The sequence below is a fragment of the Neolamprologus brichardi genome, chromosome 9 (assembly GCF_056152115.1).
Source record: "Neolamprologus brichardi isolate AB-2024 chromosome 9, ASM5615211v1, whole genome shotgun sequence".
NCBI lineage: Eukaryota > Metazoa > Chordata > Actinopteri > Cichliformes > Cichlidae > Neolamprologus > Neolamprologus brichardi.
In genome coordinates this window covers 6,903,788-7,047,966 of record NC_142112.1, presented here as the reverse complement: position 1 = coordinate 7,047,966, position 144,179 = coordinate 6,903,788, and the positions used below count along the sequence as shown (strand labels likewise).

Sequence of the window (144,179 nt, the reverse complement as noted above, 5' to 3'; positions counted from 1 at the left end):
GTGTGCCGTATTTTCCAAAAAACACAGTAATAACGACGGCCCGCTAGCATGCTCTACCAAAAATAGTGCTTTGTTGATGGACGAAAGCTAAACCAGTTCCACACCACTGAAGTCGCAGCCTTTTTACAAACCAATTCTGGTTCATCGTTTCATTCAACAATCCACTTTCGCCCTTCTTGTTCTCCGTCGCCGGCATGCTTTTTCCGCCATGCGCGTATGAAAACAAAGGCACTGCGCATGTGCGTTTTACCCATATTCTATCACGATATTCATTTTCTTATCGTTGCCCAACATTATACCGGTATTACTGTGAACGGTATGATATGGCCCAGCCCTACTTGTCGCCCTTACAGTGTGAAGAGAAATCTGCCAAAATCTGGAGGTTGTGTCTGGTAATGAAAACATTATGGCCCACTCAGTTTTGCAGTAATTTCCTCTGCAGTCAGGAGAATGTATCTCTCTTTCTTTACAGCTTTGTTTAAATTCTTCAAATCCACACAGATGCAAATCATTTTTCCGAGGAACCGGCACCATTAGTGCACACCAGTCTGAAGGATCAATCACAAATTCAATAATATAATTCTCTTCCATTAGCTTTAATTCCTCTTTTACTTTTTGCAAAAGAGGCAAGGGGAACACATGAGCAGTGTGCACTCTGCATGGCTGAGCTTTTTTTTTTTTACTAGATTTTAACAGGTTCTGTTTTAAGTGTTCACCAGCCCTGTCTTCATTGTTGTGTTTCTTCTGAGCACATTGTTTGTACTATGGCCACTTCTGACATATACTAGAAATAATTACTGGTAATAATAATTACTTAACTTTTCTTTATATTTTATGCTGGCCTGAAACTTACCTAAATAGACCAAATGACCACCCGGGCTGCACATTGTAACATTAGGCTTTATTTCCATCTTGGGAATTAATTTATTAAATGTCTCTTGTCCCATTATGTTTGCATCGGCACCTGTGTCTATTTTGAATTTCACTTGTATTGCTCCAATTGTAAACTGTATTGCCCATTGTTCATCAGCCCTGTTTCTTTTTGTGGCTGCACCCAGGAAATAAGGTGTCTGTGCAGCAGTCTCCCTTGTCACTTCTGTAAATATTTTGCTGTGACGTTTCCGTTCTCAATTACCCACCTTTTAACACTTTGCATTTTGAGTTCTTAGTGGGGCACTTTTCTGTGCCTTTGTCCTGTATTTTTTTTCACATCCTCCACATTTTGAATCTCCATACTCTTCTCTTTCTTTCCTTTCGGGTTTCCACTTGGCCTTTCCCCTGTCTGTTCTTTTCCTTGTACCTCTTGCACTGCGGTGGATGTCTCCCCCTGCTGGCACACATTGAGCATAACTTCACAGACTGCTGAACTGTTTGAATCTTCAGAATCAGAATACATTATTAAACCCTAATTATGTGATTACAGTGGCTCCAACACAGTAACAGACTGCACTAAATTTAAAAAAAAAAACCACATAAGAAATATAGCTTATTATAAATTATAAATATCCAGAATATTATGATGAAATATATATATATATATATATATATATATATATATATATATATATATATATATATATATATATATAATTGGCTTTTTACTCTACACTGTAAACTGTAAAGCTTTATTTGTTATTTTCAGTCTAGAAGATGTGAAAAAGGATGTATAAATGTGGCTGAATGTGCTCCTGTGACTGGCCAGCACGTCATGGAGTGGGTGGGAGATATTGTCCAACATTGGCCTTATCTTGGACAACATCTCTCCAACACCACCTCTCCGGCACCACCTTGAGAGAGTGCAGCTCCATCCCCATAACATTACTGGCCTTGCGGATCAGTTAATTGAGTCTGTTGGCATCTGCAACCCTCAACCTACTGCCCCAGGATGCATGGGTAGGTAGATGATGGCGTCCTCAGCTCCAAGGTGGGGCTGGTAACCTAACTGAATGTGAGTGAAGTTGACCCCCCCCCACCCACCTTCTTCAAATCCAACAAAAGTGGTATCAAACGTTTGTGCTGGTTTGTGCTGCTAAAATTGTCGTTTGTGCTGCTATCATTTTAAAGATATTCAAGAAAATTTCTAGAGGTCATCAGAGGTCAACCAGCCCCCCCATGGAATCAAACAAAACTGGTGTCAATCAACTGTGCTACATTTGTGCTGGTAAAATTGTCGTTTGTGCTGCCTCTGTTTTAAAGATATTAATGAAAATGTAAAGGTCAAAAGGTCAACCAGCCCCCCCACATTACCCAAATCAAACAAATTTGATGTCAAACGTTTGTGCTACGTTTGTGCTGGTTTGTGCTGCAAAAATTGTCGTTTGTGCCGCTTTCATTTTAAAGATATTGATAAAAATTTCTAGAGGTCATCAGAGGTCAACCAGCCCCCCCACATTAATGGAATCGAACAAAATTGATGTCAAACGTTTGTGCTGGTTTGTGCTGCTAAAATTGTAATTTGTGCTGTCTCTGTTTTAAAGATATTAATGAAAATGTAAAGGTCAAAAGGTCAACCAGCCCCCCACATCACCCAAATCAAACAAAAGTTGATGTCACAGGTTTGTGCTGTGTTTGTGCTGGTTTGTGCTGCAAAAAATTTTGTTTGTGGCGCTATTATTTTAAAGATATTAATAAATATCTTCCATCCATCCATTTGCTTCCGCTTATCCTTTTAAGGGTCGCAGGGGGTGCTGGAATCTATCCCAGCTGTCACAGGACAAGAGGCGGGGTACATCCTGGACAGGTTGCCAGTCTGTCACAGGGCCAACACACAGGGACAGACAACCATTCGCACTCACATTCACACCTATGGGCAATTCGGATTAACCAGTTAACCTATCACCACAAGCTGCAAGTCTTTGGAGAGAACCCAGAGAGAACCCACGCAAACACGGGGAGAACCTGCAAACTCCACACAGAAAGACCCTGGCGTGATGGTGGAATTGAACTCAGGACCTTCTTGCTGTGCAGCAACAGTGCTAACCACCGTGCTGCCGTAATAATAACATTAAATAACATTTATGAAGAAATTTAAAGGGGCATGCCAGTAGGTGCGTATCAGTTTATAATTAGATAAGGTGTTTTGAGCCAATAAGCTGGTTGTGGATCACTGACTACCATGTTTCTTAACATTACCTTACTCCATCTAGTGTGCTACCAGCAGGGTATATGCTAAAATGCTAATGGTTGTTAAAACATTAACCTAATAATATGTGAACTGTAGCATTTAAGTCAAATGCTAATATTAACAAAAGTGCTGTCATTTGTATGTGGGCTGTCATGAGCAAGTTGTATAAAATTAACATACACAGGAGTGCACTTCAGTGATTCAGCAAATCTGAACTCAAAGGCTCCAAACAGCCTGCAGAACTGTGAATCTTAGGTAACTGTCAATGTTACCTGAAAGGGCCGACTTATATTTTTTGCAAGAGTCAAACTTCTGTAGCCATGGTCACAAAGGGCTATTAAATGAGTGGGCTATTAAACACGTGTGGGATTGACACAGACACAGATTTATCTCAACAGAGCCTGGATTTATCTACGTATTTTGATGATGAGCTATGAACATTGACTACATTCATTTTTATACCGATCAAATGAATTTTGAACTAGATCTTGTTAAGGATAAACTGGTACAACTCTGCCAAAAAGACAAACATAGCGACCTGTGTTTGGTTTGTGATCACCAGGGGGTGCTATCATACACATTCTTCTTCTGAGAGAAAAAAACAAGAGTTGAAGAAAACATGTGCTAGCTATCTTATTTTCATTTTTAAGCTAGATTCCATGAGCAACAGCAATCATCAACACTTCAATTCACTACGTCAAAACAGTGTATCAAAGTAAGTAATTTTATGTCCACTTAAAGATGTAGAATTAAAGTTATAACCAAATTATAGCAGTAATATATCACATTTTAAATTTTTGCTTGACAGATGCCAAAGAAATCAGTGGTGGACAAAATTGCAGTATTTGAAGTCCTCCGTGCTTCTAAAGAAGCAGTCATAAAAAATGGAAAAGTTTCAACTCCAAGTGATGACATATGGCAAAATCTATACAAACAACTTGGTGAAAAGATGACACCAAAAGCTCTTTACACTTTTGTTAAATTAAACAGACACAATGTATGGGCTGCTCTGGATTACAGTGAGGAAGAGAGACTGACTGACACAGACAGCAGTGACAATGATAATGATTTTGAACAAAGCAGCTCTCCTTTTCAAAACAAAGACTGCAAGACTTTCAATGTGGAGCTCCCATTTGAACAGTGGATACATGTGATTCCACATAAAGTCACATACAAAAAAAATACTTTCAAAAAAAGGGAATACACAATTTTGAAGCCAGGTACATGGACTCATGTTGTAAACCAGGGAATCTAGTAAGAGGTTAAAAGTACATGCACCATCACTTTTAAACGAGCCAAGGTGTACCCCAGAACTGTATCTTGTTTTATTAAAATCAGAGGCTTTTGCAAAGAGTGTAGTGGCCAGCTGTACATTACATGTGAAAAGGAACCTGAAAATTACTGCCCAATGGTGCTGAAAGTGTGTAATGGCAAACACGGATGAATCCATGCACACTGGCTTTTCTAAGAGAGCCATGTCCGGAAGTCTGCGGGCACAAGTAACAAAAGAACTTTGTGAAGGCAGACTGCAGCCCCATGTGTGCAGAGCATCAGAGGCAGCAAAGCTGATGGACTTTGGTGATCCAGAGCCAAGCCATCTATCAAATTTGACAACTCTGCGCAAAGCCAAACACGAACAAAATCAACTAGATGTTGCTCATAAAAACCCAATACTGTCTCTCCACTCATTAAAATACAGTTCCCCTCACAGTGGAAGCATTTGGGACATTGGATTAGACAAGTTCTTCTGTCACTACTGGAGTCAAACTCAAATGCTGATGTACAAGACTGAAAAGCAGCCCATAGTCGCCTTTGATGCGACTGGCTCAGTTGTAAAAAAGCTTCTCAGGCCTAATGGTTTGTCTGGAAATATCTTCCTGTATCAAGGTGTGTTAACAGGAAGGGACAACTCTCACGTCCCAGTGGTGCAAATGTTGTCAGAGAGACATGATGTCCAGGCAATCACAAGATGGTTATCGGAATGGATTTGTGCTGGAGCACCAATCCCAAAGGAGGCCATCTGTGATTTCTCCTTAGCTTTACTTGGTGCTTTAGTTAAGGCTTTAACACATCATTCAGATTTGAAGAGCTACATTAATGAATGCTTTGGTGTCTTGCTTCGGAAAAAATCCCTCACCCTCATCGGGTGAGGGATTTCTACGTGCGATCAATGGCACAACTTGTCAAGTCCCAATCCTTGGAGGAAGCAAAGGTCCTAATACGCAGCATTGCTATTGTGGCATTAAGTGAGACAGAAGGCTGTGACAGTTTTGGAAATCCCATTATGTCAGAAGTGTCCAAATCAAATCTGAAAAGAAAAATTGCAGATGAGACTATGTCTGTTTCTGATGACAAGGAAGAAGAAGACATTAGATTGGATCCATGCACAGAAATAAACACTGACTTAAGGCAGTTGGTGGCAGATATTTGTGAGGGGAGCAGGTGCCATGCTGAAGTTCATGGTGATCGAGACAATATGCACTATCTACCTGAGCTCGTCCTACACCTAATTAGATTGGGAGGATACCTACCACTCTGGACTGGAGTAATGGTTCCCCTATTTCAGAGCTCACTGCAACTTCAGCTAATGTTGAAGCAGAGTTCAAGAACATTAAACATGGTCTGTTCAAGCATGAAAATCTCCCTATAAGGATAGATAAATTCATTGCACGTCATCTTGGTTTTTTTGAAGGGAACATGCGGATCTGTTCTGCAAAACAAATACAAAAAGAAGCAGAGGTTGCCAGACAGGATAGTACAGTAAAGCGTCAGGATCCACACAAAGCCTTTGTGGAGCAGGAAGTGGATGATAACCCCTCTCAGGAGCCCAAGGTTGACACAGATATGGACATTGAAGAAACAGCAGCTTTGGAAAACTGGAGAGGCCTTGCAGTTCCACCAAAGAAGAGGAAATTGACCTCATACCTCTCCCCTTGTCCTGAATGGCTCCACTCAGATCCAGCTGTGAAAAAGAAAAAAGTAAAGCTAGGGCTGTTAAAAAATGGGAATAATCAACAACCAGTAAAACTTGGCAAAGGACAATACTGTGTCATGAACACCTGTGCCTTTGATGCCTTCTGTCAAAGTCTGTGCTGCGCTTACTGTGACAGTCTTACTGCTCAAAACATGTTGAATAGTTCAGAGGAGAATAAAGTATTCCAGCTTGTGAAATCCCTTGCTTCAAAGGGTGTCACTCAACATGCCTATTCATTGAGGGCAGAGGTGCTGAGCTCAATATTCTGCCCTGTTCAGTTGAAGACTGGTGTTCATCGTGTTGATGCACAGTACCATGTGTCCACAGTAATTCAAAAAACAATGACGGAAAATCCAAATGTTCACTTCACAAGACAGTGTTCCTCCCAGTACTGCAAACTTTACACACCAAACACAAGGCAAATACCTTTTGTTTCCATTGATCTGTCAGCTTCTGGCATAGCTCACCTTCGACTGAAGGTGAGCTTGTATGGATTGACACAGACCTTGGAAAATGCTCTACAGAAACTCTGGAGTTTTCACAGTCCAAAAAGGTTTTTGCTTACTGAATTCCCATCCACTCTGCTACTTCAAGGAGAGAAATTCATACTGAAAGCAGTCATTACATTTCAGGAGGGCCCAACACCAGAAACACTCGGGCATTATATGACATTCTGTAACAGGACCCCGTACATCTGGGAGATGTATGATGACCTAAGAAAGGATGTAACCATAGCATCTGAAAACACCAGCGTATGTCCGCACGCTGTGCTCTACACAAAGGAATGATGGCAAGATTTCATGAAAGAAAGTCCTTTTCTAGTTTGTGAGTTAGATGATGGAAATAGCTGTTATTTTTCAGCTATTGTATTAGACTTGTGAGGCTCAGACAGTTCCATGTATTTACCTTTTCTAACAGGAAACATATATACTACATTGTTCTCGTAGTTTTGTATTTTGTTACCAGCAAATAAAGTTTTTTCTCCAACAGAATGCATTAATTATTTTAAATGCTATATTTAACCTAGTTTTTAAATAAGTTATAGCAGTTTGATTACTAGGTTTAAGAGTGTGATCATGAGAAAAAATATCCAATTCTGGTTAATATCTCTCAATTTTTTTACAGTAAAGAAAGTGGCTGGTTGATCTTTAGAAACTTTTGGTAATATCTTTAAAATGAAAGCGGCACAAACGACAATTTTAGCAGCACAAACATAGCACAAACCTGTGACATCAACTTTTGTTTGATTTGGGTGATGTGGGGGGCTGGTTGACCTTTTGACGTTTGCATTTTCATTAATATCTTTAAAACAGAAGCAGCACAAATGACAATTTTAGCAGCACAAACGTAGCACAAATGTTTGACATCATTTTTCTTTGATTTGGGTAATGTGGGGGGGCTGGTTGACCTTTTGACCTTTACATTTTCTTGAATATCTTTAAAATGATAGCAGCACAAACGAAAATTTTTGCAGCACAAACCAGCACAAACGTTTGATACCACTTTTGTTGGATTTGAAGAAGGTGGGGGGGCCAACTTCACTCACATCCTAAATGAAGGGGATCCTGATGTGGCCTTGCAATAGCTCGGAGATAGTCAAGCATGACTTTTTAAGCAGACTTGCCTGAGTGGAGTCTTCTAGTTTCTCTCTGAACCTGGTCATGAGTGAGAGTGGTAGGTGGGGGAAGGCCGTTAGGACTTTCATAGGTGCAATGTGGAGACAGAGGGAGAGCAGGCTGACTGCAGGTAAGAGGTGAGAATTAACTGCAGTGCCAAAACTCATTGACTCCTCTGCTGTTGGATGGCCTGTATCCAGTCTGCCGTAAAGTGACAGCAACACAAACTTAATCTCTTAAAGGTATCCTAACCCATGTAAATGTACACATTATACACAGGCACAGGTAACCCTGAGTCCTCATTAAGTCATGCTGCAATAGGTCTAGGCTGACCCTTCACTTCAACTCCATTTTATTTATACAGTGCCAAATCACAAAAACAGTCACCTCAAGGTGCTTTATTTTGTAAGGTAGACTCTACAATAATACGTTCAGAGAAAAACCCAACAATCACATGACCCCCTATGAGCAGCACTTTGGCGACAATGGGAGGGAAAAACTTCCTTTTAACAGGAAGAAACCTCCAGCAGGACCAGGCTCAGGGAGGGGCGGGGCCCACTAGGTTTTGGATAAAGTGTACACTCACAAACCTGTCAAACCTGCATTTGAAGCGTTGGCTACCATAGCAGTATAGTATTGCAACATGGCATTTGGGTCTTCTAACTAAAATAGGAAAATAGGAACATAAATAGTGCATCATTGCCAGACCTGGCCCACATCTGGTTGACATACACCCTGCCATAACACCGGTCAGTCAGAAGTGCCAGCTTGATGCCAGATCCCGGCCAGACCTGTTTTCTATGGGCCTTGGCCACCAAACCAAACCACAAACGAGCCAGATGTGGCATGCCATCACATAGACAGTGCCAGACAGGCCTGGCCCATATCTGGATGACATACATCTTATCATGCCAGAAGTCAGCCAGCAGTGCCGGCTTGATACCAGATCCGGGCCAGACCTGCTTGCTATGTGGGATGTCCATGGATGCCAGCTGCCGTTAAACCCCGAAGAAGAAGAAGCAGTGTCCAGTTTCATAGCTGTGTCCAAATTTAGCGGAGGCTGCATTTGTAGGCCAATTACATTACAGTGACGCGGCGAAACCTGTCCAAATTCGAAGACTCCCTCAAATGTGTCCTTCATTTCCCCAGATTTGAAGGATGGGTCGAGTGTATCCTTCGTGGCCCAGCCAATTGCAGTTTTCAACAATGGCGGCAGCTACTTAGTTTTAATATTACTCTTATTACTCTTTCTGGGTCACAAAATAAACTTTTAACATATTTTCAAGCGATAATGTAGCTGGGTAAACTTCAAATATCTGCTCGGTTTATCAAGACCTCATATATTTGCAAAAGTGCTCCGACGTTTTCGACATTTACCCACTAGCTAGAGGGTTTAAGGCTCACTAGAGCCGGCGAGAACAGCGAACTCCCGGCACATCATTTTCAAACCCCCTGCGGTCTTTCGCTACTCAGGTTAAACATGATATATAAGTCACTTAGATAATTTTAAAATGTTATTGTTTGTTTGTTTTTTCAGTGTTTTATTCGTTCCTCAGTACATTTGTTTGGCTGAGATTAAAGTTATAGTTTTTACACAGCTTAATAAATGTCAAATAGAGAACTGATTAAAAAGAAGTGTGAAATGGTAGAGAATTTACTCCAGTGTGCTGTTATATTTTACATAGAAAGAACAGATGGCCGAGTTTATCCACCGAGACAATCTGCAAATTTTATTAAAAGTTTAATAAACTATCATCTCGTCCTTATTTTTCATTAGGACATACCTTAAACACTTCAAGCTGTAAGCTAATGATAGTTATATAAGAGCAGAAGCATGCTGGTGCAATAAGCTGTACGTTTTATGTCCAATGGACGCATGATCTGATTAGTCGACTAATCGCAAAAATAGTCGGTGACTAGTCGACTATCAAAATAATCGTCTGTGGCAGCCCTAGTCAGTAACCTTGTTCACTCACTCTGCTTATACACCTCTCTGTCAGGTTTTAGTTAATGGACTCAGGCGCAGACCGGAGATCCTTGCAGAGTTAACAGTTGGTTTATTTATACAAACGACACCAGGTGAAACTATTTACAACGTGCTGGGGGGAGGGGAAGGACGGGAAACAGACACACTCCAAAGGCTCTCTCTTCTTTCTCCACAACGGGGTAACACAAATCCACTCACTCGTCCACACGGTAACAGGCAGGCGTCCGGGGTAGATCTGTACACAGAAACTAGTGTTAACGGCGAACAGACGGAAACCACTTTACAGAGTTTAACTCACTAACGGTAGAGTGACTGACGCTGATAGCTCAACAATCCAGCGACGAGTAACACCGTGCCGCCATCTTAAATAGGCCTTGCGATCACCCAGATAGGCAGCAGGTACGTGGGCCAGGGGCGGGAGCCCATAATGAGCACCGCCCCGGCAGGTGAGAGAGAGAGAGAGAGAGAGAGCAAAAAAAACAACAAAACACATGTTGCCTAATACAGGATCAGCTGGTGAGGCACAGGGACCATGACACTCTTTGCATTTATTTATTTATTATTAATCTCTGTATTTCTTCCATAGCATGTCTTTGTCCTGTCTACATCCACTCACGGCAGATGGCCAGCCTTCCATGAGCGTGGTTCTACTGGAGGTTTCTTCCTGTTAAAAAGGAGTTTTTCCTTCCCACTGTTGCCAAAGTGTTTGCTCATAGTGGGTCATATGATTGTTGGGGTTTTCTCTGTTTTCTTTGTATTATTGTAGGGTCTTTACCTTCCAATATAAAGTGCTCTGAGGCAACTGTTGTTTTGATTTGGCATAAATAAAATCGAATTGAATTGAAAAGTGTGATATAGCAGATATGAGACAAACAGAGAAAACACCGGTCTATAGAGAGCCACTGATATTATTTATCAAATGATTTGGAAAACAGTGAGAAACATCTTTTAAAAAATTGGTGGGGATGGGATCAAGAATAGAGATGGAATGTTTTAACTGCTCTTTTTCTTCCAGATATTTAGAATTTACGTCGATACGGTGCTTATGGCAGTAATTTGTTAAGAATGTGTGGCAGATAAATTACTTAGAGACGCAGGGATATTATCTATGTTATTATAAACTTTTTACAAGAAAGAACACATTATTTATAATTATTTTAAAGATATTCAGCTGGAACAGTTTTAGAAGGATTATGTAGTTTATTGATGAATAAAAAATAAAAAAGCAGAATTGGACTGGTCATTGTTAATCAGCTGGGAGATATAGAATTGTCAGGTTGTTGTAACAGTCAAGTACACTTGTATAGATTTCAAAATAGATTTTAAGGTTTTTTTGGGTTTTTTTTTTTGTATTTTCTCTCAGCTCTCTGGCAGATTGTGCCACCTTTACCTTACCATCTCTTACCATGTTTCACTGTTTGTTCAGGGTGATTTTGGTGGACCGTGTTACGTAACTGTATATTTACAGTTCTGACATGGGCACTGTGATCAATAATTTGAGAAACTCGCTTCCTCACATGATCACATTACTGGTAACTAGTATTTTGAAACTTGAATTGTAAATTGTATCAACTGTGAGGGCAGCCATATAAAGCTAATCTATAAATCAGTTGATAATTGTTTTGACAGGTAAACAATAAACTGAAATTATGCAATAATAATCAGAGACACCAACATCTAGAGCACGGGTGACTGTGATATTGAGACCTCTGGAAAAAATCAGATCAAGTGTGGGACCTTTTGTATGGGTGGATCCATCATCATTCTAATAAATCAATAAGCTAAATAGATACAATATATTTGTTTCTGTTGAATGTTTCTTCTGTAACCCATATCTAAGGGTGGCTTGGATAAAATGTACCAAAATGAAAAAAAGATCATTAATCTCAGCAGTTACACTCGGTTTATAGTGAATAAGCCATAGGTGCAGCAGTTAAAGAGTTAACTGCTCTGGAGTAGACGTGAGTTGTTCTAAGCCAATGAGCTGCTGAAACGTGGTGCAGAGCCCCGCCCGCCATCTCCGTCTGAGAGAGCGCAGGCTTTTCCTCCTCTCTCGCGAATCCTCCATGACCACGCTAGCAAGAAAAAAGACACGGAGATTCATTGAAACAAGGTACGGGAAAGAAAAGTTATACAAACGGAAGAGTTAGTATTCACTGATTATGAAAAATCACTTTATTGTATGTGTACTGCTAAGACAAGTAACTAGCTGGTTCCTTTTACATTGTTTGGTCGAGGAAGGTCGGGAATTAGAGACGATGCCATTTCATCATTCCTGCGCCATCTCGCGCTCTAGCACATTCTTTTTTGAGATCGGTGAGTAGTGTTTTAATTGTTCATTGTTTACAGTGGGGCAAAAAAGTATTTAGTCAGCCACCGATTGTGCAAGTTCCCCCACTTAAAATGATGACAGAGGTCAGTAATTTGCACCAGAGGTACACTTCAACTGTGAGAGACAGAATGTGAAAAAAAAATCCATGAATTCACATGGTAGGATTTGTAAAGAATTTATTCGTAAATCAGGGTGGAAAATAAGTATTTGGTCAATAACAAAAATACAACTCAATACTTTGTAACATAACCTTTGTTGGCAATAACAGAGGTCAAACGTTTACTATAGGTCTTTACCAGGTTTGCACACACAGTAGCTGGTATTTTGGCCCATTCCTCCATGCAGATCTTCTCAAGAGCAGTGATGTTTTGGGGCTGTCGCCGAGCAACACGGACTTTCAACTCCCGCCACAGATTTTCTATGGGGTTGAGGTCTGGAGACTGGCTAGGCCACTCCAGGACTTTCAAATGCTTCTTACAGAGCCACTCCTTTGTTGCCCGGGCGGTGTGTTTTGGATCATTGTCATGTTGGAAGACCCAGCCTCGTTTCATCTTCAAAGTTCTCACTGATGGAAGGAGGTTTTGGCTCAAAATCTCACGATACTTGGCCCCATTCATTCTGTCCTTAACACGGATCAGTCGTCCTGTCCCCTTGGCAGAAAAACAGCCCCATAGCATGATGTTTCCACCCCCATGCTTCACAGTAGGTATGGTGTTCTTGGGATGCAACTCAGTATTCTTCTTCCTCCAAACACGACGAGTTGAGTTTATACCAAAAAGTTCTACTTTGGTTTCATCTGACCACATGACATTCTCCCAATCCTCTGCTGTATCATCCATGTGCTCTCTGGCAAACTTCAGACGGGCCTGGACATGCACTGGCTTCAGCAGCGGAACACGTCTGGCACTACGGGATTTGATTCCCTGCCGTTGTAGTGTGTTACTGATGGTGACCTTTGTTACTTTGGTCCCAGCTCTCTGCAGGTCATTCACCAGGTCCCCCCGTGTGGTTCTGGGATCTTTGCTCACCGTTCTCATGATCATTTTGACCCCACGGGATGAGATCTTGCGTGGAGCCCCAGATCGAGGGAGATTATCAGTGGTCTTGTATGTCTTCCATTTTCTGATGATTGCTCCCACAGTTGATTTTTTCACACCAAGCTGCTTGCCTATTGTAGATTCACTCTTCCCAGTCTGGTGCAGGTCTACAATTCTTTTCCTGGTGTCCTTCGAAAGCTCTTTGGTCTTGGCCATGGCGGAGTTTGGAGTCTGACTGGTTGAGGCTGTGGACAGGTGTCTTTTATACAGATGATGAGGTCAAACAGGTGCCATTCATACAGGTAACGAGTGGGGGACAGAAAAGCTTCTTACAGAAGACGTTACAGGTCTGTGAGAGCCAGGGATTTTCCTTGTTTGAGGTGACCAAATACTTATTTTCCACCCGGATTTACGAATAAATTCTTTACAAATCCTACCATGTGAATTCATGGATTTTTTTTTTCACATTCTGTCTCTCACAGTTGAAGTGTACCTCTGGTGCAAATTACTGACATCTGTCATCATTTTAAGTGGGGGAACTTGCACAATCGGTGGCTGACTAAATACTTTTTTGCCCCACTGTATCTGCACTTTTCATGAGTCCATTGTAGGCAAAATGTTCTAGTGTTTATTGGGAAATTGTTTACAAACACTTTATGGAAAACATTATTCAATCTATTGGGGAAAAAAGCATTTGAAGCTGATGCACAGATTATTGTGTGTTTTACTGTTTATTTTCAATTTGTAACATGGGTAACGTTGCAAATAATACATTTTAGGTGATAGTGAACTGTGATTATATGAGAACTTAATATGTCCTATGACACTGTCGTTGACAGGTCAGGTTTTTTTGTTTCCCTTTGTGTCTTCCTTTTGATGCATTGCAAAAAATCCTGTAATCAATAGCGAGCCAACCCCGTTGACGGACCAATTGACTTTGTTCTGTGCTGCACAGCAGAGTGTGGTAGGCCAGCTGCAACAAAAAAAAAAAACATCACGCCACTTTGAACTTGCTGTTCCCCTTCTTCACACACATCCCCCTGGACTTACGGGCGGTTTATTTTAAGGACTTTTTATGGACTCTATACATCCCACGAACAGGAAGGGAAGTGGGATGTTTTAATTGTTGTATCAAATCACTTTCATCAGTGCTATTTGTAGATGACTACTATTACAGCTTTCTAATGGGCAGACAAAGACAGCATATTTCTTTATATTGCCTTATTTGGAAAATGACAAACATCTAGGGAGTTAGCCTTCTTTTTTGTGTTTGCTGTGTCCCTTACACCTTTTCAGACCTTTTATTTAGTCTTTCAGAATATCAGAATAAATAGGTGCACCATGCATCTCTTCATTATGATGTTTAGCATACATTTGGAAATGGCGCTGAAAGCTATATTGCTCTATTACACACACAGTACTTTAATAAAGTGAATCAAGATGTCAGATATTTGATATGGAGACCTCTTTGAACCGAGACATTCTCCTGGGCTCCAATAGACCCATCTGAAAACATTCAATGATGTGAGAGGTGATCTGCCATAAATAAAGACCAGTTTTTATTAAATATTTCATGCTCCATGTGATTGACTGTTTCATTTCCATGTTTGGAAGTCAGATTAAATGACCTTATATAGAATAGTGTGGGGGTTTTTTTTTTTTTGAGGATTTAATATTAGCTGGGCCAAGGATCTGCCAGTGCTGGCGGCTGCTGTGTTTTTATAACCAGAAGATTGGACTAGCAGTGCTGCCTCTTTGTTTTTGTCTCTCTGTCATATACACTCACTATAGCCTGCAGGGCTTCAAATGTGTTACATAATAACCATTTTGGCTGATAGGCATCCCATGTGATAAAAGCATGTTCAGGGTTAGTGGAAGGCCAGGTGGTGCAGAGGTTTCAGCGGTGTAACAGATTTAGATACACTTTATACTGAATTTTTACTGAAACTCCAACTGACCAAGCACATACCATACCTCACCTCTCTTTAACTTTGTACAAAAAAATGACTTGAAATGTTCCTTTTAAATATACTGTGGTTATGACTAGATCAGGGTGGATCTTGTTGAGAGGGTGTTTTTACTCCCCACTGTCACCAAGTGCTTGGTGAAAGGGCAAATCTAGTTGTTGGGGGTTTTCTCTGTGTTATTGTAGGATCTGTTAGGCCACATCAGCTACTTGCAGTTACCGGACTAAACCTCTTCACTTTAGGAACATTACATTTCCTGCATATTTAGTGTAAGTAACGTCATGGCTTGTTGTATGGTGCAGACCATTTAAGAAGTTTCTGCTTCTGTATTTGTGAGTTAAATTCTCAGTTTCACCGATTCTCCGTCAGTAGTTTGTGCTCTACTTTTTGAAGTTCACTAACACTCAGTGGTTAGTTCACAAGTGTTTGTGGACATTTATTCCAACTATGGGCAATTGCAGCAATCTGCTAGCAACCAAAGCAATCATCAGGAGGCAAGCAAAATGTTTAAATATGACAACAATGGTATAGATGGAAACTGCACAACAGTAACTTTATCCTTTTTTTCCAGCTACGTAGGTCCGGATTAGCCTGAAGAAGCTCCATGGAGCTTCGTGAATCATGAACCTATTCAGACTCACCATGGAGCCATGGGATATATATATATATAAAAAAAGAAATTACTCTGCAAGCTCAGGTCCAACCAGTCTTAACATAGGCAACTGGCCAGTCACATCTTCTCCAGGACAACAACAACAAAACAAAATTACTATGATGAGCCTTAAAAAGGTTCTGAGGACAACTCAAGATTTTACATCATATTTTTTGTTTGGTTTGATTGTTGTTCTAATGCTTAATGTTTGATTATTGCTCTGCAAAGTTTCAAATTCCTCTTCTGATTTTATCACTTTAGTGATCCCATTAAACTGATTTTAAGTGTCGTTATTTTCCTCTGAGTTATCCATTATGTCACTAGTTAGCTGACATAAACTAATGTAAGTTTGTTAGCCACAACCAACCAAGCAAATGACACCACATTCTGTACTGACAGAAGATGGCGCTAAACATGTTTTTAAAGCTTTAATTTTAAGCACTCATTTCTTAAATCCGGCCTCACAGTCAGAGTTACATCTCAAATTCAAATTCAAATTTTATTTGTCACACACACAATCATACACAGTACGACATGTAGTAAAATGCTTATTGCTGTGCAATGTCCAAACATTATACTACAGTAAAGAAATTTACAGACTTTACAAATTTTACATTTTAGAAGTTTACAAAAAAAAATAATTTACAGTTTGAAAAATTAAAGAGAAAGAGGTAATAGTGGGTGGCTGTAGCTCAGGTGGCAGAGCAGGTCAGCCACTAATCAGAAGGTTGGTGGTTCGATCCCAGGCTGCCTCCTGGCTGCATGCCAAATATCCTTGGGCAAGATACTAACTACTGGTGGTGGTCAGAGGGCCCGGTGGCGCCACTGTCCGGCAGCCTCGCCTCTGTCAGTGCGCCCCAGGGCAGCTGTGGCTACAATGTAGCTGCCATCACCAGTGTGTGAATGTGTGTGTGAATGGGTGAATGACTGAATGTTGTGTAAAGCGCTTTGGGGTCCTTAGGAACTGAGTAAAGCGCTATACAAATGCAGGCCATTTACCATTAATAAGAGTTGCATAATAGAAAAAAAAAAGTCTAACAGATGTAAAGAATAAATAAAGAATTTAACCTAACAAGTAAAGACTAAACTAAGAGTTACAGGTAAATTATAAGATAAAAAAGTAGAATGTGCAAATAGAAAATTTAAGAAAGAAATCATAAGAAGTGTGCAAACAAACAGTGTGCATGCGGTGACGTGATGTATAAGAGTCCAGACTACCCCTGGTTCAGGGCCCGAATAGCCTGGGGGAAGAAGCTCCTCCTTATTCTCTCTGTTTTGGCCTTAAGGGAGCAGAAGCACTTCCCAGACTTCAACAGTGAGAAGAGTCCATTGCTAGAATGGGAGAGGTCCATCATGATCTTCCTGGCTTCGGTCTTGCACTGTTTAGTGATGATTCAACAGCAGGTCAGGAAGCTCAGAGTGAATGATGCATTCGGTGGAGCGCACCACTCTTTGAAGAGCTCGTCTGTCCTGCTTGGTGTTGTTCCCAAACCAGGTGCAGATGTCTCCCATTAGGATGCTCTTGATGGTGCAGCAGTAGAAGTTCTTAAGCACCCTCAGCGGCAGATGGAAGCCCCTAAGTCTTCTGAGGAAGAAGAGACACTGGCGGGCTTTCTTGACCAGGGTGTTGATGTGACAAGACCATGACAGGTCCTGAGTGATGTGGACACCCAGGTACTGGAAGCTCTCCACTCTCTCCACTGGTGCATCACTGATGATCAGGGGCTTGTAATTCCTCGCCTGCTTTGTACTTAAGTCCACGACCAGCTCCTTAGTCTTGCTGACGTTTAGGAAGAGGTTGTTCTCCTGGCACCAGTTCTCCAGGGAGGCCTTCTCGATGTTGTCAGAGATTGGGCCCAGAACAACAGTGTCGTCGGCAAACTTGACAATGGAGGTGGTGTCTGATGTGGCTACACAGTCATAAGTGTACAGTGAGTACAGCAGGGGGCTTAAGTGAGATGGAGGTACTGAGTGAGATGGAGGGAGAGACACGTTTTCCCACCCTCACTGATTGTAGTCTGTCTGTGAGGAAGTTGAGGATCCACTGGCATAGTGATGAGCTGAGTCCTAGATCCTACAACTTGGTGAAAAGCTTTGAGGGAATTATTGTGTTGAATACTGAACTGTAGTCCATGAACAGCATCCTAACATAATTGCCAGTGTCCAGGTGAACCATCGTCTGTGGAACGATTAGTCCGGTATGCAAACTGAAGTGGGTTAATGGTGGCAGGAAGTGAAGAAGTTATGTGGTCTCTCACCAGTCTCTCAAAATACTTCATCACTGTTGGAGTCAGTGCTACTGGGCAGTAATCACTGTCGCAAGCGGGTTGTTGTTTCTTAGGAACAAGAACAATGATGGACTGTTTGAAGCACGTGGGAACTGCTGCTTGGGCCAGGGAGAGGTTGAAGATCTCCGTGAACACTGGTGCTATCTGGTCTGCGCAGGCTCTCAGGACCCGACCAGGGATTGCATCTGTGTCATTTTTTGAGAGCAGGGCTCAGTGGTTTAAATTAGCCTTTGTATGTGTAGCATTTCATGGCCCCTTTAAGTACATTCTCATGATTACCTACAGCAATCATGATTTAATTAAAGACTTGTGCACTTCACTTGAGTTTGAGAGCTGAGGGGTCTAGGATCTAGACTACTCATGTGATACATAGCTAATAAGGAGAAAATTATCTTTGTTAATTGAATTTGTCACTAAATCACTCAATCACAACAGATGTGATCGTGTCAAAGTTAGCATTAACTGCAAGTGGACAGGGTCTCCTCCTACATCACCTTATTTGAGGAAAACATGATCCCCTCTAAAACTGTCACCATCTTCCCTAATAACAAACCCTGGGTAACAAAGGAGTTAAAGGGGATCATAAATAATAAGAAGAAGCATCTTCTTCTCTGAATCTGAGCTTTAAAAGGAGGTCAACAGAGATTCCAAGAGAGCCATTAAGCTCGCCAAGCTTAACTACAGAAACACCCAGTGGAACCACCAATCAGCTTGACTTAATTACATGCATCACTCCAGCATTTCTTCACCAGGTTTGAGACCAACATATTTACTTAAATAGCCAATCAAGCTTGGCTATTCTCCAATCAGATTCCAAACCAACGTCGTGGTGAGGGCCCTCAAGAGGACCAAAGCTAATAGTGCACCTGGTGCAGACAACAGTAGTGGCCAGGTCCTCAGACACTGCACTGACCCAAGACCCTGAAAAAAAACTTCACCCTGTGGTCCTCACTTCCCATGTGATGAAAGCCATAGAGAGAATCATGAAAGAACACATCTAGTCTTTTGCCAACTCACAGCTCAGCTGGCTCCAATTTGCATGTCGGACAGGTAGAGGTATCAATTATGTCAAAGCCTTCATCATCGACACCTTTACCCTGGATGACCAGCTCATTCTCTGGAGCCTTGACTTTCTTACAGGCATCATAAAGAGAGTCTGGGTCAAAAAATAGACTCTCAAATGTCCTCACAACCTCTACAGGCTCCCCTGAGGGTCGTGTGCTCTCACCCCTGCTCTTCATCTGCAACACCAATGAGATGCAGGTCCAGTCAATCCATTTGTCACCTGGTGAAGTTTGCTGATGACACAGCTCTCCTGTCTGGCCCCACCCAGCACCATTGACTAGGTCTGCAGCAATTTGTTGAGTGGTGCAACTCCTCCCAGCTGGAGCTAAACAGCAAGACCAATGAGATAGTGGTGACCTTCTCCAGGAGACAGCAAGAGCTGGCTATGGCTATCTTCAACCCTATCCATGGGTCATCAGTAGAGATTGTAAAGGAGTTCAAGTACATGGAGACCATCTTCAACACCCACCTGGGGTTCTCCTCCAACGCTGAGGTGATCCTGAGAAAGTGCACCCAGGGGTTGTACCTCCTTAGAAAACTGCTTTCTCTGTCAGTAATAAAATTCTACTGACCTTCCACTACACTTTCATTGACAGTGTCATCACATTTTCTACTGTCTACTGGTGGATAAAAAAAAAAAAAAAAAACTTACACAAGAATGTAAAGCTGTGTTCTAAGATTACTGGACTTCCTCCCCGATTCCTGGCATCTATTTAAGAGCAGCAGGTTTGGGGCCTGGCTGTCCCAATTCTCAAGGACTCCTCCCATGCTCCTTTTCCTTCATTTGAGCAGCTGCCATCTGGTTACAGAATCCACTGTCCAGCCTCCTGGACGAGGAGGAGAGCGACCTTTGTTCCTCTTTCTGAGGACAGAATGAGTTAAAGCTGTTCACAAGGGTCAATAACAATAAATGGGTGGTTTTAGTGTTGTAGCTGGACAAAGTGTGTGACTTTTTTATTACTTGTCACATCTGTCTTTACTTTATGATTTAAAGTTACTTTTGCAGTTTAATTTTGGATTAAATTTCTGTTTAAATGTGTTTGAATCTAGTTGGTATTTTGTATTTTGTAATGTCAAATATGTATTTGTTTCCATGAACTTATAAATCCATTTAAGTGAATGTTGTAAAAGATCAATAATCTTGTGGTTTTATTTTATGTTTGATCTGCTTTTTGAAATGGAAGAACAGCAAAGAGTCCAGGCTCCATTGAAATTTTTGGTATATATGTTATGTAAGCATAAACTATAAGAGGTCATTCCCTTTTAAATGAGCATGTATATCATGGACATACATACTTGAAGTGTTTCATTCTATTGTTTATCTAAGCAACTGACACACCCAGTACCCCCATTTCCCTCTTACATGGTTGCACTCTCTCTCCCTGTCATTAACACACACTGACAAACACACAAATGTCATAAGTCAAAGAGGATTTTCAATGGCAGGAAGGGAGTGGGATTGTTAATACTGGACTTTACAGTAATATATGGTGTGAACAACTTTCTCTTCCACCAAGTACAGAAAGTCTAACTCCCCTCTACACACACACACAATCACAAATGCGCACACGCGCGCGCGCACACACACACAATCACAAATGCGCACACACAGGCGTGCGCGCACACACACACACACACAATCACAAATGCGCACACACAGGCGTGCGCGCACACACACACACACACACACAATCACAAATGCGCACACACAAGCACACACACAGACATACACAGTCACAAATGCTGTGTGCCAACATCTTATCACTTCATCAGCAGACCTGGGTAGTTCCATTAGCTTCCTTCCCTATTATGCTATTATGGAGAGTCATGTTTACGTTTGTGTATGAGTTGTGTGCACTGCGGCTGTTTGCTGGAGCCTCTACAATTGTCCCACCTTTACTTCCTGGAAACTACAACAAAAGCAAATTCATAAAAAAAAAAAAAAAAAACCTGAATCTAATCCCTAAGATATCCAAAAGAAAAACATAACATATAGACCACTTTTCACATTTTAATTTATTATTTAATTTATTCATTGCTCAGAAGGCACTTTGAGACCTGTTCATAGTTTGGTGGGACAATTAGTAGGCACAAGGACTGTTAAGGATGAACCTGCATACTGGGTTTTGCTGGGTAATATGACCAAGATACAGCCAGAGGTTGGCCATAAGATAGACTTCTCCTCTTCAGCTGCCCAAAAACAGGCTCTTGATCAAAACATAAACAGGCCATCTGTAGTGACAGGTAAAAGGAGCCGTCCTCAAAAAAGAAAAATCCCACCTGCTACTGTGGAGGAGTTGTCACTGCTATAATGCCATAATGTTTTATCTAGGGGTCTAGATTTATGCCTGTAGTGCACTGCCGTGTAAATAATTTGCATTTACTGAATATGTACTGAGTGAGTCCCACTGTTCAAAAGTTGAATAAAGAAACAAACAAATGTTTGCCTCTTTTTTTTTTATTAAAACCATTTTATAGAACATCACATCAGTAACAGTGTAGAATCCATGTCATTTATAGTTTACAAATGACAAAATGTTTACACAAAATCATGACAGTGTTTACATGATATCACCCACTACTAACATTACTTTATTTACTGTATCTTTTGGGAAAAAAAATACCGCTATTTATACAGCAAAAGACTTAAGAATATTTAACAGGAGCAGGTTTAATTTTTCCATGGTTTTATTATCACACTATTCACCAAACCTTCACCATCTTATCCTGAAGGGTCACCTCTTCACCCTGACATGGAAGTAGTAATCTGATTGGCATGGTGGTATGTTTGAAGCAGGTCCCTTGTGTAGCGCTGGAACCCAGTCATGATGTTTCATCCATTTCATTGGCTGGTTTGCTGCAATAATGCCAAATAATTAGCAACTCTATAAATAGAAGGTAGTTCTGCAAAATCACTCAGTAGGATGTTTGTTCTAATTTGCTATGAGCTCAGAGTGCATCGAAAATAAAACCAATAGGCTATAAAGAGTGATATGAACATATTTAGAACTTACCGGAATGAAAATGTCTGGAGCACCAACAGATATTTGGAGATGGAAGAGAACCGGATATCAGCTCGTCTCACAGCTGCTATCCAGGCTAGACGCCTTCGTTTGGTAACATCGATACACGAGCTGCCTCATGTTGCTTCCAGGTTGGGAAAGAATGAAAAAGACAAACCCTTTTCAAGCTTATTCTCTTGCTGGTCGCGCGATCGAACATTGCAGCCGACCACACAGGAAATACGAACCATGGCTGTTGTGTGTCTTCGCTCCTTTTTTTGCTTGCGCTTTGTTTAGACCCCCAAAATGGTGGATCGGGCCAAAATCCTTTCCACGCCCACCCCCGTGACATCACACTCCAAAGCCCTATAATGTATGCAAATAGACCCTGTGCACAAGAAAATGCTAACTTCCTGGTTTGAGACCAGATGTGGGGTTGTACATTTCCGGTAGCTTTACTTTGCGGTCAATCGCTACTGCGAAGATATACTCCAAAATCATGTCCAAAACTTGAAAACGGAAAGATCGCGTTAAGTTACAAAGAGGAGAAGGTGGGAACACTCACCACTGTTGTGTCATAAAAAATCGAATGATCAATTTTGACGTTTAAAGAGTTTAGATCAATCAGTTGTTTATATCACTCAACACAAGCAGAACTGCAGCAGAAGACACATCGTCCACATTCAGAAGCACATCTCTGTATAGTGACTGGTCTTATGATTTAAACAGGTAAATGTTCAGCATTCAAATTACAGGTGAAGAATAATCAAACCAGATGTTTCCCCCGTTATGTCGTTATCAGCTAGTCAAGTACACACCTACACAGCATGTTAACAAACCTTGAAAAAAAGCCACACAAAAAATGAATGATTGCTGGTAAGGGTTTCTATACATTAGCATTTACGAAGGGTATGTTGTGACTTACCTTCAAAATTACAGTGGTCCCTCGCTATAACGCGGTTCACCTTTCGCCTCGGTGTTTTGCGGATTTTTTAGTGCAAGTTTGCATGCTTATTTTTTTTTACATCACATTGCGTCCTGCGTCCTGATCGCTGCAGATGATCTCCTCCGTGACGTCTCTCCTGTACAGTACAGAATCACTGCATCGATCGTTAGCAGTGTGACTCTGAAGTGCAGTGCTGTATGTCCACGATGTCCACGAAACGTTTTGCACCGTCAAAAAATAAAATTGGCTACTTGATTTCACCTATCGCTGGTTATTTTTAGAACATAACACCCGTGATAAACGAGCTGAGAAATATAACATTTGAATCCCTTTTCTCTTTTGCTCTGAGGCGCGGGGGAAAAAATATAGACAAGTCGATGAACATCATTTACAGCGTGCCCCCGGACGCCAAAACAGTGCCAGCAGATTGAAACCGAAAAATGGATTGAAACCGGAAAAATGGATTGAAACTGAAAAAAAAAATTGTAAGCGAAAACAAAATAATTACAGTTTCAATTAATTGTTTTTCACTGTCATTTTTTTTTTCAGTTTCAATACAAGATTTTTCAGTACATTTATTTCAGTTACAATATTTTTTTTCGGCTTCAATATTTTTTTCGGTTTCATTTCAAGGTGGCATCTTCGTTCTGATCCCATAGTAGGGTATGGGATCTGAAGGCGGCCCAGTTTGATGGTGAGGATGTGTGGTATTATGATCTTGAAATCTGAGCTGTAGTCCACAAAAAGCATCCTCACATAGTTCTTCCTGCTCTCCAGATAGCTCAGCGCTCTGTGATGAGCCATTACCATCAGATAGCTATCTGAGCTATGTGATGGTAATGGCATCCTCCACCGATTTGCTCTGTAAGCAAACTGTTGTGGGTTAGGGGAGGAGGGTAGACAGTCTCTGAGGTGCTGAGACACTATCTGCTCAAGGTACTTCATGACTAAAGACCTGAGGGCTATAGGCCTGTAGTCATCAAGGCTGTCTATGCCAGTCTTTTTGGGAATGATTGTGAAGGCCTTCAGAGAGGTGGAAACCGTCTTCTTCCCTGCCAGTTGGTCTGCGCAGGCTTTTATCGCAGCCCCTGAGATTCCATCATGACTGGCCACTCTCCAGGGGTTCACTGGTCTCAGTGTCCTCCTGACCTCATGTTCCTGAAGGGTGAAGGGGGGTGAGCTGGGTGAGGGGCCTCAAACCGAGCAAAGAATGTACTGTGCTCCTCTGCGAGTTTGAGGCTGCTGTTGGGGGTTGGGGGGGTTCTATCCTTTGTAGTTAGTGAAAGTTTGGATACCTCTCCACACCTGGCGGGGGGTTGTTGTCAGTGAGGAGTCCCTCTGGCCTCCTTGGCCTGTTTGATACTCAGATTGGCTTTGGCAAAATGTTGTGCAGAGAACTTTTCCTCAGCCTGAAGGCTGAGTTGCGAGTTCTGATCACTGTCTGGACTTCACTCGTCATCCAAGGTTTTCGGTTAGGAAAAACCCAGATGGTTTTTGTCAGTGTTACATTTTCTACACAACACTTAATATAGAAAAGGACAGACTGAGTGAATGTCTGCAGGTCCTGCTGTTCACAGACGGACCATTCTGTCAGATCGAAACAGTCCTGTAGTTGGAGGAGAGCATCATCTGGCCATCTTTTAATGACCCTGGTTCTTGGAGGAGTTTGTTTCCTGAGGGAGATGTAGGCAGGGATGAGGAGCAGAGAGAGGTGGTCAGATTGTCCCAGGTTGGGGAGGAGTGTCTCTCTGTAGCGACCAACATGTCACTTAACATGTTGGTGGAATTTGGGGAGTACAGGTTTTAACCATACCTTAATATATCCCCTGGAAAAATATGGATATCCTCTGGGTGCTCTCTTTGCTGTTTGCTGATGATAAGTTGGAGGTGATTGAGTCAGGTGAGCTTAAGTCAGGTGAGCAGTGACTGTCTATATTTCTTCTATTATGGCACCAGTCCTGAAGCACATAAGCACAGAGCCTACCACCCCTTCCCTTACCGGTTTCTTTGTTGCAGTCCTGGCAGTGTAATGTCCAGCCCAGTAACTCCACTAATGGCCTGCGGATGTTTGGATGGATTTAGAATTTAGTTACAATCAGTAGACTTCGAGACAAAGCACAAAGCGGTTGTACTAAATCTCTAACTGTAGCTCCTCGTTTTGTTTGCGAGGGTTCTGGCGTCGGTGAGGAAGATGGAGGCAGGGATTTGTGCTGTTATTTTCGCAGCTGGATGCAATAGCCAGCTCTGCATCCTCGCTTTTGTTTCCTCTTCCTGCACCATCTGCGCTGCTTGCTGTTCCCGACAATAACCCACAGAGCAGTAGTTAAGAGCGCTGTGCAGCTGCATACGTCCATACAGAACCAAAATATGTGTGCCAAGAGAGCTGAAATCGGGATACTGACAAGATGATGGGACAATATGAAGATTTGCCCTGGTTATTGAAAAGCAGATTGTCCTGGATGATGTCTGTGACTTTCAAACTGCATTTGCCCTTTTGTTTGGACTCATCTATGCACTTAATGTGGACTATCCAGAGGACTTTTGAAGTAATTCAAAGGGTGTTCATTGGTCTTGGTACCCATTGCTCTGCCTGGGTTAAGACGTTAAAGAATCATTTGCTGAAATAGCCTGTCAGCAAAGTGCTCATGATAACAAAGCCTGTTCTCATGCTGGAATTTTTTTCTTTTCTTTTTGTTTTACTGACCAAGTGAGATGATCTGACTGTGACTTGGTCAATAAAGTAATGATGAAATCTTAGTGCATACACTGCAGTTATTTATTCTATGTTCATTCTAGAATGGAAAAAAAGCAATATCTGACTAATATTTCAGAAATGTCCCATTTTGATATTGTAAAGATAAAACATATATGTAATGGCATTTTTATTTGGTATCTTAGCAGTTCTTGTTGAGGTAATATCTTTTTAACTTTGTTGCAGAGCTTTTCATGTGCACTACACTGAAGGGTAAAATATTAAAGTTTTATTCAGGAATGGTCAGTCGCACTACCTGTGGTCTTTGAGCAACTTCTTTTTGTTGTCAGATCGTCCAGGGTTAGGATACAGTTAGATGCGATAATATATACGACATACGATACCATTTCAATGGAATGTAGTTACTAGAGAACGAGTGTGAAATAAATCAGGAAGTCAAAAATAGTTACTGGGTCTGAATTATTATGTAATAAGTTGTTCATAATTGTCTCTTTCTTCTTAAATGTAATTCCAACACAACACAACACAACACAAAATACAGAAAAGTAACTGTTGACTTTGAAGTTATTATTGAAGTACTTATGAAAGATCCAACAACTATGAGGAGGTTCCTAATTCATACCCCTTCTTTAGTAGATGTGTATTTGCTTATTGTAACATGCTAGCCGATAGGTCTGGTTCTGCGTTCAGGATGTATTAGAATTTAATGTTGGGTTTTTTTGTTGTTGTTAGTGCTGTTGTCGCATGTTGTCAATTTCTATCCTATATATTAGTAGATAAATATTAGACATTCAAAGATTTTTAACTTAAGTACATGAGTTGATCTGAATAGAAATCTTAAGTTTAAAAAATGTGGCATAACACTATGACTGAACTTCTTAACTTAAGTCGACACAACATTATAGCCCTTACTGGAGTGAACTCAAAAATCCTTTGTTGCTTTGCTTTTTTATGTTTATTCAAACTTTCTTCTACATTGTTGTACAGTGTTGCCACAAAAGAATGGATCAGTGCTTAGGTTCGAGAGGTAGGCATTAAAGGTGTGAGATTACAAGGAAATAACTGGAGGCTTTGACAGTGTTTGTAACACTCACTATATTTTGCAATGCAGGAGCACAATAAACAACTTAGAAGACTACATTTACTGGGTAAAAATGAATGGTGATTCCAAACCAAATCAAATGTAAAAAATTTTTAAATGCCACTACAAAGTAGGTATCGGTTAGGATTTATACAAATAAAAATGTAATAACACAAGTTCTGTTCTCTCAAGTTCAAATTCGCTTCTTTACACTCAACTCCGGTCCAGTCAATACTTAGTCTGGCAACTCAGAAGAGGCCAGCATTGCATTATTATCTTCTCCAAGATGCAGAGTATTCAGTATACCCAATGGTATTTGTCATCAACGATGTGTGGGCTTCGTTTGCGTGGCCGGGGAGAGGGAGGTCTGGGCTTCTCTGCTTAGGGTGCTCCCGGAACCCAGCCCCGGATAAGGGGAAGAAGATGGATGGATGGATGGATGGATGGATGGATAAATAAAATTGAATTGAACTGAATTGACTTCAACATTTAATATGCTAACTGAGGTCTGTGTTTTTTTAAATGTAACTCTTGGGTTTTTGGAAGTTCTTTTGCTAATAGTAAATAATTTATACTTTATTTTTAATCAAAGATAAAATAAAAGTTAAATGAAAAATGAACTGAGTAATGAAAAGTATTCTTTCTGGATTTCGTGTGCATAGACATGATCCAGCTTTGACCTTGGTAGATTAGTGTATGTGTAATGCTGCAAGAATATGAAAGATAAGACAAGAGAAATGGTATTAAGTGTTGCAATTGTTGAACATAGAACAATACTTCAAATGTGATTTTGCTCATAGTTAACTACTAAGCATATTAATGCTTAGTTGCTTAATCTAGATCAGAGAATAACCAGGTATAGATTTAACAGATATAACAAAAAAGAGAAATACAGTAATGACTCTAGGATAGGCCTCACACTGAGTCTGTGTGAAGACGGCCTTGGAAGGATGGGCGGGGTGATTGAACGACACCAAGGAGCCACTAATCTAAAACAATGTATGACTTTTTAAATGTGTGTATTTTAATAAAAGAAATTGTATTGAGCATATTGTGATCAACAAACTCAGTTTCAAAGACAACTAAAAGAAAGTATTGTTATATAACTAGATTAAAAGGAGATTATGTAGAAATCGATTTTCATGTGAGAATGAACTGAGGATAGATCTAATTGAAGATAAATTGTATGAGCTTAATGAAACATGAAGTAAAATATAATATTATGTGACTGAATGTTCATATGTAACGGAATTGTCTATGTTAAGAAAAACATAGAAAAGAAGAAAATGTGATTAAGTGATTTTAAAATGTAAACTTTGTTTTAAATTATGCATGCGGAAAAGTCAGATAGTCAGATTATAAGGTGTGTCTGGAAATCAGGTGATTAGATGTGATTGGATGTCATCATAGGTGAGGTGTCAACTCAGAGGATGTGACATCCAGTTAGAAAGCAGGGAGAAAAGATGACCAGGTATAAAACTTTGTGCAGAAGAGATAAGTGGTTCTTCCCTTCATTTTCTGTAAAATGAGCATTTCAGACGATTGGACCTAATATGTTGACAGTTTGAAATGAAAGCCGAGCCCCAGAGGCAATCCCTGCCCAAACTGTGAACCTGCAAATTGGCTTTTTCTCTGCTCATTTTTTATAGAATCAAGAGGATTTGGATTTCTAAATAACAGAAAAGGCAGAGATAAGTGTGATCCTCCTCACAAGATCTACTCAGAGTACGTTGATTAGATACGGGCAGAATAAATGCCATTGACAGAGTATACAGTTTACATTTCATTTCTGTGTAAAAGGCTCAAACAACTTCTCTGTAAAATATCTACGTAATATCTATCAAACATGCCTTGCATCCTCAGAGTCACTAGCTGCAGACACTATTGTAATTGGAAAAACATGGTTCTTGATCATAATGTCTGTGTTTAGACATTTAACAATAACACAGCGCTGCCACTATGGTTTGCCAGAGATCTTATTTGTGGAGTTTGAGTGTTCTCACTGGAACAGTGTGGACTTCTTCTGGGTATCCTCCCATAGGACATTCAGGGCTCTCCGTCCTGGTTGTTGTGTCCTTGGGCAAGACACTTCACCCTACCGCTTACTGGTGTTGGCCAGAGGGGCTGATGGCGCATATGGCAGCCTCGCTTCTGTCAGTCTGCCCCAGGGCAGCTGTGGCTACAACCGTAACTTGCTTCCACCAGTGTGTGAGTGCAAGAGTGAATGAATAGTGGCATTGTAAAGCGCTTTGGGTGCCTTGAAAAGCGCTATATAAATCCAATCCATTATTATTATTATTATTATTATTATTATTATTATTCATGCTATGTAATTTAAAATTACCAGTTACTATGAACATTTAAGGCTGTCTGTCTGTTTGTGTTAGCCCAGCAATAAACTGGTGATCTGTTCTGTTGTGAAAGCTGAGATAACAGACTGGATAACAACCTAAATTAACAATATATAACATTCAGTATACTTTATTTCACACATATATTTTATATGATACAAAAATACTGATCGGTGTATTTTTATGAAAAATACAGAAATTGCAAGAAAGTTGAAAAATAACCTTTAATAAATTATATAATCAATATCTGACATAAGAATACTGCGACATAATTGATACAAAAAACCCTCAAATATTTTAAAAGAAATTACTTAGTATCTTAGAAAAAGTGTCTTTCCTTCCAATGTTCATTTCAGATCCGTCTCCCATAAAAATATCTTTATATCAAAATCAGTGCATTTATCACCTTCAACTCATCAGTTTCCCATATCTTCATCCTAATCACTAAGGTTTCCCCACATTTTTAGGGCCCACACACATAGCTGCCCCCACATCTAATAGGGATACTTATGACCAGCAGATCTGAGGAGAATGGGTGATAAATTGTTTTTTTTTTAAGTTTAATATAATCTTGTTAATGTCCCATAGCATGGAGGTTAGTCTATCCTTCTCCAGTGGGATGGAACACAGCGACATACTTCATCGCTGAAGAAGAAACCTGGTTCACACCTTCGCCTTCTTACTTCACAGGGAGGCCTGAGACAACTGCAATGAAAAAAAAAAAGACAGGATTAGCTTCAAAACCACTAACAGTCCAGTGTAGGTCAGGATATGTATTGTACAGTTTTAGTTAGCTGTTTACATACACTCATAGGCATATATCATGCCTATATATACAGATACACACACACACACACACACACACACATATATATATACATATACATATATATATATATATATATATATATATACATATACATATACATATACATATACATATATACAAATATATATATATATATACATACATACATATACATACATACATACATACATACATATACATACATATACATACATACATACATATATATATTTATTTATTTATTTATTTATTATGTGAGTGCGTGTGTAAAAGCAGCAGGATATATATTTTAGTTTTGCTGAGCCAAATAAGACAGGTCAGGGTGAAGAAGTGACAGCCAAAGAAAAGCTTACCACAAAACGGAAAAGTTATGACAAATCAGACTATAAGGCAAAAAGAAAGTGCAGCTTTATGGTTTCATGGACAAAAAAATTTCTGTGGCTGCAATATGACGAGCTAAATAACCAGGGCTGCACATAAGTGGTCCGCAGGTGCGCATTCGCTGTCAAAATAAAAAATGCGCACAAGATAAGAAGTTGCAACGCGTGTTTGCGTACATAAGATTTTCTGGAGGAGGACAGACATTTGTTTAGAACTCTTAACTCCTTTAAGCAATTACTTTGGTGTTCCTCCACTTCCAAAGAAATGTCAGAAGGAGTCCGAACCACAAAAGAAGCGCGTATTCTCGGAAAAGTGGTTGCGGGAGGTGAGCTGGCTTCAAACAAATGATGAACGCACAGAGATGTGGTGCAGAATGTGCCGTGAAAATCCCACTCTAGCGGACAAAAACAGCCTTTTATATGGACGCAAACTCGTGTTGCAACTTCTTATCTGGTGCGCGTCTTTTATTTTGACAGCGAATGCGCACATGTGGACCACTTATGTGCACCCGTGTAAATAACATAATGTTCTGCCGGGTGTGTTGTTGTTTTCCCTCGATTTCTGAGTCAACAAGCGCCTTTGTTACTGGGACCAGTCATTTTAAGAAAGGCCCCCATTAGAACCCATGAGAAATGCAAGAAATGCATTATTGCTCAGTCTGCATTATCTTTCCCGGAAAAAACACCAATTGCAAATAACATACTAAAAATAAACCTGAAAAATCTGTTTAGAACAGCTACTATGTTGCAAAGAGTGAACTACCACTGGCAAAATGTAGCAGTCTTTGCAAACTTCAAAAAGCAAATGGCCTAGATCTTGGTTCCACTTGCCTCTTACCCGTGAATTCAGTGGAAAATTCAAATTCAGGATCTGACACAGACTGATTCATGTTCTACACAGTTCTTACAAGTTCATAGAAATTTCTGTTCAATTAGAACCAAGTATTTGAGTTGATGATTGTAATTTTTATACAATGTTGTAATTTGTGTTTCAACAATTTTTTGATTAATGTTTTGTTTCCGTTACAATATTATACTTTAATGTATAATATTGTAACGGAAACAAAACATCAATCAAAAAATTGCTCTCTTTTTTATTAGGGCTACTTAAATTTATTTTGGGCTACCAAAAACTGAAGAGTCCCTGCCCGAAGGGCTACCAGGGACTTTGAAATTTTGCGAGCCCTGTACACATATAGAGTATAAAGAATTGGACAGCACCAGGCCCTGAGATGATTCTCGTCTACTGGCTGAAGAAGCTGACTGCACTCCATGAGCATCTGGCAGCACAAATGAACCAGCTCCTAGTCGATGAGAGACACCCAGAATGGCTAATTGAATGCCGGCCACAGTCCTAATCCCCAAGGATCCCGAGAAGGTACCAGTCCCATCCACCTACGAGCCAATAAGCTGCCCTCAATACTACATTGAAGCTCCTATCAGGCAGCTAAGTATTGAGCATATGGCTCAATACATGAGCGGGTTCACACCAGCGAAACACCAGCTAGTTTTTGACGGAGCAGTAGCTTGACATTGCAAGGCCAGACTGACCAACCTGTAACTGCCTGTAACTGATTACAAGAGAGCCTGTGACGGAATGCCTCATGGATCCATACACATGCATCCTGGAATGCCTAAACCTCTACAAGATCAACATGACCCTAAGAGCCTTCCTCAGGAACTTAATGAGGATGTGGCAAACAAAACTTAAGGCCACTTAAGTCACCATCAAGTGCAGGATTTACCAAGGAGATGCAATGTCCCCACTGCTGTTCTGCATAGGCCCGAACCCCCTCATTGAGATCACTGAGAAGACTGGCTACTAGAGCAGGGCAATATGACCAAAAATATTTATCACAATATACATTTGAAAATTTGTGATAACGATATAACTGTTATACAACTGATATAACTGACACTAGACAAAATACTCTACAACTCCACAACTTTATTAGTGCAACTCCCCCCCCCCCCCCCCCCAAAAAAAAAACAACAACAAAAAAAACAATAAAACATCAAGGTATTTTCACTTAAACAAGCAGCTGTTTTTTATGTGCATTAAAGTTATATAAAAATGTAACAGTGCAAATGCAAATTCCTTGCTGACAGTTTAACCAAAAGGCATTTCCAGTGGAAATTTGCCGACATATCCTCAGCATAACCATGTATAATATCCACAAAAATTAAAAAGAGGTTATACACACACAATACGGTAATATTATGTTGAAGAACAGTACGTATCACTCCGCGAGGCTCCGCCTACGATAGCCGTAATGCTCCGACAATCCATCAAGCGGTGCGGCTTCGTAGTTTAGCAAAGTAAACTACTACTAAAACATTTGACAGATTTTCGAGCGCCGTGTACCACAGAAAATCGTTTCAAGGTCAGTAAACACAACCAGAGTTCATACATAAGGCACACGGGATTATAAGGGGCACTGTTGATTTTCAGAAAAAACAAAGGATTGATTTTAAGTGTGCTGTATTTTCCAAACAACACGGTAATAACGACGGCCCGCTAGCATGTTCTACCAAAAATAGTGCTTTGTTATGTATCTGACGGACGAAAGCTAAACCAGTTCCACACCACTGAAGTTGCAGCATTTTTACAAACCAGTTCTGGTTCATCTGTTTCATTCAATGATCCGCTTTCGCCCTTCTCATTCTCTGTTGCCGCCATGCTTTTTCCGCCATGTGCGTATGAAAACAAAGGCACTGCGCATGCGTGTTTTACCCGTACTCTATCGCAATAGTATCTATCGCAATAATCTATCGTTGCCCAACATTATACCATTATTACCGTGAACTGTATGATATGGCCCAGCCCTACTGACTACGGATACTGACTACAGAATGGAGCAGTTGTCAGCCAGCTCCTCTACATGAATGACATCGAGCTGTATACCAAGAGTGAACATCGATTCAGTGATATAACCTACTAGGATCTACAGCAATAAAATTGGAATGTCGGACTGAAGAATTGTAGTCAGATGGTAACGAAGAGAGGGAACATAGTCTGAGGGGATTGCACTACCAGACCGCAGGATTGGAAACATCGAGGACAGCTACAAGTACCTGGGAATACCACAGGCAAATGGGAACCACAAAGAGGCTACTAAGAAAGCCACAACCACCAAGTACCTGCAGAGGGTTAGGCAAGTCCTGAGGAGTCAGTTGAACGGGAAGAAAAAGATCTGGGCAATCAACACCTGCGTCCTGCTGGTGATCAGGTACCCTGCTGGGATGATAGCCTGGCCGAAAGAGGGGATAGAAGCCACTGACATCAAGAGAAGGAAGCTCCTTACCACCGATGGAGAGTGTCACCCCATAGGAGATGGACGGACTAGTGAGTCTCAGAACCACTGTTCAGGATGAGACAACAAACATCCATGAAGATCACCACAATCGGCTGTGTTTAGTAAATACCTCAGGCAGCAGAAACCTGAGAAATAAGAGAAGCAAGGCGAATGGAAGGACAGGCTTCTGCACGGTATGTACCACCAGCCGATATAGGAAATGACTGACATCCAGAAATCCTACCAGTGGCTGAACAAAGCTGGACTGAAAGCGCATAGGGACTAATTATGGTAGAACAGGAACAAGCTCTGAGCACAAGATCCATCGACACTGGGATCCACCCAGCAGGCCGCAAGATGCTTGCAGGCAGGGAATACATGGAACGCCATAACCAAGTGGCTGGCATAACATCTGTGCCGAATACGGCCTGGAAGTCCCGAGGTCAAAATGGGAGACGCCCCAACGGGTCTCTTTACCAAGACACAAGAAACAGCTCATGATGGGTAAAATCAAGGCCATCTCTCAAGACCTTTGCAACCTTAGTTTTGCAAAGCATACTGATGGCAATGTTTACACAAGAATTTCCCTTTCTATAAAACTATTAAAAGAGCCATAATTCAGAAGTGGTAAGAACATAATTTTACTATAAACCGGCAACAATCAGGTACTCACTGCAAGATTTCAGACAAAGGGTTTAAAAGGAATTATCAGAAGAGTTGTCCAAGAACTAAGGATCACTTGTGGTGAGCAACATAAAATCCTGGAATCAGCAGGTACAATTGTTTGTATTGTTTGTATTTCAAGGTAATATGCTAGTTGCTATGGCCTGTATGCACGCTCACTATGCAAGGCTCCATTGCTAAAGAAGAAAAGGGATGTGGAAGGGGGTTTAAATTTAGCTGAACAACATTTAGATAGGCCTGTGAAATACTGGGAGAACACAGTCTGGTAGGATGTGACCAAAACTAAACTCTTTGGATGCCATAATACTCACCATGTTTGGAGTTCACAATATACTGCATATCTACAAATATACTTGGGCTCATACAGTCCCAATCAAAAGTTTAAGACCACTTGAAAAATGGCAAAAAAAAAAAAAAATCATATTTTGCATGGTTGCATCTTAACAAGGTTTCAAGTAGAGCTTCTACATGCAACAAGAAGAAATAGGAGTGAGACAAAACATTTTTTTAACAACCCCCCAAAACAGAAATCAAAGTTCCAAACATGACCTCAGTAATGAGTAGCTCCACCGTTATTGTTGATCTCTTCAAAAATGTGTTGCAGCATGCTTGATGCAAGCATTTCCATGAGGTGAGTGGGAACATTTCTCCAAGTGGTGAAGACAGTCGCATGAAGGGCATTTACTGTCTGGAACTGTTGTCTATTTTTGTAAACTTCCATTGCCATCCATCCCCTAAGGTTCTCAATTGGATTTACATCAGGGGAACATGCAGAATGGTCCAAAAGAGTGATTATTCTCCTGGAAGAAGTCCCTTGTCCTGCAGGCATTGTGTACTGTAGCGTTGTCCATCCATCCATCCATCTTCATCCGCTTTATCCGAGGCCGGGTCGCGGGGGCAGCAGCCTAAGCAAAGAGTAGCGTTGTCTTGTTTAAAAACCCAGTTGTTACCACACAGTCATGACGGATGCTCTCTGCAACATCTGGACATAGCCAGCAGCCGTTTGATGCTCCTGCACCTCCTGAAGCTCCATTGTTCCACTGAAAGAAAAAGCACCTCCACTGTGGTAGGTGGAAAACATCTCAGGTGGGATCTGCATGTCATGCCAGTAACACTGGAAACCATCAGTACCACCTAAACTTTTGATCAGCTGTTAGACAGCCTGTTTCAGTTTAAGCATTGTTTTCAATAAATTGCATGCTCAAAAAATGTTTTGTCGCAGTCCCATTTCTTCTTGTTGCAGGTTAAGATCCAACCATATGATTTTTTTTTTGTTGCCTTTTTTCAAGTGGTCTTAAACTTTTGATTGGGACTGTATATATCCCTGTACATATGTGTAATAAATGTTCTGTGTTCTGTATCCCAGAAGCCTGCAAGTTCTCACTTCAGCCAACACGGCTTTAAGACAAACACTTTCCTGTATGTTAAAAAAGTCAAAGGTTACAAATAGTAGCCCAAACTACTCCCTTTAGAGTTACCAAATGATTTATAGCCAGTGCCAGATTTACCAGCGCTTTCAACACAACAGAACAAAGTTTTTTAGCCTAATAAGAAAAAAGTCAAATAACTGACTACTTAGCTATTTTGGATATAAAAAAAAATGTTCATATCTCAGTCATAATTGGCAACAGAAAAAGAGCTTACATATCTTAAAATGATATGTCCTAGCACATGTTTGGTTGACTATAACCTAAAATATAGGCCTCATTGTCCAAACAGACATACAACCCTTGTAGCCAAGGAAGTTTAAGGAACAAACAATGATCTAATCCTTTATTATACATACTTTATCATTATAAATTCTGCAATCGCCCATGCTTTTTCAGCTGCACAGGGTCTCACATGGTGAATGACAGAATATTTAGTTGCTGTTACTTAATACGACCAATAAACCCCCTTTGAAATACACAGATGAGTTCAAATGGACAAGCATAATTTCTTTTAGACGCATGTTCATAGTTACATATGCATAATGATCAGATCCCAGACACTAGATTCCTACTGTTATGTTCTACTCATAAATCACACTCAGACAGGGTCACAGTGGGTTGAAAGTGGACCAGATGGAAGGATGTGTGTGTATGTGCGCACGTTTCCTCCTGTGCCATAGAGGAAATGGTTAACTGACAGCTAGGAGAAGTCATTAGCACACTAGGGTCTTGTGTTACACACCGTTGTACTGCAACAAACTCCTACATACTGGTGTGGGATCAGTGCCTTACACAGTGCCACTAACATCCTGAAGGTTGGAGTGTGTGCATTTATGTGTAGCTGTAGAGATCTTTTCCATGAAAGTGAAAAAAATTAATTGCAAAGTACATCATTAATTAAGAAATACTTGGTACATACAGTAAATTTGCTAAAATGTTTATACCAGCATGCTTCACCTACCAAGTCAGTAAGCTAAGGAGTGAGGAGTCACAAAACACTGTCCAAAAATAGAAAAGAAAGCTTTTATTATTGCATGTAGAGGTCTGGGCATTCCTCGCTACACTGTACAGCATACACTACATTGTTAAGTTTCTAAACACAAACTTAACTTAACAATGTAGACATAGAAGAGCCACCTCCACGGGACAAGACTCAGTCCATCTGCATCTAAAGGACAAAGGACACTCTTTCGAGGATGCCAATATTCACATTTTGGACAGAGAGGACAGATGAGTTCGAAAGAGGAGTGAAAGAAGCCATTTACGTCCACTGTGAGCGACCATCTTTGAACAGAGGCCGTGGTTTACAACACCGGCTGTCTGCCATCTATAATCCAGTTTTGAGATCCTTCCCAGATGCCTTAATGTCCACTCACATCCTGGGCCATCTGACCTCAGGAAATCACATGATAGGGTGGGGCTAGGTTTCACAATGAGCTCACCTGAAACCCTGGCTGACTGTGACCTACACCCGTTTTCACAACTTGGCTCATGTGATTAGGTAGAGGATCATTAGGGGGTCCTTTTGTCCCTCTCAGGGGGATTATCCCACAGGGCTTAAATCTGGGACTCTACACCATTTGACCCTAGAACTGAAGAAGCTTCTCGGATGAGAGGTGAAATGTCTTCAAGCAACTTAAAGAAGTCCAGACGGTTTTCTTTCCAAGCTCCTTAGACAACAGGGTAACACAGCTGGGCCTTACCTGACATAACAAGACAGGGAAGAAGCAATACACTAACACAGGACACAGCTCTATCAAAATAAAACAGGAAACATGAGACACAGACTAAGACGCAAACTTGACACTGTGATCAGTGAAGAACAGACATGAGAACACAACTAATTGACATGACACATGGAACACAGGAGAGGCACAGTAACAAAACTAACAAATATAACCGGGGCATAACTAAGGAACCTCGAAATACAAATGACCATACCAAAAATGACACCAAATCAAAGATTATTCAAAATCAGAAACTGTCATAAACACTGGGTCCCCAGACTCAGGAACATGACACAGCCACTATAAAACTTGTGATTTTATAAAATATGATGCAATGCTGTCGATTAAATCAAGTATTAAGTGCTTAAAATAAACTCAATCTAAACATCTGCAACAGTAATATTAATCCATATAACACTGGTGGTAACACCTTGCTGCAAAATAATACAGATAGGAAATAAGTACTTTTACTTTTGATCATTTATGGAAAATAAATTTATTTATCTTCCATTATCTAACTCTCTGTGAATAGTACTCATGGTCATTGATCAATGGTCATATTAATAATAATGAAAGTGAGCTTGAAACTCATTGTTAGCTAGTGATCCTAGTTGTAGTCATTGTGCATCTGGACCATGTATAAATCCAGGCATTTTTCCTACTGAATGAATCAAAACTAATAACCTGATGTTTTCTTTGAAGTTCTTTTGGTCCCTGTTGGTTTCTTCTTCAGTGTGCATCACCCGTTCCTGAAGCAATAAATCATTCCGACTTATACTGCTACCTCAAGCCTCGACCATAGGTACAATATCCTATTTTTGGACATCTGTGTTTGGTTTATGCCTCATGTAAAAGAGCTTTCTGTCATACTGTTAGGTTATCTGAACATAAATCTTGTCCAAATGTATATAAAGTCTCTGAATGTTGATCTAGGAAAACCTGTAGGCTTATAATAACTTTACAAACCTTTCCAAAATGATCTATTTTCTATCTATTTTTGAATATTTTGCATCTAGTGATCTCTTTTAGTCAAATCTGTCACGATCCTGGGTCTTTTGACCCAGCGTTTTGAGTTTTAGTTTATGTTTAAGCCCTTCAGGTTTTCTAAGTTCATTTTTTATCATGCCTAGGTTGTTATAGTTCTTTGTTATTAGATTCCCCTTGTGTCTTCCACCCATGTTAAGTCTCCCTTGCCCTTCACGTGTTTCATGTCTGTGTCTTATGTTGTCTAGTTCAGGTTGTCATGTCTGCGTCTTATGTTTCCTGTTTTATTTTGAAAGAATTCTGTGCTGTTCCCATGCCAAAACCTGCTTTCAGGTTTTCATATATATACAGTGGGGCAAAAAAGTATTTAGTCAGCCACCGATTGTGCAAGTTCCCCCACTTAAAATGATGACAGAGGTCAGTAATTTGCACCAGAGGTACACTTCAACTGTGAGAGACAGAATGTGAAAAAAAAATCCATGAATTCACATGGTAGGATTTGTAAAGAATTTATTCGTAAATCAGGGTGGAAAATAAGTATTTGGTCAATAACAAAAATACAACTCAATACTTTGTAACATAACCTTTGTTGGCAATAACAGAGGTCAAACGTTTACTATAGGTCTTTACCAGGTTTGCACACACAGTAGCTGGTATTTTGGCCCATTCCTCCATGCAGATCTTCTCAAGAGCAGTGATGTTTTGGGGCTGTCGCCGAGCAACACGGACTTTCAACTCCCGCCACAGATTTTCTATGGGGTTGAGGTCTGGAGACTGGCTAGGCCACTCCAGGACTTTCAAATGCTTCTTACGGAGCCACTCCTTTGTTGCCCGGGCGGTGTGTTTTGGATCATTGTCATGTTGGAAGACCCAGCCTCGTTTCATCTTCAAAGTTCTCACTGATGGAAGGAGGTTTTGGCTCAAAATCTCACGATACTTGGCCCCATTCATTCTGTCCTTAACACGGATCAGTCGTCCTGTCCCCTTGGCAGAAAAACAGCCCCATAGCATGATGTTTCCACCCCCATGCTTCACAGTAGGTATGGTGTTCTTGGGATGCAACTCAGTATTCTTCTTCCTCCAAACACGACGAGTTGAGTTTATACCAAAAAGTTCTACTTTGGTTTCATCTGACCACATGACATTCTCCCAATCCTCTGCTGTATCATCCATGTGCTCTCTGGCAAACTTCAGACGGGCCTGGACATGCACTGGCTTCAGCAGCGGAACACGTCTGGCACTGCGGGATTTGATTCCCTGCCGTTGTAGTGTGTTACTGATGGTGACCTTTGTTACTTTGGTCCCAGCTCTCTGCAGGTCATTCACCAGGTCCCCCCGTGTGGTTCTGGGATCTTTGCTCACCGTTCTCATGATCATTTTGACCCCACGGGATGAGATCTTGCGTGGAGCCCCAGATCGAGGGAGATTATCAGTGGTCTTGTATGTCTTCCATTTTCTGATGATTGCTCCCACAGTTGATTTTTTCACACCAAGCTGCTTGCCTATTGTAGATTCACTCTTCCCAGTCTGGTGCAGGTCTACAATTCTTTTCCTGGTGTCCTTCGAAAGCTCTTTGGTCTTGGCCATGGCGGAGTTTGGAGTCTGACTGGTTGAGGCTGTGGACAGGTGTCTTTTATACAGATGATGAGGTCAAACAGGTGCCATTCATACAGGTAACGAGTGGGGGACAGAAAAGCTTCTTACAGAAGACGTTACAGGTCTGTGAGAGCCAGGGATTTTCCTTGTTTGAGGTGACCAAATACTTATTTTCCACCCTGATTTACGAATAAATTCTTTACAAATCCTACCATGTGAATTCATGGATTTTTTTTTCACATTCTGTCTCTCACAGTTGAAGTGTACCTCTGGTGCAAATTACTGACCTCTGTCATCATTTTAAGTGGGGGAACTTGCACAATCGGTGGCTGACTAAATACTTTTTTGCCCCACTGTATGCTCATCATCATTGCCACGTTTAGAGTTTTGTTTGTTTTTCTGTTTGCCAGGGTTTTTCATAGTCCGTGCTTCCTTTCTAGTTTACCCAGTTTAGGTTATTGCTTAGTTTGCATTGTTTTTTCCCTTTTATTTTGTACTGTTCTGTCTGCCTTAATAAACAGCTCATCATCAGTTAAGTTTGAGTTTTAGAATATCTGCACCTGGGTCCACTCTTCACACTCCACGCAGTTTGCCTCGGCAAACTGTGACAAAACCTATGCGTCTAAAACTTTAAAAGACGTTGATTTAACGTGGCTCATAACAGTCTTTGGTGTATCTAATCAGTTATGTATAAGCTTAGATTTAATATTCACGCTGTTGATTGAAGACAAGGTTCTTTCTATTCCAATCCCATTATTCTTGCCAACAATGTTATTTTAAATGAGTAAACAGCAGATGGAAGGTAGTGAACTTCTCACATCTTTCCTTACCTGCATGTGGCTTGGTGGAACCTCCTTCCTTTCAGGAAGCACTTATTTGGCGACTCATTGCATTCACAGGAGCACTTTGTCTTGTTGAGAGGCTGATGTCTTGGGCATGTCTTGCTGCATGTGCACTGACAGGTCTCCTTGTTGAATACATGGTTCTGTGGGCAGGATAGGCTAGGTGGCAAGTTGCAAACACACTGGCAGGTATTGCGATTCAAGTGATGGTTAGGACCACAGTCTTGAGTTTGGTGGCACACACACTGACAACTTTCCACGTCCAGTTTCTTATTGGGGCCACATAAATCTGCTGAGAATATGTCTGTAGAGTTGGAAGAAAGAGAGACACTGATGAAGTTGGTTACTTAAACTTAGCATGAACTACATAGATCAGCACAAACTGATGGCCAAACATTCTACTTCAGGATTTTCTGGTACAGAGCAGAATTACTTTCTCACACAGATCCAGGTAGAATAGAATAGATTGAATAGAATTTTTTTTTCCATTAATAGATTTCCATTAAATACACTGCAGTCCTGGCCTGACGAGGTAGCTCTTCTGTGTTGTGCCATCCGCTTCGCCAGAGGTTGTTTGGTTTCCCCGCTGTATAAATCCTGGCAATCCTCCTGGCAATTAACAGTGTACACTATATTACTCTGTTTGTGTTGGGGGACCCAATCCTTGGGGTGGACCAGTTTTTGGCGCAGCGTGTTTTGGGGTTTAAAAGCCACAGAGACCCGGTGTTTAGAAAAAATGCGTCTCAACTGTTCCGATACTCCTGACACGTACGGGATCACTACAGGTTTTCTCTTAGGCAATGGTTGTCCATTTACGTGAAAAGGGAAAAAACATCTCTGAATCGAGGAGGGGGCTTAGGGTACATCTTTCTAGTGATGGGATTTCCGGCTCTTTTTAGAGAACCGGCTCTTTCGGCTCAGCTCACTAAAAAGAGCCGGCTCTTTCGGCTCCGAATAGGCTCTTCAGGTTGTTTTGTTTCTTTAATTAATTTATTATTAACAATAATATAATATTATACACAAAAGGAATTACTGATGTAAAAAAAAGTGGTTTTATTTATATATGCTTAAATATAAATATATGCAGTGGCCCGTAGAGACAAAGCACGTACAAACTCCAAAACACATTTCTAGCGTTAACGGAACTTCCAAAACAGAGCTACCTAGATCACTTAAATTATACAATTGAAAGCATATGTGTATTGTTTGTGTATTTATACACAAGCACTCATATATATATATTCAAATGATTTTTAAAAAAAGTTAATTTACCTGTTACTACCACACACCAAATCCGGTCGTTGGTACTTCCTGGCTTGTGTAGCCACTAGGTAACAAATGCTCAACACTGCGCCTAGCATCCTGGAGCACTTCTGTTGTCTTTTGTAAATGTTTTGGAGTTTTTACGTGCTTCGGGGTTTGTACGTGCTTTGACTCTAGGGTACTGTAAATATACTTTTATTTATTCACTCCAAATAACTAACAAGTAACTACCGCCCCTCCCCCCTCTTCCCAGCGGAAAGCACAAGGCTCGCATGCGGAGTGAACCGGAAAAAAAGTGCGAGAGGGAGGGTGAGAGAAAGAAAAAAACAACAACAACAACCCACGGCTCGCAATGAGGAGCCAGCTCGCGTCGTTCACGTCAAAGGTCCGGCTCTAAGAGCCATTTCGTTCGCGACCAACACATCACTACATCTTTCGCCATCTTACGATGCTGTGATTGCAGCCATTCCCCAACTCTCTGTGAATGGTACTCATGGCCATTGATCACTGGTCTTTGATCAATGGTCATGAGAATCTGCATAATGATGAAGGAACTGACTTTCCAGCCCATTGTTCCTTCAGTGGTGCTAGTTTCAGTCATAATGCAAATGTACTGTTTACAAGGTTGGATGAAACCTGCAGTCAGCTGAGACTGAAGAAGTCACTTGGATGAGTGACGAAATGTTTCTCCCACTGAAAACGCTACGTTCAGATGAACAGAATCAACTTTTGGAGATTTACTTACCTGGATGATTGAGAATGCACCAAATAATACATTGTGTTTAATGATGATTTAAATGTGATATATATGCAAAAAAAAGAGAAAGAAGACAAAAACTATCAAATCAGAAATGGGACAAAAGCTTTTACATCACATGGGACAACACAGTGAAGAGCAACTACCCGAACTGTGCTCCCATCGAGGTCGATTATTTTGTTAATAGTATTACATGTCATTGCGTATGACTCTGAATATTGTGACACCTCTTAAAAAATCAAAAGTACTTGACTCTCTAGTATAACTCTCAAACATACACCTTAAAGCAGATGAACTATAAGCTAGAGAGGAAAGGGTGTCTCACTAATTTAGAAAATCTTCATTTAACCTGGAAAATGAGTTTGCTACTCCACAAGAAAAAAAGCTGCAGTAATTAAACCATTGCTTAAAAACCATCTAAGCTAATTATAGGTCAACATATAGACTCTAAAACAGCTAACTCATTATCTGCAGAAAAGTGGTTTACTTGCAGTTTCAGTAAGGTTTCAGAACTCATCACAGTACAGAGACAGCGTTAGTGAAAGTTACAAATGATCTGTTTATGGCCTCTATAAACTCATCTCTGTGCTTCACCTGACCTCAGTGCAGTGTTCTATACTGCTGACCATAATATTTTATTACAAAGATTAGAGCATACACTAGGAATTAAAGGTACTGAGCTGCGGTGGTTTGAATCACATCTATCCTAATAGACTCCATTTTGTTCATGTAAATGGTGAGTCCTCCTCACAGACTGAAGTTAATTATTTAACAAATTTAACATTCTGCTCCTCACATACAAGGTCTTAAAACAATCAGGCCCCTTAACCTTGTACCATACCATCCTATTAGTGCACTTTACTATACAGTATAAAGCACCTTGAGATGACTGTTGTTGTGATTTGGCACTGTATAATTTTTTTTTATTTGAACTGAATTACACTGTGTATGTATCTGACTGAAGATAGATGGTAGGTATTAATAACAAAAAGTGACAAAAAATATTAGCGTCCGCTGTGCGTGGGAAGAAAACTTCTTTTTACAGCGAAAAAAAACCCTAAACAAGCACCGAGTGCGCAACGACGTAATGGGAAATTCACAGAGAAACTTGCAGATTCCCTGCACCAGGGCAAACCTCCGCCTAGCCACTCCTGCTTTACAGGTGAAAATAGAGCAACAGGACCGCTGAGTCTTTGATTTTATTTATTGTGTAAACACAAAACATATTTTATTTTATATGCTGGAATGTGCAGAAAATAGGTTTAAATGTTAAACTAATTTCTTCCAATCAGAGAATGGTGCATATAATTTAATTTTTGCTTATTGCATAAAGTTAAAAGATTAAAACTGATAAAAACAAGTCTTAAAAAAAGAGACTTTTCCATTTGATTACATTTTGTATGATGGATTATGCAGAAAAAGTAGAATTGGGCTGAAAGATCTATCGCTTTATCACCTATTCAGGTTGTAAATCGTGTTTTTAAAAAGTAACTAAGTAATTAATTACTTTTGAAAATAAGTAATCAGAAAAGTAACGGGATTACTTTTTTGGGGAAGTAATCAGTAATTAGTTAATTAGTTACTGATTACTTTTTTCAAGTAACTTGACCAACACTGTTCCTCACAGCAAAAAGGTCATTGGTTCAAATCCACCATCTGGTTGGGGCCTTTCAGTGTGGGCTTTCTCCCTGTGTTTGCATGGGTTGTCCAGCTTCCTCCTGAAGCCATGTGCTTTTAGTGGGGAAGGGTAATTGGTGATTCTAAACTTGCCTCTAGGTGTGAGTATGAATGGTTGTCTATCTATATATATTTCACAATTCTAATCAAGAATAACACGCAAACTCTCGTTATAGACCCTGCAGCTTTTTCAAAATGCCTAAATGTACAGTACAGCCCACTGCTTCATATGTTGTGACTTAGCAAACCAACTTTGTCAAGAAGCAGTTGGAAACTGTTCCAGAACACTGGTTTACAAAGTTAAACCATCAATATATTACAAAAAAGAGCCAAGAGAGGGTGTTTGATTTGGGTTGGGGGATTTTATTTAATACTGAAAGAGGCTTGTAAAGTATTTGCATAATATTTCTAAAGAAACATGTAAAAACATGTTATTACGCATAATCACATTATGCTTCTGCATTGTGGTTTGGCTGACAGTCTTAGTTTTAATTCATTGTGACAGTCACTGGCAAATACACTCTGCACACATACATAAAAAAGACATCCTCATTATTATGAGTAAATAGTGTTATCATGTAAAGTTACTCTGAATTTCCTCTAATAGTTTTATCTAATCTAATTGAATCTCTCTACTCTAACCTTAAATACCAACAATAATATTTCACAGCCCACAGGCTTCATTATAGTCATACGATTTCTAAACAAGGCTACAATACAGTCAACTCACAATAACTTACATGACATGAAAGAGGTTGTATAGGAATTTTGGTGTTGTAGTTTACCTGCACTATAAAGCCTAGCTTTCTGCCATGAACCTGGCTGCAGATGAAAATGAAACTTGTCTTTTTGATTCTAGAACTTTGCAACTGGTCTCATAGAAACTGCTAATTTGTCATTTTTTCAGTTTATTGACTTTGTTGAATTTGTTTGTCTCAGTTGAATTTGCTTGTGTTGTTGTACATGTAGTGTTTTGTCAGTGACACCACTTTTGTAATTTTGCTCCGTACCCTGTGTCCAATTATTATGTGATTAAAATACATGCTTTCAGTAGGTATTTTCAAAAGTACTGCATGAACTGTTTAGATATTACAGCTGTATTTACATATTGTTCCCATTTTTAAAGGTTCAACAGCCACTGCACAACATATTGTTCAATGTAAGGATTGTTATTGATGCTTGGATGAAAATCTATTTCACTTATTGTTTGGCTGAAGTCTACAACCCTGTGCCATCACAAATGCAGTATCTCCTCCATTGAGACACTGCCAGGCCTTTGCAGTCTGCCATAGTGTCAAGTACTACCCAGTGGGGTCCAAACCCTTTTCTAGGTCTCCGCAAAATAAACTGGACAAGCTGAGAGCCAGGATTACAACACAACGAGAAATAAGAGAGCTCTAATTTTTACTGAGACCTGGCTTTCAGAAAAAGTTCCAAGACTGCCGTTCAGATACAAATTCACTCCGTAACTCAAGTACATGCCACACAGAAACAACTATTGTCACGGCTGTGGCAGCAGTCGTGTGGTGTAGTGAAGGAAGGACCCAAACTGCTGGCACTGGCTGTGATGTGAGTAAGCTTTATTGCAGAAGGTGAACACAACAAAAGCGAGGGCAAAACTAAAACATAACCTAAACTGGGAACAGCTAAAGAACAAACCTAAAATTATACAAACACGAGATGAAGAGCAGAAATGGCACAGAGGATGTTGGGCAGAGAGACACAGAAATTACACTAGGCTACACAGACGACTTGGCTGAGGTGTCCTGTGGGAGCAACACCAGAGCTAGTGATACCACAAAGTAAGTTTTACTGCAGGTACATGTTAAAGACATAAATTCTAAATTCAGATAAAAATTAGGTTATTGTACTTGGTACTAAACATTTTAAAAACATGGTATCTAACTAGATTCTTACTCTGGATGGTATTACGGTCTTTTTTGACCAGCATATGTCAATGTACACAACAAATATGCATATCTCTAAAATTAGAAACATTTTCTTTAGAGCCATAATGAAAAACTAGTTTATGCATTTATTACTTCTAGGCTGGACTGTTGAACAGTAGCTGATTTAATTAGAGTACTTTAATTTCACATGAATTAGGTGATGAGGTTAGATTTTAAGTAGTGCAACGACATGCAAAAGTAAGAACCACACAGTACCATTAACACTGCTTAGTACTGCAGATTTAACTTTGTGGGAGCAGATGATAATCTCTTGCTCTTATGCCTACTGCATGCCTGTCACCAGCTATAATTGTTGTTTTTCTTACTCTCTTCTTCTTCTTTTTTTCTCAAAATTGTTTGGGTAAAATAACCAACTGTAACTTTGCAGTATTTTCTTAAAAAATGAAAAAAAAGATACACTCACCAGTGTGCTGCTGGGAGGGCTTTGTAGGGAACACTAGTGGAGGAAGAGGATTGACATGCATACTGGCAGTGATACTGATGCACCTACATTGCCTGTTGCTCCAGGTCTGACCAAGAGGACACGTCCTGTTGGCTAATGGACACCTTCAATAGATGGAGACAAAAAGATTGATAATACTTAGTTAATCCACATGTTCTGAAATTTTGTTTCCTTTTTTCTGTGTTAGGCAATATAGATGTGCTCACTGGTTCATTCAGAATGCAGCAAAATGCAGCATCAAGAGAAAAGCCCATCACACAAACCATTGTGCAAGGTCTTTCTGCACCTTTGTGCTAGCAATATGCAAGAAAATCCTGAATTTAATTTTCCTGAATATATTAAATGATTTAATTCAACCTTATGTATTTTATATAATCATCAGTGATGAGCAGTCCTAAAACATTTGTAATGAGAGTTTATTTGTTCTCCCAAGTCTGGGTAATTGGTCAAGATGTATATATGGACAGAGAAGAGACAGATTATGATGGAAACGTCACGGATTTAATTATTATAACAAATACATTCCTCCTAATAGATGGTTTATGCTTTTTCAGTGCTGGGAAAAAGTATTTCTATATTTATCACTCTAATAAATGTGTAAGATCACCAAAAACATCTTACTATTAGATTGAGATAACCCAAGTAAATATGAAATACAGTTTGTAAATGATGAATTGATTTATGAAGGGAAAAATCTATACAAACCTGGATGTAAAAAAGTTAAATATTGTGCCAATAGTCTAATAATCTGGGGCTGCTTTGGTGCTTCAGGACCTGTACGACTTGCTGTAATAGATGGAACCATGAATTCTGCTCTTTACCAGAAAATCCTGAAGGATCCGGCCATCAGTTTGTGGCCTGTAGTCAGCCAGCTGTAATTAATCTGTGTCGTGGTCCAGGGTTTTAGACAAAGATATTTGATAAGGTTTATAAATAAATAAATACTTTCTTGTCACTGCATGCAAAAAAAAAGAAAAGAAAAATACAACAAAATTTACTAAGCTGCCCTCACACCTAAGTTTACCCTAAAACTGATAATATAACAAAAAGTAGCCAACTCATAGTCCAAAAAGACCCAGCAAAACTGTATGTACAGTGCAGGCATAAAAGACAACATTTTTTTTCTTTCTTCTTTCTTTTTCTTTCACTTCTTGCTATTATTTAACATCATTTTTGGTTCTTCATTTGATCAATATTGTTTACTCTTGTTTATCATCGTTTACCAGATTTAAGTATCTTGATTCTTACTTCAATTGTTTCATTTGTTTCAGTTTATAGCTATGTTCATGAGCATTCTGCCTTTGGTTTATTTTGTAGACTCTTTTGCTTTTTTAATCTTCCTGTTGTGCCTCTTTGTGTCGCGTTTACATGGTTAAGCTTGCCATCTCTGTATGTTAGTTCCTGTGTTTGTTTGTGTGTGTCTTTTCATCTGTGTTTTATATTGTGTTCTACTTCCCTTGTCTCATCATTTGTACTGTGTTTTCATTGTGTTCCTTACTTATTTTCCCTGGCTTAATTACTTTTTGTATTTATTGTCTGAGTCTCCCCTTCTCCATTGTGAAGTTGCCCCACATTGCTATGTGCTTTCTATTGTTTCCTAGTGATGTTTTCCTGGCTTTGCTTTCTGTTTTTGAACCATGTATTCTGTTGAACAACTTAGCAGTAAATGTCCTGAGTTATGCATTTGGATCTGCAAATAACTAACCACATTCCACAATGGACCCAGGGTTACGGTTAAGAAAACAAGCAGTTTTAGTGTTCTAGGCTTCAAGTCATCTCCCAAAGAAACAGAAACTACTGATGTGAGGGCTTTGAATGTTCTCAAGATCTAAAGCAATAATATTTAACAAAAACCCCACCAGTCATTTCCACTGCTCACACCCAGATACTTTGGAATAAAGGACCATTATATTTTTTGGATCAAGCTATCACATCAGATTCGGAGCCAGCTTCCCCACAGTCATAGATTGCCTTTCTTACTTGGTCCTCCTTCCAGGGTAGGCAGCACGGTGGCACGGTGGTTAGCACTGTTGCCGCACAGCAAGAAGGTCCTGAGTTCAATTCCACCATCAGGCCTTTCTGTGTGGAGTTTGCATGTTCTCCCCGTGTTTGCGTGGGTTCCCTCCGGGTACTCCGGCTTCCTCCCACCGTCCAAAGACATGCAGCTTGTGGGGATAGGTTAATTGGATAATCCAAATTGCCACTAGGTGTGAATGTGCGAGTGAATGTGAGCGCGAATGATTGTCTGTCCCTGTGTGTTGGCCCTGCGACAGACTGGCGACCTGTCCAGGGTGTACCCCGCCTCTCACCCTATGACAGCTGGGATAGGCTCCAGCGCCCCCCGCGACCCTGAAAAGGATAAGCGGAAGCGAATGGATGGATGGATGGGTCCTCCTTCCATTTTGTCGCTGAAAATTTGTGCTGACCTGTAAATTTAAAGACCATGTTAACTGTCATTAGAAAAGACTATGTCCTGCTGAGCAGCTCCCAATGCAGCTGCCAATGCCCTATGAGTATCCTGCAAATCCTGAATATCCTGAAAATCCAGAGCATACTGCAAACCTTGAGTATCCTGTGAACCCTGAGCATCTTGTGAATCCTGAGTATCTTGTGATCCCTGAAGCTAGGCATCCAGATCACCAGAAAACACTAAACCTGCATGCCCCGTCATGCAAGCCCAGATGCATGACCATGAAGATGCAACGCCACCTGAGCCTGAGGATCCCGCGCTGTCTGAGCTTCAGGCTCTCTGTGGAGCCTGTGTTGGCAGGGTTTCTGTTAAAGCCAGGGTTGGCCACCTGCCAAGAGGTGCATGGGTTTCTTTTAAGCTGCTGACGGCCTCCTTAGCCACCAGAAAGTCTCCATCTTTGCCAACCCCCTGGACAGTTTCGGTGTCTGCACCTACTTTACCTCTTGAAGGGTCTTATCTCATCTGCTGGTCACCCCCTGTCAAGCCACCTGATGGGTTCCATCTCCACCTAGTACCCAGAGTTAAATTCTTTTTGAAAATATGAACACCATCTCTTCCGGACTAATGAGGAGAGTGCAGCTTGGCATTCAGTTCAAAATCCTGCAACTCTGATGGTATTGCAGTACATCCATGCCTATTGAATTGGCAGCTTACACATCTGAGGAGGTTTAATCATTGCATCCTTACAGTATTCACAGTGCTTCACTTGTTCCAGATGTTGTCATGTTATTGTGTAGGCATCCACACTATTGAGTTCCTGTTTCTCTTTATTCTTTCGCTTACGAACAAAGGACATCTCATCCAGGATCTCCTAACAGACCCTAAGTTTGACTTTTCCTGCTTGACTGAGACATGGCAACAGCCCAATGACTTTTCGCAGCTCAACAATTCCCCCCCCCCCCCCCCCCCCCCCCCCCGGGTTTGTTTACACCTGCCAACCTCGTGAGTCTGGCCGTGGTGGTGGCCTCGCGGTAATTTATCGTGGGAACTGGAAAGTCTCGCCGCTGTCTGTCCCTACCTACAGCTCCTTTGAATCTGTTGCTTGTCAACTTTCAGGACCTGCTCCAACTGTCATAGCTCTCATTTACCGCCCCCCAAAATTTAATTCTGTTTTTATAAGTAACTTTGCTGATCTGCTGACCAACCTAGCTACTGTTTCCCCTAATATAATATTGCTGGGTGACTTCAACGTCCACGTGGATAACTGTGATCATCTTTTTACCAAGGACCTTTTATCCTGCTTTGATAGCTTCAGCCTTAAACAATACATAAACTTCCCTACCCACACTAAGAGCCATACTTTGGACCTAGTCTGTTGTTCTGGACTTACCCTCCTCCAACTGCACAGCTGACGAGCTGCTAATTTCGGATCATCTACTTCTCTCCTTTAATGTTCACATGACTTTCTCTATAATTAACAATCCTCGTATTATTTCTTTCCGGAATATCAAGAATATAAATCTTGATATTCTTTCTTCTGCTCTCTCTAGCTGCTTGTCTCTTAACAATTTGGCTATTCAAGACGATCTAGTATTTTATTATAATCATAGCCTCAATAGTATTTAGAATTCTCTTGCTCCACAAAAAAACAGAACTGTACTCTTTTCTCGCTCTGCACCCTGGTACACACCAGAACTCCGACTATTGAAAGCTAAAGACCAACGGCTTGAACGTCTTTATAAGAAAACTGGCCTTACTATTCATAAGGGTATGTTTAATAACCATGTTCTGTTTTATCAGGAATGTATCAGTCAAACCAAATCTGCCTATTATTCTACCATTGTCTGTTCATGTGAGGACTCCACCAAGACCCTATTCTCATTATTCAACTCCTTTAACAGGCCACCTGATTCTCTGCCCACTCATCTCTATTCATCTAACTTCTGCGACCCTCTAATGCTATTCTTCACTGAAAAATTCATGAAATACACCTTGACTTGGTCCCTAATGCTCAATGTAGCTCCTCTGTCGTAATTCCACCCCCTTCTCACTTCCTCTCTGTTTTTCAACTTCTGTCTTTAACTGATATTGCTGATCTCATCCACAAATCAAAGCCTTCTACCTGCCAGGTTGATCCTATCCCCACTGTCCTTGTCAAAGCCTGTTTACTCCCTCTCCTTCCCCTCATATCTGCTATTATTCACTCTTCACTCACCACTGGAACTGTTCCTGCTTCTTTCAAAGTTGCTGCCATCACCCCAATCCTGAAAAAAACAGGTCTAGATCCCAACAACTTTAACAATTTTCATCTCCAATCTACCATTCCTCTCAAAAATTCTTGAAAAAATAGTTGCTTCACAAGTCCATCTACACCTAACTGATAATAACCTTTACGAACAGTTCCAGTCTGGTTTCCGTCCTCTGCATAGCACCGAAACTGCTCTTATAAAAATAACAAATGATCTTCTCATGGCAGCTGATTCTGGTCTCCTCTCCATCCTTATTCTCCTTGATCTGAGTGGAGCCTTTGAAACCATCTCTCATCCCATTCTTCTTAGCAGATTAGCTTCTATTGGTCTCTCTCATACTCCATTAGCCTGCTTTAAATCATACTTGTCTGACCGCACTCAGTTCATTCAATTAAAATCCTTCACTTCTCAGCCTTCTCCTCTATCTACTGGGGTGCCCCAGGGATCTGTCCTTGGGCCCCTCCTTTTCATCCTTTACCTTTTTCCACTTGGACACATTTTTCGTAAATATAACATTCAGTTCCACTGCTATGCCGATGACACCCAGATTTACCTCTCTACCAAACCCGATTCTACTCTTCTTCCACCCTCCCTCACCCTCTGCTTAGCTGAACTCAATTCCTGGTTCTCCTCCAACTTTCTTAAACTCAACAGCAATAAATCAGAACTTCTCCTGGTCGGCACTAAACGATTGCTATCCAGAATTAACAATTTCTCTCTCACTATCAATAATTCGTTTGTCCCTATCTCTCCCTCTGTGAAAAGCTTGGGTGTCATTCTCGATAGCACATTATCTTTTAATTCACATATCAATAATGTCACACGTGCAACATATTTTTAATTCCGTAACATCAATCGCCTCCGCCCTTTCCTCACTCCTCATGCCACTGCCATTCTCGTCCATAATCTTGTTATCTCTCGAATTGATTACTGTAAGTCACTATTATTTGGCCTTACACAAAAATCCATTAACAAGCTCCAACGTGTCCAGAACTCTGCTACCCGTATTGTTACTAGGCCTTCCTCTACCCACCACATCTCCCCAATCCTGAAGCAGCTTCACTGGCTCCCGGTTAAGTTTCGCATCCATTTTAAAATAATCCTTTATACATTTAAGGCTATTCATTCTCTCTCTCCACCATACCTCTCTGATTTAGTACAGATGAACTTCACATCCCGGTGCCTCACATCTTCATCTTCACTTTCTCTCTCTGTTCCTTCCGCTCATCTGATTACAATGGGGGGCAGGGCTTTTAGTTGCTCTACCCCTCGACTTTGGAATTCCTTACGCCCTGACCTCAGAAATATTAGTTCTTTCCCTCTTTTTAAGTCCACCCTCAAAACTCATCTGTTTAAAATTGCTTATGTTTAAACCTCTGTATGCTCTTAACTTTTATCTGTTATTCTTATTATTGTGTATATTTCCAGTTTTTGTGTTTTTATTTGTTGTACAGTGTCCTTGGGTGCTTTGAAAGGCGCTATTTTTAAATAAAATGTATTATTATTGTTGTTGTTGTTGTTGTTGTTGTTGTGTGGATGCTTTAAGGCATCCACACTATTGAGTTCCTGTTTCTCTTTATTCTTTATCCTTTATTCTTCAAGTTGCTGCTTTCTTTGCCGCAGTTTTCAGTCGTTTTTCACCGTTCAAACTCTCAACTGTTCTGCTCTTTCTGCTAATGCCTGCTATGACTTTTGGTACTATTATACTTTTTTAACTTTTTAACTTCCAAAATTCTGCTAAAACTTGCTTGATTTTGAAACTTAACTACATCCTCATACTTTCACGTAGAAACTCAATTCAAACTTTAAAACGTTCTAAAATTATTGGGCTATCCATGTATGATTCAGCTTTTTCATATCTGTTACCGTTTTAATTTAATGCCTCTTCAAGTTTTCAGTTGCAGGTTTGTGATTTTTCAGAAAATACATGCATCGTTATGGTTGCTATGCAATTAACTAAGAGTGGACACTTGAGCTTTTTGAATTTTCTCTTCATGTCCAAACAACTTCTTGCTACTCGCTCAATTTCCACTCAACCCCCACAATTTATACATCAAAACGTAGGTATTTTTGCTGGCTTTCAGAAAATGTCACTATCATTGTTGTGGGAGTTACAGGTTTTTGCAAATCTCCTCAGAGCAACACAAAGTCTGAATACTCTCCATAGACAGTCAATGGAGAGCTTGTTCAAAATCAGCGCTGGAATTCTCTAATGAGACGCATTTTCAAATCGTCATATCTCCTTAACGAAGCAAAGTTAAGACATGAGGCTTGTCTTGTGCCAATATATCTTCAGACACTCCTGACGCTCACAATTCAAGAATTTTTCATTAACCTTTTATCATTTGGCCATGAATTACGTTTGTTTGAGGGTAGGAAATCTGTACTCCTCTCAGATTTCTTCAGATTTGAAACTTTGGAAATAAAGGTACTTTTTTCTCTCGTTTTTCTTCTCTTCTTTCTCTCTCTCTTTTTGATGGATTTCAACAGAGACCTGAAAATTTCGATGATTGTTCACCAAAGCCTGCTGTATCTTACAGTGAAAGAATGATATTGATGCTCCATATAGATTTAGAGTTACAAAACGTTGTTTGAGGGCAAGTCAAGGCAGTTTTTGCTTCGCATCTAATAACTTATGGTACGTTACAAGTCATATATCTTTAATAATTCATATTTTAATTGTAAATGGTCAACATTCCCCCATCTCTTTTGAACAAAATGGTCTAAGAATGAGCATTCTAGCCCCTACTCTTAGGACATTATGGCCATTTGTTCGAGGGGAGTCCTCAATATGAAAAATAGACTGCAAAAAACCTTACTCTCTCTGTGCCTGTGTGTGTGTAAAGGGCTGCACCAGTGCAGCTGTTTAGGCGGGAAACAGGCAGCCTCTCTGATCGGTGGATTCAAATTGAGCAGCTCCAGGTTGTTTGACTGACCTGGAAACGTAGGTCGTGTCCAAATTCATGGTCTGCATCCTCCTGAGGACCCGGTCTACGCGGTCTACGTGGGCCGGGTCCTCAGAAGGTCGGGTAGGCCGGAAGTAAACGGCTGGAGAAATTGGATGGTCTAGCCTTCTGATTAGCGTCACCGCTGTCTCAGTGGAGTTTAATAAACTCGGTCGTCTGCTCCTTGCTATCTAAAATATAACAGGACACTGGCGTAAATTCTCGACCGTCTCATACTTCTGTTTAATCAGTTTTCTGTTTGTCATTTAGTCAGCTGTGTAAAAACCAAGGAGGAACCCACCCGGGGGATTAATAAAGTTTTATTTTATCTAATCTAATCTAATAACTTTAATCTCAGCCAAACCGATTTACTCACGAACAAACAAAACACTGAAAAAAGCCCAACAATAAATTTTTTAGGTTGTCTAAGTGACTTATATATTACGTTTAACCCGAGTAGCGAAAGTCTGCAGTGATCTGAAAATGATGTGCCGGGAGTTGTGCCGTTCTCGGCGGCTTCAGTGACTCTCAGGCTCCCGGCTAGCTATCGAGCTGGTGGGTAGCAGACGTCTCCGAAAATGTTTAAGCACTTTTGCTAATATGCGATATCTTGATAAACCAAGCAGATATTTGATGTTTACACAGCTACTTTCTCCCCTGAAAATATGTTAAAAGTTTATTTTGTGACCCAGAAAGATTAGTAAGAGTAATTTTAAAACTTAGTAGCGGCCGCCATTGTTGGAAACTGGAGTTTGGCTGGGCCGCGCTATGAATTCTGGGATATGGTGGGCCACGAAGGACACACCCGACCCATCCTTCAAATTCGGGAAAAAGGAGGACGCATTTGTCGGCTGCATTCGGAGGAGTCTACAAATTTGGACAGCCTTTGGCGCGTCGCTGTGACGTAATCGGTCTACAAATCTCAGGAGGATGCAGCCCATGAATTTGGATGCAGCCCATGAATTTCGACACGACATTAGAAGAAACACTATTAACAGCCCCTGTTCACTTCCTGCTCTCTCTCTGTGTTTGTGTGTGTGTGTGTGTGAGAGTGTGAGAGTGAGAGAGAGAGAGAGAGAGAGAGACCGTTTTTAGGCCGCATCTCATTAGTGGATTCAAATTAAATATATTCAGACTGGTTGACTGGCATAGATCCTGTATGTGTGTGTGTCTCTCTGTGCATGTATTTTCATATGTGCCCATAGCTCTAATTTTACGTATCTGCTGGCTGTTTTTTCCTGTTTTTCTAAAGTTTGTGAAAATTTGTTTTAGTTAAACAATAAGTAGTTTTGAGGAAAATTCACCTTGTTAAGCTGCTAATATTTGTTTTCCAATATTTCTATTTAAGTTATTAATATTCTGCTAAATCATAGTATTTCTGCTATCACATAGCATTTCGGGTATTTTTTAGTATTTATGGTAAATCATAGTTTTTTTTCTAAATCATAGTATTTCTGCTACTTTATAGTATTTGTGCTAAATCATAGTATTTCTGCTAAATATAGTATTTCTGCCAAATCATAGTATTTCTGCCAAATTATAGTTTTTCTGTTAAAATATCATGTCTCTCTTAAGTCACAATATTTTTGCTAAGATGTTATGTTAATGCTCCATGTCAGAAATATTTTGCAGAAAGCCCATGTCTCTCTCTATGTTAGCAAGGGGTGCAGCTGTATTGACAGGAAAAACTACACAGCCTGACAAAGCAGACAGAAGCAGCATCTCTGATTGGTGGATTCAAATTGGGCAGATCCAGGCTGTTTCACTGTCATAGATACAGTTGAAAATATAAAGATGAAAAAAGCTGATGTCAGCATTTGAAAAAGGTTTTGAACTTGTAATAACTTCACAGAAGCACTGTGTGTGTGTGTGTGTGTGTGTGTGTGTGTGTGTGTGTGTGTGTGTGTGTGTGTGTGTGTGAGTGAGTGAGAGAGAGAGAGAGAGAGAGAGACCCTTTCTTGGCAAAATCTCATTGTAGGATTCAAATTGAATATATTCAGACCGGTTGACTGGCAGAGATCCTGTTTGTGTGTGTCTCTCTGTGCACTTGCGTTTCCATATGTGTCCATATTTGTAATTGTGTGTATTTGTTGGCTGTTCTTTCTTGTTTTTGTTTTTTGTTTTTTTGTTTTTTATTTCTGCCCATTTCTCACAGGTGAACAACAATTAGTTTTGAGGGAACTTAACCATGTTCAGCTTTTTTCAGCTGGTCATTTTGCTTTTCCAATATTTCCAAGTGTGTTATTACTATTCTGCTAAATCATAGTATTTGTTCTAAATCATATTAATTCAGCTATATCATAGTATTTCTGCCAAATCATAGTGTTTCTACTAAATTATAGTTGTTTTTTTTTACTAAATATAGTATTTCTGCTAAATCATGGTATGTTATAATATTTGTGCCAAATCATAGTTTGTCTGCCAAATTGCAGCATTTCTGCTAAATCACAGTATTTCTGCTGAATCAGAGTATTTCAGCTATGTTGTAGTATTTTCCTAAATCATAGTATTTCTGTAATGTTTAAGTATTTTTGCTAAATATAGTATTTCTTTTATCTTATAGTATTTCTCCTAAATTCTTGTATTTCTGAGAAGTTACCATGTTCCTGCTAAGTTACAATATTTACAATATAACTTCTGCTCTTTCATTGTATATCTGCCAAGAATCATGTTTCTTATAAGTTATAACAGTTCTGCTAAGTAATTACATTTTTTGCAAAGTTCTTATGCTTCTGCAAAGTTTTTACACTTTTTGCAACTTTTCAGCTTTTTCAGCTAGTAGCATTTTCACAGGAAATGCCAATTTTTCTATTTTTTAATTCAATATTCTACACAGAATACTCCATAATGACAATGTGGAAAAAGCTTGCTTGAATTTCTTTCAAATTTATTACAAATAAAAACAAAATATATCATAAATAGGTAACAGTCTTTGCCATGACCCTCAAAATTAAGCATTATGTTTCCGCAGATCATCTACAACTACCTGTGCTAAATTCAGTTAATTAGACATGATTTGGAAAGGCACACACCTGTCTTTAAAAGGTCCCATAGTTGACAGTGGATGTCAGAGCATAACCCAAACCATCAAGCTCAAAGACTTGTCAAAATACAATCTGAGATAACATTTTATAAAGCTCTTTTTTCAGCCCTTGGTACTTCTCGAGCTTCTTGCTTTCCTTTTTTTTCATGTTGCTTTCACTTGGTATAGCTACATCTATTACTGTGGCTATCTTCTTCTGCTTATCCAACACTAGGTTAGCCATCACCACTTTGCCCATGTATATCTGGAAGTCCCACAGGATCTTAGCTCAGTCATTCTACACCACTCTGGGGGGCATGTCCCACCTTGGCCTTGGGACTTCCAGGCCATACTCGACATAAATGTTCCTGTATACTATGGCGGCCACTTGATTATGGCATTCCATGTATGCCCTGGTTTCTTGCACCTTACTGTTATCTGCTGGATTGTCTCAGAGGCATCTTTACACAATCTGCACCTTCATCTTATTATCCCATCTGATCACCGGGAGGGCGTAGGTGTTGATTGCCCAGATCTCGTTCTTCCCGTTCAGCTGACTCTTCAGGACTTGCCTTACTCTTTGCAAGTATTTGGTGGTTGCAGCTTTCCTATCAGCCTTGCCATGGTTGTCATTTGCCTGTGGGATTCCCAGGTACTTGTAGCTGTCCTCGAAGTCATACAATCCCTTAAGCTGACTACTTTCCCTCTCTTTGTTACTAGTCGACTACACTTCAACAGTCTGAATGACATTTCAGTGTCATTGCTATAGATCCTAGTGGTTTGAATCAGTGAATCAATGTCTCATCCACGACTGGCATACAGTTTGAGGTCATCCATGTACAGGAGGTGGCTAACGCATGCTCAATTCCATAGTCGGTATCTGTAGCCAGTCTTGTCAATGATCTCACTTAAGGGGGTTCATCCCTATGCAGAACAGCAGTACGGACAGAACACCTCCTTGGTAAATCCAGCACTTGATGGTGACTTGTGCAGTTGGCTTGAAGTTGGCCTTGAGTGTTGTTCGCCACATCCCTATTGAGTTCTTGAGTAAGGTTCTTAACGTCCTGTTGATCTTGTGTAGTTCTAGGCATTCCAGGATCCATGGGTGGGGCATTGAGCCATAGGCCTTCTTCTAGTCAGTCCAGGTGATGCACAGGTTGGTGAGCCTGGTCTTGCAGTCTTAGGCGGGAGCTGGTGGCCCCTTCTGGTGTTCCTGCCAGTTCCTTTCTGTGGCCTGCTCTTGTATTGAGCCATGTCCCTGTTCATCTTAGCTGCTATGATGCCTGATCATGTGGTACTGAGGCAGGTTATTGGCTGCTAGTGGGATGCAACCGGTCCCTTCTGGGGATCCTTGGGTATTAGGACTGTCTGGCCTTCAGTTAGCTATTCCAGGTGTGTCTCATCTACTAGCAGCTGTTCCATTTGGCACAGTCTGCCACTGTGATGGTTACTGAATCCTGTTCAGGGAGGTTGCTGTAGTCAGCTCTCAGAACCACTAGCCACTGAACACTGTTGTTATGGGTTGCATCCTTGTCCCATATGCTCTTCCAGTATTGCTCTGTCTCCAGTCTTGCTAGGACTGATCTCACATTATTCCCTGCCAATCCAGACTCCACCAGATTATCAGCTCACCTTGTGTGGTAAACAGGTCAGTTTGTTTGCTCTTTCCTTGCTACTTGTTCCCGTGTGATACCATACCTTTTTTTGTCTCCAGTGTTAACCCTGCCTACCTCAGAAACTATTTCCATGTGCTTTCACCAACCTCTGCTGGATGCCATTTATCTCCTGTTGCCTGGCATCCCAACTAAACTGTATGTTTAGTTAGGAGCCACTCCACACAGCCTTCCTGCTCTCACAGGAAGCCTGTGGAAAATGTTGCTAAACTCACCTCCCTCTCCTCCCTCCCAGATCTTGTCCAGCTTCTCACTGCCAGTTTCCATTTTCCCTGCTAGCACAGTCTCTCGTTCTAGTTAATGTAATCCTTGTGTTAAGTCAATCTCTGACTCTTGCCTAAGTAAAGGCTCATTCATGAGTTTTTGTTTGTTTGTTCATCTCATACATACATTTGTATTATTGTTTGTAAACATATCATGATTGAATAAAGTCTTTAACTGATTCATGTGCCTAATTTTTTGCCTGGGTCCTGCATTTGAGTCCTTTTATAATTTGTTTGCAATACCACAGTAATAAACATTACCCTGTATCACAGTATTTCATCAAATTCAAAATAATAATTAAAATAAATTGTACTTCTTCTCATTTTGACTGTTGGATATGTTTTCTGTGTTCTATTGTGAATAAAACATTTGTTCATGACATTCAGAACTCTATGCATTCTGTTTTTATTTACATTTTAACACAGCATCCCAATTTCTTTGGGATTGGGGTTGTAAATTATTGTATAATAAGAGACTAAATGGCAAACAGATGCAGAGGCGTTAAGACTGGTGGCAAAGGTAACCTTTTTCTGGCTGTAAGGGAAGGTATCAATTTATAATGATGCTACTCCTACATATAATGTAGAACACTTGTAAACCATTATGTTATAAGTAACTACATATTGTTATTAATCTTTTAATATTTATGTAACTGAAAATAAACTGAAATGTGAATTACTCTGGAAATCAGATACCTAGTTTGGATTTTTAGAAAATGCCAACAAAAAAATATATTACCCTTGAAAATATTGTACATAGAAACAAACATGATCAATTATATAAACCACCTGAATATTAAAATTGTTGATCTGATATGCCATATTTAGGGGAACCATTGACTTAGACACAGAGATGGACAACAGTTGGTGTGTTTGCAGACAGAGAAATTGTTTGAAGTCATGAAAACGTCTGGCAGTGAAAAAAGACCCAACATGGTTTCAATTAGAGCTGCAGTGGTTTGGATACACAAGCACACATACAAAGTATTAGAGGGTGAAGTGGAAAGGGAAAGGAAAAGTTTAAGAGAGTGATAGAAAGAGAGAGATAGCTTTCTGGCGTGAGCAGAGGGGAATGGCTCGGGTGCATTCTTGCACTTCACCTAATGTGAAACATATCTTTGTGCTTCATGTTGATGCATGAGTTTTTGCAGCTATAACCTGTTTAACTTCACTGTCTGCGTTTGTGCACATATGTGTGTCTCCATATTTGTACAGAAGAGTTACAACAACCTCCAGACATGAAAACAAATTCACCATCTACTGTTCAAATATTTATGGACTAAATGTAAAAAGTTGGTTAATGGGTTTGAAGTCTAAATATACAGTGGGGCAAAAAAGTATTTAGTCAGCCACCGATTGTGCAAGTTCCCCCACTTAAAATGATGACAGAGGTCAGTAATTTGCACCAGAGGTACACTTCAACTGTGAGAGACAGAATGTGAAAAAAAAATCCATGAATTCACATGGTAGGATTTGTAAAGAATTTATTCGTAAATCAGGGTGGAAAATAAGTATTTGGTCACCTCAAACAAGGAAAATCCCTGGCTCTCACATACCTGTAACGTCTTCTGTAAGAAGCTTTTCTGTCCCCCACTCGTTACCTGTATGAATGGCACCTGTTTGACCTCATCATCTGTATAAAAGACACCTGTCCACAGCCTCAACCAGTCAGACTCCAAACTCCGCCATGGCCAAGACCAAAGAGCTTTCGAAGGACACCAGGAAAAGAATTGTAGACCTGCACCAGACTGGGAAGAGTGAATCTACAATAGGCAAGCAGCTTGGTGTGAAAAAATCAACTGTGGGAGCAATCATCAGAAAATGGAAGACATACAAGACCACTGATAATCTCCCTCGATCTGGGGCTCCACGCAAGATCTCATCCCGTGGGGTCAAAATGATCATGAGAACGGTGAGCAAAGATCCCAGAACCACACGGGGGGACCTGGTGAATGACCTGCAGAGAGCTGGGACCAAAGTAACAAAGGTCACCATCAGTAACACACTACAACGGCAGGGAATCAAATCCCGCAGTGCCAGACGTGTTCCGCTGCTGAAGCCAGTGCATGTCCAGGCCCGTCTGAAGTTTGCCAGAGAGCACATGGATGATACAGCAGAGGATTGGGAGAATGTCATGTGGTCAGATGAAACCAAAGTAGAACTTTTTGGTATAAACTCAACTCGTCGTGTTTGGAGGAAGAAGAATACTGAGTTGCATCCCAAGAACACCATACCTACTGTGAAGCATGGGGGTGGAAACATCATGCTATGGGGCTGTTTTTCTGCCAAGGGGACAGGACGACTGATCCGTGTTAAGGACAGAATGAATGGGGCCAAGTATCGTGAGATTTTGAGCCAAAACCTCCTTCCATCAGTGAGAACTTTGAAGATGAAACGAGGCTGGGTCTTCCAACATGACAATGATCCAAAACACACCGCCCGGGCAACAAAGGAGTGGCTCCGTAAGAAGCATTTGAAAGTCCTGGAGTGGCCTACCCAGTCTCCAGACCTCAACCCCATAGAAAATCTGTGGCGGGAGTTGAAAGTCCGTGTTGCTCGGCGACAGCCCCAAAACATCACTTCTCTTGAGAAGATCTGCATGGAGGAATGGGCCAAAATACCAGCTACTGTGTGTGCAAACCTGGTAAAGACCTATAGTAAACGTTTGACCTCTGTTATTGCCAACAAAGGTTATGTTACAAAGTATTGAGTTGTATTTTTGTTATTGACCAAATACTTATTTTCCACCCGGATTTACGAATAAATTCTTTACAAATCCTACCATGTGAATTCATGGATTTTTTTTTTCACATTCTGTCTCTCACAGTTGAAGTGTACCTCTGGTGCAAATTACTGACCTCTGTCATCATTTTAAGTGGGGGAACTTGCACAATCGGTGGCTGACTAAATACTTTTTTGCCCCACTGTATGTGATTTATATTTTGTTAGTAGATCTTTGGGCAGATCATCATATTATACACTTACTACTTTTTTACCTACAAACATAATCTTAACTGTCTTACTTTCCCGTATTTAAATCTAGTCTTGAGGTCTAGGAGACATATAACTTCGCCTTCCATATCTGAGCAAGTCATTACTCTCCAATTTGTAGTGTATTAGTGTATTTCAAGCAGACACACACCTGAAGAGGGCTTCTTCCATTTCCTATTTCGATTTCATTCTCACAAGTCCCAGGAAAACTGTTGGCCATCACAAAATGTGTACGCAAGCCAGTTCTGTTCCTATGACCTCATAAATATAAGGGAACAATAATCATTCTAATTCAAACAATTGAAGGAAAAAAGAAAGAAAAAGAAACATTAAAGTTAAAGTGAAAGAAGAACAGGTTTTCAGACCATTAGAGGAAATATTAGAAAAACTGTGCCATCCATTCATCCATCCATCCACCCAATCCAGGCTTGGGTTGGGATAGAGGTACCTAGACCTTTGCCACACCTGCAGTTGTTCTGGAGGGATACTGAGGCACTCCCAAGCCAGCCAAGAGATTTAATCCCTCTTTCCTGGGTCTCCTCCTCCTCCAGAGCATATCTGAAACACCTCACCTACTAGGTGCTCAGGAGTAGTGATATGCGAATCATATCGTTCAATACTCGAGAATCACTTTACTGACTCGTGAATCATGATTCACAAGCCCAACTGACTCATTCACTGACTCATCCCTGTTGCTGTTAGCAAACTAATTTCAATAGTAGAAATATATCTAGCTTGTAATTAAAATTGTGTGGAAAAAGACAACAGCCAGTTTCTTAACAGAAACCTTTCTGCTCTGAACTGGAAGAAAAAACCCTGAGTAGAAAACTCACATCAAGACAATAGCTCCTCAGTTCACAGTAGCATCGCTCTGCTAACAGCACATTTGAGTTACTCACCCCCTCCCTTCCTGTGCGGAATCGTAGCATAAGCGAATCACTCACTCACTCACTCACCCACCCCCTCCTTTCCTGTGCTGAATCGTAGCATAAGCGAATCTCTCACTCACTCCCCCCCCCCTCCCCCCTCCCCCCCCTCCTTTGCTCACAGCTTCTTCTTCTTGGTTGTTAAGGTGCATTACCACCCCCTGGCTCACAGCTCAGTGGACATTTAGATGAGAAAATATATATTTGACACATTTGAGGAAAATACTAATAAAATAAAAATAAAAATAAATAAAATACATTTTCCCTGTAGAAATCTAAATTGTTTTGCTCTTTTTTGCTCTATAAAAATAGTTGTTTTTCTTTTTCAATCATCTTAGCAGTAGGATATACATGAAAAGAGAACCAAATTAAGTTTGAGTGAAAATGTAAATTTTTTGCACTCTCTGGGCAACTGACTCAGTGACCTCAACTGGCTCCTGTTTGACATTGAGGAGTAGCGGCTTTACTGAGTATCTTTTCTTATTTTTTTTCAACAAAAATAAGCACATTATAACAAGAATTAGGCAAGACAAAGAAACAGTCAAGATAGTCATTTACCAGCTCATATTTTAAAAAGCCTCGTAAGGCTATGTTAATACAATTGGGTGATTTTCTCTCATTTCTGCATTGTAATTTGGAATCAAATGGATTTAAGGAAATGGCATTTCTTTATTTCTAAGCCAGAGCTGCTGAAAGTTCATCAATTTTTTTCACGCCAATGGACCATTGTTTTTACAGCAATGGTGGATCATGGAGCTTAGCAATATTTTTTATAGGCCAAGCTTTCCGGTTGGCTGTCTTGAGCCAATCTCTCTTTCGGCTTTGTCATGTGACAAAGTAAAAATACAGATTCAAACGGATGAAGAAAGACACAGGTGAAATGACCATGGAATGTACCAAAACTGATCATACACTATCTTTTGGTCTTTAGATAGAGATAAACAATGGCTTAGGTTTTGTCTGAAAATATTTTCCTGATTATGAGAGTGATCTTGTTTTTATGGGGTTGTAAAAGAAACATAGTCCACCAATCTCCACTGTTTGGGCTGTTTGAATGGGTGCAAATACATTGAGATTTTTGCACATTACATGTAGCACATTAAAGCCTCTGTTGTGGTGGTTCATTGTCTTAGATTCTGGCATTAACACAATTACTATTTTTCCTTCTAAATAAACTACTTTGTAAGTATTGTTTCAGCACAGGAAATGTGGTTGCAGGATATGGAATTCAAGAGGCTAGAGTTCATATTTCGAGGCAGGAGGTAGTCAGTGGGGCAAACTTTTGTCCAAAGGCTTCCTAGCAGGTAAATTGTCATGCTGGTTTCTGTCATCTAGTCACTTCTATGACTAGAAGTGACTGTCTTTTAAAAAACATACACATGACAATTATAGATACATTTTTTTGTTACCGTAGCAGGATAAAGAATAAAAATGGTACAGTGTACAATAAATAAACGCCATATTCCAGAGAATTATTTCCTGAGTGATGAGTAAAAGGTAGGAGTGCAACCGAGCAGTGCAAATTGCATTAACACATAATATGTATACTATAAAGAAGAAACAACTGCAAAAGGGTATAATGCAGAAATACATGGGGGCAGGGATACCTCAGTAGGTAGAGTGGTCGCCCCATGATCGGAAGGTCGGGGGTTCGAATCCACTGAACGGCTACCCTGAGGGACCCCTGAGCAAGGTACCGTCCCTACATACTACTCCCCGGGTGCCTGCTTAGTGGCTGCCCACTGCTTCACTGAGTGAATGGGTCAAATGCAGAGAAAAACAAGTAATTTCCTCATGGGGATCAATAAAGTATACATTATTATTATTATTATTATTATTACATGTATGAAAAAAGTATGTTTGAAAACATTTGCCTAACAGGTGTGTTCTGTCGGGCATACGTTTCTGTGGCATGCCTGTCACAGAAAGAAGAATTATGTTACAGCTCTACAGATAATGGTGGGAATGATTTCCTTAAGTGTTCTTTTTAGTAGCAGGGTTAAATCACAAGTGGGAAGGATTTCTGATGGCTCAGTAGTGTTGAATGGAGTGGTTGAGATGGATTGTCCATGAGGGAGAGCAGTTTGTTCAGTGAACAATGATAGTTTGCATGTGACTGGGCATATGCAGACTGCACAAGTAACTTACCCCACCTTTTAGTGGTCATAATTTTGGCTTATATGTGTGCATTTAGCCAATTTATTATATAATATAATATGTAAACAAATAACAACATGTAATGAACATTAAATAAAAAGTTCTGATATAATGTTCTCCAGGAGAACTTTAAAATGATTTTGAGGGAGGCTGGGGACATTGAGTCCAAATGAACTATCTTCTGCACCTCTGTTTGAGGCTGCTGCGAAGGAGTTGGGGCTACAAGGTGGTTGGTGCCTGTCATGGTGGTAATTCCTAAACGAGATGTGGACCAGCAGGCCAAGCGGAATGCAGCTAAAGTAATAGTTTAACCCCAGGTGAGGGAGGAGTTTGGTGAGACAAGGAAAAATACTTTCAGCCTGCCTCAAAGCAATTTTGGGCAAAACATCAGGAGACTCAGGATGGGAAAGAGGTGTTCTACTCAAATGGTGTATAGTGTAGGTGGGATGTTGCTGACTTCAACTGGCAAGACAGTCGGGCGGTGGAAGGGAGTATGGGGATGAGGGGGAAGACTTGCCCATCACTAGGGCAAAATCATTGAGGTAGTTAAACAACTCATTGGTGTTTGGGTTTCTGGGGTGAATGAGGTTTCTGTCAATACAGTTTCTGAAGGCCCAGAATGTTGCAGGGTTGTCCTGGTTGACGCAACTCTACTCCATCATGTGGCACTCTGGAGTGGTTCCTCTGGATTATCAGACTGCTGTGGTGGTCACTATCTTTAGGATGGGGTATCAGTGGGTTAACTACAGGGAAATTATACTCTTCAGCCTCCCTGGCACGGTCTATGGCAGGGTACTGGAGAGGAGTGTTAATCCATCTTTCGAACCTCAAATAAAGGGGGAACAATGCGATTTTTGTTCGCTGGTTGCTGAACATTTGATTAGTTCTTTATCCTCTCAAGGATATATAAGACTGTGTGTGAATTTGCCCAACCACTCTACATGTGTTTTGTTGATTTGGAGAAGGCACTCAACTTGGTCCCATGGAGTATCCTGTGGGAGGAGCATGGGAAGCATGGGGTGTCTGGCCTGTTGCTATTAGCCATTTGAGCTCTCTGCAATTGTTGCAGGAGCTTGGTCCACATTGTCAGCAATAACTCATTCCTGGTGGGTGTTGGACCGAGTGAGGGCTGCGCTTTGACACCAGTTCTGTTCATAGAGAATTTCTAGGCATATCCAGGTAGATGGCCAAGTGGCTTCAGAATATTGTCTTTGATTTTGCAGATAATGTGGTTCTGCTGGGCTCATCAGCTGGTGGCCTCCAGCTCGCACTGATTAAGGGGAGAAAGGAAGAGGAGATTGACAGGTGGATTGGGGCCACGGCTGCAGTGATGAGGACATTGCATCAGGTTATTGTAATTAAGGGAAGAGATGAGTGTAAAAAAGCAAAACCCTACCCTAGCCTAGCTTATTATCACAAGATCTGAGTACTGAGATCTGGTGAACACAATAAATGAGATCCTGGATACAAGCGGTGGTAAATAAGCTATCTCCGAAGGGTGGCTCTCCCTTAAAGAGGGTGAGGAATTCAGCCATCCAAGAGTGTTTTAGAGCAAATTCACAACTCCTACACATGGAAAGGTGCCAGTCAAGGTGGTTCAGGGATCTGACTAGAATCCCTCCTGGATGAGGTGCTTCGGGCATGCCCCACCAAAGGAGGCCATGGGACAGACCCACGACACGCTGAAGAGATTACCTTTCTCAGCTGGCCTGGGAATGCCTGGAGGTGTCTGGGGAGAGGGAGGTCCTTGCTTAGGCTGCTGCCCCCACGACACAGCCCTGGATAAGCAGCAGAAAATAGATGGATGGATTGATGGAAGAAATCTTAGTTCTCACCGTCAATCGTTTCCAATATGAAAAGTACACCTCTGTTTCAGGTAATGCTCCACAGCGTAAGCCACTTTGTCTTCACCTAAGTAGATCACATTTGGCTGAACAAAGTAAAAAATATTTGTCACTGTAAATATGTGGATTTGTGTTAAATTATTTGCCATTTAATCCATTCTATAAGAGCAGTGTTTTAAGAGGAAACAAACTGGCAAGAAGAACTTGCTAAGAGAATTCCAAGGGTCAGCTGGTCATAAATCCCAGCATGCATCATGCAGGTATAAGCACAGGAACATACAAATGCCATAGTTAACCAAGAAAAGGTTAAAGGTCTTAAATAATCAGGCCCCATCTTATCTTAATGACCTTGTAGTACCACATCACCCTATTAGAGCACTTCGCTCTCACACTGCAGGCCTACTTGTTGTTCCTAAAGTATTTAAAAGTAGAATGGGAGGCAGAGCCTTCAGTTTTCAGGCCCCTCTTCTGTGGAAGCAGCTTCCAGTTTGGATTTGGGAGACAGACACTATCTCTACTTTCAAGATTAGGCTTAAAACTTTCCTTTTTGCTAAAGCATATAGTTAGGGCGGGACCAGGTGACCCTGAATCCTCCCTTAGTTATGCTGCAATAGATGTAGGCTGCCGGAGATTCCCATGATGCATTGAGTTTTTCCTTTCCCGTCACCTTTCTCACTCAGTATGTGTTAATAGACCTCTCTGCATTGAATCATATCTGTTATTAACCTCTGTTTCTCTTCCACAGCATGTCTTTCATCCTGTTTTCCTTCTCTCACCCCAACCGGTCGCAGCAGATGGCCGACCCTCCCTGAGCCTGGTTCTGCCGGAGGTTTCTTCCTGTTAAAAGGGAGTTTTTCCTTCCCACTGTCGCCAAAGTGCTTGCTCATAGGGGGTCATATGATTGTGACCCCCTATGAGGACTTAATAACCCGGCGCGCGCATGTGTGCGCGCGCCGGGTTATTAAGTCAGACCTTGTGATAATTAGCACATACAGCTAATCTGTGCATGTACATTGACAGAGACTTACTCAGGCAATGCTCTTCTGATGATGCTGTGAACTTGCTTGTAGATATCCAGTTTGGACAGACAGCTGCACTGGGTGTGGTTGGCCACACTGATGGTCACTGGTTTCGTCCCTTGGGTGATTGGCACTCTGATCTCAAACAGCTGCAAAGAGTTGTAAAGAAGCAACGTGAATTAAAAGAATAGTATATTGATGTGCACTGTAAAGAATAGCAATGCACATCCTATCAATTTGTCAAGGAGAGTATCTCAAAAAAGTCAATACAATGGTACATTACAATGTGAAATAGCTACTATGGTAATGGTCTATACTCATTCAGAAGATAAGTGGCCTTCTCTAAACAACTATTCAGGAATGGAAACATAGTCCAAGGCCTAAAACCTATTAGCTTTATTTTTCTTTTACTAGTTTGGGGATTACAATATAACTAGAGAATAACTAGCCTGTGTTACATGTGGTTTATGTGTTTTGAAAATGAATTAAAAGAAAGAGAAAAAGTCTAAAGCCCCATACACTTATAAAATAATTTGCTTGCCAGACATCACTTGGTAGCTAGTGAACATTAAAGGCTCCAGTGGCGTAGGCAACCCTCAACTGGATTTACCACCCAGTCAAATGTGAATCAGTGCCATCCTTCACTCCCAAATATAGTCTGTTCAGCTGCTCCATCACACTTAAACTTGCACATCAAAGGTTCAGTGTGTAAAATATCACAGCTAGATCCTAGTAGGTTGCAGATCACAGTTAACTGAATTCTTTTTTCATACACCTCAGATTTCAATTGCAATAATGCTGAGCACATTGGGCACTGTAAGACAAACACATTTGCATCACCTTATCCCCAATCTCCTCTAAACTTCCTTTCATTGTGGCATTGTGTGATTCTGAGTGAGGCAGTTTAGCCAGCTTTACTTTGCTAAACAGTCAATCTGGTGAGCATTCTGGTACAGCATACCCAGTTACCAGTAAGTACTTTTCTACACTGCCAGTTGTAGTGTTGTAAAAAAAGAAAAAAGAAAAAATATGATTCAGTGAATACAGTGAAGTATCTGTATAACATCTGTTGCCTGGTCAATGCACAAAGTTGCAATTTGACCGGGAGAGGACAACAGCAATAAGATGTTAGTTTTCACTGGCTGAAAGAGGGGCCAAGTGCAAATTATACTGCCATTTTAAAATAAGATTTGCTCTGATTATGCAGTATGAAAGCTCAATGTGTGGAGAAGGGCGTAGTGGACAATTTTAAGATACCAATTCCACAGCCACAATTTGTACAGCGGGAATGGCTTCTTAATTTTTTACAAACACAGCAAAAAAGAGCAAAAAAATGTTTTCTGTAAAGGAAACATTTTGTTCTCTCAGCTTTTGAACAATGACATTTTTTATTAAATTGTGCCTTTTGTATCAAAACAGTGGATTTTAATCCAATCAAAGATGTGCAGATTCTGCAAACAAGTGCAGAATTTCAGCTTTAATTCAAAGGTTTAACAAAGCATTTGCATTATTTAGAAATTTTTAGACATCTTTAATCACAAAAAAGTATTTTTGATTGCAGACTCTAACAATGTAAACAAGGAATCTGAATCTGTGTTATTTCAGTTATTACATTATATATAGTACAGTCTGATGATGTCTAAGGCAGGAGAAGGAGGGGAAAAGAGGGGTAGGGGTACAATAAAATGATAGAGTGCAAATAGAAATACACAATATATTGCCAACTGGTCCTGTAAGAAAAGAAAACAAAGAAAGATACAGCACCAGGACCACAGAAATTAGAAAATACACAGATACATAAATCAAGAGTCTTGTTGTATTGTGTCTTTGTCACAAATGTACTTAATAACAAGGGTGGAAAGTCTCAACAATGCCCCCTAGAAGCCAGAGGCAGACAGATATGGAACCAGGACAACTGCACCATCCGCAGCCTCCAAGAGTACTGAAGACTCAAGGCCACACATCTTGGCGACAACCGCACACCCGTTCCAGCAGAAGAAGGAGGGAGGCCCCGATGGGCTTCCCATGGCCAAAGGGCGAGAATCCCAGAGAGTCAGGGGCAACGGGCAGTTAACCCTGCTAGAGTCTAGCCACCCTGGTACGAGTCGGAAAGGACCACCCAGCACCCGGCAGCGTCAGAAGGTGATTTTTTTCAGGGGCTCCTCCATTGCATTTCCCTGTGTAGACCTGCAAGTTACATGCATAAGATGAACCAGCATCACAGGCGCCCAAATCTTTATACCATGCTTGGCAGGCTTAGATGGTATATACTGGGCAGCAGCCCTGAAATGGCATCAGCTGCTCTTCAACGATGACATTGGGGCCAGGGTTGTAAAACAGTTGAGACTGGCCGCTCATTTGCCCCACACCATCCTGATGGCAGCTAGCTTGTCTCTCTGCCATCAAGCTGGTCTATGATCACGGTCATCAAAATGGATGGTCCTGGAAATTATTTTGAAAGTTTTCAGAGACATCCTGGTCCAAAAAAGATCTCTGCCAGTTTCTTCATCCTGCAGGGATTCTGTGGTCTCTCATTTGGACCTGAAAACACCAGCAAGGATAAGAACCCCAAAGTAAGCATCCAAATCGGTTTTGTCCAAGACTTTGCATGTCTTTCCAAAAACTCTGCTTCCTTTAAATTGGTGCAATCCAGGATGATTTTCTTGATAGGGTATTGCATGCAAAGGTCAAAAGAAGACTTGATGTCTTTTGCATGACTGCCCAGCGTGTAGGTTCTGGTATCATTCAAATCACATTGGCTCACATTGGTTCATTTCTTAAGCAGGAAGACCATTCAATTTTGCCATCTTTTACCATCCATACGGTGTTATTTGCAAGCTGCTGACAGTCTGCTCACTGGTCTTGGGGCTGGCTGCTCCCTGCTGGTCTTGGGGCTGGCTGCTTGCAGGCTGGTCCTGAGGTTGAAGCTTGCTAAACTTTAGAGCTGGCTGATGCTCATCGTCCTCTTCAATCCTCACATTCTTAAACTTTTTCCTCTGCATCGCCATCAAAACCCTCTGTCTCTTCCAATAGCAACTGTAAGGCAGTCTGAACAGAGAATCACTTTTCCATCTTGATCAGGTGTGGAACCACAATGAGATATTTATAGTGTCAGGTCCCCAATATTCATTCCTGCAAGACAAAGGGTGAAACGTGTGGGAAAGTGTGTGCAGACAGTGTTGGGTGCTCCAATTTTGCAACCTTGAGCGGGAACAGCACTGGTGGGTCACACCTGGGTCAATTCACATGCTTTACTTTCTCCTTCTCTCTTTCTCTCTCACACACACACACAAGCCCAGAGAGGAGGAAGGAGAACTGAGGGTACACAGGGCCTATGATTTCCACACTTCCACTAGCGTTGCCTGTTTCTTTCTGACTGCCCAGACTCATTCATGGCCAATTTACAGTACCATGCATCAGCTGCACATGCTCGCAGGTGCTGGAGCTCAAGCAGATATCAAAGCCGTTTAACAGGAACGACTACTCGGTCACTGAATCCCCAGGTGTCCGTTTCCATGTCTGAGTATAATCTAGGGTTAAGTGTGTTAAAGTATGTATGCTCTTATGTGATGCATCAGAAACTACAACACAGTTTCTCTATATGGTTAGTGGTAATGTCTTGAATGAGTTTTAAAAACTTGCCAGTGTAGATTCTGTGTCACATTTTAAATCAAATTGTGTTTACAGGTTCTGAAAAAACAAGTCTTATTTGAAGCATAGGGATTGTTTGAAATATCTTCTAGTGATTTATGACAGCATTAAATTTAGCACACTGGCAGCACCGTGGCACGGTGGTTAGCACTGTTGCCTCAGAGCAACAAGGTCCTGAGTTTGACTCCACCATCTGGCTGCGGCCTTTCTGCGTGGAGTTTGCATGTTTTCCTCGTGTGTGTGTGGGTTCTCTTTGGGTACTCTAGCTTTCTCCCACAGTCCAAAGACATGCAATTCAATCCATCAATCAGTCTTTATTAACAGACCTTATGTCCATAGTTAAAGCCATAATATACTTAAAATTAATTTTGGTTTAATCAATTTAACCAAAAATCTATTTCAATATAACCTAACCCCAATTTTAAAAAAAATGGGGTTAGGTTAAATGATGATTCTAAATTGCCCATAGATGTGAATGTGAGTGCAAACTGTTATCTGTTTCTATGTGCTAGACCTGTTCAGGGTGTACCCCCCTCCCTCTCGCCCTATGACAGCTGGGATAGGCTCCACCCCACTCCACCTCTCAGACACTGATAAGTAAAAGCGGAAGAGAATGAATAAATGATTTATGTCAACATGAAATTTATCATACTTGCAGTGAAAACAGAGAAGCAATTTACTTTCATATTTATGACAACTATTCATTAATCTGGGCTTAAAATAAACTAATGAAAAGTTGCATGAAAAAATGGCATGCAATATACACCCAAATACAGTGAGCAACAGTTACATTCACATTCTTCTGTGGCATAGTTAACTTCCTGTGCTGAGTGAATCCAGTAAAACAGTTCATCTGACAAAAATCTATCACCTCAGAATGCTACCCCCCGTTCATTCAAGCAGTTATAGGAAATGAATAACACAGCTGACTTAAAACAATAAGCCATCCTACAATTCATAACTGAGTCCATAAAAACAGCTATGTGACAATTAGAAGGTGAGGGAATATACTCTTTGTTTCAAGGTGAGTGAAAATCCAATGAACCACTTGGTGCCTCTGCTTTAACACAAACTGTGTGACTTTTGATCAGGTGCAAGCCCTCTGTTTTATTTGGGGTTTTTTGCACTTTCATGTCTGCATACAAACCCACTGCACCCACTTTGCTATGATTAAGGAGAAACAAGTTCAGGTAAACTTTTGTAATTCTGGCACATTTTTTAAATATAAAACTCTTCTTGACTTTTCAGAATCTTAGATTCTGAAGGAAGGAACGCCTGAAAATTACAAGTAGAAAACATCAGAAACATACTTATGCTATGTTTCTTTCGGTTTGCAAAGTGCAATTAATCAACGGACATTTAAGTAACATACAAAAGTCAAATTTTTGTTTTCATTAATTCAGTCCCAACGGAGGAATAACAGAAGACCTAAATAAGTTGATTGAATACATCAGTTAGAATGATATGTGCAATGTTTCATTTAAGAAATACTAAACATGTGCTTATACCAGATGTTTGTCTTAATCAGTTCGTTTTTAAATAAAACTTAGGTATACGTTTACAAGCAACTTAGTTATTTCTTATTCATCACTAGTATGTTGGAGGCAGATACCATGAATATGAATATGAGTATAACTTTATAAAACAAAATGCATTTGAAACAAAATGTCTCTTGTGGCTAATAACTAATCTTGCATTTATGTCATTTTGAAACCTACACTCAAGATTATGTTTTTCTACTGATGCTGTTGTTATGATGATAACCTCTCCAACTGTGCTCATTGCCATATAGTTTCTAATAAAAATATGAAACCAAAAATCAAAGCCTGGCTACAGTGTTTATTGCATCCCACAAAATGAAAAGGCTACAATAAAACAGAAAAAAAATATATTATTTGTGATTTTGTAGGAACTGAAGTACAGAGCAGCAGTTTTAAATCACTGAACATCTAAGAAATGTGTCTAATTAGATACAACATGCATATATAAGTAAAAATGTAGTGAAAGCTGGGCTGCTAATGATGGCTGCTGAAAGCTTTAGGATAACAAACTCAACAACACAGTGCTATATACAACATTTGAATGTACATTTTGTGTTCTGTGCTAATTCAGTGGTGACGTCTGATTCAGTAGTTTGTGGCGTTGTTGTTATTTAAACAAGTTTAACTTTTGTTGCATGAAGTACACAAATAGAACACAACAAAATACCCTGTTAAGAAATATTATCCACTATGATATTTGAGGCCTATTAGCAATGTAGTGTAGTGACTTTAGCAAGATAAATAGAAGAACCTCAAAGTGGCTTTGTACTAAATAATGGCCAATTATGCTCATTTAATAATGTCAATTAGAATAAAAATCCTAATTCTAATAAAGGTCTACTACCTCCTCCAGTTAAAGTATAAAGATACATCAATAAGTATTTAAAGAAACAGAGTAGAATTTCCCCTGAGAGGCATTGCAGAGTGTGAACGTGAAAAAAAAATCATCATACTTTAACACAAAATGTGTTATACAGGGTGGGCCATTTATATGTATACACCATAATAACATGGGAATGGTTGGTGATATTAAAGTCCTGTTTGTGGCACATTAGTATATGTGAGGGGGCAAACTCCTCAAGATGGGTGGTGACCATGGTGGCCATTTAGAAGTCGGCCATCTTGGATACAACTTTTGTTTTTTCAATAGGAAGAGGGCCATGTGACACATCAAACTTATTGGTAATGTCACAAGAAAAACAATGGTGTGCTTGGTTTCAACGTAACTTTATTCTTTCATGAATTATTTACAAGTTTCTGACCACTTATAAAATGTGTTCAATGTGCTGCCCATTGTGTTGGATTGTCAATGCAACCCTCTTCTCCCACTCTTCATACACTGATAGCAACACCGCAGGAGAAATGCCAGCACAGGCATCCAGTATCTGTAGTTTCAGGTGCTGCACATCTCGTATCTTCACACCATAGACAATTGCCTTCAGATGACCCCAAAGATGAAAGTCTAAGGGGGTCAGATCGGGAGACCTTGGGGGCCATTGAACTGGCCCACGACAACCAATCCACTTTCCAGGAAACTGTTCATCTAGGAATGCTCGGACCTGGCACCCATAATGTGGTGGTGCACCATCTTGCTGGAAAAACTCAGGGAATGTGCCAGCTTCAGTGCATAAAGAGGGAAACACATCATCACGTAGCAATTTCAAATATCCAGTGGCCTTGAGGTTACCATAATGAAAAATGGACCCACAGCCATTGACATGTCAATGGCTGTGAACAAAGAGAAACTTGTAAATAACTCATGAGAGAATAAAGTTACGTTGAAACCAAGCACACCATTGTTTTTCTTGTGACATTACCAATAAGTTTGATGTGTCACATGGCCCTCTTCCTATTGAAAAAACAAAAGTTGTATCCAAGATGGCCGACTTCTAAATGGCCACCATGGTCACCACCCATCTTGAGGAGTTTGCCCCCTCACATATACTAATGTGCCACAAACAGGACTTTAATATCACCAACCATTCCCATGTTATTACGGAGTATCCATATATACGTGGCCCACCCTGTACAGTCTCATCATGTGCTTAGCTGTGCATGTCCTCATGGTGTTCTAATGTTTTGCACTCTGCTCCTTGTCCAGCTGCTAGAGAACTACATACTGCATGATCTGCCTCTTCAGGAAATGTTTAAAGACAACATAACCTAATCTGTACAACTTACACATTTTTGAAACACTGGCCTGGATCGGCAGCAAGCAGTACCATTTACTTTACTCCAAATGAAACATTATCATGTTATATGAGACATCAGCCTCGAATGACTGCTTGCATGCCTCGGCTCCTTGTGTGCATTCTCCATGCAAAACATCATTGTTATCTGTCACAGCTGTCTGTTTTCTGAGCAGTGTCGGTCAAGTTACTTGAAAATAGTAATTAGTTACTAATTATTGATTTCTTATTTTCAAAAGTAATTAGTTACTTAGTTAGTTTTAAAAAGCATGATACACAACCTGAATACGTAATAAAGCAATAGACCTTTCAACCCAGTTCTATTTTTTCTGTATATTCGAGTATATAAAACTGAATCAAATGAAAAAGCCTCTTTAAAAAAAAATTGTTAATTTGAATCTTTTAACTTTATGCACATTGCATCAAGCAAAAAATAAATTATATGCAACAGTCTATGACTTGAAGAAATGTGTTTAACATTTAAACCTATGTTCTGCATATTCCAGCATATAAAATAAAATAATGTTTTTGTGTTTACACTCACTCTTTCAAATAGATGCAAGTAAAACACAGCAAAAAAATAAATAAAATCAAAGACTCAGCGGCACTGAGTCCTGTCACTCTTAAATCTATTGTCACCTGTTTAGCAGGAGTGGGGCCGGTGGAGGTTTGTCCGGTGTGGTCATATCAGTGGGGGGATCCGGGGGTTTCTCTGTGAACATTACATTCCTATGGCAGCGTGCAGGGTGCTCGCTCAAATTTGAAGTTTAATTTTTCACTTTAGAAACAAGTTTTCTTCCCACACAGAGTGTACAGCAGACACTAATGTTTTTGTCATTTTTTACAGACTAAAACTCAAAGTAATGTGAGTACTTCCACACTTCCACCACGCTGCATGGTCGTACTCTCTCCCACACTCCATATTATCCATTGCTGATCTACACACATCTGTTGCTGCCACCGACGTTGCACACACTTATGTCATTGTCATGAGACACTCTCACAAACAAAATCACGGTTTAGTAATGCAGTAACGTAGTGTGCTTATGGGAAAGTAACAGTAAGCTGTTTTTTTTCATTTTTTTGCAATAGTAATACCTTACTTTACTAATTACTTGAACAAAGTAATCAGATTACAGTAACCCGTTGCTGCCCATATCTGGTCCTGAGTTTCTTTTAATTTAACAGTGATACTGAATAATTAAGCAAGTCACTTTGTAAATGTCCCAAAAGGCTGGTTGACATCTTCCACCTACCCTACCATAATCAATGCATAATCGATTTCTATAATAATCAATAAGAACAGGTTAATCTGAGAAAATATCTTATGCTGACCCAAGCCACTCTGGATGTCATTCTAAGAAGATGGAAGAAATGAGATTCACAGGTTTAGTGCCCTCAATGGGGAAATGCAGAATAGAAAACATTTGTCTGCTACGCACAAGAGATAGAGAGAGAGATGCAACAGCTGGCTATGAAAGCTTGTTTCCTACACGCTCCTGGCAAATGCAATGAAAACAGTTCTCCAGTCTTTTTGAGGGACATTTGAAAGCTCTTCTTTGGATGTTGGCTGACTTTTGGTTTCGATCCCTGTCAGGATGATCCTGCACTGCTTAAATAATGTTAAGGTCCATCAATATGCTTTTAATGTATTGGCAGTATGTTTGGGATCACTGTCACGTTACAAAAGAACAAAAAAAAAACCAAATCACACACTTTCCAGATGGAAGTGGATCCAAATATGACAATACTCAGTTTTGACAAGATCCCCAACACTGCTGGCTGAAATGCAGCCCTAAACCACAAGTGAGTGGCTGGAATATTTTTCAGTCATTACTCCATACAACATGCTGCCACTGATTTTAAGTCCAGTTCTTCTGTGGCATACCTCAGTTTCTTCTCCCTGTTGTTTTCCTGTAAATATGAGATTCTCGGTTTCAGAATCCCAGATTTCTCCGTTCCTATGTAAGGTTTTTGCTGAAGTTTTTCCTTTTTACTATGACCATGACTTTCAGATACTATTCATCTACTTTAGATATTTTTTAGGCCTACCACGTTTTTGCATTTTTTCAATTTCCTCACTATTTTTAAATTCACACCTTATACCATGCTGGGAAGGTTTGGGGTAACAGTGCTTTGAATATGACTATTTTATGCCTATCAAGCTGTGTTATGTTTTGCATTTTTCCTAGATTCAATTAAAGAAATGGGAACAAATGTGTTTTAGTGAGAGGCCCTTAGTAGCAAATTGGCTAAAAACGTTTTTTTTGCCGACTTGTCTTTCGTGTATAGACACAACACTGGTTTATCCCTTCAATCAGGTACTTTTTTATGCCTGAATGATTCATAGATCATTCTTAAGTGGGGTTAGGATGACTGAAAATGGAAAAGCAGCCAATATCAAAAGAAAACATTTTAAAGGTCCAGAAAACCTGGAGAACTACTGCTTAAAAGCAAGAGATTACAAAAAAGTTGGGGTGGCTGTAGCTCAGGAAATGATTGGTTCAATCCAGGGCTGCTCCTAGTCTGGGTGTGCAAGATACTAACCCCAGGTTGCTCTCTGATACATCCACTGGAGTATGAACATGTGCTAATGTTAGATGGAAAGGACTTACTTAAAAAAAATATCAAGGCAAGTTTCATAAAGCTTGTGCTCAAGTAGAGCAGAAAAGCGCTATATAAGAATCAGTCTAACTTGATCTGGTCCCTCAGTCTCTGTGCTGGCTTACCTCCTCTTAAAGCTCTCTCCTCTCCTCTGTGTGTGTGTGTGTGCATGTATTGGTTTTTGCGCAGGGGTGGGTCTCATGCCAGGTTCCCCCCCCCCCCCCCTCCCCCGATCTACACACAGCTTGGAGTGATCACACACCTGTTCCTGATAACCTTGCTTGGCTGCCACTACTTAAGGGATTCTACCATCTTTGCAGAATCATTGGAGAACTAACAGTTAGTGAGGCCCCCGTTCTGTCCTCTGTGATCACTCTGGTCGTCTTTTTCTCTAGAATAAATACCTCTGTCTACCTGTGCACAGATTCCTGCGGCAAAAACTGTTAGTGAGAGTGGTGAGTGGATCTGTTTTTGTGAGAGAGATTCTGTGGAGAGACTGGACCCTTGGAGAACCTTGCCCTGTGGAATCAGGACCATTCCTGATATTGTTCTTGTGTTTTGGATTGTGCTTTACCTTCACCTTGTAAATAAACATTCTGCAATTGAGTCCTGCTGACCTAGTGGTCCCTTGATAGAACAAATCAGCAATTAACATGGACTCAGAGTTAGTTTGTAAGATCCTCTCAATTCACAAAGCTTAGCTCAGAAAACATGAAAATGCTCTGGAGAGCAGGGCACAATTGTTCAAAAGCTTGCCAAATTAAAAGGTATAATGAAACCTCCAAATGTTGAACCAAATGTTAACCCTACTCCATCTCTGAGTTCCACACAGGTATTTCCCCCTTGACTACTACTGCCTTTGGAGCTTCATCAGAAGCCACTTTTTCTGGCGAGCTAGAAAATAGTGGTGGATATCTCACACACTGTTTTTTAGCTTTTCGGGAACGCAGTAGAACTTTTTCCTCAGGCTGTGTAAAATTGCCTGCATGGTTGAGCTATTGCCTGCAAGTGCTTTGAGAGCTCAGGCAGAGTATAAAAGCACTATTTAAGAACCAGTTTATTTACCATTTACAAGCCTTGGGATGGGCTCAAGCTGTCCTCAAGTCTAATCCAAAACTCTTTTTTGAGCACTTCATCGCAGAGTATAAAATTTCTGACAAGGGATTGAACCCTGATCAACCTCACACATGGTAAGAGGAGTGTGGTAAAAGGCAAATTAGCTGCAAAGGATCTTAATGACTCACTTGATGCCTTACTTTCTGTGTGAATGTATCAGAATGGATGACCACATATGGGAGCATAGGAGAAGACACTGCAACTGCCATGGATCATCGGCCGAGCCATTTCTGGAACTGAAGGGGTTGCCTTGCAAGAGCTTGGCCGTAGAAGAAATGAGTCAGAGGAATTCTGGAACATTTCATTGATGCCTGACCTGTGCCACCAAAAAAGCAGAGCCTGTCAGTAACTGTAGGGATATTGGTGGGTAAAATAAACAAAACTAACTCTCAGACCCACTCACTTGAAGTATTAGTTGACTCAGACACCGAACAGACTTTTATTGATCAGACTCTGGGTAATGATTCAGTCATTCAGATCGCTGACATATAGCTGTCAGCGATCATGCTCCTGTATCTTTAACACTAATGCACAAGAATAATACTATGCCAAGTAAAAACTGGAGATTTAATACATCACTGCTTAAAGATGAAGACTTTATTAAATATTTTAAAAAAGAGTGGACTTCATATTTAGACTTTAATGACACTCCCGGAACATCAGCTTCTGTTTTATGGGAAGCAGGGAAAGCTGTGATGAGAGGTAAAATAATTTCTTTCTCATCACATAAAAAGAAAAAAGAAAACAAAAGTATTCAGGAATTAGAAAAAACCATCAAATCACTAGAAGAAGCCTACGCGTCCCACCAAGATCAGGAAACATTGAACAAAATACGCAAAACAAAACTAGAACTAAATGAGATAATTGATAAAAAAAACAAAATTCTTAGTACAAAGACTACGCTTGCAAAATTATGAACATAGTAGTAAATCCAGTCAATTTCTAGCAAACCAGTTAAAAATAAAGAAAGAAAAAACAACGATATGTGCTGTTCAAGATTTATCTGGGAACACAATATATGAACCGAAACAAATAAACAACATTTTCAGGGATTTCTATAAAACGTTGTATTCACCACAAATAAACCCATCTAAAAAGGAAATTGATCAGTTTTTAGACAACATAACTCTCCCAAAATTATTAGACTCTCAAGCAATGGCACTGGATTCGCCACTGACATCAGGTGAACTCCAGGAAGCCCTGATAAGTATGTCCAATAATAAGGCTCCAGGTCCAGATGGCTTTCCTGCAGAATTCTACAAAGAATTCTGGACGATTCTAGCACCAGTTTTTTACAGAACGTTGTTAGAAATCAAAGAAAAGGGTAGACTTCCATCAAATATGAATTCTGCAAACATTAATCTCCTGCTAAAACCAGGCAAAGACCCTGTATATCCCTCAAGCTATCGTCCAATATCCATTATAAATGTAGACCTCAAAATAATCTGCAAAGCTCTCTCGAAGAGACTAGAGAAAATAACCCCCCTCTTAATTCATCCTGACCAAACTGGTTTCATAAAAGGTAGGCACTCATCAACAAATACACGTAGATTACTTAATTTGATAGACTACTCATACAGTAAAAACCTTGAAACTACATTATTTTCCTTAGATGCAGAAAAAGCGTTTGACAGAGTTAAGTGGAAATTTCTATTTGCAACTTTACACAAATTTGGTTTTGAGTCTTCTTTCATCAACTGGTTAAAAATATTATATAATTCCCCAACAGCTTGTGTCAGAAAAAATGACCAGACATCCTCCAGCTTATGTCTCCCGAGGGGCACCAGGCAGGGATGCCCACTCTCCCCTTCACTGTTTGCAATTTTTATCGAACCACTAGCAGCAGCAATTAGACAGAATTCAGCAATTAAGGGCATAAAATGCAAGAACGTGGAACATAAAATCAGCCTTTATGCGGATGATGTGTTACTCTTTCTCCAAAATTCACAAACCAATATCTCTGGGGTGATTGAATTGATAAACTCTTTTGCAAGAATATCAGATTACTCAATTAACTGGTCAAAATCTACAGTCCTTCTGATTAATTGCTCCTTCCATAATTTCTCTTCTACTCCATTGCAATCGGGAAATATAAAATATTTAGGTATTAATATTTCTCCCAAGCTTGCAGATCTAACTAAATTAAACCATACCCCACTTTTAAAGATAGTAGAAGGTGATCTGGCTAGATGGAAATGTCTACCCATATCACTCATGGGAAGGGTTGCTGCTATAAAAATGATGGTATTACCAAAAATAAATTATTTATTCTCAATGATCCCAACTAAATCGCCACAAGATTGGTTCAGATCTCTAGATTCATATATGTCCAAGTTCCTTTGGAAAAATAACCCCCCACATATAAGCTTAAAAACACTACAAAAGACCAAGGATAAAGGAGGATTAGAACTACCTAACTTTCAGCACTACTTCTTAGCCAACAGGCTTCAGTTTATCTCAGGATGGCTAAAACATACCCTCTTAGATGAACCTTGGCTAGATGTAGAACAAGCACTTTGGAATAATCTAGAGATTTCAGACCTACCATTTATCAGCTCAAACATCCAACAACATGAATGCTTCAAAAGCATCAACATCAGCTCTTCTCTGACAGCATGGTGGGAGTTTCTGAAGTTGACAGAGTCTTCATTAATCCCATGCAAACGTACACCTATCTGGAACAACCCTGACATATTACAAAACAATAATATGATAAATTTTTCAGATTGGAGTGGTAAAGGAATCAAATATGTAGAACATATACTAGAAGGAACAGAATTTATTTCATTTGACAGACTAGTTACACAATATGGGATCAACAAGAAAAGATTTTTAGAATATCAACAAATTAAATCCATAATAAAAAAGAAATTTAAACCGGGTCAAGTTGAACTACAAACACCACCAAGTGTGGTTCAATTTCTTACTCTTAAAACCCCCAAATTACTATCCAAAATATACAGAATGCTTTCTAAAACAGATGAATCAATATCACTTCCTATTGCAAAATGGGAAGCGGATTTATCAGTTAACTTAGACCAAAACTTCTGGTCTCAGATTTGCTTAAAAACCTTTCACCTAATCAGAAATTCCAGTCTTCAATTAATTCAATACAAAATACTACATAGAGTGCACTATACAGGTCATCGGATGTTCAAGATGGGCTTTACGTCTACCAACAACTGCTCACACTGCCAAACCAATTCACCGGACAATTATATCCACGCTCTTTGGTTCTGTCCACCAGTTCAGAAGTTTTGGCGCGAGATATGTGAAGACTTATCAAAGTGTCTGAAATGTAACATTCCAACTTCCCCCTTAGTGTGTTTGTTGGGCAGCTTAGATAATGTCACTTCAGAAAAGAATATAGCCCATATGGTTTTCACTGCCCTATGCATAGCCAAGAAAACAGTCCTCATGAACTGGAAAAATAAAAACAATCTTAATTCTAACCAATATAGAAATTATCTATTAGATTACATTAGTCTTGATACAGCCTCTGCCACCACATCAGATCAATCGCTCTGGGCTCCTTTGATCAGCTCCATCACCTAGTGGGGGTGGGGGGTCATAGTTTGGTCTCGCCTCCACTGTTGTGATTGATGTGGGGGTAGGGTCAGGCTTAGGGCGTCGAGGGGTTCCCCGGGAGCATCTTCCTTGGGGGGCTACACCCGGGGTAGCGGTCATGGCCAATTAGGGGCTCTGTTGGCTCTTAGGTGACGGTTTCCTCGTGGCTGCGTGCAGCAGGGCTAGGGGAGGGTCTGTGCTGACAGACGGAGGTTACTGACCTGGTAGCCTGGCTGCCCCTGGGTGGGTCCGGGACGGGCGTGAGGTTCTGGGGGTGCTCCGGCTCTGGCCTGGGGCCCTGGCCGGGCCTCGGGGGCACATCACATTGTCACATCTTGCAGGAGCTTTCCTCTCTTCAGGAACTCTCTCTGCAAGAGGGGGAGATACAGGAGAGGTGGAGGAAGATCTCAGCCTGGGCGTCTATTGTCTTATGTAGTCTGGACGATGAGTGGATGATGGGGTGGGTGCAGTTTTCTCTGTGGTGGGGTTGGGTGGACTGTCCCGGGCTCTGTGGGGCTGGGCGGCGCCGCTGCACTGGGCCCCGGTTCGGATGGGCCTGGGCCCCCTTTCCCTGGCGGGTCGCGGAGTATGGGGGTGCCTACTGGGGTCAGCGGGGGAGCTGGCCCCAGGGAGGGGTCACTTGCCCCTCCCTTCCTTCCCTCCCCATCTCCAGCTGCCTCCCTCTTCCCGCTCCACCACAACCACCCACACATGGCCCTACTCCAGGGCCTTGGAGTAGGGGTGTGTCACCAGGGTGCAGAGGAGGTAACCCCCCCCCCCTCTGCCCCCTTCTGGCTGCCTCTGCCTCAATTTTATCCCACAACTTAGACACTCACATTACTCACACTCCCATTACACATACATATAGGATCTTGGGGGTGGGCACGCTACACGGAATCCAAATTACCATCAGGGTGTACACCTCACCCCTGGCGTCGTTGCCCACCTCTCAATTTTAAATACACGTAGACATTGAGGGCTAGCAGGAGGGGCTTGCGCTTACCTGCTGCTCTCTGGCAGGTAGCTCTATGCCCTCCTGGGTTTTAAATGCACCTTAGAACACACATACATCAACACTACAATGAGCGGGTGGAGGAAGGTTTGGAGTCTTCTCTCACCCCCGTTCTCTGCGGCCTGCTGGAGCGGGGGGGCTAGGAGGAGGAGTTGGCCATCCGACTGGGGTCCGGAATGTGGGGCCTCCCTGCTGCTGCGGAGTCGGGGCGGTCTGCTTCTCCCCACCGCAGGGAAAAGGGTAGCACCACCTGGGTCTGGGTGCAGTTCCCCCCTCCAGGGGCAAGGGTACCTAGACCCGGTTCGTAGAGTACGCTTGGGGAGTGTGATTGTGTGTACAGCGTCTCTTTATGTCTGTCTCCACGTTGGTTGAGTGTGGAGTAAGTGCATATGAGAGCATGAGGGTGGGAATGGATGTTTGTATCTGTGTGTGCCTGTATGTCTGTGTCTATATGTCAGGTTGGGTATCAGACGCCACCTCTCTGTGGACATCTCAGGCCCTCCAAGGTTTGGAGGCCTATCTCCCCCCACCACTTCCCCTGCCAGTGGCAGACGCCCTCAGACATCGGTGCATTGGTGGTTCTTTGTGTCCGGGGATGGGCGTCCGGGTACACACCGGCTCACTCCTTGGCGGCTGCTTATCGGGACCTGGAGCCTGGGGCTCGCTCGGGCCACTTCGAGGGTGGGGTGCCCCCGGCCTCTCGGCCTGGGGCTCGGTCACTCAGGCACAGCTGGCTGCCGGCAGAGCTCACGGGCACGTCACTGCAACCCCCCCTGGCTTCTGCTCCGTGGCTGCTGAATGACCCCTCATCTGGGACTCTCCTCGGCTCTTTCTGGGACAGTGGCACGGCTGCCCCTCTGTTGGTCTTCCTTGGTCTCTTGTGTTCTGGGGGCCTCTGGATGTCTGGAGTTTTGATCTCCTCCATACCTGCTTCATGCCCTGGAGGACGGGGCAGTGGCCCCCCACACCCTCTAGCAGATCATTACATGAAGGAACCTTTTAAAAAACAAGCGCGTCCATGCTCACAGGTGTACACACGGGTGATCACACACACAAACTACACCCTTTTTGGCTCCTACCTCAAAGCACACTGTGCTGTCGATTTTACGTGCTGCACAATAATGTTTAATATTTAGTATTTACTATCATATTCCCATATATCATTGTGATGTTGTTTATTCTATTACTCTCGTTTTCTTCTGCTTGTTTTCTTTCTCAACAGGTGATCCAGGTGATCGATATATGTATTTTTTTTTTCTGCTTATTCTGTTGGTTTTTGTTTTTTGCCCTTCTCCCCCGTCCCTCTTCTCAACTGTTTTTCTTTCCCTCTTTCTTTCTCCCTTTTCTTTCCCCCAGTCAAGTCTGTCCCGTATTCAGCAAGTGAAAATAAAATAAATAATAAAAGGTGAACCAAATGGACCATTACGGCAAAGCTGGGATGGTCAATTTGGTAAAGAAAATCCGTTGGGCATCTTTCTTCGCCTCTAGACAATAATTCTGATGGCAAAAGAGCCAAACGGGACAGGCACAAAAAAAAAAAAGAAAAAAAAAAAGAAAAAAAAAAAAAGACACCGAACAGACTTTTATTGATCAGACTCTGGGTAATGATTCAGTCATTCCCCTGATCACACTTCCCAAAGGATTACAAATTTCTGCAATAAATGGCACGTGGCTCCCACAAATAACCCATAAAACTCAACCTGTTTCTCTCTCTCTCTGTCTGGCAATCACCCAACACTGAGGCAGGCAACACTGCCCTGGTTCTCAGACACCCTTGGCTCAGCACACATAACCCAAACATTGATGGAACACAAACGGTATCTCCAGTTGGAGTCTCAGGTGTCATCAGACCATTTAAGTAACTGGTATTGCCGTTTGGGTCGACTAACCAGCTGTCTTTCAGACCCTAGTCAGTGATGTCCTGTGTGACTTCATCAATCACTTCTTTGTGTACCATAAGAACATTCTGATTTTTTTCTAAGTCAGTTGCAGGACATGAATGTGATGTCTGCCTTCAGCAGCTTCTGGAGAGCCACCTGTATGTAAAAGGTGAGAAATCTGAAATTCATGTCGAATCAGTGTCATTCCTTGGGCTTCATTGTTGAAAAATGCCAGTTAAAAGTAGATCCCGTGAAGGTGCAAGCAGTGATTGTGTGGCTAGTTCTCTTGAACAAGAAACAGTTTGGTTTTGCAAACTTTTAGCGCTGTTTCATTTGTGATTTCAGTAAAGTCACATTACCATTGAGTCAGGTGGGCTCTATTTTTTACCAGATTCAACCTAATCTTAACCTATAGACCCAGTTCCCGTCATGTCAAGCACAAAGTCTTGTCCCGGCAATTCGACACCTCTGACAACCCCTGACAATGTTGCCATCCTCCTGTATCACTGGTTTGTTCACTTGGCAGACTGATCACTAATCTGAGCTAACACAAACGTAAAATTTACATGTCACCCTGAGAAAAACCACACCATCTTTTTTCTGCAACATCTATTTCGAGGCCATTTCTTGCTAAACATGTCCAAGAATATATATTTCTGCCTCTGTGTGTGCAGAAATAAATCCTCCAGCTCCCTTCCTGCTGGGCTGTTAAGACCCTTTCTCATGCATGATTGCCCGTGGTCATACATTATCCTGGACTTTGTTACCGGCATTACTCCATTTTCAACAACCCTAATACTGTTGTACTTACATAACTGATTGCTTTTTGAAGGCTGCTCATTTTATTGCTCTTCCAAATCTTCCTTCTACTTTCAAGACTGTAAATAAGTAAGTAAAGTTTATTTATTAAGTGCTTTTCACAGACAGGCAGTCACAAAGCGCTGTACACAAAGATTAAAATAAAAAGTACAAACAATAGACGTTATGCACAATGTAAAAGGTCAAATATACGTTAAATAACGTGAAGAATAGTCAAAGGAGCTTGCAAAGAAAAGCGTCTGGACTTCTTTAAGTTACTTGAAGACGTTTCACCTCTCATCCGAGAGGCTTCTTCAGTTCTAAGGTCAAATGGTGGAGAGTCCCAGATATAAACCTGGTGGGAGTGTCCCCCCACAGAGGGACAAAAGGACCCCCTGATGATCCTCTAATCGCCTGAGCCAAGGTGTGGAACTGGGTGTGGGTCCCAATCAGCCAGAGTTTCGGGTGAGTTCATTGTGAAACCTGGCCCCACCTTATCATGCGAATTCCTGAGGTCAGATGGCCCAGGGTGTGAGTGGGCGTTAAGGCGTCTGGGAAGGGATCTCAAAACTGGATTATAGATGGCAGAGAGTTGGTGTCGTAAACCACCGCCTCTGTTCAAAGATGGTCGCTCACAGTGGACATAGATGGCTTCTTTCACTCCTCTTTCAAACCATCTGTCCTCTCTGTCCAAAATGTGAACATTGGCATCCTCGAAAGAGTGTCCTTTATCCTTAAGATGCAGATGGACAGCTGAATCTTGTCCTGTGGAGGTGGCTCTTCTGTGTTGTGCCATGCGCTTGTGAAGTGGCTGTTTGGTCTCTCCAATGTAGAGGTCTGGGCATTCCTCGCTGCACTGTACGGCATACACCACATTGTTAAGTCTGTGTTTTGGCGTTTTGTCTTTCGGGTGAACCAGTTTTTGTCTGAGTGTGTTGCTGGGTCTGAAGTACACCGGGATGTCATGCTTGGAGAAAACCCTCCTGAGTTTCTCTGATACACCGGCTACATAGGGGATGACAATGTTGTTGCGTCTGTCCTTCTTATCCTCCCTCGCTGGTGTCTGATCTTCTTTTCTGTGCCTCTTTGCTGACTTTAAAAATGCCCATTTAGGATAGCCGCACGTTTTTAGTGCTTCCTTTACATGTGTGTGTTCCTTCTTTTTCCCTTCAGGCTTAGAGGGAACATGTTCTGCCCGGTGGTGTAGGGTCCTAATTAGGTCACCAGGGAAGACACAAAGGACGACTGCCTTTCCTGGACTGCGCTGTGCACATTGAAGAGAATGGCAACCTCAACATCGAAGTTTACCGGAAGCCCACACACACATCAGAGAAACTCAGGAGGGTTTTCTCCAAGCATGACATCCCGGTGTACTTCAGACCCAGCAACACACTCAGACAAAAACTGGTTCACCCGAAAGACAAAACGCCAAAACACAGACTTAACAATGTGGTGTATGCCGTACAGTGCAGCGAGGAATGCCCAGACCTCTACATTGGAGAGACCAAACAGCCACTTCACAAGCGCATGGCACAACACAGAAGAGCCACCTCCACAGGACAAGATTCAGCTGTCCATCTGCATCTTAAGGATAAAGGACACTCTTTCGAGGATGCCAATGTTCACATTTTGGACAGAGAGGACAGATGGTTTGAAAGAGGAGTGAAAGAAGCCATCTATGTCTACTGTGAGCGACCATCTTTGAACAGAGGCGGTGGTTTACGACACCAACTCTCTGCCATCTATAATCCAGTTTTGAGATCCCTTCCCAGACGCCTTAACGCCCACTCACACCCTGGGCCATCTGACCTCAGGAATTCGCATGATAAGGTGGGGCCAGGTTTCACAATGAACTCACCCGAAACTCTGGCTGATTGGGACTCACACCCAGTTCCACACCTTGGCTCAGGCGATTAGAGGATCATCAGGGGGTCCTTTTGTCCCTCTGTGGGGGGACACTCCCACCAGGTTTATATCTGGGACTCTCCACCATTTGACCTTAGAACTGAAAAAGCCTCTCGGATGAGAGGTGAAACGTCTTCAAGTAACTTAAAGAAGTCCAGACGCTTTTCTTTGCAAGCTCCTTTGACTACGATGACCTGGATGACTGAGAACCTTCACAGACAACGTGAAGAATATAAAATACGTAGATCAACAAAAGGCTTGTTTGAATAGAAAAGTTTTTAACTGCTTTTTAAAAGAATCCACAGAGTCAACCAAATGTAACTGTGTTGGTAGACTGTTCCACAGCCTTGGTGCAACAGACTGAAAGACTCGATCCACTTTTGTCTTCAGTCGTGTTCAGGGAACAACCAACAGACTCGGAGTCTGTGAGCGGGGATGACGAGCAGCAGTGTATTTTGTAAGAAGCTTGGATAAATAATCTGGGGCCGTTTAATGCTCTGTATGATAAAACAAGAATTTTAAAACAAATTCTAAACTCTATTGGTAGCCAGTGTAAAGAATATAAGATGGGAGTAATGTGAGCACGCTTGCTAGAACGAGTTAGTAGTCTGGCTGCTGCGTTTTGTATTGCCTGGAGGAGAGAGAGAGAGAGAGATGATTTATCCAAGCTGGTAAACAGGGAATTACAGTAATCTAAACGCGATGACACAAATGCATGAATGAGTTTTTCCAGTTCAGCTGATGAGACCATATGTCACAGTTTAGAGATGTTTCTTAAGTGAAAGAAACACTGCCCACTTGCTCACTGATCATGTACTCTGGCTATACGACATCCCCTTGGACATAATCTTTGACTGTTGGCCCTGGTTCACCTTGCAGGTATAGAAACAACACTGTTCAGCAATTGCAGCCAGGTCACTCTTTCATCCTCAGAGTAAGTGTCAAACTGAGTGAGTAAATCAGGAGCTGGAAGCCAGCTTTTGCTGTGTCACTTCGGCTACTGGACGGTCCCCATTTGAGTCATCACTTGGGCATCAACTTCCACTATTCCCCACTACAAAAGGTGAGCTCTCTGTCCCTTCCATGCAGCACCACCTTCACCACAGTCGCACCTTCATATCCTCCAGGTCAGAAATTGGTTTTCTACCAAAAAATGTTTCATTGCATACTGAGTCAAAGAAATGATCTCTCAACTTCGTTGGATCTTTTGAAATTAAATCCATGACCAACCCAGTGTCTGCTCACCTGAAACTGCCTTGTAACATGACGATTCATAAATTTTTCCATGCCTCTCAGTAAAAACCACTCTGTTATGTCTAGACGCCCCATGAGCCCAGTTCAATGACAGCCAGCCAGCCTTCCCTGTAACACAAATCCCAGACACTGTGGGAGAGGCTTCCAATATGTAGTTGACTGGGAAGGTTATGGTCCAAAAGAACACTCATGGGTGTCGCAGATAGTCAGGGAATTCCTCCGTAGGCATCCCGACAAGGTTGGAGTGTCGCCATGAGGTCCTGTGGAATCAGGACTTTTGCTATATTATTATTGTGTTTGAATTATTGGCTTATCTTCACTTTGTCCTCAGTATACCTTTCGATTGAGTGCCTCCTGCCTAGTTGCCCCTTGACAATACACAAACATAGAACATAGAAGCAGGTTAAGATGTACCTGATGTTAACGCAGAAATGCCACCAAATAATGAACCAGTTAAAACTGGATTCACCAGGCTTTATTTGTTCATTATGAAAGCAGGTTTAAAGTAAAAAACCAAAAATGCAGCGACAAACTACAATACGGGATAATCTGTGATTTATTATAAAATTAGTATAATAAAACCTTAACTTTCAGTTATTTTTGTATCAAAGAAAACTGTCATTATACAAGCAGCTCAAAGGATTTGGGTTTTGTTTTTGTCTATTTCCACACTTGTACTTCCATACCTTTTTTGTTCTCCGCAGGCAGAGTCATGGCTGAAGCTGTCATCTCAGCCTGCCCTGTGACCGCACTGATGACTTTTGCACTTCTGCTGAATCTGAGTACAGTACTTTACTGGGTAGATGGCAGAATTCCATCAGATCATTTAACCTCCTTTGGCACTATGTGGATCCCGATGAAAACCTGTTATCACTTCACAGCTTTCCTTAACTCCTTGTTTCAGTCTGTTCCACAGCTCCTCGTTTCCTGAAATCAAGCTCATCTGCTGTTCTGATTTACCTGCTTGTCTGAAGAGCTCAGTAGCCATCATCAACCTCCCTCACCTGACTGCCCACTCTCTGGCACTACATGCTTTGCCATTCATCCATTCTCTTCTGCTTATCCTTGGGGGTGCTCTAGTCTATCACAGGGTGAGAGGCAGAGTAATCCACCAGCCAACCAGACTCCCCCATTGACTCAAACCTGGACCTCCCCGGGGATAACTCCAATAACATTCCTTTGTCCTCTGACAACATTTTCATTGCAACGTTGATCTGGAGTAATCTTGCCTCTTTTCTCTCACAGATAGCACTTCCATGCTGCCCACCGGTTCCCAAGGCCATTAACTTAAATGGTAAATGGTAAATGGCCTGTATTTGTATAGCGCTTTTACTAGCCCCCCTAGGGACCCCAAAGCGCTTTACACACCCAGTCATCCACCCATTCACACACACATTCACACACTGGTGGAGGCAAGCTACAGTTGTAGCCACAGCTGCCCTGGGGCAGACTGACAGAAGCGAGGCTGCCATATCGCGCCATTGGCCCTTCTGGCCAACACCAGTAGGCGGTAGGTGAAGTGTCTTGCCCAAGGACACAACAACCGAGACTGTCCGAGCCAGGGCTCGAACCGGCAACCTTCCGATTACAAGGCGAACTCCCAACTCTTGAGCCACGATCGACTTAGTGCTCAATAAAGCTTTTAAATCACTATCAGTGTCCTGAATCTGTCTATTGTGTCCAAACATTGTAGACAGTCTTAAATGGTAAATGGCCTGTATTTGTATAGCACTTTACTTGGTCCATAAGGACCCCAAAGCGCTTTACACATTCAGTCATCCACCCATTCACACCCACATTCACACACTGGTGATGGCAAGCTACATTGTAGCCACAGCCACCCTGGGGCACACTGACAAAGTGGTCTTAAGGTGTGTTGACTGGGGACTACTAATGCTTATCAATAATAGAAATAATAGAAGGAAACATTTTAAAAGATATAAAACAATGTGCTTACATTTTTGCTGAGGTAACCAGTGGAGATATTCCTGCATTGTTTGTCCTCAGAGTGGCAGCATCCTCCACATCTGTAGACGGACACACATGGTGGCTTATAGAAGACGTTGGTAGGAGCACCAAACTCTCTCCCCACATCAATACACACTTCTCTGGGAGAACACTGAGTCTTCCTCCATTCTGACTCTATACCTGCACACAGAGAGACAGTCAGACCACTGTTACAGTGACTTGTTGTTCTTCCTAATGTAGTATTTATCGTGTATATTGTGGAGAGAAAAGCAGACCTAATAACAATCACTTGAATAGTTACATTTTAGTTCTATTACAGTGGCTATGATTTCTGTGCAAGATGTCAAATCCTAGTTGACTCATTCAATCTCAAATGAGCACGGGCCTTGGATTAGATTTAGAACTGGATACATTCACTAAAGCTTAATTATAGTAATTCTAGATGATCCAAAATCAAAGAAGACTCACTCTCCTCTTTATGAAACTGAAAGAATTAAGAAGTAGAATTTGAAGAAAGAACATAATAAACAAAACATAAACATACTTTTCAGAATATCCAAGTTGAGGTAGACAGCAGCAAATGTTGGCTCTTCTGTATCACCCAGTGGCCTAAGCTGACGGACCTGTGACTGCTGGGAGAGTTTGGAGGATGAAGATGCAGCAGCAGAAAGTTTGGATTTACACTTCTCAGCAGCCCAGTGTGAAGGATAGATGAGACTCATCAGCTCATCTACACTGGAGGCTGAACGCAAACTCTGTTCCAAGTCTGGCGTTGGTGAAGTGTCCTAAAAGTGAAAACAGACACCTTTACTCAGAACACTGCTTTCACTGAGAATTATTACATATTTTATAATAGTCAAATGAAGAGGGCTAGAAACAGTTTTCTACCTAAATGACTGATCGTAAAATTGTATTTTTGCAAGCTAGAAATTTCAATGAGGTAACAGTCAAGGCCAAAGACTGGTTTCAAGTTTGGATCAACACAGTTCAAATCAATATTGGAGTTAAGGCAAACATTCCAAACTAATTCATTTCAAATTGTCCAAAGCGTGCCCTAAAACTTAAAGGTTATTTTCTTAAACGCAAATAAAAATTTCCTACTTTTTAATGTCAATGTTAAATACCCCTAAATTCTTCACAACAAAATCTTTAATCAGAGTCTCAGAAATATGACTCTGACAAGACTATCAGCCTAATGACTCAAAGTCTTTTCCTATGTAACCTATGTATACTGGGGACCTTTATTCATTTTGTATATCACCTGTTTTTGTGGGAGCACTTTAAATGGCTTTGACTTTATGACTTTTATGAATATAGAAAAGGATTCTTCAGGATTCTTCAGCACTACAGCTTTCTTACTGCTGTCAGTTGGAAGACTCGAGGGTGAAACCACAGGAACACTGGGAAAAAAATTTCTTTTCTACTACAAACGTATCTGAAGTAACAAGACATTTTTGTTGCATCAACAACAAATAAAGTTTGTGCAAGATCAGTGAGGCAGTTCATCTTATTGGTTTACCATGAGCAAACACTTGCTTTGGATATCACAAATGAAGAACACGTGTTAGTGGTTACTCACTGCCAAATGTCTGTCAGTATGACGAGGGCAGGAGGGTGGGAAGAATTACAGTATGCATCCCTTATAAGGTTTCCAGTCTGATGGAGTTGTTGAATAGATAAAGCAAGTTACTGCTGTGAACGTAGGCAGCCATACAACATATTTAAAACACCTTAAAAAAGCCCACTGAAAAAAGAAACAATACAAAACAAAATGCAAAAAAAAGAAAAGAAACGGAGAACTGAAACATCAATTCTACCTCAAATAACACTGGAGCTGCTAGTCCACTACTCCGTCAGTCACTTTGTGCGTTTTGGGTGACTTTGACATATCAATGCATTAGTCCACAGGTGAGCCCATTTTAAATGGCTAAACTCCATTTAGCTTTTCAGAAGTGTTTGGTTAACTCATTCTCTTGGCTGCTTCTCCAAGCTTGGGTGTCTGTGCAGATCCCATCTTCTACTGCAGATAATATGCTGTTTATGGATGACATATTTTGATTCTTCATTTACTCTGTGGGGTACTAAAAACTTCCAGTCTGTTGGTGGAAACAGACTGGAAACAGTCTTTAGTCTTTTTTTTTTTTTGCCTGTCCCGTTTCGTTCTTTTGCCATCAGAATTGTTGTCTAAAGGCAAAGAAAGATGCCCAACGGATCTACTTTACCAAATGGACCATCCCAGCCTTGCCGTATTGGTCTATTTGATTCACCTTTGCTTTTATTGTTTATTTTATTTTCATTTGCTGAACATGGGACAGACTTGACTGGGGAAAAGAAAAGGGAGAAAGAAAGAGGGAAAGAAAAAGAGAGGGAAAGAGGGACGGTGATAAAGGGCAAAAACCAAAAACCAACAAAACAAACAGACAAAAAATACATATATAAATCACCTGGATCACCTGTTGAGAAAGAAAAAAGAGAAAACAAGCAAAAAAGAGAGCAATATAATAAACAACATCATCGCAATGATCTATGTGAATATAACAGTAAATACTAAATATTAAATATTATTGTGCAGCACGTAAGATCGACAGCGCACAGTGTGCATTGAGGTAGCAGCCAAAATGGGTGTAGTTTGTGTCTGTGAGAACCCGTCTGTACACCTGTGAGCGTGAGCGAGCTTGTATTTAAAAGGTTCCTTCATGTAATGATCTGCTAGAGGGTGTGGGGAGCCATAGCCCCATCCTCCTGGGCATGAAGCAGGTATGGAGGAGGTCAAGGCCACCAGAGGCCCCAAGAGCAAAGGAGACCAAGGAAGACCAACAGAGGGGCAACCGTGCCACTATCCCGGAAAGAGCTAAGGAGAGCACCAGATGAGGGGTCGCTCAGCAGCTGCGGAGCAGAAGCCAGGGGGGGGTTGCAGTGATGTGCCCGTGAGCTCCGCCGGCAGCCAGCTGTGCCAGAGTGACTGAGCCCCAGGCCAAGAGGCCGAGGTTACCCCACGCCCGAAGGAGCCCGAGCAAGCCCCAGGCTCCAGGCCCCGACAAGCAGCCACCAGGAGTGAGACAGTGTGTACCTGGATGCCCGTCCCCGGACACAAAGAACCACTAATGCACCGATGTCTGAGGGCGTCTGCCACTGGCAGGGGGAGTGGTGGGGGGAGATGGGCCTCCATACCATTGAGGGCCTGAGATGTCCGCAGAGAGGTGGCGTCTGATACCCAACCTGACATATACACACAAACAAACAGGCACACACAGATACAAACATCCATTCCCACCATGCTCTCATATGCAATTACTGAGCACTCACCCAACGTGGAGCACAAGTGGGTAGTGTTACCCTCTTCCCTGGGGTGGAGAGAAGCAGACGGCCCCGACTCCGCAGCAGCAGGGAGGCCCCACATTCCAGACCCCAATTGGATGACCAACTCCGCCTGACCCCAGTAGGCACCCCCACACTCTGCAACCCACCAGGGAAAGGGGGCCCAGGCCCATCCGGACCGGGGCCCAGTTCAGCAGCGCCGCCCGGCCCCAAAGAGCCCGGGGCAGCCCACCCGACCCCACCACAGAGAAAACTGCACCCACCCCGTCATCCACTTATCTTCCAGACTGCACAAGACAATAAAAACCCAGGCTGAGTTCTTCCTCCACCTCTCCTATATCTCTCTCCACCTGCAGAGTCAGTTCCTGGAGAGAGGAGACCTCCTGCAAGATGTAACAGCCTACCCCACCAGCTGAAGAGCCCACCAGGTGGCTCGATGCACCGGTGGCATCCTGCGCCAGGGCTGAGCCCCCATACACCCACCCGCCCACAACCCAGGCGACACACCAACCAGGATCCAAGCCCCCAAGGCCCTAAGGCCCAGCCAGGGCCCCAGCCCGGAGACGGAGCACCCCCAGAACCCCCCGCCTGCCCCGGACCCACCCAGGGACAGCCAGGATCCCAGGTCAGTAACCCACGTTCGTCAGCACAGACCATCCCCTTGCCCCGCTGCACGCAGCCACGAGGAAACCATCACCTAAGAGCCAACAGAGCCCTTAACAGGCCATGACCCCAACCCCGGGTTGAGCCCTCCAAGGAAGACGCTTCTGTGGAATCCCCCGACACCCCAAGCCTGTCCTTACCCCCACACCAATCACAGCAGTGAAGGTGGGACCAAACTATGACCCCCTACCCCAATAGGTGATGGAGCTGATCAAAGGAGCCCAGAGCAATTGATCTGATGTGGTGGCAGAGGCTGTATCAAGACTAATGTAATCTATTAGATAATTTCTATATTGGTTAGAATTAAGATTATTTTTATTTTTCCAGTTCATGAGGACTGTTTTCTTGGCTATGCATAGGGCACTGAAAACCATATGGGCTATATTATTTTCTGTAGTGACATAATCTAAGCTGCCCAACAAACACACTAAAGGGGAAGTTGGAACGTTACATTTCAGACACTTTGATAAGTCTTCACATATCTCGCGCCAAAACTTCTAAACTGGTGTACAGAACCAAAGAGCGTGGATATAATTGTCCGGTGTATTGGTTTGACAGTGTGAGCAGTTGTTGGTAGACATAAAGCCCATCTTGAACATCCGATGACCTGTATAGTGTACTCTATGTAGTATTTTGTATTGAATTATTTGAAGACTGGGATTTCTAAATAAATGAAAGGTTTTTAAGCATATCTGAGACCAGAAGTTTTGGTCTAAGTTAACTGATAAATCCGCTTCCCATTTTGCAATACGAAGTGATATTGATTCATCTGTTTTAGAAAATATTCTGTATATTTTGGAAAGTAATTTGGGGGTTTTAAGAGTAAGAAATTGTACCACACTTGATGGCGTTTGTAGTTCAGCTTGACCGGGTTTAAATTTCTTTTTTACTATGGATTTAATTTGTTGATATTCTAAAAATCTTTTCTTGTTGATCCCATATTGTGTAACTAGTCTGTCAAATGGAATAAATTCTGTTCCTTCTAATATATGTTCTAAGTATTTGATTCCTTTACCACTCCAATCTGGAAAGTTTATCATATTATTGTTTTGGAATATGTTAGGGTTGTTCCAGATAGGTGTACATTTGCATGGGATTAATGAAGACTCCGTCAATTTTAGAAACTCCCACCATGCTGTCAAAGAAGAGCTGATGTTGACACTTTGAAGCATTCATGTTGTTGGATGTTTGAGCTGATAAATGGTAGGTCTGAAATCTCTAGATTATTGCAAAGTGCTTGTTCTACATCTAGCCAAGGTTCGTCTAAGAAGGTATGTTTTAACCATCCTGAGATAAATTGAAGCCTGTTGGCTAAGAAGTAGTGCTGAAAGTTAGGTAGTTCTAATCCTCCTTTATCCTTGGTCTTTTGTAGTGTTTTTAAGCTTATACGTGGGGGTTTATCTTTCCAAAGGAATTTGGACATATATGAATCTAGAGATCTGAACCAATCTTGTGGTGGTTTAGTTGGAATCATTGAGAATAAATAACTTATTTTTGGTAAGACCATCATTTTTATAGTGGAAACCCTTCCCATGAGTGATATGGGTAGACATTTCTATCTAGCCAGATCACCTTCTACTTTCTTTAAAAGTGGGATATAGTTTAATTTAGTTAGATCTGCAAGCTTGCGAGAAACATTAATACCTAAATATTTTATATTTCCCGATTGCAGTGTTGTAGAAGAAGAATTATGGAAGGAGCAATTAATTGGAAGGACTGTAGATTTTGACCAGTTAATTGAGTAATCTGATATTCTTGCAAAAGAGTTTATCAATTCAATCACCCCAGAGATATTGGTTTGTGAGTTTTGGAGAAAAAGTAACACATCACCCCGCATAAAGGCTGATTTTATGTTCCACATTCTTGCATTTTATGCCCTTAATTACTGTATTCTGTCTAATTGCTGCTGCTAGTGGCTCAATAAAAATTGCAAACAGTGAAGGGGAGAGTGGGCATCCCTGCCTGGTGCCCCTCAGGAGACAGAAGCTGGAGGATATTTGGTCATTTGTTTTGACACAAGCTGTTGGGGAATTATATAATATTTTTAACCAGTTAATGAAAGAGGATCCAAAATCAAATTTGTATAAAGTTGCAAATAGAAATGTCCAGTAACTCTGTCAAACGCTTTTTCTGCATCTAAAGAAAATATTGTAGTTTCGGTGTTTTTACTGTATGAGTAGTCTATCAAATTAAGTAGTCTACGTGTATTTGCTGATGAGTGCCTACCTTTTATGAAACCAGTTTGGTCAGGATGAATTAAGAGGGGGTTATTTTCTTTAGTCTCTTTGAGAGAGCTTTGCAGATTATTTTAAGGTCTACATTTATAAGGGATATTGGACGATAGCTTGAGGGTCTTTTCCTGGTTTTAGCAGTAGATTAATGTTTGCAGAAAGTATATTTGATGGAAGTCTGCCCTTTTCTTTGATTTCCAACAACATTCTGTAAGAAATTGGGGCTAGAATCGTCCAGAATTCTTTGTAGAATTCTGCAGGAAAGTAGTGATGGTTCGGTCGCGAACAAAATGGCTCTTTGACATGAGCGACGTGAGCCGGCTCCTTATCGCGAGCCGTGGGTTTTTTGGGTTTTTTTTCCCCTTTCTCTCACCCACTCTCTCGCACTTTTTTTCCGCTTCACTCAGCATGCGAGCCTTGTGCTTTATGCTGGGAAGAGGGGGGAGGGGCGGTAGTTACACTCAGTAGCACAGGAACAGAGCAGGAGGGAGAGACAGAGAAAGACAGCCAGGGACAACAACGGCACATTAGAAAGGTATAGTAATCATCCACAACTATTTTCAGTTGCAGATTCAGATTCAGAAAGTTTATTCATGCAGGTCCATATGACAGAATATGCATGTTCTTTTTGTTTTCATATTATAATTTATATTTAATTGTGTTGTGGTTTGCAGTGTTTTGTGTTGTTTCACTTTAAATTTGTAAAAGGAAAAAGCTGAAAATGTAAATAGTTAAAAGTTGAAATGTAAATAGTTGGTTTTTGTATTATATGATTTATTTATTACATTTTATGTGGAGTGAATAAATAAAAGTATATTTACAGTGGCCCCTACAGACAAATCACGTACGAACCCTGAAGCACGTACAAACTCCAAAACATGTAAAAACACGTTAAAACACGTACAAACTCCAAAACACATACAAACTCTAAAACACATAAAAACTCCAAAACACGTATAAACTCCGAAGCACGTACAAACTCCAAAACACGTAAAAACTCAGAAGCACATAAAAACTCAAAACACGTACAAAAGACAACACAGGTGCTCCAGGATGCTAGGGGCAGTGTTGAACTTTTGTTACCTAGTGGCTACACAAGCCAGCAAGTACCAACGACCGGAATTGGTGTGTGGTAGTAACAGGTAAATGAACATTTTTTTTATTTTATTTGACTATATATGAATGCTTGTGTATAAATACACAAACAATACACATATGCTTTCATGCTTTCAATTGTGTAATTTAAGTGATCTAGGTAGCTCTGCTTTGGAAGTTCAGAGCTACCTAGATCACTTATGCTAGAAATGCTAGAAATGTGTTTTGGAGTTTGTACGTGTTTTGTCTCTAGGGGCCACCATATTTAAATAAAACCACTTTTTTTTTTTTACATTAGTAATTCCTTTTGTGCATAATTTTATATTATTGTTAATAATAGATTAATTAAAGCAACAAAACAACCTGAAGAGCCGGTTCGGAGCCGAAAGAGCGGGCTCTTTTCAGTGAGCCGAACCGAAAGAGCCGGTTCTCTAAAAAGAGCCGGAAATCCCATCACTACAGGAAAGCCATCTGGACCTCAAGCCTTATTATTGGGCATACTTATCAGGGCTTCCAGGAGTTTTATTCCTAATTTTAATAGTTTGCTGATGCGATGACAACAAATATGTAAAATCAGGCTCATATTTGACGGGAATCATAGGAATCATTAAACATGATGGTTCACAAATTCACTTCTACAATGTCTTATACACATTGTACTGCATACATATTTCATTCAATTCAATTTCATTTATATAGCTTTAAATTACAACAGCAAGTTCTTTATATTATAAGGTAGAGATCATGCAATCACAGTACATATGTATGCATATATATGCAGTACATATGTATACATATGCATACATATGTATTAGTGGTGCAACGGATCAAAAATCTCACGGTTCAGATCGGATCACGGTTTTAAGTCACGGATCGGATCAATTTTCGGATCAGCAAAAATAGAAAAAAAAGACAAAAATTCGACTCGCCATTTCCTTATTTAAATATTTTTTGCCTATTAAAAAACATTCAACTGAAGTCTCATTCCAGACACTTATATAAAAACAAATTAAGGTGCAATATGGACGTTATGGACCATGCTGGGCATCCTCTGCATCCTCTGCACACAGCCATAAACAACCAGAGGAGTCTGTTCAGTGAAAGGTTGCTTCTCCCAAAGTCAAGGACCAGTAGACTTTGTCCCACACGCCATCAAACTGTTGAACTCCTCGCTGGAGGGGAGAGATAAACTTCTCATCTACTAGTTAGTAGGGTTTTAAAAAATTGGTACTCAGTTATCAATCAATACTAAAAATTCCTATGAAATAACTAATTTGTAATCCCATCAATACCAACAGTGCTGTCTTCGCCTCCTCCAGCTGAAGCACTGTTGCAGACAGAGACAAAGCCCTTCTCTTCACTTCTCTTCACTATGCGGTGAACCCATGAACAGGAGTTGATAAAACAACACTTTATTGCACTTTATGAGGAATTTCAAGGGTCAAGTTCCTATTTCAACAACAGACATTAATGTTATCCATTAAAGTATTACCAATTACCCCATAGCTACATTAGCTGTCCAACACATTCTCACTAACAAAGCTTACCATTTTACGCCAGGTGACAAATCGTCATCATATTATGCTTTCGGCCACCCAACACGTCCCTATATTACGAGTTCGGAAAAATGAGGAAACATTAGAACCGTACGTATATTTTACTTAATACACTTTAGAAAACACTATCGAACACAATTGAGGAGGTGGTTATCCTTAGGGATAAGGTTATGGTTAGGGCTGGAATACATGGGTGGAACCTGTGTTACCGCGGGAGCATCATTCTATTCGATTTCATGTGAAATCCAGCGTGTAGCATAGGACACCTTTCGCATTCCCAGGGAACGCCTCAGGACGTGACAAATCGTCAGTACATTACGCGTCGGGAGTGAGACTGGACTGAGCTGTCTGTTAAGCTATTAAGTTATTGGCTTGCAGCTAATGGCTAATAACACGCCTCTCTGCAGCTTCCCTCCTCCTGCTACCCCCCCAAAAACCCATCTCCATAGAGACTGTGTCAGCTTCCAAAAAGACAAAAAACAAACTAAAAACCAGCAACAAACAACTTAAACATTTACAAAGAAAGAACAATACAGTATCCACATCTGAACCAAAGAGTAAAACAGTGAAATGTGGATTATTAAATATTAGGTCTCTCTCCTCCAAGTCTCTGTTAGTACATGACTTAATAATTGATCAACAAATTGATTTACTCTGCCTTACAGAAACCTGGTTGCAGCAGGATGATTATGTTAGTTTAAATGAATCAACACCCCCGAGTCATTCTAACTACCAGAAATCTCGAAGCACAGGTCGAGGGGGCGGTGTGGCAGCAATTTTTCACACCAGTCTATTAATTAATGAAAGACCAAGACAGACTTTTAATTCATTTGAAAGCCTGATGCTTAAAATTGTCCACCCCAGCTGTGAAACTCAGAAACCAGTCTTACTTGTTATCATCTATCGTCCACCTGGGCCTTACACAGAGTTTCTGTCTGATTTCTCAGACTTTATATCTAATTTAGTTCTGAGCTCAGATAAAATAATTATTGTGGGTGATTTTAACATCCATGTTGATGCTAAAAATGACAGCCTCAACATGGCATTTAATCTGTTGTTAGACTCAATTGGTTTCTCTCAAAATGTAAAAGAACCCACCCACCACTTTAATCACACTCTAGATCTTGTTTTAACATATGGCATAGAAACTGAACATTTAACAGTGTTTCCTGAAAACCCTCTCCTGTCTGATCATTTCTTGATAACATTTACATTTACAATAATTGATTACACAGCAGTGGAGAGTGGACTTTATCAAAGTAGATGTCTTTCTGAAAGCGCTGTAACTAAGTTTAAGAATATAATCCACCCACTGTTATCATCGTCAATGCCCTGTACCAACACAGAGCAGAGCAGCTATCTGAACGCTACCCCAACAGAGGTCGATTATCTTGTTAATAATTTCACCTCCTCACTACGTACGACTCTGGATACTGTAGCTCCAGTGAAAACTAAGGTCTCTAATCAGAAGTACCTGACCCCGTGGTATAATTCTCAAACACGTACCCTAAAGCAGATGACTCGTAATCTGGAGAGGAAATGGCGTGTCACAAATTTAGAGGATCATCATTTAGCCTGGAGAAATAGTTTGTTGCTTTATAAGAAAGCCCTCCGCAAAGCCAGAACAGCTTACTACTCATCACTGATTGAAGAAAATAAGAACAACCCCAGGTTTTTCTTCAGCACTGTAGCCAGGCTGACAAAAAGTCAGAGCTCTTTTGAGCCAACCATCCCTTTAACGTTAACTAGTGATGACTTCATGAACTTCTTCACAAATAAAATTTTTATCATTAGAGAAAAAATTACCAATAATCATCCCACAGATGTAATATTATCTACAGCTACTCTTAGTACCATTGATGTTAAGTTAGACTCTTTTTCTCCAATCGATCTTTCTGAGTTATCTTCAATAATTACTTCCTCCAAACCATCAACGTGTCTTTTAGACCCCATTCCTACAAAACTGCTCAAAGAAGTCCTGCCATTGATTAATTCTTCGATCTCTAATAATCGGCTATGTACCACAGGCCTTCAAGGTGGCTGCAGTTAAACCTTTACTCAAAAAGCCATCTCTAGACCCAGCAGTCTTAGCTAATTATAGGCCAGTCTCCAACCTTCCTTTCATATCAAAAATCCTTGAAAGAGTAGTTGTCAAACAGCTAACAGATCATCTGCAGAGGAATGGTTTATTTGAAGAGTTTCAGTCAGGTTTCAGAGCTCATCACAGCACAGAAACAGCTTTAGTGAAGGTTACAAATGATCTTCTTATGGCCTCTGACAGTGGACTCATCTCTGTGCTTGTCCTTCTTGACCTTAGTGCAGCATTCAATACTGTTGACCATAATATCCTATTAGAGCGATTAGAACATGCTGTAGGTATTACAGGTATTGCACTGCAGTGGTTTGTATCATATCTATCTAATAGACTCAAATTTGTGCATGTAAATGGAGAGTCCTCTTCACACACTGAGGTTAATTATGGAGTTCCACAGGGTTCAGTGCTAGGACCAATTCTGTTTACATTATACATGCTTCCCCTTAGGCAGCATCATTAGAAGACATAGCATACATTTTCACTCCTATGCAGATGACACCCAGCTCTATCTGTCCATGAAGCCAGATAACACACACCAATTAGTTAAACTGCAGGAATGTCTTAAAGACATAAAGACTTGGATGGCCACTAACTTTCTGCTTCTTAACTCAGATAAAACTGAGGTCATTGTACCCGGCGCTGAAAAGCTTAGAAATATGGTATCTAACCAGATTCTTACTCTGGATGGCATTACCTTGGCCTCCAGTAACACTGTGAGGAACCTTGGAGTCATTTTTGACCAGGATATGTCCTTCAACGCTCATATTAAACAAATATGTAAGACTGCGTTCTTCCATTTGCGCAACATCTCTAAAATTAGAAATATCCTGTCTCAGAGTGACGCTGAAAAACTAGTTCATGCATTTATTACTTCCAGGCTGGACTACTGCAATTCATTATTATCAGGATGTCCAAAAAACTCACTGAAAAGCCTTCAGCTAATCCAAAATGCTGCAGCAAGAGTCCTGACAGGGACTAGAAAGAGAGAGCATATTTCTCCTGTTTTGGCTTCCCTTCATTGGCTTCCTGTTAAATCCAGAATTGAATTCAAAATCCTGCTCCTCACATACAAGGTCTTAAATAATCAGGCCCCATCTTATCTTAATGACCTTGTAGTACCATATCACCCTATTAGAGCACTTCACTCCCGCTCTGCAGGCCTACTTGTTGTTCCTAGAGTATTTAAAAGTAGAATGGGAGGGAGAGCCTTCAGTTTTCAGGCCACTCTTCTGTGGAACCAGCTTCCAGTTTGGATTCAGGAGACAGACACTATCTCTACTTTTAAGATTAGGCTTAAAACTTTCCTTTTTGCTAAAGCATATAGTTAGGGCGGGACCAGGTGACCCTGAATCCTCCCTTAGTTATGCTGCAATAGATGTAGGCTGCCGGGGGATTCCCATGATGCATTGAGTTTTTCCTTTCCAGTCACCTTTCTCGCTCTCTATGTATTAACAGACCTCTCTGTGTTGAATCATATCTGTTATTGACCTCTGTCTCTCTTCTACAGCATGTCTTTTATCCTGTCTTCCTTCTCTCACCCCAACCGGTGAGAGCAGATGGCCGCCCCTCCCTGAGCCTGGTTCTGCCGGAGGTTTCTTCCTGTTAAAAGGGAGTTTTTCCTTCCCACTGTCGCCAAAGTGCTTGCTCATAGGGGGTAATATGATTGTTGGGTTTTTCTCTGTATCTATGAAGCACCTTGAGGCGACTTTTGTTGTGATTTGGCGCTATATAAATAAAATTGAATTGAATTGAATTGAATAAAAAAATAAGTTTAATATGGGAGCTAGGCAGCAAGCATCATCAGTCCTTCTTGGTTGCAAAATTAATAGACCAATTTAAATTAACAAGTTAATTACATTACTGGTGTCTAAAAAGTGTTATTTTTCTACAATGAAGCTGAGAAAAGTGAGTAACTAGACAGAAATGGTGGCTGTTTACCTTGTAAACTATATTTGATCAGCAACAAAAATATGAAGTCAACTATGGGGTCTTGATGACCTTATAGTACCATATCACCCTATTAGAGCACTTCGCTATCACACTGCAGGCTTACTTGTTGTTCCTAGAGTATTTAAAAGTAGAATGGGAGGCAGAGCCTTCAGTTTTCAGGCCCCTCTTCTGTGGAACCAGCTTCCAGTTGGATTCAGGAGACAGACACTAGCTCTACTTTTAAGATTAGGCTTCAAACTTTCCTTTTTGCTAAAGCATATAGTTAGGGCGGGATCAGGTGACCCTGAATCCTCCCTTAGTTATGCTGCAGTAGGTGTAGGCTGCTGGGAGATTCCCATGATGCACTGGGTGTTTCGTCTTCAGTCGCATTTTTCACTGACTATGTGTTCATACACCACTCTCGGGCTGTGCGATGTGACCAAAATCTCATATCCCGATATAAGAATTCTATCGTCTCGATAACGATATAAATCACAAAAATGTAACATTTTCTATAAATTCTGTGAATCTCGGGCAGCTCGACTTGCGGGAAGTGTTTCCAGCTGCACGTCGTGTACTTGGAGTCGAGTGTTTTAACCGATGCATGAAACGATACATTTTTAGACATAAGTTGTAACGGCCGCCGTTTTCTTTGTGAGTATTTTTTACACAGCGTGCTGCGGGGAAAAGCCTGTTCTAACATTTGAGTCTAAGGTTTATTTTTTAGCACCTGGCGGCTCTTTTTTTACTTCTCATCAGTAAATAATCTGCTCTTTCATGTGATTCAGTTTATCAAGTCTCAACAGGATCTTAAGATAAGATAAGATAAGATAAGATAAAACTTTATTCATCCTTCGGGTGGGTTCCTCTGGGAAATTTGTTTTCCAAAAAGCACAGCACCGACAGAAGTTACAGAGTTAAGAATATTATATATATATATATATATATATATATATATATATATATATATACACACACACACACACACACACACACACACACATATAAATAAATACAAAGACATATATAGATAAAATATAAAAAGGGGATAAATAGAATAAATAGGAATAAAAATAAAAATAAAAATACAAGTGAATTGCACATTCAAGTATGGAGTCTATTGCACCGCTGATTATTAACAAAAAGTATTGCACAAAAGGTAATTGCACAGTGAAGAGGCACTACAGCTTAGTTGTTCCCCCCTCCTTTGTCCTCCTGTTTCCCCTCCCTCTCCCCTCCAGAGAGGAGTTAAACAGTTTGATGGCGTGAGGGACAAAGGAGTTTTTAAGTCTGTTGGTTCTTGTCTTGTGACAGGTTGCTGTTCAGTGACAGCAACCTGTCACTGAACAGACTCTTCTGGTTGTTTATGGCCGTGTGCAGAGGATGCCCAGCATTGTCCATAATGTCCAGCAGTTTCTTTAGTGTCCTTTTCTCTGCCACTGTCACCAGAGTGTCCAGCTTCACGCCGACCACAGAGCCAGCCTTCCTGATCAGTTTTTCCAGCCTGGATGAGTCCTTCTTTGCTGTGCTGCTCCCCCAGCACACCACAGCATAGAACAGTACTCCAGCAACCACCGACTGGTAAAACATCCTCAGGAGCTTCCTGCAGATGTTAAAAGACCTCAGCCTCCTGAGGAAGTACAGTCGGCTTTGGGCTTTTTTGTACAGGTGCTCTGTGTTGCATGACCAGTGCAGTTTATTGTCCACCCACAGCCCGAGGTACTTGTACTTGTTGACCACCTCCACCTCCTCCCCCTCTATCTGAACCGGCAGTGGACCTGCTCTGGACCTCCCAAAGTCCACAACCAGTTCCTTAGTCTTTGAGGTGTTGAGTTGCAGGTGGTTTGTGTGACTCCATCTTGAGCTTTATTGTGAAAGGTTTATATGGAACATAAACAAGCGGACACGCGATGGTGTTACCGTCGTTGTTGCTAACGACAACGCATAAAAACAGGCGCTTGTCCGTCCGTAGTGTGGTTATATTAAATATAAGAGAAAGAGAGAACTTTAAGAAATTAATATAGCCACTACAGTGACAATCAAAACGATGAAAAAATATTGCCGTAAACAGTTTATTTTGCGACACCACAAAACAAACGATAGCGTAAAATGAAACGATAGACGTTTTTATATTGTCAGCCGATATATATCGTTATATCGAACAGCCCTACACCACTCTACATTTAATTATTAATTATTATGAATCTCCAACTCTCTTCCACAACGTGTAGCTCCCCTCCAGGTGGGACACGGTAGGTGTCTGGTGATTCCCACCTATAATATACAGATATAATAGAGTCTCTGGTAGAGGACCTGAGTTTAAAGGATAGACTGCCCACAGGGGCAAGAGGGGTATTTTTCTGATGTGTGTGTGTGTGTGTGTGTGTGTGTGTGTGTGTTTCACCATGTAAAGAATCAGACTGACAGTAACAATACAACTGTTTTGTGCAAGCAACACTGTACACACAGACATGCATGCATTTATACATGTTGTCATTTAATAATTAGAAGGAACACACAGCAGAAAGTGGAGCACACACTTTCCTACTAGAAAAATGTAGTAATGTTATCTTACATGTCTCTATATACTTACTGGAGTTTCTCCGTACAGATTTTTTTTCCTTTCTCCTAATGTTTATGTCTCCATATGTCTGACTTTTGTTTTGTTTTTGTCTAAAACCCCACACCGCCCACCCTCTGCACACGCACACAAACACACACACACACACACACTCTGACCCTTTACGTGGGAAAAACTTTTCCCAGCTGTCGCATGAATTCCATCCATCCATCTATTTTCCTACTTTTACCCAGTTCAGGGTTGCAGGACTGGAAGCCAAAACAATTGAGAACAAAATACTCCTAAATAAGACTTGTTTGTCACCTGATAAAGGGCACAGTTTCCTGCTCTGACTTCAGAGCAGGAATCACAAAGCTGACTGGGAACTCAATAGAACTGACATCAAATCAGCCACCATTGTGGCCTTTCCTGCTATTTACTGTTTCTAGAAGATTTAAACATTTGATGGTTAGAAACTACTTTGGAAAATCAACACAGACACTGCCATACTCAGCCAAACATTTTAATATGGTTGGCATTATATTAAACCACCCTATTGATCATTTTACTTGTGTTAGCCTATTAACTTCTAAATGTGCATGTAGTAAACTGCTGTAATTTTCCCGAGTGTGGAATACCTTCTTAGACGGACATCAAAACACAACCATTCATATCTGACTGGATCCTTGTGGTTAATTATCCAGCAAAGTGAACAGCTCACAGCATGGATTTTTGTTACAGATAGGGGCTCTTTAGCTTTTACCAGCAAGCTTTTTCAAATTTTCTCAAAGTTCCAAATTTCTGTTACACCAGATGTCCTTCAAGTATTACACTCCACTTTGTTGACCTAAAGCTGAACCAAGAGTTCAATGCAGTTTCCAAGATTTTAAGCAAACCAACTACCCTGGGAAAAATAAGTAAAAGAACTTGTGTGATTGACTGTGTTTAGTACGCAAGTCTTATGAATAAGCTGTAGTTTTTCAAATTAATGACCTCGAAATGCATTTCAGTGTAGTTTATTGACAACAAGAGTTCATTCACAAGATCCAATTTATGGCAAAAGTCATCCCAAGGCAGAACAAGGAGACAATGTAGAAGAGAGCCAAAGACTAATAATACCTAACGATAATAACTGATAATAACTAGTAGAGAGTGTCTCTGTCTTCTGAATCCAAACTATTCGAGACTTGTTTGTGATGAGAATGATTTTAAATTCAATTTTGGTTCTCAACAAGGAGTCAATGGAGCCAATACAGGAGAAATACGCCCTTGCTAGTCTCTGTGAGTGTTCTAAGGTAATGCCATCCAGAGTAAGAATCTGGTTAGATACCATATTTCTAAGATTTTCAGGGCCTTGTTCAATAACCTCAGTTTGATCTGAATTAAGAAGTTAGATCCAGGTCTTTATGTTTTTATATTTCAAGACATTCCTGCAGTTTAACTAATTGGTGTGTGTTATCTGGCTTCATGGATAGATAGAGCTGGGTGTCATCTGCATAGCAGTGAAAATGTATACTATGTCTTCTGATGATACTGCCTAAGGGAAGCATGTATAATGTAAACAGAATTGGTCCTAGCACTGAACCCTGTGGAACAGAAGACAGCAGGAGCTTTGATACGAATGGAAACACAGAATAATCAGTTGAGAAGCCAGACGCCTGCATGCGTGTCAGAGACCTGAGGTAATATTTGTAATTATGAGACTCAGAGAATTCAGAGAATTGAAAACTGTACAATTAGAAATCCCAAATGAAATAACAGGAAATGTCTTTTTGTATATGCATTTAGTTGTGTCAAATATTCCAACTCAACAATCCCAAATAGATTTGAGTACATGTGCATGTAGTAAAACAAAGGACAGCAAGCTCTGGAAACTAATTGATGATTTACTTAAACAAAAAAGTGCAAAGTTCATTTAAAATAAAGAAAGTCAGTTTATATTTTCTCATCCTCTGGTAAATATCATCATTTTATGGCCTTTCTTGGCCTCCTGTAACACTTTGTCATTTTTGATGAGAACATGTCCTAAAATGTCATTATTTAACAAATATGTAGGACTGCTTTCTTTCTTTCACACGGTGATTTGCATGTGCACAATTTACCCAAAGAGAATACCTTTGGGTAAATTGTGCCATTGATTATGAAAGTAAAACTGTAGATTTTGATCTCAGAAACTGTCTAGCTATATAAAAGTTAGACAAATTCAACACAAAATAACTTAAGGTTTATTTAAAGTTATTTTACAACATCAAAGGCCAACTGTGTCACGTGAGCACATCAAAAGTCAATTTTCTTAAACAAGGCCTAGAACACATGTTCAGAACAAAATGAAATTCAAATGAAGACAAAATTAACTGGAATTCTCTTCACACATCTGGCCTACTCCATAACATCCCACTTGTTGATGCTACCCACTGCTCCCTTCTGGGTGTACTGCAAAGTTTTTGTGGTGTGTTTTTGGTTTTTTTTGTTTGTAAATGGTAAATGGACCGATTCTTATATAGCGCTTTTCCACTCTCCCGGAGTACTCAAAGCGCTGTATACAACATGCCTCATTCACCCATTCACACCCACTTCTAAACACAAGTGCAAACTAATCTACATTCACACTACGATGAATGTATCGGAGGGCAACTTGGGGTTAGTATCTTGCTCAAGGGTATTTGACATGCAGACCGGGGAAGCCAACGATTGCACCACCAACCTTCCAATCAGTAGCTGATCTGCTCTACCACCTGAGCCACAGCCACCTATGTTTGTTTATTTATTTATTTATTTTATGCACATCTTCTCTTGGGATGACTCCATCACTTTCTTTGAAAGTGAAAATGGGCTTTCCATTCACAAACCTATTACTACTTCACCTTAAAAACTTTGCACCAGTGTCGGCACCATCAACCTTCTCAACTAATCCAACGCGGTTGTAGGATTTGGTTTTGCCTGCAAAGTTCACAATGACAATCACAATTACTTTCAGATTTAGAAAAGTTGAAGCTCTACACTCCAAGTACCCAATTTTGCTTCTCTGTGAGCTATCTGCATTTTGATAACTGATCATGAGCATTTCCTGGGTAAATAATTATTAATGTTCTCTACTACTTTTTCTTAAATGCACACTTAACCCAACTTGATTTTGCCTCTGATATCTCTGCCAGCTGGATCAAAATATCATTTCTTTGTGCATACTCAAATACTGTGGACTGGCTTTTGAGTATGCACAAAGTGAAGAACACATAAAAGCTGTTAGTGGTTTTAAATGATCTGCCAGCTCTTTCTTCATATTTTTGTCAAAGACTTGATTGGCAAGTCCAGTTCTTTTAGTTCTGCTAGTTGGAAAAGAAATAAGGCTATATTCTTTTTAGCCTTATTTCTTTTCCAACTAGCTTTTTCTTCTCCATGTATCGTTTTAATGTCATCCTGAATATGTTAATTTTCCTTGCCACCTGATGAATGGACTTCCCCTTCTCCACCTCATTCACTGCTCTCCATGTGCTCTAAAGGAGTGGAAGCCCTGCCTGTCCTCCCAATTAGAACTCTGATCTATTTTTATTTTCATTATTTTTCTGTTCATATTATTACATTAAAATGTGTTTAAAATATTCATAAGTTGGGGTGAGTTGTGCCACTGCCACACTTGCCTTACTCTGAAAGGCAAAAACCAGTTTTTGAACTTAAGTGTGCTTAATTCTCAAAGAGGCTCTCTTCTTTGCAGGATGAGTAAAATGGCTGACTCTTCAAAAATGTGCAGTCACATGACCAATTTCTTCTTTGGTTCCCTAGAAATAGTGGGTGGCACCCCACTTTCCCCTACTGTTTTATGGATTACTGACCACGTAAGTCAGGTAGTACGTGAGACTTGGCAGTGCTCTGATTTGCTCTTGTGCAGTGTGTGGACTGTGCTGTCTCCATTCCTGTTCACCTTATAAGCCACAGACTTTTAGTATAACTCTGGGTCATGCCACTTAGAAAAACGCTCTGATTCTGTAGGGCTTGGATGCATCAGTCACAGACAGGAGGAGGGGTAAAGAGCATTGAGTGTATGATTTTTGTTGAGTGGATTGGGAAGGGAAAATTCTCAATATAAATAAGACCAGAGAGATGGTGATCGACTTCAGCCTGCGTCTATTCTGAGAAAGGATTCTCATGTGGTATAGGAGTACGAGTAACTTGGCATCCTCAATGACAACAGGAGGACAAACACAGGGGATAAGCAGGCTCTATTTCTCTAGGAAGCCAGTATCCTTCAATGTGTGCAGCAAAAAGATGAAGATCTTTTCTCAGTCACTAATCCTGAGCATAAAGTACTTTGCTGCGGTGTGCCAGGGAGCAGCTTGGGAGCTGGTAACATCAACAGACTAAATAAATTGGGTAGAAAAGCTGGCTCACAGAAGGAGGCCACAGAACAAATTTCTGTCCAACATGGACAATCCTGACCACACAAAACACTGAAATCTTAATAGTTTTTTCCCCACCCTGCACACTAAGACATGTTATTGCACTTTTTTGATATTCAGCAGGGGATCACTTCAAGTTAGACTTAAATTTACACACTTAAGTTTGTTCACTTTAATTTAGTAAGCCATTTTAAATTGTGTTTTTATACATTTAAGCTTTTACTTACACTATTTGTCTATTTATTCGTAAGTGTGCTTAGTTCTCAAATTTATTCTTTGTGTTTAATTGAATTATTTAATTGTTTAATTTATCTTGAACAGCTGTAACAGAACAGTTTCCCTGATCTGGGATAAAGTACATCTCATAGTTACTTTAACAATCATGTAATTTCTCTTCCCAAACATAAAAAAATATGTCACATTTAAAAGTCTGTCACACTATTTTAAAAAAAAGAGAGGAAAAAAAAAAAAAAAGATAAATCAGATAACATCTGCTTTCCAAAACTCATCAACCCACACAGTGGCTACAGATTGAGTATGCTGCTTTTCTGCTCAAGATTTTCTAGCTAAAAAAAAAAAAGAAAAAAGAAAAGAGAGAATACAACACAGCAGCCACAGTTTTACTAAAGTATAGGTTAAATCTGAATATATCACAGGCAGTCAAAAAGAGCTCATCAGTGTTACTTTTAACCACATTTGCATTTGAATGTCATTAAAGTAGGGAGCATGGGCTTTATGTGAACCTTCCAGTGACTGTAGAAATAAAGCAGGTGAGTGGCAGTTTATGTGGTGCTTTCTTAGCGGGTAGTAGCTGTGAAACAGCAGCAACAATGTGTGACACATGTAATGCTGAGCTGCTGAAAGCTGTACTCACAGGCAGACAAAGGCCTGTCTTAGTTTTTATGTGTATCAGAATGGATGACAACGTGCGGATGCATAGAAGACGAAGACACTGTAACTACCATGGATCATCAGGTCAAGCCATTTTAAGAACTGAATGGGTTGCCCCCAGAGAACATGCCTTAGAGGAAGTGAGTCAGAGGAATGCAACAAGCGGCTTATGCAGCACCAGCCTATCAACCTGCACTTGGAGGAAACAGCTGGCTGCTGGTATGTTTTCTATAAAATTGCCTTACCATTGACCAACTTGTTTTTCATTGGAACAACTCTGCCTCCAAAAGCGTTTGACAGCTTCAAACTGTGTTTTGCCTCATTCAACTTGAACTGACAACGCTGTTCATAGGGGAGGTGGATGTCTCCGACTCCAGTTTGTTAAGATCTCTTGTGATGCCTAATCTTCAAAGTCCAGTAGCATTGTGTCTGCTGCTATTGTTTTATGTCCATCTGCCATTACATTATTAATTACTAATTTGCAGTCTCAAGAAACCTTGAAGCTGGAACTTTTACTGACACTTTTTACAGATACTTTTCGGGGAAAATCACCTAAGAATAATAATATTTATAATGCAGAGATCACAGAGAAGTTACTCTGGTATTCGGTTAGTAAAGACTTCTGTTGTTCCCGACAGTTATTCACAGAGTGACTAAACCATGTCCAGCACACAATTCTGATATTGTTCAAGTTGTGTCAGATGTCATACACTCGTACACTATGAAACTCAAATAGCCACAGAGAGTTGCACGCAGCATGTTATATAGTACTAGAAAATGCCCTGACTGCATTCTTTAAGATAAGGCTGTTTTTTGGGTTGTTTTTTTTTTTATTTATTTCTTAATGTCACCAAATCCCATTGAAACACCAAAAGCAGTATCTAACAAATATTTTGTATAACTAACACCTGTTAACTTTCATCTGAAGGATCAACATTGTTATTGAGCACACATTTACTCTGGATAGTTTGTTGGTATGAAGAATATGAGCAATTTAATTCGATAATAATTATCTTCATGTCTACAATGATTGTCTAGTGACATTATGTTTTTTATGTTGTGTTAATGGGATTTTTCAGATGTTTAATTAATATGTACTAAAAGTAAATACTAAAGGGTTTACAATCAAAACTTGCTTGCTTGATAGAAGTGTGTATACCTAAATATTAGCCATTATTAAGGGCTACCACGATTAGTTGACTAGTCACGATTACGTAGACTATCAAAATCGTCGACGACTGATTTAATAGTCGACACGTCATTTGAAGCTTTGTATGATCACAAAAGACGCAGGAATAAGTAGTAGGATTTAAGAGTGTAATAACGGACTGAAACAGAAGATGGCAACACCGCGTGTACAAGGATGCCAGCTGCCGTTAAACCTCGAAGAAGAAGAAGTAGCTCTGTCCCAGGATTCATAGCGCAGCCCTGCTCAGTTTCCAACAATGGCGGCAGCTACTTAGTTTTAATATTACTCTTATTATTCTTTCTGGGTCACAAAATAAACCTTTAACATATTTTCAAGCGAGAATGTAGCTGTGTAAACCTCAAATATCTGCTCAGTTTATCAAGACACCACATATTTTCAAAAGCGCTCCGACGTTTTCGGAGACATCTGTTACCCACTAACTCGATAGCTAGCCGGGGGCAAGGCTCACTAGAGCCGTGAGAACACCGGACTCCCGGCAAATCGTTTGCAAACCCACCGCAGTCTTTCGCTACTCAGGTTAAATATATATAAGTCACATAGATAACTTAAAAATGTTATTGTTTGGCTTTTTTTAGTATTTTATTTGTTCCTGAGTAAATCGGTTTGGCTGAGATTAAAGTTATAGTTTTTACACAGCTGAATAAACGTCAAGCAGACAGCTGATTATCAGAAGTGTGAGATGCTCAAGAATATACTCCGGTGTCCTGTTATATTTTAGATAGCAAGGAGTTTATTAAACTTCACCAAAACAATCTGCAAATTTCATTAAAATTTAATAAACTATCATCTTGTCTTTATTTTTAGTTAGCACATACCTTAAACACTTAAAGCTGTAAGCTAATGATAGTTATATAAGAGCAGATGCTGCTGGTGCAATAAGCTGTACGTTTTACGTCCAATGGATGATGATCTGACTAGTCGACTATCAAGATAATCGTTTGTGGCAGCCCTAGCCATTATTTGTATTCCCGACTTTCCACTCAAAGCAACACTTTCTCACTGTCACCATTTCTGTCACCTCTTAACAAACTGGAACTTTGTTAAGAGTTGACAGAAATCTCTTGTCATGTTTTAACTCAAGGATACTCCTTGGCCACACTGGCATACCCTCCCCCCTTTAGCACTGATTTCCAACATAATGAACAACATAAACTTACAGAGGTCCACATTATGAGGCAGTCTCACAACCTTGACATGAATTTGCATGCTATCTAGGACCCCTTTTTTTTCACTGCCTATCTTAGCTGGCATGGGGTAAGAACTGTGCTTAGGGTAACTAGCTCAGTGTACTATGTAGTATAATGAAAGATGGACCAGACAAAGACTAATTCAAAATACCCCTATGAGTAGAACATTGACGGAACAGTTCACGCTGCCAGGATAGAGTTACCAGGGCCTCGCCCTGCAGCCAGGACAGGAGAGGGTGCCAAAGGGTAAGCGTGTGGTGCTGGTGGGCACAGCCCTAAAAAGGGACATGGGTCCCATCCTGAAGGCCCACCACCCACAGGGGGTCAGGTGCAATGTTTGTTGAGCAGAGGCCCTGGCGAACATCTCCGACTACCAAAACTAGTGACTGGGACATGGTGAGTTGGATCCGGTGGCGTGGGAGGATGCTGGACAGACCTGGCACACCTAAGTATATAGTGACACTACTCTAGGAATGCCTGGCAGAGGCCCCAGTCCCCAAGATCTTTTCTAGGTGTAGAATTGGAAAGGAGGTTTACCACAATTGGAGAAGTTTAAGCATCTCAAAGTATTGTTTATGACTACATCTGACTACAATGTCTTCTGGGTGTTTTTTTTTTTTTAAATCGACCCCAGTCATTTTATTTTTTCACAGTGGTAAGGTTATGTATATTTTCAGCAGGTAGTACGTGGAACCAAAGGGTACATATCTCTGTACTGAGGCAGAGTAGTAAGCCTAAGCTGGAAAAAAAAAATCACAAAACATTCCTTCAAAATGGTTGTTAATTACACACTACATTCTTCTGCAGACTCCAGGGCTTTGTGAAATATGAGTGAGAGATACAGACAGACAGCAGTAGGGGGGGGGGGGGGGGGGAGAGATTGGTAGAAGCTAGACAGAAACTAAGAGATGAAAGAGAAACTTTGTGGTAACTGGTTCAAGATAAAAGCTTAAAATCTATCCTTAGTCCTCTAAGATGAAGTAAGTGATGGACCAACATAAACCCACATACAGGATGATACTGAGACAGATTCAGTAAGAGAGTGAGGGAAATACACAGTTAATTCACCACATCTATGTCAGAATTTAGGGTCATTTACAGTTTCTATGTTACAGATCAGTGTAAACCATAAACCCATTTAAAAGATAACAGAAACAGCAATATTTGACTTGCTTTTTCATCCCTACTTCTATTCTCAATTTGTCAAGATTTCCTGGAGTGAAAATTAATACCAGAAACACAACTTGCACTGTTTCTGTTCAGTCAGATGGAAAATCTAGTGCTCAGCATGAACAAGTGTAGTAATATGAGCATGAGATGTTGTGTAATGACCTCTGCAGGAAACATACTCTAAACCCACTCCTCAGTAAAACCACTTTGTTATGTAAAAAACTGGCATGTTAACGCAATTTTAGACTTTGGTTGGAAAATTTAAATTTCAAAACCTCAACTCGTCAGTCTATTGGTGAAGAAAATAGCAGGATGTGCATTAGTGTTCATTTCAAGTTTTATACTTCTACCTAATTAACAGAAATGTTCACGTTTCATTATACAAACCAATTTTTAAACCACGTGTCAACTTTAATAACTCTTTTTCACTTACAGCAACCGATAAGTTCCCACTTATTACCTCTAGTATAGACATCAAACAATTGGTCAACTGTCCACACAGAAGGTCAAAAATACATAATTAAAGAAAATGTTTCTTGAGCACATGAGGAGACAGAAGATAAACATTATTAATTGAAGATATCAGATTTAAAAACAAGCGTTATTGTGATGTGGACTTTTCAAAGCTCCACCATGTCAACATCTGAGGTCTAAAGAGGCAAATACAGGCCAAGAAACGGAAAAATAAAGTTGTTCAAAGAGGAAAGATAAGAACAGCATAGAAAAATTTGACAGCATATGCCAAAAATGCTCTGGCAAACATGTGCAAACATGTGCCAGAAGCAAATGTAAGGCCAAATGCGGGGTGGTAGCTAAAATATGTTTTTTTGAATAAAACCAGACAGAATTCTCATTCTCAATCTCCTTTTCAGCTCAGCTCTACAGTGTTTCAGCATCTTTCAGCTCACTCCTTTTCACTCTTAACACAAACTAGAGATGGCACGATGCCACTTTTTTATGTCCGATACCAATACCGATATCATAAATTTGGATATCTGCCGATACTGACATGAATCCGATATAGTGTATTTTTTAATCAATAAAACTGTTTGTTTTTTTTAATATCTTGCTGCATTTTGTATAAGTTCATACTCAAGTTTAAAAAAAAAACAAAAAAGCAAACAAACACTAAAGCTATTCTGTTAAACCTGTATGCAAAAAATACACTGCACCCAAAATATTTCATAGTTCAGCAAGCAAGCTAGTTTTCATCTCTTTCGTCCACTTTTGTCTGTACGCAACGTTACTCTCCACCTCGCCTCTCTCTTGCACTGAACACAACTCCCCCTCCCCCATCGCTTCACCTGCAGGCAACGACAAGATGGACACGGCAGCTATCAAAGAGGAGCTGGTCGGTAAAAAGAAACATTTGGAGGTTACTATTTTAGTGCTGTTAGCGTTAATCTCGTTAAAATGACGTTAATGCCATAATGCGGCGAATCGCCGTTAACGAGTTACCACGGATCGCCCTGTGCATGGGGCTGGATGGCGTCACTCGAGGCTGTCAGTCACACAGTAGAACTTGGGAGCAGAGCAGCTGCAAAATCTGTTTTTGTTATTATGCTCAGCGTCTTTAGTTTACATTTTGACTGCACAATTGTGAGCTTTTTGTTATGCACAAAAACAAAATTTTTTTCTTTTATTTATGGATCATTATTTTAATAAATGCTGATAATTTATTTCTGAGTAATCTTTCATGTACATCTACACTGTATGTTACTACAGAGATGTGTGAGATCTGGGACACAGCTTTGATAAGAACTCTCTTTTTGTTCTTACTTTATGGCTTAAAAAAAAAATCGAGATATATATCGTATATCACCATCCAGCTAAAGAATGTTGAGATATGAATTTTGGGCCATATCGCCCAGCCCTAATACAGAGCTAATAAACTTAAACCCTACACCTTCCTCCCTATTCTGGTATTCTAAAGAGTAAAGAAATATTAAACAACCTAACTAATAGGGTTGCCAACTCCCAGCAAAAAAAAAAAAAAAAAATAGGGAACCACCCTCCACCTCGTGATGCTTAATCGACGTAGTCAACTTTAATTTAATGCACGTGTAAAAAATAAAAATAAATAAATAAAAATGCACAAAAATCAATTATTTTTCTACAATAATTAAATAGATTCAACATCTTTCTTCAACAGAAGTGCAGACTGCACAGATGGTTCCCAAAGGAAAAAGTACTATAGCTGACTATATATTAGACTTAATAGTTACTATATACAGTAATGGACACACATTTTACATCAGATTAAAACTTTGGGTGTAAGATTCAGATAATTATTTATTAAAAGCTGGACATTTTAAATGAGAATAAGAAAGAAAAGTATTTCTTTGTGCCCCCTTTTTGCCCCCCTGGCAAAACTTTGCTAGATCCGCCCCTGCACAGTTACCAGCTATCAGCTACGTAGAAAAAGATCCTGGTGTAGAATTTATTTAATGTTACTTTCTAACAACAGCTTATCAAGCTTAAACGTGCTACTGTTGTTTAGCCACTGGCTTCCTCTTTCAGGCGCAAAGTGGGCAATAAACAAACAAAAGAGACGGAGTCATGACAGAAAAGCCGATCAGGTGATCATTGATCAGTTTCATGACTGAAGTAGCAACAGGAGAGGGAGGGAGAGAGAAGAGGCAGTCGCTCAATATATCAGTTGTTAAGCTTAACGCTGGAATGCTTTACAAACATTCAGAGATGAACTTACACACTTGCTTTACTTCTCTCTGGGATAACTTTCTCTGAGATGAAATGCCAGTTTGGTAGCGAGGCTCCAAAATGCTCAAATAGACAGATCTCGCACGCCACAGCCGCTCTATCACGTGACGCATACTGCTCCGACGTGCTACGGTTATGAGCTGAGTTACGCCATGTCACAAGTTTTCTGAGGTGCTTTTGTGATATTTAATGGATCGGATTAATTTTTTTATTTCTCTTCTATATCCGATCCAGTAATTTAGGTCAGTATCGGACAGATACCAATACGTAATATCGGATCGGCCCATCTCTAACACAAACATGTGACTTTGACACCCACAATGCCATTGTCTGGGCTCATCCTGTGGTTACTTTTTCAATATTTAACAAAAAAATCTTTTTATTTATTGATATATTAGCCAAACTTGTCAGCATTTATAGTGGCAGTATGAATAGCCATTCATGTAAACTTACAACTGCATTACTACAACATCTATGAAAACACTGATCTTTCCAACTTCAAGAGTTATGCACAATCTGTGGCCCTGCTCATAACAGTCAGCTCTTCGATGATGACTGACTTGTACCTTAGCAATGCTGCCAAACCAGCGGTCTTTCACCTTTGGCTCTGATTTTTTGCTTACCTGTATTATTAAATCTTCACTGGAAGTTAACCTGTGGCTCTGACTGTCACACATGTCTGGGGTTGTCCCGTATTGTTGCTATAACAATGATATCACAATGACACTTAAAATAGTTTATCAGTATTATTGTGGACAATATGCTATAGCACAGCTCTAGCCTCTACCAGGCAGAGCAGCAACTATTATAAGATGTTGGAACAGAGGTGGCAACTGACTGAAACTCTGTCTGATTTACGGTAACAATACCTAAACCTCAAGACAATCGAAGAGCTTTTGCCAGTTCCTCTGGTAGGATCCACTGAGTCTTTGAATGTGCCACTGTCTACTTGAGTGGTTAAAGTTGTAACAATCTCTGGCCTGCCTCCTCTTATCATAGGGCCTTTGAAGTCCACTGTGGCAGGGGTGGAGCAGTGGGTTCAGGGTGTGGTGTCAGGGGAGGCTAATACACATAGTTGACCTTTATCATCTGATCACATCTCCCCATTTGAGCATCTGCAACAGGTTTCCAGCTGTCTTCTCAGCTGCTGCAGAAACTGTTCAAAAAACAAACAAACAAAAAAAACCCTCAACATGTAATAAAGGACCCATGTGTGCATGGGTAATTTATTGACACATTGGTGCCAAAACCCAAGCTGCACAGGGCTCGCAAAATTTCAAAATCCCTGGTAGCCCTTCGGGCAGGGACTCTTCAGTTTTTGGTAGCCCAAAATAAATTTAAGTAGCCCGAATAAAAAAGAGAGCATTTTTTTGATTGATGTTTTGTTTCCTGTTTTGTTTCCGTTACAATATTATACATTAAAGTATAATATTGTAACGGAAACAAAACATTAATCAAAAAATTGTTGAAACACAAATTACAACATTGTATAAAAATTACAATCATCAACTCAAATACTTGGTTCTGATTGAACAGAAATTTCTATGAACTTGTAAGAACTGTGTAGAACATGAATCAGTCTGTGTCAAATTTCCACTGAATGTGCGCATTCGCTGTCAAAATAAAAGACGCGCACCAGATAAGAAGTTGCAGCGCGCGTTTGCGTCCATATAAAAGGCTGTTTTTGTCCGCTAGAGTGGGATTTTCACGGCACATTCTGCACCACATCTCTGTGCGTTTATCATTTGTTTGAAGCCAGCTCACCTCCTGCAACCACTTTTCCGAGAATACGCGCTTCTTTTGTGGTTCGGACTCCTTCTGACATTTCTTTGGAGGTGGAGGAACACCAAAGTAATTGCTTAAAGGAGCTTCTTCGACATCTTTAAGAGTTCTAAACAAATGTCTGTCCTCCTCCAGAAAATCTTATGTACGCAAACACGCGTTGCAACTTCTTATCTTGTGCGCGTTTTTTATTTTGACAGCGAATGTGCACTTGCGGACCACTTATGTGCAGCCCTGGTTATTTAGCTCGTCATATTGCAGCCACAGAAATTTGTTTGTCCATGAAACCATAAAGCTGCACTTTCTTTTTGCCTTATAGTCTGATTTGCCATAACTTCTCCATTTTGTGGTAAGCTTTTCTTTGGCTGTCACTTCTTCACGCTGACCTGTCTTATTTGGCTCAGCAGAACTAAAATATATATCCTGCTGCTTTTACACAGGCACTCACATAACGCTCAGCGATTCTCTGCGCGATCAACCTCTCACATGTTTAAGCTGCGGGAGATTTCACTTGTCATGTTTGCATAGTAAGCTAACGATTGATAAGATGATGTCAGAGGAATTGGTGCGCAAATGATCGTCACTCACCAATCAGTACTGTCGCTCTCTATACACAGTTTGCGCGATTGCAAAGTGAAAGCAAAAAACAAGCGCAAATTCTGGCTCACCGATGCCAATGACATAATTACCCAGCTACATATATATCTACATATATATTTTTCCTTCCTGTGATAGCCCGATGGGCAGGGCAGAGATAGATTTTGGTAGCCCGACTGGAAAAATCGCTAGCCCCGGGACATCGGGCTAGCGATTTTGCGAGCCCTGCTGCAGTGTGGCGGACCTGCAATCAGCCAGCTGAGGCGCTGGCCCAGATGGTGGCCGAGCTGACATGCAGCAGGAGCAGGCTGCAGTGGTTTGCCACCAGTTTGAACAGCTGTAGGAGTATGAGCCCTGAACAAAGGTGTTGGACAGTCTGGTTGCTTAGGCTGGTCGCTGGCGCCACTGCAGTTCACACCGGGCCCACCAGTACGGAAGGAGATGACCTCCAAAAAATGAAAGTCAACACATTCTGGACCTAATCACCGCCTCACTGACCAGTCAGAAAAATAATTGACAGATTAGTTGACTACCAAGATAATCTTTAATTGCAGCCTTGCTTAATATAAAAGCAACTGAATGCCTTCTAGCCAGAACCACACGGTGAGAGTAGTTCCACTGAAAGTCTCAGCAAAAACTAATTTCAATGTGCTAACATTTAGCACACTGTAAATTAATGCCCAGTATGCTGCCAGTAACATCAAATTTGGCCTTTAATGTGTTTGTTAAAAGTCCCTGGCACATGCAGTATTTCCATTTGTGGTAAAAAAAAAACAAAAAAAAACACAAACGTTCATCTGTTACTCCAGGAGTGGGTTTGTGTAATCCCATGTGTAATGTGTTATTATTACCCTGCAACACTATTTATATTCTGAAATTGTTTTTGTGATCAGTAGGTTGATAGGGTTTAACTTAAAAATATATATATAAAGCTATCAAGCAAATAAAATAAAGTTAAAATCTTGTGGGCCAATGAAAACGTGGAGGAGAGGTAAAAACAAAGAGGAGCTAACAGGAAACTGGTAAAGATAAATGTCAACAAGATTCACTGGAGAGGCTGACTGGGAATCCTTCCTTCAAGACCAAGCCAAATGTAGTAAGTCAAATGAATCAGGGAAGGATGATACACAAGTGTGCATTATAATGTCTCACACACACACACGCACATTCCTTGCAAGGAGTTAAACATGTTTTTTCTTCTAGATCACATCTTAGAACACGTGTCAAACTTAAGGCCCGCCAGCAAAATGTGGCCCGTCATATCATTTTATGTGGCCCATGAGAGCATGTGCATGATTGTCATAAAAATAAGTTTACTATATGGTGTTTAACAGCGCACACTGACTATAAACTACATCTCCCAAAATGCATTTGGATTGTTTGAACCCCAATTCCCCCGGTAGCAGGGGAGAACTTCTAGTTTGACGTGATGTACCGCCAGATCTGATTTTTAAATACAGATGTGTATGGTATCCACAGAAACATCAGAATCTCAGCTAAAAGCTCATAAAGCCATTTCAACGACCACTAAAGAGCAGGTAAACAGATTCTGCAAAAAGATCTTACTTTGGCTGTCTTGCTGCCACCACGCTGCCACCTTCACAGCTCTACCTCTCAGGAAAGTTTATGTTTTTCACTTTCTACAACAGAAATCTGTTTGTTTTATGACTACAGCTAAAAAAAGAACAATATCAACAAAAAAATTGACAGTTTGAGCAATGACCTACCAGAAGTTTAAGAGCTTTTTCTTTAACATGTAGAAAAACAGTTAAATAGGCCATTTGTTTACACTCACATAAGAGGAGTTTCACTTGTCTGGTCTGCTTAAGATCAAAGTGGGCTGTATGTGGCCCACAGTGTAAAATGAGTTTGACACCCCTGTCTTAGAAGAAAAGATAGTAGGGAGCGCTCCAATAGAGGCTCCAATATTCATTACGCTTCACAGCTTAATATATAAATCCCATGGATGAGCTCCAAAGCAATGTGTAAAACTGTAGGAAACAACAGCAGTCCTTCTTCTGTAGGCTCAGTGGGCACTGCAAAGTTGCACATGAACATGAACTAGTTCTCCATCTGGTGAAGGTTCAACTTAAAGTAACCCATGGCAAGTTTCCAGAAAATAATAAGAAATAGCAGTGCCAGCTGCAGTCCAGCACTGTGGAGTTGGAGTTTGCCTCACTGACAACAGCTGAATGACTTTAAGGACTGCCACCCGAGCAGCATTGTCAGCCTCAAGGAAACAGAAGAAAGGAAGAGCTTGGGGTAATTTACTTGGACAACATTGCTCAGTTAAAGTCTGAGCAATCAAAAATCTGATTATGTTAAATTTGGTGCTTAGCAGCAACTAGCAAGGGAAAGAAAACGCTAGGAGCCAGTCTGTCTTGAAAAGGTTGACAGCAGGGATGACTTGGTGAAACTTCTCAGAGTAACAGCCAGAGCTACAAGAGAAACTCATCATTACAGTTAACAATACCCTGAGATCACATGACTTCATGCCACTGCTCAGCATTTATCTCTGCCACCTCACCCTCATCAGACACAGTGAAAGGCCCCCCACCCAGACCCACACACACAAACACCCTTGACCCCTGTGACACCTGCCTCCATTGGCTCTTTTCTGTGGCTAATTTGAAAATACCTCTTCCTAATCCCTACTGCTATCCACCCCTGCTGCACTGAAAAAATTTCCCTTCCTCTCCTCCAGTTCCTCTGTTCATTCAGTTCAATCTGTGTTGCTGGCAGCTTTTTGGTGGCGTATTAGTCCAACTATTGCTGTAACACTCAACAGGTATGTACAGTGGGGCAAAAAAGTATTTAGTCAGCCACCGATTGTGCAAGTTCCCCCACTTAAAATGATGACAGAGGTCAGTAATTTGCACCAGAGGTACACTTCAACTGTGAGAGACAGAATGTGAAAAAAAAATCCATGAATTCACATGGTAGGATTTGTAAAGAATTTATTCGTAAATCAGGGTGGAAAATAAGTATTTGGTCACCTCAAACAAGGAAAATCCCTGGCTCTCACATACCTGTAACGTCTTCTGTAAGAAGCTTTTCTGTCCCCCACTCGTTACCTGTATGAATGGCACCTGTTTGACCTCATCATCTGTATAAAAGACACCTGTCCACAGCCTCAACCAGTCAGACTCCAAACTCCGCCATGGCCAAGACCAAAGAGCTTTCGAAGGACACCAGGAAAAGAATTGTAGACCTGCACCAGACTGGGAAGAGTGAATCTACAATAGGCAAGCAGCTTGGTGTGAAAAAATCAACTGTGGGAGCAATCATCAGAAAATGGAAGACATACAAGACCACTGATAATCTCCCTCGATCTGGGGCTCCACGCAAGATCTCATCCCGTGGGGTCAAAATGATCATGAGAACGGTGAGCAAAGATCCCAGAACCACACGGGGGGACCTGGTGAATGACCTGCAGAGAGCTGGGACCAAAGTAACAAAGGTCACCATCAGTAACACACTACAACGGCAGGGAATCAAATCCCGCAGTGCCAGACGTGTTCCGCTGCTGAAGCCAGTGCATGTCCAGGCCCGTCTGAAGTTTGCCAGAGAGCACATGGATGATACAGCAGAGGATTGGGAGAATGTCATGTGGTCAGATGAAACCAAAGTAGAACTTTTTGGTATAAACTCAACTCGTCGTGTTTGGAGGAAGAAGAATACTGAGTTGCATCCCAAGAACACCATACCTACTGTGAAGCATGGGGGTGGAAACATCATGCTATGGGGCTGTTTTTCTGCCAAGGGGACAGGACGACTGATCCGTGTTAAGGACAGAATGAATGGGGCCAAGTATCGTGAGATTTTGAGCCAAAACCTCCTTCCATCAGTGAGAACTTTGAAGATGAAATGAGGCTGGGTCTTCCAACATGACAATGATCCAAAACACACCGCCCGGGCAACAAAGGAGTGGCTCCGTAAGAAGCATTTGAAAGTCCTGGAGTGGCCTAGCCAGTCTCCAGACCTCAACCCCATAGAAAATCTGTGGCGGGAGTTGAAAGTCCGTGTTGCTCGGCGACAGCCCCAAAACATCACTGCTCTTGAGAAGATCTGCATGGAGGAATGGGCCAAAATACCAGCTACTGTGTGTGCAAACCTGGTAAAGACCTATAGTAAACGTTTGACCTCTGTTATTGCCAACAAAGGTTATGTTACAAAGTATTGAGTTGTATTTTTGTTATTGACCAAATACTTATTTTCCACCCTGATTTACGAATAAATTCTTTACAAATCCTACCATGTGAATTCATGGATTTTTTTTTCACATTCTGTCTCTCACAGTTGAAGTGTACCTCTGGTGCAAATTACTGACCTCTGTCATCATTTTAAGTGGGGGAACTTGCACAATCGGTGGCTGACTAAATACTTTTTGGCCCCACTGTATGTATGATCAAGGGCGATCGTGGCTCAAGAGTTGGGAGATCGTGGCTCAAGAGTTGGGAGTTCGTCTTGTAATCGGAAGGTTGCCGGTTCGAGCCCCGGCTCGGACAGTTTCGGTCGTTGTGTCCTTGGACAAGACACTTCACTTGCCGCCTACTGGTGATGGTCAGAGGGGCCGATGGCGCGATATGGCAACCTCGCTTCTGTCAGTCTGCCCCAGGGTAGCTGTGGCTACAACTGCAGCCGCCTCCACCAGTGTGTGAATGTGAGAGTGAATGAATAGTGGAATTGTAAAAGCGCTTTGAGGATTTTGAAAAGCGCTATATAAATGCAATCCATTATTATTGTTATAATAGCAATTTAACAAAAGCCAGTTGAGATCCTCTATGTAAAAAAAAAAGAAAAAAAAAAGATGCTGGTTTATGAACCAATGCATGAAATCAGCGTTTCTGTGTTCCTTGACCTCTCAGATCCAGACGCTTGGCAGAAAAAGACTAAATCAAACTGAGGAGCCAGGCTTCTCATTCTGATCACTATTACTAACACCTTTTGTTTTTTCTCTTGTCTTTATCTAAAGACTGAAACTTGGAATGAAAACAGAGATAACTGAGAAAATAAAAAAATGGATACTTTTACTGTTTGTCAGGATTTTGTGGAACTGAAAAACATTTGGAAGAATGTACACCGGTAGCAAATGAAAGACATCCAGGCTTTTATCTGCTAATGGACCCTACTCATCCCAGAATGTAATTAAGTGTTTTTTTATTAGCCCTGCCTGTCTAACTGTCTGACTACCAATTTTAAAACTAAGAACCTGTTCCATGATAACCAATGGTACTGAGATGAGGGGAAAAAAGTGTTGAATCAAGATGGAATGAACTATATACACTGATCACGCACATTATGACCACCTGCCTAATACTGTGTTGGTCCCCGTTTTGCTGGCAAAATCTCTCTGACCCATTAAGGTATGGACTCCACAAGACGTCTGAAGGTGTGCTGTGGTACCAGGGACCAAGATGTTAGCAACAGATCATTGAACTCCTGCCAGGTGGGGCCCCCGTTGATCGGACTTGTTTCTCCAGCACATCCCACGGATGCTTGATTAAATGTCTATGGGATCCAATCGATATCTGTGGAATCTGGGGAGTATATGGTTTGTGGCAGGACACGCTATCCTGATGAAAGAGGCCATAGCCATCGGAAAATAATGTTTTCATGAAAGGGTGTCCATGGTGTGGAACAATGCTTAGGTAGGTGGTACATTTCAAAGTAACAGCCACAAAACCCAAGATTTCTCAGCTGAACGTAGCCCAAAACATCACACTGCCTCCACTGTTGCTTTCGGTTGTGGACAGAGGTCAGCATGGGACCGGTCTGCCAATGTGCGGTCCCATACGCAACAAACTACAATGCACTGGGTATTCAGGCACCTTTCTACCAGAACCAGCATGAAGTTTGTCAAATCAATTGGACTGGCCCACACAAGCCAGCCTTCACCCCCACATGAAATCAATGAGCCTTGGCCGCCTATGTCCCTGTCGCTGGTTCACTACTGTTTGCCACTGTCCCTTCCTGTTAATATAGCCCACCCACAAATAGATGAAGAGATCATTTGTGTTTCAAAAAAACTTGAATATTCTTGTCCATTCAGTTACTTGTGCAAATAAATTCTCTGCAATATGCAAAGACTTCAACTTGATTTAAAAATAAAAGTGAACTTTTAGGCTAAACAAACAATATCCCACATACCGTAGAAGAGAAGAAGCTACTTTTGGCTGCTCACAAGGGGTCACCAGAGTGGGTTGCTCCCTGAGTTTGGGATTTGGCAGAAGTTTATGTTGGATATAGATAGTTTTCAACAGAAAAACAGCTGTACCAGCGTGAACAGCTGGGATAGTTAGTATTGGTGTTAACTCTTATGATGAGCAGTTATTTCCTTTAAGAGACCAGTAAATAAAGTTACATGTGAGACTTACATTATTGACTCCTCTAAGCTTTCACTTAATATTCTAGGTCTCTTAAATACTAAACTAGAATGTCTGCAAATCATAAACTTGCTTTTCTCCTGATTTTTGGTCCCAGAATCTTTAAGAAAACAGGAGCAAGAGAAGACAGAGAGAGATCACCAGTCCATCTTTCATCCATACTAACTTTCATTTGGACAACAGCGGGATTATTTCATAGTCTTTGGAAGTCCACTCCCACCCTAGCTTAAAACACAGTTAAAGAATGCAACAACAAGGTTTTCTTTCTATATTTACTCTCGATTTTACTTTTTAGATATTGCTGTATTGTTCAGATACACATCTTCATGCATGAGTGGCACATGTGTAGAGTTCTGTCTATTCTAAACTAACAAAATGTCAGTGAAGACAACTGTCTGCATTCTTAAGCAACAGGAACCAGAGTCACATAGGGAACCCTGCACCTCATTCCTGATCCCTTCATGAACGCAAAATGAATGAGATATTCAGCTGATCACATGTTAATCCCTAAATATCCACAGCGTGAACAAAGTTGATAATATACTGTGATTCAGTGGGAACGCCACCTCTGAGTCACTGGACGTCCTTAGTGACTGCATCAGCTGAAACTTTACTGTAGGCAGAGACGTGCGCTCCTCTCAAACAGCTTCACACTCACCGGCTCATCCAGCTGCTCCTGCTCGTAGTATTCATAATAGTCGTTGTGACTCAATGCGCTGCCGAGCGTGGTGTTGAGAAGGTATGCCAGTAAAAGAGAAAATCCTCGTAAGTGCATGTTTATATGAGCAACTCCTGAAGTGTTTATGATCCGAGAATCATAAAAAATGTGGAATTTAAAAAAAAAGAAAGCTCCCCAGTATCTGCGCTCCCCTCTTTCTGTCGCTGAAAACACACGCTCTCTCTCTCTCGCTCTCCTTTGTCTTCTTGGCAAGGTCCAGTACTTTCTCCTTGGAGGGCCTGTGTGTGTGTGTGTGTGTGTGTGTGTGTCTGTGTGTGTGTGTGTGTGTGTGTGTGAACCCCGCTGTGGATGAAAGCCCGGTCACATGGAAACTGATAAATCCGGAGGGTCAACAGAGGCTGTCCCGGCAATTAAGAACGCCAAGGCGCACAATTACAGGAAAATAGGCTGCCTTCAAAATAAGAGCATACAAGTAACCACGTCTCTGGAAAAACAGCTCAGAGGATGGCAACAGTAATCGATCATTTCTACTGACTTCTGTCACCAGGTGACAGAAACTGCATCAACAGTTTGTTTTTGTTTGGTTTTTAGTTCTTTTGTAGCATGCTATATAATACAAATAAGTTACATGTGTAGAATAGAACGGAAGAACGGAAGAACAGCCCTTTATTGTAATACGTGTACGACAAAATTATGGACATAGTCACAGCTGAAACTCTTACGCCAAAAATAAAACATTAGCATATTCATTCTTTCATGGTTGTTGTGGTTCCATCACGGTTAAACTCAATTATGATTTGATGGGGAAAAAGTTGTTTTCAAAGCTTTTGATAACTAATTTAGTCTCAAGATTTGACAATATTTACTATAATTTAACCCTTTAAAGCCGGTCAGAGCAGCACGCTCTGTTTTGCATAACTATTTTTAAATCCTGGTAGCTCTGCAACCACATAAGCTAGCGCAATAATCTTTTTTGCATATGAAACCAGAGGAGTTGTACTTACATCTTATGCCATCAGCTTGTGCTAGGTCACAGTTTCCTTCCACATATAGCTTTGCAAAAACTGCATAAAAAGCACTTGCAGCAACAAAAACATAATATTCCAGAAACACGCTTTGCCTATCCGATCAGCTGTTTGTAACACTCCCTAGTCCATCAGCTCGAACTATCGCATGTCCGCCATGACCTTCCCGAAACCGAAAGTGATGTCGTTATGCGGAAATGTAGTTTTTTTACTATCAGGGCCTCATGAGCCTATACTGGTGTTTTTAAAAGTTATGTTTGACTTTATGACTTTCTGTGTCGTTTCTGGGATGCTTAGGACTCATATTGCACTGCTGGAAATAGTTTATTTTGATGAATATGCTGCTTTTTTGCAAATTTGCATTATAATATGTATTTTCGTTTTTCCTGCAGTATATAAAAATTGGTGTATTTCAAAAATAAAACTATGAAGACACTCAAAATAAATTTCCTGTTGTGGGAAACTATTTTGTGCAACTTTTTTGTTTAAGCCTCTTAAATTTCTCTAACTAGAAATATATGTTAAAAAAACAAAAACGATTTTCAATTTTTTTGTAGTTTATTACACTTTTTTGCAATTTATGTAGTTACTATGGACTTAATGCATACATATTATTAAGATTTGGGCTATAATGGTTGTATTGATGTATATCAACTTGAAATGCTCCCAAAAGCATGTAAAAATATAATATAAGCTCTGGCGGACTTGGTTCTATGGTAGGTTTTAAAGGGTTAAGCATGGGTTTCTGCAGTAATGTAGTATTTTGCAGTTGTTTGTGGGAAAATCAAAATGACACCAAAAAAGTAAGATGCATTTATGGTAATTTCACTGCATTCAATAACAGTGAGATAGCACAGGTTTGAATATATTTTACAAGTTGGGTTTTGAATAACCTAACTTCAGGTATCAATCAGGTATGTGGTCAACACAAAGTAGGAATGTTTCTATGGTATGTTTCTATCCCCAGTGGGGATATAAATAATTTAGCAGAGGCAGGGATCTAATTTTTTAATGTTTCATTTTCAGGGCTATTCATTTTTAATGCTCTTAACTTGTACTTTCTGCCTTGACCAAAAAATTTCCCACGTCTAGGAGTTAATAAAGGTTTATCTTATCTCTTATTAACCATTTTGCCCTTAAATTGAAAGAAAACAAAGGAAAAATATCTGCCATAACTTATTAATGCTACAACACATTTTGATGAGGAACTGAAACTGAAGGTCACATAAACATTATATACTGTTGGACTGCAGGTCATTGACCCTGGTGGCCTGTCAAACTAACCAGCTACCTTTTAAACTGGCTCATTCATCATCACACTTTTTTCTCATTTTTTTCTAAATGATATATCAATCAAACATCATCAATTATGTTGATGCAATATATGTTTTCAATCCTACATCACCCACGTCTGAACAAAACAGAGTATCATTGTTCCGGGCATTCTAGAGTGAATTCTTGCATGCGTTGCATTTAATGAAGCCATTTACAATTGTACACCTCAGCATTCTGTTGGTACTTATAAAGATGCAATTATTATTCCTTGTGTGTGTTGAGCTTGGCAGAGCCTCAGTGTTATCACAGCTGCATGCAAAACCTACAAAATCATTCATCTGCAAACTTTTTAATAGCCTGTAGGTCCATGGTAAGACTACTGCCACAAAAACCTAGCAGGACAAAGACGTCTCTGCTTAATGTCAATGATGGACACCAAATGATTTAGGAAGCAAGTCGATATATCGCATATCATTTAATATTGTATAATGACTTCAAAAATGTGCCTTGAGTGGTCAACAGTCCCATTATATTAAACTGGTTGCTGGTGTTTATGCTGGTCTGTGGTCTCCTTTGCTGCTGTTGTGGTGTGGCTGGTGGCCCTTGAAGACTGGTTTTCTGTGTATCTTTAACTGTGTGTCTTTAACAACGCACTGGCCCCACCCCTGAGTGGGATCTTCCGTGGGTGTCATCCTTCCTACACCTGCTTCATATTTCTCAATCGAGTATATCGAACGTTGAGCTCCAGTCATTCAGTCAAGACTGTAAATGTTTGACTGAATCAAAACTTTGCGCGCTCTCAAAGTAAGCACTCACCTGTTTCCTGACCTGCCCACTCTTACTCTGGATCATTCATAGATTTGTGTTCAGTCAAAAGCTGCACAAGTACTCTCTCCATGCCTTTGTAAGCCAGCTATTTAAGAAAGACCACCTCAGTTGCGAGGAGGGCGTTATCAAAGCGTTGATAATAAGATTCTCCCGAACGGTTTCTGGATTAAGGCTTAAATAAAGCTCATAACAGAACCACTGCTCCTCAGCATCAAAAAGACCTAGCTGTGGTGGGTCAGGTGTCTGAATAGGGTGCCTCTTAGGTGAGTAGGTATTTAAAGTTTATGGGGCAAATAGAGCCAGGCATTGTAGTTTTGATGTACTGTTTTTAAAAAAGCACTTATCAACCAACTCAAACTCTTCAGGTGGCTGGGTCATTATGGAAAAAATAATTTATAACCTTAGTTGTTAGTTATGCTAGAAGTAATGCAGTGAATTACTTAATTTGAAAAATAATTGATTATATCTGCAGAAGTGTAGAGTCCACAGTGAACAAAATGAGCTGCTTCAAATTTGGAGAATAGCATTGACAGATAGAGTGACACTTATTATAAAGGCCTCAGGCTCTAGGCCCAAAAATGACATATACACAGAGACAAAGAAGCACATATACACACATACTTAAAACTCTGGTGAAGGGTAAAGGCAGTTCTGTACAGGAGGTCTGTCTCCATGTTGAAGTCTAGCCAAGATTCTTTTATAGTGTGTGTGTGTGTGTGTGTGTGTGTGTGTGTGAGTGAGAGTGAGAGAGAGAGAGAGAGAGAGAGAGAGAGGCCACTCTACAGACATTTAGGGGATATGAAATTCTTCAGCATGGCCAGCATTCCAAAGTATTGCGAGACACACCGCAGACTAGAGTCATACGAAGCAACAGTGAGCTGGGGTCAAAACTGAGACAGAAATACAGACTCCTGCATATGCATATTTATAAGTACGCTTTGTTTTAGATCAATGCATGCAAAACTTTCTCCACCAAGGTCCAGGGTCACGTTCCTTCTCACCAGGTGGACGAAGTCTCACAGATACCGGGTAAGCGAGGTGGGTGGGTAGTGAAACTAAAGGCCTGGTTGTCCCACTCTCCCAAAGATTCCCTGTCCCAAAAGGAATTGGTTTCTCACATCTGTCTCTGTGGACACCTGGTTGGTACCTGTCATTGGCTTGGATCAAGGCCCACTACATGTGCGCCAGCAAGGAGCAAATCTCCCAAACCTGCAGCCTTTGACATTGTGACAGTGTGTGGTTTGTATCTCCCCATTTAAGTTGGATGCTGGAGCCTGATGGGAGAGCCGTGTGTTGTGAGGGGCAAACTCGAAGTCCAAGCAACACTGTGAATAAAAAAACACTCGGCTTGCAACACTGTGCTTCTCTGGCTATTCCAGTCTGCATGCCAAGTATTCTTGGGCAAGATGGTAACCCCAAATTGCTCTGTGCTGCATTCATTAGAGTATGAATGTGTGTGAATGTTAGATAGAGAGCCTAGAAAAAAAAAGCTTGTATGACCGAGTGTGAATGGGTGAATGAAGCATGTGTGCTTAGGCAGCGTAGAAAGCACTATATACAATGAACAAAATTATAAACGCAACACTTTTGTTTTTGCTCCCATTTTTCATGAGCTGAACTTAAAGATCTGAAACATTTTCTACATACACAAAGGACCCATTACTATCAAATATTGTTCACAAATCTGTCTAAATCTGTGTTAACTTTTCGTTTGCCGAGATAATCCATCCCACCTCACAGGTGTGGCATGTCAAGGTGCTGATTAGACAGCATGAATATTGCACAGGTGTGCCTTAGACTGCCACAATAAAAGGCCACTCTGAAATATGTAGTTTGATCACACAGCACAATGCTACAGATGTCGCAGTTTTTGAGGGAGCGTGCAATTGGCATCCTGACTGCAGGAATGTCTACCAGAGCTGTTGCCTGTGAAATGAATGTTCATTTCTCTGCCATAAGCCATCTTCAAAGGAGTTTCAGAGAATTTGGCAGTACATCCAACTGGCCTCACAATCGCAGACCACATATAACCACACCAGCCCAAGACCGCCACATCCAGCATGTTCACCTCCAGGATGGTCGACCAGGTGGAGACCAGCCACCTGGACAGCTGCAGCAACAATCAGTTTGCATGGTAAATGGTAAATGGTAAATGGCCTGTATTTGTATAGCGCTTTTACTAGTCCCTCCTAGGGACCCCAAAGCGCTTTACACACCCAGTCATCCACCCATTCACACACACACATTCACACACACACATTCACACACTGGTGGAGGCAATCTACAGTTGTAGCCACAGCTGCCCTGGGGCAGACTGACAGAAGCGAGGCTGCAATATCGTGCCATCGGCCCTTCTGGCCATCACCAGTAGGCGGTAGGTGAAGTGCCTTGCCCAAGGACACAATGACCTAGACCAGGCATGGGCAAACTACGGCCCGGGGGCCACATGCGGCCCGTTAAACGTTTTGATCCGGCCTGCCAAACTTGAAAGAAATTTAATAAATTAACCTTGTTAATGTTTTATTTCCCTTGCAATTCTGATGTTTCCTCACTAGATGGCGCACTCTAGATATATTGGCTTTGTTGAGGTGACGCGTAGGCCCACGTTTGCACTTTACCCTGTGACCCACCGCCCCTCTATGAAGATGAGCGGACCCAAGAAAAGGAAAGTGGACAGAGAATGTCGAGTGTTCAATAAGGGGTGGACAACTAAATATTTTTTCACTGAACACCGATCATCTGCTGTTTGCCTGATATGCCAAGAAACTGTGGCGGTTTTTAAAGAGTATAATATTAGCCGTCACTTTGCCACAAAGCATGCTAATTATGCTAGCAAGCTCTCAACAAAAGAACGGGAAGCCGCTGCTGAGAAGTTGGCAGCTAATTTGAAGGCTCAGCAAAGTTTTTTTCACCGTCAAACTGCCATTCAAGAGTCAAGTACCAAGGCCAGTTTTATGCTTTCATTCAAAATAGCAAAGGCCAGCAAACCACTGTCAGAGGGCAAGTTTTGATTTTGATTTTCAGTGTTTAAAGACTAATCTGCATCTCCTACTGTTTAAAAAAAAAAAAAAAAGTCAGGAGGAGAGTGATGTGATATCCCGAAGGATAACAGAACTATCAGTGCTTTAAAATAAAATGTTCATTTGATTTTCAGTGTTTAAAGACTAATATGCATCTCCTACTGTTTTTTGGGGGGAAAAAAAAGAGTCAGGAGGAGAGTCATGTGATATCCTGAAGGATAACAGAACTTTCAGTGCTTTAAAATAAAATGTTAATTTATTTGATTTTCAGTGTTTAAAGACTCCTTTCGAAGTCAGAGATTTTATTGTAATGCTTTTCTTCATTTTCATTGGAAATTAAAGCACATGTTTTCTCCATATCCCAAGATGTGTATTTTTCCCCCAATGAGGTGATGTTTTCAAAGCATTCCATCTATCTGCTCCTGTTCCGGCCCCTTTGTCAAATGTTAGAACTCAATGTGGCCCACGAATCAAAAAGTTTGCCCACCCCTGACCTAGACTGTCCGAGCCGGGGCTCAAACCGGCAACCTTCCGATTACAAGGCGAGGTCCGTGAATCACTACCTTATCGTGGTGGAGGGGTTTGTATGTCCCAGGGATCCCAGGGGCTATGTTGTCCGGGGGCTTTTGCCCCCCTGGTAGGGTCTCCAATGGCAAATTGGTCCTGGGTAAGGGACCAGACAAAGAGCGATTCAGAAGACCCTTATGAGGAAAACATCAAGGGAACAGTTTACCCTGCCTGGGACAGGGTTACCGGGGCCCTGCCCTGGAGCCAGGCCTGGCGAGGGTGCCCGAGGGTGAGCGTCTGTTGGCCGGGCCTTAGTCCATGGGGCCCGGCCGGGCACAGCCCCAAAAGGGGACATCGGCCCATCCTCCCACAGGCCCACCACGCGCAGGAGGCACTGTAGGGGTCGAGTGCATTGTGTGCTGGGCAGCGGCCAGGAGTGGAGGCCCTGGCGGACTGATCCCCGGTTACCAAGACTGGCAACTGGAACATGGAATGTCACCTCTCTTGTTGGGAAGGAGCCTGAGTTAGTGTGTGAGGTTGAGAGGTACCGGCTAGATATAGTCAGGCTCACCTCTACGCATGGCTTGGGCTCTGCAACCAGTCTCCTGGAGAGGGGCTGGACTTTTTCTCAGTCTGGAGTTGCCCCTGGTGACAGGCGGCGGGCTGGGGTGGGTATTCTAATATCCCCTCGGCTTGCTGCCTGTACGTACTGTTCCTGGTGGATGAGAGGTGTTTTGTTATTGGACTTCTGTGCAAAATCACAGTTTGGCCATAACGTGCCACAGAGTGTCCATAACTGCAGGTGGCACCAGGATGCTCTAGGCCGCAGGCCGATGATCAATTTTATAATCGTACCACCGGACCTGCGACCATGTGTTCTGGACACTCGGGTAAAGAGAGGGGCTGAGCTGTCAACTGATCACCACCTGGTGGTGAGTTGGATCAGGTGGTGGGGGAGGACGCTGGACAGACCCGGTGCACCTAAACACGTAGTGAGGGTGTGCTGGGAACGCCTAGCAGAGGCCCCAGTCCATGAGATCTTCAATGCACACCTCCGGCAGAGCTTCAACAGCATTCCGAGGGAGACTGGGGACATTGAGTCCGAATGGACCATGTTCAGCATCTCCATTGCCGAAGCTGCTGCATTGAGCTGTGGCCGCAAGGTGGTTGGTGTCTGTCGTGGTGGTAATTCCCGAACCAAATGGTGGACACCAGAGGTGAAGGGAGCCACCAGGCTGAAGAAGGAATGCTATTGGGCTTGGTTAGCCTGTGGGACTTCGGAGGCAGCTGACAGGTACCAACAGGCCAAGCAGAATGCGGCTCGGGCAGTGGCTGAAGCAAAAACTCGGGTGTGGGAGGAGTTTGGAGAGGCCATGGAAAAAGACTTTTGGACTGCCTCGAAGAAATTCTGGTAAACCGTCAGGCGTCTCAGGAGGGGAAAGCGGTGCTCCGCCTGCACTGTGTATAGTGCTGGCGGAGCACTGCTGACTTCAACTGAGAAAATTGTCGAGTGGTGGAAGGAATACTTCGAGGACCTCCTTAATCCCACTGACACATCTTCTGAGGAGGAAGCAGAGTCTGGGGATGAGGGGAATGACCAGCCAATTTCCGGGGGCGAGGTCACTGAGGCAGTTAAACAACTCCTTGGTGGCAGAGCCCTTGGTATGGATGAGGTCCACCCTGAGTTCCTGAAGGCTCTGGACATTGTAGGGCTGTCCTGGTTGACACGCCTCTACAATGTTGCATGGAGATCAGGGGCGGTACCCGTGGACTGGCAGACTGGGGTGGTGGTCCCTATCTTTAAGAAGGGGGACCGGAGGGTGTGTTCCAACTACAGGGGGATTACACTCCTCAGCCTCCCTGGGAAAGTCCATGCCAGGGTGCTGGAAAGGAGAGTTCGTCCGCTAGTCAATCCTCAGATACAAGAGGAACAATGCGGTTTTCGTCCTGGTTGCGGAACACTGGACAAGCTCTTTATCCTCTCAAGGATACTTGAGGGTGCATGGGAGTTTGCCCAACCAGTCTACATGTGTTTTGTGGACTTGGAGAAGGCATTCAACTGTGTCACTCGGGGTGTCCTGTGGGAGGTGCTACGGGAGTATGGGGTGTCTGGCCCATTGCTATGGGCCATTCGATCCCTATACAACCGTTGCATTGCCGGCAATAAGTCGGACTCATTCCCGGTGGGTGATGGGCTCCGCAAGGGCTGCCCTTTGTCACCAATTCTGTTCATAATTTTTATGGACAGGATTTCTAAGCGCAGCCAAGTGGCGGAGGGCTTTCACTTTGGTGGCCTCAGAATCTCATCTCTGCTTTTCGTGGATGATGTGGTTCTGTTGGCTTCATCGGGTGATGACCTCCAGCTTGCACTGGAACGGTTCGCAGCCGAATGTGAAGCAGCGGGAATGAGGATCAGCATCTCCAAATCTGAGGCCATGGTTCTCAGCCGGAAAAGGGTGGAGTGCCCACTCCGGGTTGGGGTTGAGTTCCTGCCCCAAGTGGAGGAGTTCAAGTATCTCGGGATCTTGTTCGCGAGTGATGGGAGAAGGGAGCTGGAGATCAACAGACGGATTGGTGCTGCAGCCGCAGTGATGCGGACACTGCACCAGTCCGTCATGGTGAAGAGAGAGCTGAGTGTAAAAGTGAAGCTCTCAATTTACCGGTCGATCTACGTCCCTACCCTCACCTATGGCCACGAGCTGTGGGTAGTGACCGAAAGAACGAGATCACGGATACAAGCGGCAGAAATGAGCTTCCTCCGAAGGGTGGCTGGCCTCTCCCTTAGAGATAGGGTGAGAAGTTCGGCCATCCGGGAGGGGCTCAGAGTAGAGCCGCTGCTCCTCCTCGAAAGGAGCCAGCTGAGGTGGTTAGGGCATCAGATAAGGATGCCTCCTGGGCGCCTCCTGGGTGAGGTGTCCCGGGCATGTCCCACCGGGAGAAGGCCCCAGGGCAGACCCAGGACACGCTGGAGAGATTATATCTCTCAGCTGGCCTGGGAACGCCTTGGTGTTCCCCCAGATAGGCTAGAGGAGGTGGCTGGGGAGAGGGAGGTCTGGGCTTCTCTGCTTAGGCTGCTGCCCCCGCGACCCGGCCCCGGATAAAGCGGAAGAAGATGGATGGATGGATGGCTATCTAAGGTTACAGCTTGGAGCAGCTCATCAATGGAATGTTGAACCCCCTGAGTAAAGCCCGGCTAAGTCTAAGTTTCCTTTTGTGATTGCTTGGTGTAGTGTTAACACTTGCTTCTGTGCGTAGATTCCCTGGACCTGTTCGTGTTTCCTTCCCTGGACCCCTTGTGCAGCAATGTGGACTGGAGTGTGAGAGCTGAAAGGTGTGAGTGGCAGAAGAGAAGTGAGTGCTGTCTGAGGAGAGAGTTACGGAGCATGTCTGAGCGGAGAAGAGATCAGCAACTACTGAAGATTTGTGTGTGTGGATTCCCTTCCCCTTTCCTCCCCGGAGCCCTGGAACCCCATCTGTCACTTATTGTTGTCAATATTCTTGCACCCGGATGATTGTTTAAATAAATTGTGAACTTTTGTTTTCCAAGCTGTGTCTGCGCCTGAGTCCGTTCAGTCCTGTGTGACATAATATTTAGTAATTCAGACTGGACAGTTTTACTCTTTGGTGAATGCTTTACTGATTTTTTTTGTGAATTTTTATTCCCTAAATATTTTTTGCAAATGTTTGGTTTCTTTGTTGGTGATTTGGGAGCAGACACAGTCCCTGAGGGCATGAGGTTTTAGTGGGGATGACAGGATGAAAGAAGCTGCTGCAGTGTGTAAAGGCCATTACACATCAAGTGCATTGTAAAACAGCAACATGAAGTTCTGAATTTTCTGGATCTAAAGTTCTTGTGTAACATATGTACACACCGAACGGATTGTGGTTTTGCAAAAAATGTGTTCCCAAAAAACGAGCTGGAAAAAAATAAATAAAGTTGATATCAAGCAATGATGAGATGGTCCTGCTGTTCTGTTTAAACAAGAAAGGAAGAAACTGAGAGTCTGAGTTCATCTGAATCTCAGGAGAAGGCAGCAGCTGGGAGAATTTCATGGTTTGAGACAAGCTGTATCACAACCACTTTCATACATATTTTACGATGTCAGAGAGCACTTTGAACTCTTCTTGGAAGTGTTGGGACCACATCTGAGGACACAGAGAAATAATTTCAGAGCCCCACTGACCCAGAGCTGTGTCTAGCTGTGCGTCTGAGGTATGTGTATTGAGTACCGGAGTGCGTTTTGAGCTACAAGTGCAAGTGTTGCCAAATACAGCAGTCTGTGTAGTCAGATCTGTTTACACAGATCTGAAAAATCAGGATAGGTTAAAAAATAAATAAATGCTACAAATTCATCCAGTGAAATCAAAGCTGCATTAAAAACTCTGAAAATTATTTTTTAACACATGAAATATTTGCACAGATTTTAGGCTCCTGGTGTGCAAAGAATGGAAGCCTCCTTCCTGGTTCATCCATCCATCCAATCTCTTCCACTTATCATTGTCGCATACTGGGGGATTTAATAAATTTGGCCAGATTTCTAGAAATTAATGCTGCTCTAGCTAAAGGTCAACGTCAAGGTCAAATCTATTTATATAGCACATTTCAAACAGCCGATGCTGCACAAAGTGCTTAACAATATAAAAATGGTATTAAAAAGCAACAATGTAATACAATAATAACAATAAAAAACAATAAAAGGACAATAAAAGAATTAAAACAATAACTAAACTAATTCAAATAAGACCAAAATGTCATAGTGTGTTAAAAGCCAGGGCATAGAAATGTGTCTTTAGTAATGATTTAAATTGCTCATGTGTTTGTGCAGATCTAATATTTAAGGGGAGACTATTCCAAAGTCTGGGACCTGCCACAGAGAAGGATCTATCACCACGGGATTTGAGATTAGTCCGTGGGATGGACAGCATTAGTTTTGAGCTAGACCTCAAGGGTATTTCCTGGAGCATAGACAGAGAGGAGCTCAGACAGGTAAGGAGGGGCTCGGGCATTAAGTGACTTAAAAACAAAAAGTAAAAGTTTAAATTGGATCCTGTAGGAGACAGGAAGCCAGTGTAAAGAAGCTAAAGCTGGGGTTATATGCTCTCTGTTTGGTACCAGTTAGCAGGCGAGCAGCTGCATTTTGAACCATCTGAAGACGATGGATGGTGGCCTGATCTAGACCATAATACAATGAATTGCAGTAGTCTAATCTGCAAGTAAGAAAAAGGTGAATAACAGGTTCAAAGACGTTGGCTGAGAGGTATGGCTTTACCTTGGCTAGCTGTCTTAACTGAAAAAAACAGGACTGAACTACTGCACTCACCTGCTTATTCAATTTAAAAGAACCATCAATGTAGACACCGAGGTTTTTTACATGTGTTTTACAATACGAGGAAAGGGCGCCCAGAGTGCTGTCGATATGATTAAAGTTGCCAAAAATGACAACCTCAGTTTTATTTTCATTTAGCTTTAAAAAATTTTATGACAACCACTGTTTGACATCATCAAGGCAGTGTAATAAGAGCTGCAGATGGTCTGACCCTGCTTTTAAAGGTAGATAAATCTGCAAATCATCAGCAAAACAGTGAAATGAAATGCTGTACCGCGAGAAGATGGAGCCCAATGGCAACAAATAGAGTGCGAACAGGGCAGGACCCAAAATAGAGCCTTGAGGTACACCGTATTTAAGAGGGGCTATTTTGGAGTTGTGGGGGCCCATATTGACATGAAAAAACCTTTCTGACATATAGGACCGAAACCACTGTAGGGCAGATCCTTTTAGGCCAGCATGAAATTCTAGCCGTGATAACAGGATGTCATGGTCGACCATGTCAAAAGCTGCTGACAAGTCCAACAATAAAAGGGCAGCAGGGCTGCCAGAGTCCAGAGTTAAAAGAATATCGTTAAAAATCCTTAAAGGTGCCGTCTCAGTGCTAAGTAGTGATTTAAAACCAGATTGAAATTTTTCAGAGATCATATTAAAATCAAGGTAGGCCTGCAACTGTAGGTAGACCACTTTCTCCAAGACTTTAGATAGAAAAGGAAGCTTTGAGATAGGCCTGTAGTTGGACAGAACAGTTGGGTCCAGGTTTTGTTTTTTAAGAAGAGGCTGAACTATAGCTTGTTTAAAGCATGATGGGACGCAGCCTGTAGCAAGGGACGTATTAATTAATCTCAGGATGAAAGGCCCAACAGTATTAAAAGTGCTTTTAAGCAAGCTTGGGGGGAGACAATCAGAGGGGCAGTGTGATGATCTTAGGTTACTAACTACCCCGGTCAAGTCATTAAGTGAGACGGGATCAAACTGCTCTAAGACAGCTGAGCACACAGGAGAAAGATTCGGATCTGAGGCAGCAGACAACGAGACAGGGGCCCTAATCGATAGGATCTTGTCATTAAAAAATGCTAAAAAATCATCGCACATACTTGGTAAAGAAATGACTCCAGCATTATCACGTGAACTAAGAAAGCGATTAAGAACATTAAAAAGTACCTGAGGCCTGTGACTGTTTACTGACACTAAGTTTGAGACAAACTGTGTCTTTGCAGTTTTTAAAGCTTCTTGGTAAGCAGAAAGACGAGTCCTTAAAATCTGTAGGGAAACGTGCAATCTGTCCTTTTTCCATCTCCTTTCGGCGCGTCTGTAGTCACGTCTGAGGGAGTGCGTATGTTCATTCAACCACGGCTCTGATAAATGCTTAGCGCACACAGTCCTGAGCGGAGCAATAGAGTCCAAGATATCAGTGCAGGTAGAATGAAGAATGCCCGAAAGGTCCTCAACACTTTTACAGTTGGAGTTCATTATTCCAGAATCCATAAAGGCAGCAGAAAAAGTGGGCGCTGTTAGAGCATTAAGCCCTCGCTTTTTGCGCGCTGGGACGTACAGCTTATCTACCGAGCAGCGCAGCGTTAGAGTGAACAACACAGGAAGATGATCGGAGATGCGCAACTCGGATATTTCCGTGATGCACACATCCAGCCCGTGGGAGAGCACCAAGTCCAGTGTGTGACCTTTTTCATGCGTGGGACCGGTAACCCACTGGGTCAAGTTAAAAGAGTCAATAATATTTAAAAAGTCTTTGACCAAAAGTTTAGAGTGCGCAGCAGAGTTCAGGTGTAACTCAAACAGCTGGAGTTCAAAACTAGAAAATGAGTCGTGCTGTAATGTTTGATGGCAATGAAATCGAGCGTTGAACACGGTGGCTAAGCCTCCCCACCTACCAGAGGACCGAGGGAGGCTGAAGAATGAAAAATTAGGAGGAACCAGTTCTGACAAAGCTACAGACTCACCGGGTTGAAGCCATGTTTCTGTCAGAAACAGAAAGTCCAACTGTTGTGACTTTAGGAAGTCGTTTAATACAAACGTCTTGTTTGCTAATGATCTTACATTTAGTAGAGCCATTTGATGTGTGTAGATCCTAACATCAGATGTTCCAGCTCGGTTAAGTGTGCGAAGATTTCTGTGGTCCACACCGCATCCACGGGTCCGAGGCCGCTTAGGGAAATAGAATGCTGAGAGCGGGGGATCAAGTGTCGTGGGAGCTCCAGGGACAACAGGCAGGATCCATCTAAAGATGCACTCTGCTGGTCCAGTAGTTCCACGAGAAGCATGGAGAAGAGCTCGGACTTTGATGAGTGTACCAGCCCGCTTTCCTCGTTTCCTTGGGCGCTTCTTCCAGGAAGTGGTGTAGGAGTGTTGGCACAGATAAACCGGGATACAGGGCTCAAAAAGTGGTGGAGGAGGCCCATAATCATCTCCTGTCTCCGTTTGTTTAAGAGCCAGGTCATACGATGCTTTGATTTCTAAGAGTAACTGGCGATTGTACACACGCAGAGCGAGGGCATTTTGGGATAAAATCGAAAAGGATAAGGCTAGAGAAAGCCAAAGCAAAGCTAGCAGAGTTGACAGACGTGTCGCCGTGCATACTGCCGGCGCCATCTTCAGTGCCTGTTTTAAAGTGCAATGGATGCCATCTCTCCTAACATGACCACAATTTTGGTAGAAATTTTCTGAATTATCTGTAAAACACATATTTTCTTGGACACTACTGGTATAGCCAGCAATGTAAGGAGAACATGCAGCGATACATTTCACTATGAGTTAGGAGTGGGTTTCAATAATTGATTTATTGATTAAAATCGATTTTAGCTTTAATAAGGTGATATTGATTCATTAAAATCCTAAATTGATTTTTAAATATACATATATTTTCCCAGAAACACCAGAATCTCAATTTAGACCTCTCAAAAATATTTAAACAACCACCAAACAGGTGGCTTAGAAACCACTACTTTAGAAGCCTCAGCTAATAGCTAAGGTTATAGCTATGCTAGCGAAGCACAGTGGAAGACATATCTTGTTCATAAAATGCTCCAAGTGACTCACACTATTACTAAAGCCAAGGTAATGCTGTGTGAAGTAAGCATCTGGTTAGATATACTGCTTCTAAGATTTTTAGAGCTGAGTACTTTAACCTTGTTTTTATCTAAATTTAGAAACAGGAAAATAGAGGTCATTCCTGCAGTTTAAGTAACTGGTGTGAGTCCTCATGGGTATCATCTGCAAGTATCATTGAACGATACTTACTAAAGAAACTATGTATAAGCATGTATATAATGGTCCCAGCACAGAACTACTTAGAACTCCAGTATTAACTTTTATGTGTGAAGAAGACTACATATTTACATGAACAAGTTGGAGTCTGTTAGACAAATGACATTACAACATACTCTGATCTCTGAAATAAAATATTATGATAAAAAGTACTGAACATTGCACTTGGGTCTTGCAGGACAAGCACAGAGTTGAATCCACTGTTAAAGGCAAGAAGAAGATCATTTGTAACTAACACTGTACTATGATGAATTCTGAAACATAACTTAAATTCTTTTTTTTCTTTTTTTCTTTTTTTTTGTCCAGTTTGGATCTTTAGCCATCAGAATTGTTGTCTTAAGGCCAAGAAAGATGCCAAGCGGATTTATTTTACCAAGTGGATCATCATGGCCTTGCCATATTGGTCCATTTGATTGACATTTATTATAATTATGTATTTATTTTATTTTCGGTTGCTACAAATGGGACAGACA

At 41.2% G+C, this 144,179-nt stretch overlaps 1 protein-coding gene across 2 annotated transcripts; it reads right to left on the bottom strand.

The window, feature by feature from the left end:
- Nucleotides 1-29,363: 29,363 nt before the first annotated feature.
- vegfc (vascular endothelial growth factor c) lies at nucleotides 29,364-128,979 on the bottom strand. 2 transcript variants are annotated; one of them, XM_006805639.2, is made up of 7 exons: nucleotides 128,419-128,979; nucleotides 92,520-92,760; nucleotides 91,965-92,155; nucleotides 68,500-68,639; nucleotides 46,953-47,095; nucleotides 40,871-41,186; nucleotides 29,364-29,840 (listed from the first exon to the last, which is right to left on the bottom strand). In XM_006805639.2, exons 1-7 carry the CDS (start codon nucleotides 128,533-128,535, stop codon nucleotides 29,732-29,734), a joined length of 1,257 nt encoding a protein of 418 aa, XP_006805702.1. In that variant the 5' UTR covers nucleotides 128,536-128,979; the 3' UTR covers nucleotides 29,364-29,731. The 2 variants fall into 2 exon arrangements, with proteins under 2 accessions (XP_006805702.1, XP_035770184.1); XM_035914291.2 differs by having other exon boundaries at nucleotides 47,040-47,095.
- Between the last annotated feature and the right edge of the window lie 15,200 nt (nucleotides 128,980-144,179).

Bases quoted from the DNA above. Each gene is read 5' to 3' on its own strand.
- vegfc (XM_006805639.2), bottom strand. From the start codon at position 128,535: ATGCACTTACGAGGATTTTCTCTTTTACTGGCATACCTTCTCAACACC. The intron at 47,096-68,499 runs GTAAGTCTCTGT...CATCTATTGAAG, and splicing joins ATCAGAAGAGCATTGCCTGA to GTGTCCATTAGCCAACAGGA. The intron at 41,187-46,952 runs GTGAGTGTATCT...CCAACTCTACAG, and splicing joins GCCCTCCCAGCAGCACACTG to ACATATTCTCAGCAGATTTA.